Here is a 129,653-nt window from a genome sequence, read left to right as displayed (position 1 = left end):
AGTTTGTTCTTTCCAAGTTGCCACTAAATGGACCATTTCTCTCCCACTTTCTACATTTCCTTTAGCTTGGGATACACTCCTCTCATTCCTCCAACTCTTCTTGTCTGTCATAGTATGCTTATTACCCTTTAGGGTTGGTTCAAATGCCAGCTCACCCTCAAGATGAAAACTGTACCTTCTTTCTGAAGATCACTGGAATTGGTCATTCAGCAATGCCTTAAGTATTTATTGAAAATCTGTTAGCTTTGCAGGTCACAAGATACTTAAGACACATTCTCTATATTTACAGTCATTTACTATGTATTTTCAAATGATACGTATAGTTTACCTCCCTTACTAAACTAAGCTTGCAGGCAGAGTCAGTGTCTGAGTGAACATTTCAGATTACCTGCTAGGAATTGAGCAGAGTATTGGAGAGAAAATAGAGACTGTCTTTTGAGGACATGCTGGGAGTGGGAGACAGACCCCCACAGACATTTCCATACCATTGTGAATGGGATAAAGTGATATAACAGTAAAATAAGAATAATTCTGTCATAGGTCATCAGTACACTTCAATGACTCAATATGCAGTGAAGACTCATATTGGGATCTGTGGATGGAAGTGAAGGATTTCCACTTCCTAGATTTCCGACACTATATGTGGTGACACTGGTTTGTGCAGAGGAACTGACTGACCAGGAAAGGAATAGGCATGTACTAAATCCATACCAGGGAAAATAGAGGCTTAGAACTCTGGAGCACCCAGAGGGAAGCAGGGTTGGAGTTCTAGAAATTGAGGAGGTGAAGATGTAAGGAGAGAAAACTAAGAGAAATTTTGGGCTAAATCAAGGAATTCCTCCCTTCCACAACTTCTATTTATTTATTTTTTGCAGGGCTAGGGATTAAATCCAGGGTCTTGAGCATGCTAGGCAAGTGGTCTACCATGAAGCTACTTCCTCAGCTCTCCACAAGCTCTTATTGTGGCCCACAGTCCACACCTGGCTAGGTAAAGCAATATAGAGATGAATAAAGTATCACATACCCATCTTGTATTCATGCAATATGGTAGAAAAATCTATCCTAGACCCACGTGTTGGCTTCCCTCAGTGGGCTGGGGAAGGGCCAGGGTGTATGAGGGTTCATAAAAACTAGGAAGTTAGAGGTGAATGAGGTAAGCTATGAGACTGGATAGCATGTCCAAGAGGTTGTAGGTGTACAAGAGCTAAGGGCAGAAGCCTAGAGCATCACTCTTCCAAAAGGAGGAAGCTGTAGAAGGGTAACCACTAAAGGCTTTAGTGGTGATGGTGGGGGGGTTGGGACAGGGTCAAGTTTGGGATCCTATGTGAGGAAGTGGTGGACATTGCCCCATGCTGGAGTGAGTCGAATAGTAGCAAGGCCATGGGGTTTGGCTAGAGGGCACTGCCCATGGTTTCAGACAGACATGTTTACCAATTGGTACTCAGTTATGGTTAGATAAAAGCAAGAAGTTCTGGTGTGCTCTTGCACAGAGGGTGCTGTAGATAGCAACAATATCCTGCACATTTCCAAAAGCTATAAGAAAGCAGTTGGAAAGTTTTCAACATAAGAAATAGTGCTTCAGGAGATAGATGTTTATCTGATTGAAACATTACACAACATACATTTATTGAAACAACACATTGCCCAATTAATATGTATGAGGTTTAATATATCGATTAAACATAATTCAAATTAGAAAAAAGATAGCAGACAGTCTAGAGAGTTGTCATGCAGAGCAAGCACAGAGAACACCTGCTTCAGTTAACATCAGCTAAGGGGCAACTGAAAGGCTATCAGGACTGCACAGAGGATTCCAAATTCCTCGTTTGAAACGTGAGCCCAATGGATGTTCAGTGTCTAAAATCAGATTCAGAAGGCTTGCTATGCTACTAGGACAGAAGACTATTTCAGTTTCATTCATCATGCTCCTATATTGCTAATACAATATTTTCCCTTCTTGAAGTGTTTGGATTTCAGATCCCTGTGCAATAAAAATGTTCGCCTCTAGAGCACAGTGGCTTCCAGTGCATCCTTAAATAACTCCATAGATGTCAACTGACAGTTTTCCAACAGCGGAAAGAACAAATGCAGAAAATTAATATTCAGTAATTTAGAATGATGAGAAAAGACTGGGTTAATTAAATACCAAATTGCAGATTTTATTTTATTTTTTGAGAGAGAGAGAGAGAGGAGAGATACCAAATTGCAGATTTTATTTTATTTTTTGAGAGAGAACTTTTTCATTTTTTTTTTTTTTTTTAGCTTTCAGCGGACACAACATCTTTATTTGTATGTGGTGCTGAGGATCGAACCCTGCGCCACACGCATGCCAGGCAAGCGCGCTACTGAGCCACATCCCCAGCCCCAGATTTTATTTTTTTAAGTATGAATATTTTAATTAATGTCAAGTCTCATAAATCCAGATCAAAATGGACTTCAAGAAATAAGAGGATGAACAAAAATTTACAAATTTCATCAATAACACACATTTTAAATTAAGGTAAACAGTAATCTCAATAAAAATCGCTTGTTGTTTGTACTGGTTAGAGTCTGCACTTGCCCAAGGTCTCAGGCACTAATTCCATCAAAAGACACTACTTATTTTTACCATCATGTGGGTAAACTAACTGTGAATAGCTATAGTAAATTAGATATATATGATACAGCACAAAAGTATTTCCTAGTTCTTCATGGTGTCTAGGTCCTTAAATATGAAATTTTTTAAAAAGATAAAATTTATGTTCAAAATAAGATATTGATAATAAACCTAAAATCATGGTGCAGAAGTTTCAGGGAAAAATCTATCTCAAAATAAAACATAGGGTAGGATAATATAAATTTTTATAATTTAAACAACTTTAGGGGTCAAGCAAGAGTTGTAAATATAAGTTGAAATGACATCAAATGCAAATCTATAGTAGCTTTGTTATTTTCAAAATTCAGGCATTTAAAATGTAAGCACATACACTTAAATTAACATATTGTGTGTTAAGATTTTAAGTAACCTTGAGTACTTTTGTGAGGCTTTATTGAGGCCACGAGGTACTATCCCTGAGACCTGGATTATCTGAAATCTCACACAAGATCTGCCTCTTCCAGCAGCACAACCTCAGGCAATTTATGTAATCCTCTTGTCCCTCAATTTCCAAAGCCTGACTACCCTCGGTGGGGAGGGAAAGAGTCATGGTGTCTGAGGTTTGCAAACATCAGGAAGTCAAGAGGTGAGTGGATGAGCCATGGGAGTGGGTGGCACTTCCAAGAGGCAGCAGCTGTAAAATGCAGGCATAATTTATCTACTGGTTGTGGATTGCGCAGAATAGTGCCCAGTACAAGGAAAGGACAGCAAAAATGCCTGTGTCTTCTGGGTTTTTTTTTCATTACACTTTGCAATCCCTCCCACCACTTCTTCAGGCAAGCACTCATTTGCTTTTGTCCCTAAACAAGAATCAACTAATCTGATTAAACAGATTGATAGAGGTATTTATTAAATATATAACTGATGATAGAAGTTGTTGAAGATAAAGGGTAGTTTGTTGGGAAAAAAAAAGAAGGAAAAAGTTTTTAATGACAAAGACGGTTTAAAATAAGAATGTGAGGAAATAAATAACCAATGAAGTTAGAAGAAAATTAATGAACTAAAAAGCTTGACTTGTGGCACTACATAGCAATTCGTGGTACTGCTATCATCCTTATTCAGCCTTCATGTTGTCATGTTTCCTTCATTAAACTAGTCAACAGGACTGCTGGTTGGCCATCTCTTTGTGCCAGGGGCTGGGAGGGGCTACGCTTGTGGCAGGAAGATTATTTAGACATATGCTGCTGTACAGTACATTAATCATTAGCCATGCATGTCTATGAGTCAGGGGGAGGATCACTTGAGCCCTGGAGTTCAAGGCCAGCCTGGGCAACATGGCAAGATGCTGTGCCCATTCTCTGCCCATGAGGAAGAAAAACAAATTAGTTTGTCAGTCACACTGGCCACATTTTTGGTGCTCAACAGCTACACGTGGCTAGTGGCTCCCATTTGGGCAGTGTAAATACAGAAACTTCCATCATCATTTAAAGTGCCATTATATAGGGCCCATCCAGAAGGCTCTTGAGGTACATTGTGCATGGTGGAAGTCAGAAGGACCTAAGCTGAAGGAATTGCAGTGAGGAGAGGAAGGATTAGAGAGACTTCACATGATGAAGCTATGAAGGGAGACACATTGAGGATGTCTTCTAGATGTCTACCTAGGACAAATTCTGTAGAACCATTCACCAATACAGTCAATGTAGAAGGAACAGGATATGGGGAAAGGGAATGAAGTCAGGATTAGACACAGTGAGTGGAAGCAAGCCTGGCACCAAGCAGTGATGCCTAGGAGCCTGCTGGCTGAGTGCAGTCCATGGGGAGTCTCTAGAGGCAGTTTCAAGGAAAGAGCCACAGACAGGAGTAGGGCTGGACTTGTGTGAGAGCATGCAGGAAATCAGGTGGCAGGAGGTGGTCACAGGCTAATGTCATGGCCTGGGAACACTAGTGTTTAGGATAGGTTTTCAAACATGAGATAAAAATCAACAAACTGAATCTCTACCAGCATTAAAAAAATTATTTAAGTATTAATGTACTTTGCATGCAATTTGGATCATATTTTCCTTAAATATTAATTTATTCACACACATATGCAATCATTAGCTTGTAACAATGATATATTTCTGTGTTGTGGTCCAATTAGCTTGGATGTCATCAATTTATAGAAAGAACACCACAGACTATAAGCTACGTGGGAACCATAATGCCTTTTTTTTCATCATAATTCAAAATTGTGGCACACAATAGTAAGGACACTGCATGAAGAAATAAAACAACTCACAGAGAATAGGACACCTAGGACATGGGTGACTGAGAAGGCAAAGAATAAAAGAGAAAATTAACCCAGTGTCAGATGTCAGTGCCTTGGCTATAATGAGAAAACAGATGACCCTTCTGTAATTTTATGAATTGGCAGGGAACTCCACATCCAGAGCTGAAAAGGAGGTGAAGTGGACATGAGACAAGTGACAGGGACATTAAGAGGGACTGTTTTTACTAAGTGTGAAAGTTTGATTCAAAAGAGATTATATAGTAAAGGCAGGCTCTAGAACTGTGGTGTCCAATAATGGAAAGCACTAGGCAATATGGCAATTTAAATATAAATTAATTAAATAAGAATAGACTTCCTGGGCTGGAGTTGTGGCTCAGTGGTGGAACACTTGCCTAGCATGTGTGAGCCAGTGGGTTCAATTCTCAGCACTATATATAAATAAATAAAATAAAGATCCATCAACAACTTAAAGAATAGACATCCTTACTCACACTATTTCCATTTCAAGTGCTCATTGGGCATGTGTGGCTAGAAGCCATCATAATGCATATAGGTCTGATACAGAACATTACCTTTGTTGTAGAAGGTTCTGCTAAACAGTGCTGCTTGAAGAGTTTTAATTCACAAATAAAACAAGTTTAGACTAAACCAGTATACAGTATCCTACAACTGCTTTTTACCTGAAGCATTATCCAAATCCAGCAGAAAACCACTAGGGGATTATCTTACAAACCATACATAATAAAAATTACATTTGGACTCACTGGGTTAGAGTGACCACTGGGAGGCCAGTGGAGACACGGAGAAGCTGCTGAATCTCAGGGTGCTTTTTTTAGGGAATCTGGGCAGTATATACATTTACAATGTTTTCTAAAAATCCAACAAAGATCTGTGACAAGCAGTAGCAGCTCATGATTGAAAGGACTGAACACACAGAAAAAGGAGATGTGGACTAGGGCACATAGGTACTGGAATAATGCTGAATAGGAAAAGTTGGAAAATTCAGGCTAGGGTAGACAGAAAACTAAGTGAAATGGGGTCATTACAGTGAAAGTCTTGTTCTACAAAATTGAAATGACTGGTAGAGAAAAAATGTTTACAACTGCTACATGTAATTTCATGGATTATATATGGTACCTCAATAACAATAAGGAATGTGGCAGAAAAGTGAAGCATTATTACCATCAGATAATGCTGACCTCTTAGGATAAGTCACTTTTGAAATTTTAAAATGAATATTTCCAATTTCAAGGAAAAATCTCATTTAAATCACCTTTTTTAATGGAATATATTTGATTCTACTTTCTGCTATCCTGTGATGGGAATGGAAACCAATGCCACATGTACGCTAGGCATGCATTCTACCACTGAGCTACATTCCCAGCCTACTCTGTCCCCCAAATTTTAAAAAAATATGGTAATTCAAGGGATTAGGGGATGGAAGGAGGGAACTGAGAAAGGCAGAATTCTTGGTACATAACACCTCCATCCCAACCTCTGCACTTAGGAAAAGAAAGAACTCTAACATAGCCCATAGCAACAATAGTCATGTTCCTAGGGTGACCCCAATTCTTTCTCCATTAAAATGCCTGCCTGCCTCAATGCAGCTAGGAAAATTACTGTTTGTTCTAGTCATTATCTGGTAAGACGCTCCTAACTTCCTTTTCTTAAGTATTAACTAACAAGCGCAATTGTGAATCCTTCCTTCATCCCTTTGCTTATGTATCTCACCTCTTTGAGGATACTCCGGGGTATCCTTCTCAGGAATGAGACCTATTCCTTTAAAGGTAATCATCAGGAACAACAGGTCTCGATCTCCCAGTCTCAATGAAATGCGACAGAAGACTCTTTGCTTGGTCAAACTTTAGTCATTCGTCTGAACCTTATTTTAGGCCCAATGTACATGTGTCCCTAACATCAGGTGTAACAAAGAATCTCAAGTTTAACAAGAACACCCCCGCCGCCATCCTGGGTGTTCGATCAGCCTTCTGCACCACCGCCAGTCCTGTACTCTCAGGAACCGTTAGGCTGGTTTTGCCACCCACTCCTTAAACCCCGCTGTTGGCACTTGGCAATTTTTCACCCACTGACCCTACATGGCTCCTTGGCTACAGGTTGATCCACGCTGGAACTGGATGAGCTCCCTCTCTCCCTCCCTGCAATGATCTCTACACCTGCTTTGATGCTTAGTGATCCCGAATAACGCCTTCTTTCCCTCTTTAAGACCAACTAACTTCTCCCCTCTGACTGCCCTGAGACCCGCTCAGCCTCGCTCGTCCGTTTCTCCCTGGACACGCCGGAACACTTCCCTACAAACAGGGCAGGGGCTCTGCTGTCCCCGACTGTCGGAAGTCACTGGAGACAGCTCCGTCCAGCTACGCTCAGGTTGGACAGGCTCCTCGGGGATGAGGAAGGACTCGGTTGGCTTGTGGGTGCCTCCCCCGCTCTGGGCGAGGGGCCTGCTCCTCGGCCCAGGGACGAGCCGCAGGGGCGCCGGGGCTCCGCGCCAACGCCAAGCCCCGCTCGCGAAGCTCTTAGGCGGCGGCCTCCAGGACAGACCTGCACTTTGCCGCCCTCCGCCAGGCTGCCAATGCTCACGGTCCCATTGACGCCCCTGCAGCGAGAAAAATCCCGCCCGGAAGGAGACCTCCCGGTCAACCTCAGCCCCCGGACCTCAGCTGCCCCTGTGGCCGCAGCCGGAAGTTCCCGGACCCACATACGCCGTCGCTCCCGCCCTTCCGGGAGGGGCCGGAAGTGCCTTTCCCAGAGTTGCCGTCCAAGATCCGTAAAGCAAGATGGCAGCACACGCTCTGCGGACACTTACGAGCCTCCTGTTTCTGGCCTTTCTCTATTCACAAGGGACCTTCGGTTTCCATTATCCCCTCTATTTTCCTTTAGAAAATCACGCTCACTTCTGGATTCCACTCGCCCTTGGCGGAGAACGAGCTGGAAGCCGAGAGGCTAGGCTGAACGCTACGAGGCACCATGCTGTACGGAACCGAAGGCCGAGAAATTCGCGCTCGGCCGGGCAGGCGAAGGAGAGTGGGAGGGAGGGCGTTGTTACCTGCTGGCGCATTTCCGCTTCCGCCAGGCCCCGTCGTTTTGGTTGGACCGGCTTGTTGCGGGGAGGGAGGGGGAAGATTGTTTGCTGCCTGGGAGCACTGCGCAAGGGAAGGTAAACTGAGGTAAGGCTGTGCCTTATGGGGAGCTTTTGTGCCTGGATATGAAGATGGCTGGAGCATGGTCCTCGGGATTGCAGAAGGATGTAGGGTTGGAGACGGGAGGCTCGTGTTCCGCAGGGATGGAGAGAGGAGAGGAGGTGGGGCCAGGCTGGGGGTAACAGGGTGAATTGCACAGCTGGAGGAGTGGGGTGGGGCGGGCGGAGGAGAGGGTGGGGGCTCGGAGGGAAGCCCCGTGGGCGCTGGTTGAGCTGGGGTGGGAGCTGGGACAGGGGTCAGAGTCGGACCTCAGGTCCTGGAGAGCCGAGGAAAGAAGTTGAAACTGGGGTCCAGGCGGAATACAAGAGCGTGGAGAGACGAGAACGCAGTTGTAGGGAGGCTGGGAGGTAGACAGGGGCTGGTGGCCGAGGCCCTGATGCTGACATGGCCATACACTTGGCCTTGTTTCTCCTGCAGCTCCCCAGAGACGCCTCGAAGCCTCTGCTCCAGCCTGGCCTTCTCTCTCCAGCTGGCACTACAGCCTGGAGGCGCCTTCCTCCACCCTCCCGAATGGTGCTGCTCTTCGCTGGCCTCGGCCCAGGATCCAGGCCCCCTTTGCCCCCTGCCTCGGAGCTGTTGCTCCAATACCCTGTTGGTGGACTCCTGGTGGAGGAGAGAGAAGAACTTTTGCCCGTACGGGGTTTTAGTTCTAGGAATTTCAGCCTCTGAGTTTGAGGTTCTTCCTGTGCCCACTTTATCAGCCTTTTGAGAAGACAAACACTTCTCTTTGCCATCTAGAGCCCAGGAACCCTCAAACTGGGGCCCTGGTCCCAGCATGTCAGTCCTCTCTTGTGCATAGGGCTCTGCCCTCTCCAGGTCAGCATGGCTGAGTTCAGACAGGTTCCAGGGGGGCGGGAGACCCCACAGGGGGAGCTGCGGCCAGAAGTTGTAGAGGATGAAATTCCTAGGAGCCCAGTGGCAGAGGAGCCTGGAGGAGGAGGTGGAAGCAACAGCAATGAGTCCAAATTGTCTCCAAGAGAGGAGGAAGAACTGGATCCTAGAATACAGGTGAGAAGACTGAGTCTGGGGAGAGAAAAGACATCCAGCCGGCAGTCTTCCTGAAGAACTGTCAGATGAACAAGAGCTTAAGCTTCTCTCCCCAGTATCCTGGGGCAGGAAAGAAAACAAGTTTGTCAGCACAGCATTGTAATTTAGTGTGGCAAGTGCCAAGAGAGGTGTGTGTGTTTGTGCACGCACGTGCAGGGAAGGCCCTGAGTGCCAGGGTGTGTTGCTAAAAGCTTCCCTGCAGGAAGCCCAGGGTCAGGTTGGCCATGGAAGCCAGAGACACACTTTAGGTCAGCCAGAGTAGAACTGTTGTGCTTCTTTCTAGGTGAGCGGAGGTGCCATTAGGGAGTGAGGGATCTTTCCTTCTTTCTACCTTTTTCAGCAATGTCTCCCAGGAACATTCCCTTCTGTAGGCTGTGAGACCTTTCAAGTGTTAGGAAGGAGGCCCTGGGTTTGGACCTAGAAGGTAATCTTCTGTGTTCAAGGCTTTCCGTCAGCCATGGGCAGTCCATAATAACACGTTGCTGGCTCTCAGGTTGGAGGGTCTACCGGAGGAATGGAAGAGCAGTTTATTGCCTTGGGTGTTTACAGTCCAGCTGGAGAGCAGACAGGGGGAGCTGTGGCCAGGTGAGGAAAACTGGCCCCATGTGGAGGAGCTCCCTGGCCTCGGTTCTAGTGCTGGGTTGTAATGTTCAGGGTGTTGGCTATGAAGGTCTTTCTGGAGAGTGCTTGGACAGGTGACAGCCATGATGCTCCTTGTATTTGAGGCCTGATCTGCCATTTGGTCAGGTTGCATCGCCAAAGTTCTGGTATCAGAAAGTGACTCACCCTTCTCTAGTTGAGCAAGAGTGTCCCAGGCTTGAGTTCTTGGGTTTCTCTGTGAGCAGACCTTTATTGGATCACTGCAGTGAGTTGCTAAGAAATAGAATCTGGTCCTGGCATCCTGTGGCCATTGTGGTCTGAGTTCCCAGGTTATGAGCCATTCATTTCTGCTGTGAGTGGGTAATTTATTTCTGTTGTGCCTCATGGACACTGCATTGAAAACAGCTTGAGTGTTCTTTCTAATTCTACTGATATTTTGTCCAATAAGGAAATAAGTTGTACTAACAGTGTTGGGCTGTACTATGAGCTGTGGTTTTTAGGAAAGTTGAGGCTCAGTTTCTTCATGTGTGAGGCAAGGGCTTGGTCTCACTGACCTGCATGGCTCATGTTGGCTGTGCTCAAACACAGGTGTACAGTCCTTTTCTTTTACAAATTCTTTTGCTTGTCTTTTGGTGAGAGTTCGCAGTGGTGCTTTGGGACAGAGGTCTCTGTTCTTGAGGAGGGCCTCTGTCAGGCACTCTTCCTCCTGCTTCAGAGGGGTCTCTAGGGAGAGAATCCAGTGCTGTGGCTTCTCTGCTCTCCTGCTTCTGTGCGTTTTCCGGTCTCTGCACAGGCAAAGGCACAGAATGAAGAGTCGCACTTGCACCAGGCTGTCTGAAAAGGCGAGCTGCAGCTTCTGAATGTGCTATGTAAAAAATATTAATTAAAATTAAAATAGAAAGTGATTCTTCTGACAGTGCTGTGCTGAAAGTGCAGACGCAGAGCACGTCCATGGTCACAGGCAGCTCTGCGAAGGTGGAGTGTCCTGAGGACACTGTGGAGCTTGCAGGCTGCATGAGGAGGAAAGGCCCCTGGCAGCCTCCCTCGTTTGAGGCCATGAGTGTGGCAGGCCATCATGCCAGCCTCAGCAGGGGTTGGTGTCTTCTCACCCTGTGGGAGAAGCAGCCTGGTGTGAGGGACATCCTTCCTGGAATAGGCCATGACCCTCCAGTGTTTGGGTCCCTCTTCTGCACATGGAGGAGTTTCGGGCCCGTGTCTTTCGAGGTCCATTTTAGTGTTGACAGTGACCAAGACTACGTCGCCTACTGATGTGTTTGGGTCCTTTAAATGGCTGTCCACTTTTCTGGATTATCATTGCATTGGTTGGGGCTCCATCAGAACACACGAGGGAGCTTTCAAAATCACCCTTCCCTGACTTGCCAGTCATTTGGTTTCTCACAGGTAGGGTACAGAGTGACTCTAATGCACAGCCTGGGTGGAGTCCACTGGCACATGGATATCCCAGAGGGCCTGGTTTTTGCATTTTCCAAAGTTCCCAGAAATGGTTGTCCATGGGGTGAAGCCCTCAAGTGGTCTGGGGCCCCTTGGCCACACATGCCTGCTGTTTGTGGGACCACGCTGGAGGGTGGAAGGAGGCTGGTTGGCAGCTACCTGTGGTGTGCTTTCTCGCTCAGGAAAGGTTAGTGCTGCGTCCCTGTGTTGGCACTTCAGTGGAAAGTTCTCCAGCTTCCAGAGAGAGTGTTGCAGTGGGAGGAAGGAGAGAGGAGGTTTTGGGTGGGTCTGGGTCTCCCCTACGTTTTCTTCATCTCCTCTGTGGTGGGCACATTCTTCTTTTGCCCCCCCCCCCCAGACTCCTTGGAGTGACTTCGCAATGTGTGTCCTCATCTGGAAGTGTTGGTCTAGCTGGGGAAGCCGTGCCCGAGTTGCTTGATGTTTTTGACGGCTTGCACTAGGTGGGGCGGGAGCCTCTGTCCTGAGTGCCCATGCCTTTGACTCAGTGGCCTGGCATCCTGAGAGTGCAGCCAGTGTGCCCGGGAAGGTCACCCTCCCTGCTGGCTGCTGCTCACTGATGGATGAGGCACGCTGACTCAGACTGTCCTCCCTGCGTTCCTTTGGAGCTGAGAGCCAGGAGTGCTGGTGGAGCCGGCCAATGGCCTGTTGCCTATGGGCCAGGGTGGTGCCTGGAGTGCTCGATGGCTTCCCGCTCAGCTTTGCTGTGTGTTTGTGCCCCCTTTTCTCTCTCTGCAGGCCTCTCTGCTGTCTCTCCTGTCCTGCTGGACCCCACAGGGCAGAGCTGAGCAAGTGGTGTGTTAGTTGTAGGAAGTGCCTTTGGGTTGCTGGTTCCTGTGTAATGAAATGATGTCTGTTTCTGCCACGGGCCGGGAGCAAGAGCCCTTGTCAATTTTCCACCAGGGACAACTTAACACTGAGCCCTTCTCCTCATTGTCTGGGAGTTGGGGGTGGGGAGCACTCTGGGTCATGGAACCAGGTGGGGATCTGATCCTGGATCTTGCTTAGCTCAGGTGGACACTGCAGGGTGAGCTTGGCCCGCCTCCCTCTTCTCTCCCTTGGAATAAAAGCTTACTGCATTCCTGAGGCCTGTTCTTTGCCTACCCAGTGGTGATCACAGCAGTCCTGTCTTTTCTGAGCCATTCATGGAAGGACAGCCTCAGTCCCAGAGGATGGCCACAGTGTCAGGACAGTGAGATCAGACCCGACTCGGTCACCATTCCCCCTCGTTGGGTTGTCCCTCTCTACAGGGATGAGCTGGGGAGGAGCCTCACGCTGCAGCTGTTGAGGGAACTGGCCCCTCTCTCTGCAAGGCAGTCAGGAACCTGCTGGCCCACTGGGAAGGACCCTCTCCCACTCTGAGGGGCGTCGCCTTTCTGGGGCCCTTTGGGTGATTCCGTCAGCTCAGGGAGAGGTCCCTGTTAGGGAGGTGCTCTGTAATTAGAGCTGATGCTGCTCCCTAGGCATCCTCTGCCTCCTCAGCCTGTCTGTTGGCTGCCCGTCCCAAGTGGCTTGTTCTGACACTGGGTTGTGGTTTACTTCCCCCGATGCACCGACTGTTAGCTTGCACTGTCAAATACAGGAGCCACATGCTACTGTCTGAAGTTGGGATGTGCCCTTGGGATCAAATGCAGTGGATTTTGAAAAGCATTTAAAAAAAAGTGGTTCATATTTTAGGTTGATTGCATGTTGACATAACATTTTAGTATTTTGGGTTAAAAGCAGTGTGTCACCAATGGAGACATCCCCGGGGAGCATGTATTAATCTTATCCCCAAAGCTTGATTTCCTCTTTTTTTGTGTGTATGTGTATGGGGGGGATAACCAGAGATTGACCTCAGGGCACTCAACCACTGAGCCACACTCCCAGCCCTATTTTGTATTTTATTTATGGACAGGGACTCAGTGAGTTGCTTAGTGCCTTGCTTTTGCTGAGGCGGGGCTTTGAACTCCTGTCTCAGCCCCCTGAGCCTCAGGATTATAGGCATGCACCACAGTGCCCAGTGATTTCCTCCTCTTTAACTTGGGGGTTTACCAGGCCCACAGGTAGAGTTTCTAGGGTCGTGTTAGATGGTACCCAGTAGGTGTCTGACAGGGACATGTTGGGACAGTCCCTCCTCCATGTCTTTCCCCTTCCCCGGCATCTGGCCTGCCTCTCCTGGCCCACTGGGTACTGTCTCTCTTCCCCTGCTCTAACCACGCTCTCTGTGCAGGAAGAACTGGAGCATTTAAACCAGGCCAGTGAGGAGATCAACCAGGTGGAGCTACAGCTGGACGTGAGTCTCTTTCTTCACACCCTTGGGCTGGTCTCCGGGGATATCTCCATTGGTGTCTTGCCCAGATGGAGAGAGTGAGAGGAATGGGTGTGTCTGAGGAACCAGAGACCTGGGAGCCATGTACATGCTCTTCCTCCACCCTGTCCCTTTGCCAGGAGGCCAGGACCACCTATCGGAGGATCCTGCAGGAGTCTGCGAGGAAGCTCAACACGCAGGGCTCCCACTTAGGGAGCTGTATTGAGAAGGCTCGGCCCTACTATGAAGCTCGACGGCTGGCTAAGGAGGTAGGACTGCGTGAGCCTGGCCTGGACTCTGTCTGCACCCAGAGGGCAGAGCACTGGGGCAGACCTGGCTCTGCTTCAGATCAGCTCTGGGCCAAGAAGGCTCCTTCACCACTGTGGGCTAAAGACCTAGAAAATAGGGGTAGGTGGGTGCATTCTGCTCTAGAAGCTGTTCAGCCTTGCTGGTGTTGATTTTATTTTATGTTTTACATGGCTGGGATGGAACCAGGGCCTGGCTCATGCCCTCCCACTTAACTGCCCCTCGACCGCCACATGCTGCTAAATACCTTCTGTGCATGAGGGCTCAGGCCCTAGGTGCATCTGATAGGGCCAACATCTTCCACTTTTTCTTCTCTCTCCTCTTCCCTTTGGTTCTTGTCTTTTCTGTGTCTTTGCTTGACCATCCTTCTTACCCCTATCCATCTTTTTTCTTTGCACAGATAATGTGGATTCATCATTGGAATACTGTAATAGAAACAAGAAAAATCCAAAATCTCTCCCAATTCTATCATGCACTTTATACTCAGGATTTGTTTAATCCAGGATGGGAAGGTGCTAGGCAAGGGGACAGCTGCCTTGAAAGAGTTCATGCCTTAGGAGTTGAGGAGGGGACCTGCCATGCCAAGCAGGGCCACATGGGGGAGCACCAGGGTCATTGAGGCAGAGGTGACTGGGGAAGCTGAGCCCAGAGCCTCTGTTGTGGTTTTGTGGGAAGCAGCCGCTACAGCAGGGCAGGTGAGTCTGAGTGGATTTCGGATTGGATGGTCTGCATAATTCTGCCAGGCTCTGGGCTCTGAGGGTGGTCTCTTGTTGTCTGTAGCTGACCCTGCAGTGATGTAGGGCAGGGGAAGTATTGGCCTGAGTAAGAGTTTGACAAAGGAGATGTCTGATTGGGATCTGGGCCTTGGATTAGCTGGTTTACCTGTGAAGGATGTACACACACAGAAGCTGACCAGGTCCAAGCATTTTTCTAGCCCTGGGAGGAGCAGTCCCCTCTTGACCAGCAAGGCACCCCAATGCCAGATGATGGAGAAATATAGAAAATAGAAGGTATGAGTAACGCAGCACAGATAGCCACATATAACCACATGGGCTTTCTTTGTAGTCACTTTGGTGTATTTTCTGCCAAAGTAGGTTACACAATGTGTGCTGTTTTTGTCCCTTGTTTTACTTAGCTTTATGATATGGGCATGTGCTAGGCAATGTTCCACCACAGAGACACATCCCCAGCCCCCGTGCCATCATCCTTTAAAGACATGGGAATATTTTCTTGTTTTACTTGTTTAGTATGTTTTCTCTGAGAACTTGGGTTAACATTGTTTCCAGTTTTTTGCTTGGTTAGTATAGGTTGAGTGTTCTTTTCCTGAGATGTTTAGGACCAGAAGTGTTTCAGGTTTGTTCAGATTTTGGAGTATTTGCATAGACATAATGAGATATCTTAGAGATGGGGCCCAAGTCTAAACATGACAGTTATATTCTGACATAAACACCTGTGTACATTGCCTAAAGGTACTGGGGATTGAATCTAGGGCCTCACACATGCTAGGAAAGCTCTCTACCCCTGAGCTGCATCCCCAGCCATTTTTGTTTTTTATTTTGAGGCAGGGTCTTGCTAAGTGCCCGGGCCGGCCTCCTGAGTAGCTGAGCTTAGGTATGTACCACCTCATCTGGTGTACCCAGGTGCTTTGGCAGTTCTGTGCCTTGACAGTCAGGTGGTGTGCCATCTTTCACTTGTGGCATTGTGCTGTTGCTTAGAAAGCTTCAGATTTGGGAACGTGGTGGGGTCTTGGACTTGAGTCAGGGATACTCAACCCACGTGATTGTGATGAATGTCTTGGGAAATTACGTGGTCATTTGCTTCAGCTTGCTCCCAGGATGTGGAGTTGATCCTAGAGAGTGACTTTCTGTAAGACTCAATCCATGTTGCTAACTACCTTCCAACTGAAATGGTGTGGGTTTTCCCAGGGTAAAAGGCCAGCAGACTTTGAGTGATGGATTTCACAAGCTACCATCTATGGGCAGCGTCATTCCTTCTGGGGTTTTGGGTTTTTTTCCCCAGTACTAAGGATTGAGCCCAGGGTGCTTTAACCACTGAGCTTCCTCCTTGGGCCATTTCATTTTATGTCAGAGACAGGGTCTTGCTAAGTTGCCGAGGCTGGCCTAGAACCTGGGATCCTCCTGCCTAAGTCTTCGGTCTCTGGGATCACAGGTGTGTGCCACCATGCCTGGCTAGTAGCATTCGTTTTAATATTCATTTCTATGTTTATTTCTTTCTTCATCCATTTCCTTACGATATGTTCCCTATAGAATGCCACTTCAGTGGTATTTAACCTAACATTGCAAGTTGGTCTTTCTCCATCTTTCATCCTCAAGCCTGAGGTGGGTCCTCCTGGTGGGGGCTCCCTGTCCTGATGGCCATCTCCCCCCAGGCCCAGCAGGAGACACAGAAGGCAGCCCTGCGGTATGAGCGGGCTGTGAGCATGCACAATGCCGCCCGGGAGATGGTGTTTGTGGCCGAGCAGGGGGTCATGGCTGACAAGAACCGACTGGACCCCACGTGGCAGGAGATGCTCAACCATGCCACCTGCAAGGTGGGTGGACGTTGCCAGCAGGTCTGTGAACGTTCTAGTGCTTCCTTTACTGTCCCTTCATCCCCTTACCTCTTCATTTCTCCCTCTCTCCACCACTCCAGCCTTCCCCGATGACCTCTGGGGCTTCCCGTGTGCCCTTCCCTCTGACTTAGAATGGCATTGTATCAAGCTGTCACCTCTGGGTGTGGGCTGACCCCAAAGTCTCACCCGGTGGGTGTCCTGGTCCGGCACTCACATCTCGTGAGGCTGAGTTCTGTGATATCTTTCTTCTGTTGCACGATGTGCAGTTTTGTTGTCATGTACCTTGATTTTGCAGTGTGATTTATGTATCATTTCCAAGCTCCTGAAAGTAGACTGGGGACAGGAGGATCTCTGGCTGGGCTCCTTCTGATCTTCGGCTTGTACAGGGCAAGCGCCAGCTCCTGGGAGTGGCAGTGTCGTGGTTCTTTAGCTGCTCCTTGCACAGAGGGCACAGGCTTCTGCTGTGGAGCTCACGCAGATGCAGGCACAGGGCATTGTGGGATGGGCCATCGAAACTGCACCATGGGACATTAAGGGATGGTGGGCACCTTGGAGTCTGTGCTTGCCTGGAATATGGTATGATAGCCCTGCTGGACACTGTGGCCAAAGCTCTCCCCTGCTCCCTGCTCACCTGTAGCTCTGGACTGTGGACACCTGGGGTGTGGAAGCCTGGAGAACCCCATACATGGCTGTGATTCCCCACAGGCTCCTCCTGTCCCTGACCCCTTGCCACAACTGTGGTAGCCGCGGGTGGACATTGTGCCCAGGACAGACATTTCTTCTGTGTTCCTGAGATGGCTGTAGCGCCTTTCTTGGTGTCAGCAAAGCTGAGTGGCAGGTAGTGCAGGGACAACAGGCGGGACAGTGGGGGAGAGGTGGCTGCAGGGGATGTGCTTGAGACCTGGTCCTTGAAGACCAGGAGATCAGGCAGCAAGTGCAGAAAAGATGGAAAAGACGCTGTCCTTAGGCCGGTGGATCCACGTTCCCCTACGGACGGCTTGCAGATGGGGGGCTTGCTGAGGCCTTCCCATGCAGGTTCCCTTGAGCTTAGGCATGTGCCAGGGACTGAAGCGTATGTTCCAGCTCAGTGACGCGTGTCCCTTCCTCACACCGGCCAGGTGAACGAGGCAGAGGAGGAGCGGCTTCGAGGCGAGCGGGAGCATCAGCGAGTGACGAGGCTGTGCCAGCAGGCTGAGGCCCGCGTGCAGGCTCTGCAGAAGACCCTCCGGCGAGCCATCGGCAAGAGCCGCCCCTACTTTGAGCTCAAGGCGCAGTTCAGCCAGATCCTGGAGGTAGCTGGAGTGCAGCGGGGTATGGGCAGGTGGGAGTGTGGGAAGAGGAGGGGCTGCACAGAAAGTGAGGGCAGGTCAAGGGATGCCACCTGCCGGGTGAAGCACAAGTGCTAGAATGACCCTACAGGAGAAGGGTGGATGGGGCTTGTCCTGGCAGAGAAACTGGTTGAAGAAGGGAGGTCAGTGGGAAGAAGAATTGGTGAAAGCCCTGGGATGGGGAAGAGGACAGAGGGTGGGGGGCCTCTGGTGGGGACTGAGAGCTGGGAGGACAGCTCCAGAAGGCAGAGTGGGCCTGGAGCAGGGCAGGACACCCGGGATGGAAGGACCGACCAGAGGAGGCACACAGGGATGGTGCTGCAGGTCTGCTCTGTACTCAGCACTGCCAGGCCTCCAGGATAGAAGGCCATGGCCTAGATGTAGAGTGCCAAATGGGGCCGAGTGATGTCCCGTGCTTATCTGTCTTGCCCTCACCTGTCTTACCCTCTGCAGGAGCACAAGGCTAAGGTGACAGAACTGGAGCAGCAGGTAGCACAGGCCAAGACCCGCTACTCAGTCGCTCTGCGCAACCTGGAGCAGATCAGCGAGCAGATTCACGCGCGGCGCCGGGGCCTGCCTGCCCACCCCCCAGGTCCACGGCGCTCCTCCCCTGTGGGGGCTGAGGCTGGGCCTGAAAGCCTGGATGACGGGGACAGCGGCATTGAGGGTGCTGAAGGTGGGGGGCTGGAGGAGGGTGGCGGCCTAGGGCCTGGACCTGGCGCGGACACAGACACACTGAGCCTGCTGAGCCTGCGCACCGTGGCCTCTGACCTGCAGAAGTGCGACTCGGTGGAGCACCTGAGGGGCCTCTCGGACCATGCCAGTCTAGACGGCCAAGAGCTGGGACCCCGGAGTGGGGGACGCCGGGGCAGTGACGGTGGGACCCGAGGGGGCCGCCACCAGCGCAGTGTCAGCCTGTAGCACGCTAGCTGGGGCTTTGGGCTTGTCTCCCACCGTAGGCTCATCAGGGCCCTTGGGCTTCTTCCTGCCCCTCGGATCCCATCTTTCCCCTGGGGGCCAGCTGTGTCAGCCCTCTGTCTGCCCTGCCTCCTTGGCCTGCCCTGCCTCCTCGGCCTCCCCTGCCCCCTCGGCCTCCCCTGCCCCCTCAGGAGGCAGTCCTGCAGGGCCCCTTCAGAAGGCTGCTCTGCACTTATCTCCTTCCCCTTACCCCTCTGAGACCCTTGACTTCCTACCTTCTGACTTCTTTCCTTCCTGGTCTAGCTTTGCCCCTCAGGGAACTTGGTCTAGAACACCTGGGAAGCTCATCAGAGGAAATGAGTACCCTAACCAGAGGGGTGCAAGGGGCTGCTGCTCCCCACCCACCCCAAGGCAGCTCCCAGGGTGCCCTAGCTATGCTGCTGAGTCCTGCCAGCCATGTGCCCCGCCCTTCTGTCCTAGCCTGCCTGTGTGTGATTGGTGACCTTTCGCCTCTGGAGACACCACCACCTTCAGTGTGCCCTTTTGTGAACTGAGCTGCTGTTATATGTGCCCTGTAGCAGAACTTGCCAGATGGAAGGGAGCCTGACCCCATTATCAGCATAGGGAATGTCATTCTGGACTGGCTCTGTATATGTGGTGTTTCTCCAGCTGGGCTGAGTCCTCAACCTTGCCCAGGTGCTAGTGGGTCCCTGAGGGGTCCATGTGGGAGGCTGATGCGGTCCCCACCCCTTGCTCTTGCAGTAGAGCTGGGCCAGTGTTTTGAGTGGGTGCTGCTGAACTGGATCTCAGCACCCTCCTGTGGGTGGCGTTAGGGAATTGGTGCTCAGTTGCTCTCCCTTGCTTTCCCTACTCCACGGTCCCTGGGGAGTGCTTAGGCTAGCCTGTCAAGCCTTGCCTGCCATGATGGGGGGAGTCCCCTGGCTGAGGGTCCCAGCCCTCCTCGGGGAGCTGCTCCAGGGGTGGTGCTCCCAGTGTGTGTAGGGAAGCCAAACAGATCTGGGTGCCTTGGGAGAGCTGGTCCTGCCGTGTCACCCCAAAAGGACAGGGAGCTCTTTCCCAGCCTGGGTGCTGCTGCAGCACTTGGAGGAGGGGTGGGCCTTTCTGCACAGGCCTCTCCTGCACTCAGGTTGGAGGAGGAAGGTCACAATGAGAACCTTGGGGTTTGAGGTGGCCACTGGTGAGAAGGAGAATCAGGGGACATGGGTGTGCAATGATGAGAACCTCAAGGTTTGAGCTGGCCACGGATGGGGAGGGGAGACACGGGTGTGTGTGAGTGCATGTGTCAGTGTGAGTGTGGGAAAGGGACTGCCTTGGTTTTATTTAAATAAAATAGTTTATGTAACAGTAACGTTTACTGTTGGTGTTGGAGGGAGGAAGGGAAAGGGGCATGGAGGACCAGGTAGAGCAAACCAGACTGTGGCAGGAGAGGAGGGAGGCCACACAGGTGAGTGGGGATGACCTGAGGAGCCAGTGTCCTGAGGCCATGCTGTGGGAACCAGGACACCAGGGAGGGCTTGGTCAGAGAAACCTGCAGGGTGGAGTAGGCACTGTGGGAACCAAGAGATGAATGGGCCAGTGGGTGGGATCCTTTATCCAAAGGAAGCTGGTTCTCTCCTGCAGCATTCAGAGCTGGCTCACAGTGGGGGTTATCTGTGTGTATCTGAAGTCACAGTTTAGGTGGGAGGGTGGGAAGCACCTGAGAAACTTCTAGTGGCCTCCAGTTGGGGAGGAATGTGAACTGAGTAGCCCCAGAGGCCCAAAGCAAAAGGCTGGTCTGGCTGCAGCCAGCTGGCTTGTGACGCTTCAGACCTGGATAGAGGCTGGCAGCCAAGGGAAGGAGACAGCTCTTGCCAGGAAGGGTGGCAAGTGGGGCCAGGAGCGGGCAGGTGAAGGCCAGGAGCTGGAGGGACACAGAAGAGCAGTGGGTGCATCAGGAGCCTCTGTACTGGGAAGTCACTGTGTTCCTTGACAGGGACTGCTGCTGGGTCTTGGAGACCACCTTTGCTGGCCTGGCAGGTGGGTGGGAAATGTTGCCTTTATCAATAGCAGTGCATGGCTGTCTGGGTGAGCCAGCTTATTTATTTACTTATTTTGTGGTGCTAGTGATGGAACCCAGGGCCTTGCTCATTCTAGGCAAGTGCACTACCACTGGCTACACCCCAGCCTACGTGGGCTTTTTAAAAAATTATGCATATTAGAGGCGTATAACATGATGTTTTGATAAGTTACTAGAGTGAAGTCTATTAGCATTTTCATCATTTTTTATAGTCATCTAACTTCCTGTGGCAAGAACAGCTTAGTATATAATAGTGTGGTTATCAGACATGCATGGGCTTTCTGAGATGGCACTAAGCTGTCTTGGCATGGGTCCTGTAAGGCTCCTTGGGGGAGGAGCACCAGAGGACTGTGTATGCCCTGCAGTTTCTCCCTGCAAGATCATTTGCCAGACCAAGTGAAGCCAGAATCAGAGAGGCAGTCAGCATAGAGGTAAATCATCGTGTCAGATCGGATCAAGGAGGCCAATTTTGAGTGAGTCTGGGAAGCGGGAGACTGCCCACTGAGGGATTGAAATGTTAATTCCTTCACAGCCCTTCCTCCACCCTTACGGAGAACCTGCCTCTGCTCCAACCTGTTGCCAAGGTAACCTGTCCCAGGAATTGTCCCCCCCATACACAGGGAGCTATAAGGTTGTTAATGTGTCCTGGGCTGCTCCATCCTGCCCTTCCCCCTTCAGCCCACCTGTGTCCCACCTTTGGCCCTCCCATCCAGCACTCCTGGGCCTAGTCACTTAAGCAGGAAGGAGAAAGATATGGGGAAAAGAGCAGGAGAACAGAGGAAGCCTAGGACATATAAAAAGGGCAGAACACCTCGCTTCTGGGGATACCAGGATATTAGCTATAGCCCCCTTCTCCCTCTGAGAGGGAGTCTAGGTTTTACCCCTTTTTAACTAAACCCTGCTTCATATGCTTGCCTGAGCTGCTTCTCTGATTAGACTTCAACATGCGGGGAAGCAGGACTCAGGCAGGGTGGAGCAAGGCCAGGAGATCAGAGCTGATGGTGGAAGAGGACAAGCCACAACCAGCAGTCTCCCTCTAGTGCTGATAGGTGCTCACCAGGTGCATCTCATTACAGGCACATGCCTCGTCCCCATTGCTGTGTCCTCCCACCAAAGGGCTGGCACTTCAGTCTCCCCTGGCTCAGCACAGACCTTGTACTTCACAGATCATGAGGGGCTTTTGCTCTGTGTGCCTCCCCGAAGACCTACAGCACGTCTCTGGTACAGCAGTTGGGAGGGTAGGACCTCTTCACATCTCCAGTGGATGTCCCCTGGCTTCTACTCTGGTTTTTTGTCACCTGTCCAATGGGACAGTGTAGGTCTGCAGAGCGTCCATGAAGGGGTGTTTTCAGCCATTTCTGTCAGCGGTTCTCAATGGCCTTGTCCTCATAAAAAAGTTGCACCTCCTTCATCTGACAGGCCCACAAATTGCTCTGCTGTCTGTGGTGGATCCATCTCACTAGGGGAGGTGGCTTCTCCCATGTCACTGTCACATGCTGCTGGCAGGGGGCAGCAGCCACCTTAAGTTGGGAGGAGCTCAATGAATCTTTGGTGCAGAGGATGAGGCTTGTAGTGTTTGTCCTGCAGACACAGAGGTCCTCCCCGTGCACAATACAGAGAGGCCTGGGAGACTCATAGAGGCCGGGGATTGTGGGCACCAGTGTAGAGGCCCCATGTCCTCCCAGACCCTGTGCATGTCCAGGAGACCTTGGAGTCACTGGCCCTGTGAGAGAGAGCAGGCTGTGTCTTGGGGTACTTGGTCCTTTGAGACAGGATATTTGGGAGCTGCTGACTTGCAGTGTGCTCAGAGGTCACCTCCTGCTGGTCTTCCCTCCTGTCCTGCCCCTCCCTTTCCTGCTTCTTTTCCTAATCCCCCACTGCAGCTGCTCTGGGTGGAGGGGCCAACAAAATGGCATATGCAGTTCATTAAGGAATATTTACCCAGATATTTCAGTGTGCAAAACGCCATGGTGGGAATTGATGAGGTTCTAAATCAGGACAGCTGGATTTGGAAGCAGGCAGGTGTAGCCCCTGGCTAACTCAGGTGATGTGTGGTCACTCTCGTTCCAGACACTCAGACACTGTGATTCGCAAGCTCAGGCATCAAAATTACTGAGCATGCTGTCCAAGAAAGATTGTCCTTGACTGGCCTTTGCCACAATGAGCTGTTTGCATGAGTCACGTGGCTCTTCTGGCCTCGGTATTCCTGTCTGCCCAAGGTGGCTGCACCTGGGGCCTCTCAGGATAACTAAGCATTAAATTATCCAGGTGGCAGGGTTGACAGGACTAGGGTCCCGCATGAGATTGCCGAGCAAGTCCAGGTTGGTGAGGGATGTTCGCTCCTGCAGGCAGCGCAGGGACAAGGGGTGACGGCTGAGGGGTGACGGCTGAGGGGACGTCCGCAGGGCAGCGGGCAGGGCGCGGCTGCTGTTTGCTCTTCACTTAGCGGTTCTGCGCTGACATGCAGAAGGGCTGAGGCTCTCGGCTCCCAACAGGAACTGAGGAATTGAGGCCTGGGCAGTGGCTTTTACCAGGCAGGTGACTAGTGGTCAGCACAATGTGAGTAAAACAGTTGATGATTCCAGCTCGGTTGGGAGGTAGGGGTGCCAAGAAAGAGGAACTTCCAAGAACCAGGATCCGGTGGAAGAGCTAGGCCCGGAGTTCAGAGGGCCACACCTCCTTCCTCAGCCTCATGCTTCATCCCACCTTCTTCCCCGGTCAGCCACGGTCCTTTCCACTCTTCCTTTAAAAAATAATTCACTTTACAAAATCAAACATTTATTTTTAAAAAAGGTAATACTTAGTCTACCAGAAAACTACTACTCGGAAATGTTTCTCTTCCTCAAAGCAGGAACACCAAGAAAAATATTCAAATTTCACATCACCAATCAAAAGTGCTGACTTCTTAGATTGGAAAAACTTAAGCTCAGCAAAAACTAGCTTTGAACATGACTGAGCTTTTGTATATTTGATGGTGCTGGGGATTGAACCCTGGGCCTCACATTCTACCATTGAGCCCACCCCCACCCCACCTAAGCCTAGAAGTCAGTAAGATACTAAGAATTCTGACTACGAAAGTGACACATAAGAAATCCAAAGAGAACAAAATGAACTAAATGAAAGAGGAAGACCCTGGGAGCCCCCTCTGTGGCCCTCCCCCATCAAGAGAAACCCACTGGGTTGGGTTCGCATCCCCTCCAGGTCTTCTGTTCTACATAGATGCAAAGCAGGTTGATCTGGCCCGTCTTTCACCTGGGTTTTGGCGCTTGGTGTCACACTATATACTTGATACTTTACCATGTTAACACATGTCGGCTACATGGTAGTCTTATTAAATAACTTTTTAAAAAACGTCAATATCCCTTTTTAAAAATCATTCACACAAGTATGTGCTTATAATTCTAAAAAATGGACAGAATCTTAAAACACATTTAAAAGTAATTTCTATTTTTTCACCAGCATGGGATGATAGTTCACTCCTTTTTCATACAAAACAAATGCTCTGTCAAGCCTATCTAAAAGAATGAAAAAAAAAAGTCTGTGCTACACGTACACATTGTGATCAGATATAATAGGATGCTCTTAGTCTAGGATTTCAATTGGATAACAATAGAAAATTGGACAAATAATATACCTAGTACCCCTAAAATCCATAAATTCAGATTTTAATCCATAAATTCAGATCAAAACACTGCCATTTCCTATTTTTTGCTACTTGTTTAGCAAATGCTAATGGCATTCAATGCTGAGTACTTCACACTGTGTATTCAGTGGATTGTGTGAACACAACATGCCCACCGTGGAGTTACATTAAGACAAAAATGTTTTACTTGAAAGGCAGGAGTTGTGTAGCATATAGGATATTTGTCCACTGCTTCAGCACATTGATTACAAAGTGACAAGATGTCTCTATCCATGATTTTGCAAAGCTGCTCTTGCAGGGGAGCTTGCTGCCCTGTGGTTCTCATCCGTCTGCAGTGAAGTGTGATTTGACCCATCTTGGGTTCTGCCATTCTGAGAACTCACTAGATGTGTAGACCCCAACTTCCGATGGCTTATAGTTGCTCCCAGATATCTGAATTATTTTGTCCAGTTCTTTCTTAATGTCCTCAAACTGAATCCCAAACATATAACTTCTTTAACCATAGGATTTTGAAAGGCAGTAAGTATAATGGATTCTTTCAGTTAGTGATGGTATTTTTTTTCAGCCGTTTAAACCAGACTTTTCAATTGAATAGGTTAAATGAATATCATTTATATATATTTTCCCTTCTCTTCTAACAAACATTTATGTCCTGGCCCCCAGTTTGCATGCTGTTCCCAAGGGTCCTCACTGGGTTTGCGACCAGCAGCCCTCCTCCACAGTGAAGCACAGTGAAGACTCACATCCCAGAAAGAGACCGTGCTTCATTCTCTGCCACGGCTGGATTTGTTGGAGGATTTGTTGAATTTATAAAATTCCTATCAGAATTCACACCAACTCACTTCCAGTGTTGTGGCCCAGAACAGAGCAGTAGTTAGGGCCAGCTAGCTCTCTGGGGCCGTGGACATGGTCTGGCCAGTTCTGAAACGACTTTAGCTAGTCTTGGCTACCCATGGTGGAGTTCCTCAGGCACCGGTGTCTGATTTATCTACAAACTGTCCACTTCTCAAGAGTGCAGGAGTCTCCAATCCCCCATTTAAAGCAAAACAATTTCAACTTCCAGGTACTTTTGGACTTCATACTGACCATTTGGGACACCAGGATTTGTAGGTTAATGTGGCACTATTTTTAAAAAGATTGTTTTTTTAATCCGTCGATAGATCTGCAATTTGGGGACACTGCCTGAGTCTCCACCTGCCGAGGGCTCATAATGCCGTGGATCTCCTGCTTTCTGATGACCGTAGCACTTCAGGGCACGCTCTCCTTCACTAGTACACACAGAACCGCTCCTGCCTGTGCAGATGCTGGAACAGAACCACTTCTGGGGGAAATTGTCACTTCTCCTTCAGATTCTTCGAGCTTACTGGTGTCTGCAGGTATACAGGCTTAGGTCTCTCTGAAAACAGGTTTTTCCCACCTATTCCCTCCCAGAGAGGCGGTCCACCCCCAGGAGCGGGCGGAAGCGGAGGCGCCCGGGTGAAGAGCATCGAGCCCGTCCCCGCGCGGGGATCAGAGGGTACACAGCGGCCGCATCTGCCCCAGACCCGTGGCCGAGGGGACGTCCGCAGGGCAGCGGGCAGGGCGCGGCTGCTGTTTGCTCTTCACTTAGCGGTTCTGCGCTGACATGCAGAAGGGCTGAGGCTCTCGGCTCCCAACAGCAGGCTACCCCACTTGGCAGGGCTTCCCATTTCGGCCAGTGAAGCAGGATTTCTTTTCTTACTCTGGGGGTGGGGAAAGGACCCCGGCTTGCGCTTGCTGCACGCTGACCCCAAGGTTGGGATTCCCTGCGGCTGCGCAGTTCCGGGGCTGCTACTGTTCCGTCAGGAGGTGCGGTGGTTCAAGGGTTCCCTCCCACCTCCTCCTGACCCAGCACTGCTGCCTTGGCGTTAGCCTTCCTCTCCTTTGGGATAGAGCGGTTACAATCCTTCCCCCCACCCTTGCGCCCCAGAGCGGGAGAGCGACCTTCCTTCAGCAGTCTCCTTCTCTTGATCCCTAGTCTACTTAGGGCAGGATTTAGGAGCCTCTGCTCACTAACCGCTCCTTCTCCCTCAGTAGTTGCATTTGGATCCAGCGGTAGGACTACTCTGGCTACCCAGTTCGAAGGGACTTGCCAGAAGCAGCCTGAAGCCTGAGGATGGTCTTCCTGAGAAGAAGGGGAGCTATGTTTTCATAGCAACAACAAAACAATTCAAGGTTTAAAAAATAAATCAGAATAAGGGCAACTTGGTATTTAGTTGACCTGCCACCTTGGATTTACTTTTTATTTGTTTCTAAATTGGTTTTCTTAAAAATCTATTTTCAAGACCCAGAATGTAACAGAGAAAAGGCAGACCCAGAAAGATGGACAAATTGATCCGGAAGCAAAACACGGAGGGAGAGGGGATGAGATAAAACGTTCTGCAGGTAGAAAAACCAAAGAATCGGAGAGAGCAGCCAGGTGCTGAGGCTTGTTGCGTGCTCAGGAGGCTGAGGAAGGAGGATTGGAAGTTCAAAACCAGCCTGGGTGACTTAGTGAGACCTTTCCTCAAAATAAAATGAAAACTCTGGGGGTGTAGCTCAGTGGTAGAACAACCACGGCTTCAATCTCCAGTGCTGAGAAGGAAGACAGGGAGGAAAGAAGGAGGGAAGGAAGCTTCAAGATTATATGCCCTGGGCTGGAGGAAGGGGCTTCAGAGATGAGAAGAAGCCACCATAGGTGACTTCTAATAGCACCAGTGGTGCTCAGAGGTGCTGGACTCTAGTTGAGCCCAGGGAGATTTATTGCCCTCCCTTATCACCTGCTTCAAGATTCCTAGTGGCGGGACTGTTCCTGGAGCCTCCTGAATTCTTCAGCTGTCTGCAGACAAAGTTTTATGGCTGTGGTGTCTGGGAGATCACTGATAAGTCTTGTTTTGGATGTGACCCGCCTCTCTTGTCTCCAGGAGGGTTTGACATCCAATACTGTGACAAGAAAACATACTGTGAGTAAACTCAGGAGAGGTGAAGGGAAAGGGGTTACCTCCCTAGAATATCTTCTTTTTCTTTTTTTTCCCTTGGTGCTGGGGATTGAACCCCAGGCTTTGTGCCTGCAAGGAAGTACTCTACCAACTGAGCTATATCTCCAGCCCCCCTAGAATGTCCTCTAACTTTTCCTTGGAAATAACCATTCTAGATGCCAGGATATACCTGAGGCCTTCACAACAGTTCTGCCCCATTAATCCTGGAAAGATCTGTGGGCCTGGCACTCAGCAGAAGCTAAACCAAGCTATAAGGTCCTTGTTTAGCATCTGGACGGCCATCTTAAGTGACATCTGCCATTTTAAGGAAAAGATTTCTCTTTCCCCGCCCAAGAAGGCATTTCTGAGGGTGCGCATTAGGACTGCCTGGCTCTGATTCCTGAGCCTGCCCCATAAAAGTCCCGAAACCCAAGCCTGTTTTTCCTCTCTACTCTATAGAGAGATGGTCTTTATTTGTCAGCTGTGACAAATAAACTCTTGTGTATATGTATGTCTGGTCTCCGTCATCTTTCATTTCTCGCTTGCCCATCTCTCCTTTCTTGATTTCCCTTCAGTCTTGGCTCTTCCCTAGAGATGTCTGCCCTCAGGGCAAAGGTGACCTGCCCCTAGGTCCTCAAAATACGACCTGAGTCCCAGGAATGAGTGTCACCTAAGGGATAAGGGAAGCGTAGACCCTCAGCCCTCCCAGAACCCCCTGAATCAAGAGTGTGCCTCCCAGCTCTCAGGGGATCTGTGTGCATAGCAAATGGAGGAGAATGGGGAGAATCTCTACCTATCAAAGGCTAGAGGACTTTTTTATCTTAAAAGTTGGCTGTGCAGTAGGAACCTTGGGAATTGGAGTCAGAGAGGCCCTGGGTAAATCCTGGTTCTCTTCTCCTGTTAAATGATGTAACTATTGTAATGACAGATTCCTGGGACCCCAATAGACCTCCAGGAGCAGAATCTGAGTCTTTATTGCGAGCTTGAGCCTGGACTCACAACCGTTCAGACACAGTGGTGGTCCCAGGGAGTGAGTCCTGGTCCTTTGTTCAGTGAGATTGTATAGGTTTTTGGGGGATACTCTATGCGTCACAACATTACACAGCAAATCATTCCATACTGTGGGAAAATCAAACAACAACTCTTAACATTGATTAGCACATTCACTAGCAGGAACAAGTTGGGTAAGGGTAATTGGTTGGTACAAGAAGGGGATTCCTTTGAACTGATTGGTTTAAGCCATGAGGGTTGTACGTGCCAAACTACATGGTTTCCCAGCATGTTATCAACCACCATAAACTACTGGGGGATCATCTGGCATCCCAGGTATTTTCCCTGTCTCATGCTGATTGGTGGTTGCTAGGGGGTTGCTGTGGGTCCTCACCTAGCCTAACTGAGTCAGGGACACCTGGTGTGGCAGATCTGTCCTGTTATTTGCAGATAAACATCTCAGCAGGGTGGCTATGTGCCTAGGAGTGCTCTGTGAGTTTTTCCAAGGACAAGGGTCACGCCCCCTTCCTTGGATAGGCTTTGAGGTAGAAGCTTTTTTCAAAAATGGAGTTACATCAGTTTCTCACCATAACTTTTTTTTTTTAAAGAGAGAGAGAGAGAGAGAGAGAATTTTTTTAAATATTTATTTTTTTAGTTTTCGGTGGACACAACATCTTTGTTTGTATGTGGTGATGAGAATTGAACCCGGGCCGCAAGCATGCCAGGTGAGCGTGCTACAGCTTGAGCCACATCCCCAGCCCTCTCACCATAATTTTTTAAGCACCAAGTGGATACAGTGGGAAGGATGGCAGTCACATCAAATTCTCACAAGCACAGAGGTGAGATGAACAGGGAGCACCAGGCAGGAACCTATCAAACACCAGGTGTGCTCACAAACAAAACACATTTGCAAAATCATCATGCTTCAAGAGTTAAATGACCCCCCAAATCAATGTCACATGTGAAAGTCTTGATGAATTCAGAATGTTAAATCAGACATCAGGGACAATGACCAAGTTTGGGGAAGAAGGTGTTACACCTGTAGGTTCAACATGAAGATGTGGGGCCTTCAGGGAGATGGAGGCACAGCAAAGTCTCTCTTCAACCCCTGATTCTATGATCACATCAGAAAGGTTTCAGACATGTTGCTCAGAGTAACACGCATGAGTTTACTGAAGGGATAGGGAAAAGGAAAAGGGGACACTCTCAAGTGAGAGTCAGTCCACTCAGAGAGGAGAGGGAGAGTGTACCACTCCTGCACTCCAGTTTTATTGGGGTCTCAGAGAAGTCTCCAGAAAGACCAGCCCAAGTCTGTCTCTTGAATTTTGACTGACAACAGGGTGACATTGTAGCCAGAATTAGGCAGTCAGTCAGTATAGATAAAGGAAAATTGAGTCAGGTGGATCAAGGAGGCCAATTTGAGTCTGGGAAGTTGGAGACTGTCCCCTGAGGGATTGAAATATTAATTCCTTCAGAGCCCTTCTTCCACCCTTATCAAGAACCTGCCCCTGCTCCAACCTGTTGCCAAGGTAACCTGTCCCAGGAATTGTCCCCCCCATACACAGGGAGCTATAAGGTTGTTAATGTATCCTGGGCTGCTCCATCCTGCCCTTCCCCCTTCAGCCCACCTGTGTCCCACCTTTGACCCATCCCACCCAGCATTCCTGGGCTTAGTAACTTAAACTGGAAGGAGAAAGATAAGGGTAAGAGGCAGGAGAACAGAGGAAGCCTAGAAAGTATAAAAAGGGCAGAACACCTCGCTTCTGGGGATATCAGGATACTAGCTATGGCCCCTTCTCCCTCTGGGAGGGAGAAGCAGCCCTGGGTGCTGCCACTGGTCCTGTCCATGTCTACTGCACCTGAGGAGAGGTGTCAACACCAGTAGTGGCACCTGCTGATGCTGGAGTATGGACTCCTAGCCAGGCTTAGAGGAGCACAGAGCAGGTTTATTTACTCACCTAAGCCCTAAACAGTGGTGTGGAGGCTCCACTATGATTATTATTATTATACCCAACTTATAGAAGAGGAAATTGAGGCACCTGTGTAAATGACATTAAGTAAATGAATGTCACATGTAGAGAGGCAGAGCTGGTCTGCCCCAGGGAACGTGCCTGACATCTTCATCCATATCCACACCTGGTGCTCTGTCATTCCAGAGAGGAAAGGCACACCTGCCAAGCTCCAACCTCTGCTTCTTCCAGAGCCACTGTTGAACCACAACACAAAGAAAAGACCACCTACTCCAATGTTAAATCAAATTAAGGCAAGTTTGTATTGTGTACTCAAAGAGGTCATCAGCCACTGTCTCTCCCAACCCCAGGCTAGAGATCAGTCCAGCTCCCAGGGAAGAGAAGGTTTACACAGTACAAAAAGTTACAAAGGGGGTGTCTTGGGAACTTACAGCTAACAGGTTCTGGTAAACATAAAACAAGAGCAGAGAGCAGGTTAATGATCTACATGGCATGGTATTTCAAGGTAGGGAGTAAATTCAGATCCCAACATCAAAATTTATGAGGCGCCACTGAGGTTTCAGAGAGGGTTGTTCTCTGGTCAAGGAAAGTCAGGCATGGGTGAGTTCAAGGCATGGGCAGGAATTCCACACCAGTTTAGAAATCTCAGTAATTTATAGTAAAATGGAAATTAACTTTTCATGACTTTGTGATGAGATGGCCCCCAATCTTAAGATGGAATTAGGCTGGATTCATCACCACAAGTTTCTGAGCTGCTGTCAAAATCTCAGAGGCACAAAAGAACACCCCCCAAACAAGTATCTGATAGGATTTAGGAAAATACCAAATGCAGCTCATCCTTGAACATCACAGGTTTGAACTACAAGGGTACACTTGTACAAAAACCTTTTTTTAGTAAATGTATTGTTAACATGTTTGGAGACTGGCAAGCATTTGATACACTCAAAGACAAAACGTGTGACTGAATATTCAAAAACCTTAACAAAAAATTAGATGTCATGAATGCATAAAATCCATGCACTTTATACCACATTTTGTCATTTATCAATATAAAATATACACAGATATTATATAAAAAATTAAAATGTATAAATGTTTACACAAACGCAGACCAGACTTGGTGCCCCCACAAAGTTTTCAGTTGAAAGTGTTACCACAAGGCATGAAAAACAGCCCCGCTGTTTGTCATTGTTTGTTGTTCAAGCTCCAAGAGGCCTTGAGCAATATAAAAACTTGTTGTGTTACACTACGTGGATGACCTACTCTTAGCACATAAAAGAAGAGGCTATGTTGCAACAGGCTTTCACAGCTTTGATTGAAAACCTCAATGAATTGGGATTAACTATTGCTCCAGAAAAGATCCAAAAAGAACTCCCTTTTAAATTTTTAGGACATTGTATCCTGTCAGGAGCGGTTATGCAAGTGGCTCCTTATATCACTCTCCCTGAGAAGTCTACTTTGAACCAAATGCAAACTATCTTGGGACATCTGAATTGGCTTATTAGGCCTTCTTTAAAGATCACTTAACAAATGAGGCCCCTATTTGATTTGCTAAAGAGAGACCCACATTTAAATTCCCCCTGGAATTTTACCCAGAAGCCCTTAAGGCTTTGGAATTGGTTAATGCATCCCTAAACAACATGAAGATAAAATGCTATGACCCTAAGAAGTATGCCTAACTTCTGGGCTTTCTACTGAAGTCATCTGGCAAGAGCCAGACAATATCATATCATGGGTGCACTCTTTCTCTGGTGCACAAAAAAAGAGTCCAAAGTCAAGTAGAAGGCATTTCACAGATGATCACTTCATTGAGAAAGGTTCTACTACGAGCGCTGGGAAAAGAACCTGATAGGCTCATAACTCTTCTCACAAGGTTAGAGGTGATGTTTAGCCCTAACTTTCAAGTGGCCATGGCTAATTTCACTGAGTTTCTTGACTGTCATATGCCTCCATTAAAAGTCCTTCAAACCATTTCCCTTGTGCTTCTAAAGCAACCAAAGTAATACTGGGCCAACCTATTCCTGGTGCGCCCTTGGTGTTCACAGATGCCAGCTCTTCCAGGAAAATTGGCATAATCTATTTCCACCCTGATGCTGGGGTAAAAAGGACCTTCCGATATAATTATTCCCCTGGGTCTCCCAGAGCACTAGAATTATCCGCTATAAATCTGGTCTTGCAACAGCTCCTTGACCCTATTAATGTTGTGGCTGATAACCGTATTGTGCCATGGCTATCCTAGACTGCCTTTTGCTTCCATAAAGAATGATACCAATATGGCTACCCTGCTCCAAAAATCTGTTCAAACCTTCTTAGAAGAATGGACTAATCTTCTTTATATTCAGCATATCTGAGCCCATTCTGGGTTGCCTTGGCCTTTGTCACAACTAAATGAGGAGGCTATAACCTGACCCATGAAGCTTATGAGGCCTCCTTACCCAAGCAGGTAATCAAGCTGCACAGCAAGCGAGTTCCATCAATTAGCCCATAGCTTGCACAAACTGTTTATTCTCTCAATTAACAAAAGAAAATTGCAAACTAATTACTAGACAGTGCATTAAATGTGCTCCCTTCTTTCCCACAGGATCTTTACAACCACAAAGTGTTAATTCTAGAGGTCTAAAGTCCAACACCCTATGGCAAAGGGATATCACTCATCTGCAATCCTTTGGGCATTTGAAATATGTGCATGTATGCATAGACACCTACTCAAGGGTCCTCCTGGCAACAACAGCCCCAGGAGAAAAATTTAAACACATCTGTTCTCACCTCTTACATTGTTTTACAACCATGGGAGGATCATATCAAATAAAAACAGACAATGGCCACACATGTATCAGTAAGGCATTTAAGGATTTCTGTTCCAAGTTAAACATACCAATAGTATTCCTTACAACCTCCAGGGATAAGGCATAGTAGAAAGAGCCCACAAAGAGCTAAAAGCAGCCATTTTAAAACAAAAGGGGGGAGACAGACTCCCACAGACTCCCTATGATATTCTTAATACTATCCTCTTTACTTTTTTAACAGTGCCTAAGGGCGATGATTGTACACCTGCCTTCAAGCATTGAGCCCCTTTGATCAGATCGTCCCATTTACCACTAATGCAGTATAAGGACCCCTTAACCAATTGGTGGTTGGAGCCTTCACTGCTTCTGGTGTTAGGTAGGGGTTTTGCTTTTGTCTTCCCAGAAAAAAATCCACAGCCTACCTGGATTCCAGCTTGGCATGTCTGAACCTGGATGCCTACCTACCATGATGTTCTGCTCCACAATCCAAGAAGAGAGGAAGGAAAAATGCAAGAGCAAAAGGATACCAGAGAAAACTCCATCATGAGATCACATGGGGTGATGTAAAAGGCTAATACACCAGGCCAAGTTATTGGAGAGAGCCAGGGTCATGGTCCTAATTCTCCTGGACAGGTCTTCTTTCTATTCTTATGCTCAGCTCTAACCATCAACAGTATCATGGCCCAAGTAAATTGGGCCCTGGTCACTAAACCACCCTTTCTGGTTGTTGATAATTGGGAAGGGACTTTACCTAAGCTCTTCTCTAATAACTCCAACCTTATTAAACCTGAGTTATCCATCCAGAAGGTAATTGTACCCTAGAATACCAGCATTTCCATACCTACTTTGCCCATTTGTTTCTCCATAGTGAATAGTGAAACCTATAATCCAGACAGTCCCCTATGTTTTGCTCTTGCCATAGAAACTATTGTAGATAGCTATAATAAGTAATATGTTGGGCTGTCTCTCACTGACCTTAGAGTTATAGTTAATGCTACCTATAGCCATAGACTCCCCCATGGCAAATGCAAAAAACCGTTGCTGTCAACATGCCTAACAATGCTTTTTGAAAGTCCCCTTCAGATAATGATAGCATCCCATGGAATCAATGTGTCACTGCCATAGCTTATCTCCTTGGTAAGAGAAATTTCTCTTGGGAGAAACATCTATGCACCTGGGCAGACACAGCTCCCTGGAAAGTAATTGATGTACCCCCAAACCATATAGGCAACTGCAGTACCTGCTACAGGGACAAGGCGTTACCAACCGGTATGCAGAAAACCATTATGGCAAGATAGATATCACACTAATATTTCTAGCTGCTAGGCCCATCAAATGGGCAGCAGCCGGCTGGATGAATGAGTTGATATTGAGTCCAGACCCTGACCATGGATTTTCCTTTGTGCCAAATGATACCCATACCCACTATGCACAAGCTTGTGTGACACCACCCTTTGCCATGCCAATAATCAATGATACTGATGGCATAAACATCACTCATACAGAGATCCCTTGTGCAGTCAATACATCCTGCTGGCTCACAAATTGTCTAACCCCTGCTGTGAAAGCTAAAGGTATATTTATCCTCAGAGTGCCCCCAGCAATCTGGCTTCCAGTGACCCAGTCCGAGAGTGGAGGAGTCCATAGGGCATGGAGATGAAGAACCTTCTGAATGAGATCCTACATCAGACAAGGTGTGCAATTAGCCTCATCATCAATGTGTCACTGCCATAGCTTATCTCTTTGATAAGAGAAATTTCGCAACCACAGCCACTGTCACTGCTTCCCTCATTCAGAGTATCCAGACTGCTCAGACTGTGAACAATGTGTCTACTGCCATGGCAGAAGACTTTGCCATCCAAAATGACTTAAATAAACTGTCCTGATCTGCTATTTTAGTCATCAGTAAGAACTAGACCTCACCAGGAACAACTAGATATTCTGTTTATGTTGCAAAGGCTCAATTGTGACCCTGAATTCCATAGCATTTGTGTCACCCAATACACTATAACTGAAAATATAACCTTAGACTTCTCCAATTTTTCTCAGTATATTAAGGGCACTTGGGATGCTAACTATGTTATAACTATGCATAACCTTACGAAGGTAATTGTCAAAAATCAATGAGACTAAGATGTCTATCTTGACAAACTCCTCTTTCTTCCAGGGATTGAATGAACATTGGAAAAACCTGTTAGCCAATGTAACTAACCCTTATAATACTATTACCCTGGCCCTACTGTTTATCATAGTGATAATTTTTTCTTGTGTTGTGAGACACTTACGTAATCATGTAAAGGCCACCAAATGAAAAACAGCAATGCTGGCAGAAGTCCTTGCAGCACAGTCAGATGAGGGAGATGTGGGGACAAGTACATACATGGCATATGTTAAGGGCGTCTGAGTGGCAGGCCACTCCCCTTGTGCTAGGCACATGAGCAAAGACAGCTTATCCCATAGGCATAGCCCTGAAGCCATGTGTTGCAGTCTCTGCGCTAGCTTCATGGCTTGCTCCTTGACTGGTCATTGCAAGGGCAGTTAGCAGACATTGCACTGGTGGCTGCCTATAATCTGTTTAACTACTGCCTGAGTATATATACATGATAACTATACAATAAAATCAGACTTGCTTCCTGCTTGGTCTCCGGAGGTCTTGATTAGCGATTCCACAGCCAGTTTTCTCTACCCTATTCTGTGGACCTCCTTGATGGATGAGAGAGACCCCTCCACACACCTCACACACACCTTTTAATTTTTATTTTGACACAGGGTTTCACCAAGTTGCTTAGGGCCTAAGTTGATGAGGCTAAGTTTGTCATCCTCCTCCCTCAGCCTCCTGGGCCACTGAAATTGTAGGTGTGTGACACTGTGCCCAACAAGACTAATTCTGGACGACGACAAAAATCCCAACAAGATGAAATCCGTTCACACTTGATCATAATTTGCCACAGAGCTTTAATATGGTTCACCCTGCAGTGACGCACAAGAATCAGTATGTTGAATGATTATTAAGTCAATTTGGAAAATTCCTTTGTTCAATCAGGCTGTGTGTTATTTATTAAATTAATGCATCTTTTTTAAAAAAAAAAATTTATTTCTTAGTTCTCGGCGGACACAACATCTTTGTTGGTATGTGGTGCTGAGGATCGAACCCGGGCCGCAGGCATGCCACAGGAGCGCGATACCGCCTGAGCCACATTCCCAGCCCCTTTTAACATCTTTGTTTGTATGTGGTGCTGAGGATCAAACCCGGGCCGCACGCATGCCAGGCGAGTGTGCTACCACTTGAGCCATATCCCCAGCCCCAAATTAATGCATCTTAAATGAAGAACCAGTTTTATGTATTTGTCAAAAAGAAATCTCATGTTCTTCCTTAGAGATTAATATCTTCTGAGACAAATTATGATAAAATGTTTTGTAGGAAACTTGAAAAATGTACAGAACAATAACATTTGTTACAACTTCAGTAGGATATGAATGTCTTATAAATGCACTTACAAATTATTATATTCTAATATTTTGCCCAGAATATAGGCATAAAAAATTCATGTAAATGCATCCAGTAGAGGTCCATATTAAAAAATGCTTTAAAATCCTCACAGCATGATTTATTTCTTCCATATTTATTTTTAAGATTTAATTCCAAAACTTCAGTACTTTATTATTCACTGTAAGAAAATATGGTTGCTCCTTCTTGAGTGGTACTTACATAACACTCCCAGGTACAGCATTTTATCTTAAGTCAGAGAACATCACTTTTTTTTTTTCTGTTCTGAAATCCATACTGAATTTCTATTGCCAAGAACTCATATACAAAGTAACAGAAATTCATGCTCTGGATTTACACTGTTCACCTCCACTCAGTCTCCTTTGGGTCTTCAGTGCTGTAGAACGTCATTCCCATATCTGATATCTATGCTCATGTTCGCTGCAGCTTCCCCTCTGTGCCCAAGCTCTTTACAAACAACATATGTGTTGTCTCTGTGCTTCTGTGATGCTTATGCACCAAACTCTTGGCTTTGTAAACCCTTCAAAAAAAAAAAAAAGGAATTTGAACAGAAGAACTGTCATTTGCCTAAGTAGAAGGAGGAGATGTCATCCTGAGAATACTCAGATCAGAGGAGTATAGGGGATTCTGGTCTTGGTGAAGTTGATCATTAGGCAATTTTGAGAAGTACCTCCAAAATGTCTGCGATTTTTAGACATATATTACACTAGAGCCAAAGTTCACCAGACTTAAGGAAAGCTCACATTGTGAAATGTTACGATTCACGCAGGTGCTCATGTGTGCACATGCATGTGTGTGCACACACACACAAATGATGCTCTTGACCTCACACAGCCCTCATACAAGTGTATTCCCTAGGGTGGAAGTGATTGGGAGAATGATGATTTTCCAGCTAATTTGACAACTCTGGAGAAGAATTAGATGCCAATAAATTTCTTTAAAAAGTCTCTTTAATTTAAGAGATGAAGAGTAAAACTCTGTTGAAAAACAAATCACAATAATTGGCAAAAACATGAAATAAAATTTTAAAGGACAAACTATAAAATCTAACAAAAGGAAAATAAGGGCAGAAGCAATAGCATGAAATAATTAACATTAAAAAAAGTAGAAAAAGAAAAATAGTGAGAAACTAATGGATGCTTATGGGCATTCATAGAAATATGTATAACATAGATTTCATAGTGCAAAAGGAAAAAAATCTCAGAAAAATCAAATATCTGTGCTATTGTATGAGAACAGCATAAAAATATCACAAAACACATGAGAAATGTTATTGAAAGTGTTTTCATGAGAAATACTCCTTTGGAGCAAGATCCTAAAACATCTGAGAGAAAACTAGTATTAAAACTTGGAGGAATGGAGTCCACCATTCCCTGAGCCACCAGGAGGGACGCAGCACTTGAGACTTGGAGGAAGTTTTGCACTCTGCAGGGGATGATGTGGCCAGGAGCCAGATTACCAGCACAGGGTGCTGAGCGCTGAGTCATGGAATGGTGCGAGGGTGTGGGATTCACGTAGAAGAGAAGCATATCAATGAAAGAGTAAAAAAAGAAATTTTCCTAATAATGTGTTTGGCAATGATTTCCTGAATATGACACAAAAAGTACAAATAACACAAAAAAAACAGTTTGATTTTATCAAAATTAAAACCTTTTTTGCATCATTGGACACTATAAAGAAAGTGAAAAAGCAGCACCTATAAAGGAGGGAAAGATTCTCACGATCACACATCTGATTAGAAATAATATCCAGAATATTAAAGAGACCTATAGCTGAATGAAAAAGAGTAACTAGGAAATGAGCAAACAACTTGAAGACCGAATTTCTCCAAAGAGGATATCCAAATGGATAACAAACACATTAAAACATGCCCTGCACCTCTACTCATCAGGGAGATGGAGAGCAAAACCACAATGAGAAATCCTTTCATATCTACTAGGAAAAGTTTCATTAAAAAATGACAAGGGGCTGTGGTTGTGGCTCAGTGGTAGAGCGCTCATCTAACATGTGTGAGGCAATGGGTTCGATCCTCAGCACCACATTAAAAAATAAAATAAAATAAATAAAATAAAGGTATTGTGTCCATCTACAACTAAAAAAAAATTTTTAAAAAATGACAAAATGCATTTGGACAAGTATGTGTAGATCTTGAAGTTTTGCTAGGTTTTGTGGCAATTTGAAATAGTGATGCCACTGTAGAAATCAAAGCAGTGATTCCTCAAATAATTTATCCCTGAATTAATAAATGATCCAGCATTTCTTCCACTGGGGTGCACACAAAGAACCCCCCACTGCAAAAAAAAAAATGCTAAAGCAATTATCTGTGTGCCATGTCTATCCTCAGGTGAATAAGAAACAAAATGTGACACATATACACAATGATAAACTAACTGGGATTATAAAAAGTAAATATAGACTACAATAACAATGAACAATAAAGAGATCATACTTTGTAAAAGAAGTCAGTCATGAAATAGCCAGAGGAATCAAAATAACAGCAACAGGAATTGGAGTGGTGGTTGCCTGGGACTAAAGGAAAGGGATACAGTTTTTCATGAGTTTTAGTTTAGACAGATTAAAAACTTCTGAAGATGCATGGTGGTGACAATTGTACATCAATGTGAATGCTCTTAATAGCACAAAATTATGCACTTAAAAATGGTTGAAATGTATATATGTGTGTGTGTGTGTGTGTGTGTGTATATATATATATATATATATATATATATATATATATATATATCCTTACCTTAATATAAAAGCCAAAACTTTTAAATAAATTCATTTCTTCCAAAGTTGGATAATAAATGTATTTTAAAATAATTTAGGTAGAATTATTAGTATTTATGAAGAAAATGATATTTAATTATGGTATGAAATTTGATAATTTGTAAAAAAATTGAGAAAAGTAAATTTATTCTTTAAATATCATTTCAAGTCAACATGAAACAAGCCAATTATATTGATAACATCATCATGTATCATGAGGTTTAAATAACTTAGTTATTAGCAAGTAAAAACATACTATTTGATATCAAATAAGAGTACAATAATTTCTGTCACTTTTATTTTATATAAGACTGTCTATGACTCACCTACCATGAGATGGCCAAAATTATCCTGATTTAAAATTTTTAAAAAGGAGAAGGGAAGAGATAATAAATGACACATAAATCGGATATCTTTTATTGTGCCGAAAAAGCCAACACAGCATCTATTTCATTACCCATTTTTCAGTCTGTTAACATTACAATACCTATCATATAATGTTATGTTAATAAAACAGAGCCTGCAAATCACATAGAAGCAGCCTTAACCATTATTCATTTGTTTCAATAATGTGAGGCCTTTTTTTCTCATGTAAAGTAAATCAAATCGAGATAGTATGTCCCCTTTAACTTTTATCCATTGAAATAGCTGTAAGTTCCTTTCCAGAAGCCCGTGTCACAGGGTTTTCGCTTGCTTTACTTTTCTTATGTTCCCCTCAGATCATGCAGTCTCCATCCCAGCAACGATGACCTGCACACAGGAGGGGAGCAGGGGAGAAACTCCAGTGAGGGCTTCTCACCAAGTAGGGGAATGGAGCCTAGAATCTGCACTGTGTCCTACAAGAAAGGAAGGGCAGAGGCATGGGTTTCTGTGGACCAGTCTCATGGGCTGGCTGCTGGTATGTGTCAGGAGCCTTCCGGTATGCTGTCAATTTTAATTCCACTAAACGGATATTCCTCAAGCACATCTTAAAAATGACATAACTGAGAGTCAGGAATTTTAAGTGAACTTCAGTGACCCCAATTATTACACTGTACACACATATACATGAAACCTTTACAACTTTACATGTATGTATACAAGTAACACACATGCATACACATGAGTATGTTTTGCATTCTGAAAATAAATATAAACATAGAAGCTTTAAACAAACTTATAGCTGAAATGGTTTTAGGTAAAGAATTTATTATAAATCCACTCTGAAGTAAGGGTGGATTTATATTTTAATCAAGACGTACATTTACACACACACACACACACACACACACAGATTATATATGTATATATAGATATACCAAACTGTAGCTACCAAATTATTGAGAAAGAATATATAAAGTTTCATTAAGCACAAACTGAAATATGGCAGTGTTTAAATCCTCCTCATTTCTGTATATTCTCACTTTCATAAGCTGTCAAGGAAAGGAAAGTCTAAACTGCACCAATGCCACCAATTTAGAAAGTTTATTACAAAAGAGAAAAAAAATTACAAACACTGATGAGGCTGTTGAGAAAGAGGAAATTTTACATACTGGTGGATGGAATGTAAAATAGTATACCCATTTTGATAAAAAGTTTGAAAACTAAATGCAGAACTTTCAGAGGATTCAGCAACACTACTAATGGAAGTATATCCAAACAAAAAAATTTATATCAAAGAGTTGCCTGCACTTCCTTGCTTATGGTAGCATTTTTCATACTGGTTAAAGGAATCATCCAAAAAATATAATGATTGTAATTATCTATACTCCAAACATTGATGCAACTGCACATATAAAACAAACCCTTCTGAATATAAAGAATCAAAGAGACCACAATACTGGCTGATTTCAACACACCTCTCTTACCATTAGATTGGTCATCTAGACATAAACTAAGTAAAAACTCTTCAGAACTAAAAAGCATTATTAATCAAAAGGACCCAACAGACATCCATCAAATATTTCATGCATTGACAACTAAATTCATTTCATTCTCAGTAGCACGTGGATTTTTTTCTAAAATACATCATATTTTAGGGCTCAAAGAGAGTTTTTCAAATTCAAAAATTAGAGATAATTCCTTACACTCAATCAGATCATAATGGAATAAAATTAGAAAATAACAAGATGAAAAGTAAAAGCCATTATAACCCCTGAAGACTACATAATAGACTTGAGAAAGAATGATCATAAAAGAAATGAAGGGGAAAAATAAAAAGAAATATTTGAAAAAAGAGGGAGAAGGGACACAATATACCAAACCTTTGAGATAGTAAGAAGGCAATTCTGAAAAGAAAATTTATAGCTTTGAGTTTCTACATTAAAAAATGGAAAGATCTGGCTAATATTTTCTGTTGTCTCTATTTCAAAGGCCATTCTACTGCAAATTGCTCTTATGTCTAAAAGGTCCAAATATTTTTTTCAGACCACTTAACTTTTCACACGTGACCCTGAGATGAGACTTATAGCATCCCCCTTTCTCCAGGAGCACAGGGTTGACCTTACATTCCTGTTATTCTCCTCCAAGGATCCCTGACACACTCTTTAAAAACAAGCCCTGTTTAAGGCTGCAGGGGACCTGGTGGCAAGGTGTTCCTCACTTGTGAGTCTTCAGATGATCTCCACAAATCAGGCAGGCCCATATGGGATTCTTCCACCAAAAGGCTCTCAACAGAACAGACAGGTACTCTTAACAGCTTCAGAGACTCCTGCACTGCAGAGGCTTTCACAACCTCTTCATGATGAGGAAATCATGGCCACTTGTGATGATCATCAATTACTGAGGGTTCCCAGAGCAGGAAACTGCCCTTCATGGCCTTGCTACATCATTGTTTAAAAAATCCATGTACTTACTTTTTATTGAATGTGTTCATTTTATAGAGTTCTTGCACTGCCAAACCATGCATTAGAATCCAAAAAAGAAAATGGTATAATGGACAGGCACATCCAACCATCATACAGTTTATTAAAACTTGATTCATGCATTTTTGTGGGGGGTACAGGGAATTGAATTCAGGGGCACTCAAACACTAAGTCACATCCCCAGTCCTCTTTTGTATTTTATTTAGAGACAAGGTCTCACTGAGTTGCTAAGTGCTTCTCTTTTGTGGAGACTGGCTTTGAAATTACTATCCTCCTGCCTCAGCATCCCAAGCTCGTAGAAGTCTACCTAATTTTTGTTTGTTTGTTTTAAATCACAGAAAGTACTTTGCGTACCATCTGTAAGATTAGTCAAGAGGTTTTCCCAGCTTTGCCACAAAAGCAGAAGTAATATCAAGTCTGCACTCTAACCCCCATTGAGTTGTTTGCAAAAAAATTTTTCCTGACATTCTGTTTAAAGAAAATTATGATGAGCATATCTGGAGAAGCTTATTTAAGATTCTTATCTGGAGGAGGGGGCACCACTACATTAGCACTTCAGACTGGGATCCTCCTTATCTGGACTTCTGTACTGTGTATAAAAAAATCATCACATGATTTTTCCAGAGTTACTGAGGTACCCTAAACACAGAGAGAAATCAAGCCTTCGTTTTCTGGCACATTCCACCTAAGTATTAATCATGGGGAGAAAACCTTGGATGTGTTTAAAACTCAATGCTGCAAAAGACTTTTAAGAAGGAAGGGAAGGCCTGAAGAGCTGCATCTATTGAAGTGGCTATCAGTATTATCAGGGGTCCACACACACACAGCAGAAGCAAACTCCTGGCCTGAGCTAGGAGAGAGCTCAGTGCTAGAGCACCTGTCTAGCATGCACAAGGCCAGATTAGGTCCCTGGCACCAGAAAAAAGAAAAAAAAATAGAATGCAACTCAATTAAGTATAGGGCAAAATATATTTTGAGAAGATGCCTCTACAAATAATACATACAAACGCCAATATTTTATATTCCTCTCTAACGTGCCTACATACAACACAACAAATGAGATTTAGAACAAGCACCAGTGGTCATCCCAGAGTCATCAACAGACCAATAAGGCATCAATGAAAAGGAAGAGGCCAGCTGCAGGGCACACAAGGACACAGGAGGCTGAGGCAGGTGACCACAAGTTTGAGGCCAGCCTCACCTCATCTCAAAAAATAACAATTAAAAGGGCTATGACGAAGCTCATAGTGGTGGAGCACTCCTGGGTGAAATCTGAAGGAATGAGACATTTCACCAATCTGTACATAAGGCTGGAGTGCAGAGGCTAAACTAACATATACAATGTGCAATGAAACTTTAGAAAGACACAAAAGACTAAATTGTGAAGTCATGAAATAACAATTGATTTTCTTTTTGATACCTGGAGTCTACTTTTATTTTTTTTTAGCTATTATTATTATAACAATTGATTTTTGAAAAGGAATAGTGAGCAGCAAAGTTGTGAGAAAAATCAAAGAAATCAATAAGCACATTACATAGTGAGGATTAAAGAACTGCATGAGGGAGAGTATACACAGAAAAGGGCGACTTGATCCTCTACATACTTGTGTACCTGCGAGTGAATGCAAATCTCACCCCACCCAGGTATTTCCTTTTGTAAGTTCACTTGGTGCTCTAGAATCACTCACCTGAGCACCATGCCGTGTTCATAGCCTCTGTGACCCCGCTATGGTGTGTAGCTGGTGCCTGGTGCATAGAAGGGAACATTAAAATATTTGTTGGAAAAAAATCCTGATAATACTGATTGTGATTAAAGTTCATTATGTCATGAGACTTAACAGAAATTAATAGTTTGCTCCCTTAAATATTTAAATAGTTCTTGCAACCCTGTTTTCAACAGAAATTATCTAAAATAAACTTTTTCCAAGTAGACGTCCATTTAGTTAAAATGTACTGGTAAATTTTAGAATATAAGGTATAATTTAATGTTCTTCTTATTATCAATATCACTCTATAATATTAGAGCTTGAAGGACATTAATATACATAAACACATTAGAACAAAATTCTTGCTTCTGAATCGATTAACACTTGGAAATTATACACAAAAAGGCCCGTTTTTATTTACATCAAGGTTTCAAGAAATGTCCAGGAGCCAGGCATGGTAGCTTATGCCTGTAATCCCAGGGGCTCAAGAGACTATAGTATGAGGACCACAAATTCAAAGCTAGCCTCAGCAACTTAGTGAGGTCCTTGGGAGGAACTGAGCAAGATCCTGTATCAAGGCAGCTAGCTGTGCAGAGGAAGTGAAACATGGCATTGTGGGACCACTCTGGGGGTTCCTCATGCCCACTTGCTTTGTGTGTCCTGGACAGGTGAGGAGCAGGTGACAGCCCCGTAACCACCATGGAGAGCAGGTGACAGCCCCATAACCACCATGGATGGAGAGGAACTTTTTGATGAGAAAATCCAAACTGTAAATGCCAGCCTGGCTGACTTGGCTGTTCAAGTTTTCCTCTTTGGGGAATTCAAATGAGGGAATTCATAGACCCCTACACAGACACCAGCACAAACACTTAAATGTGAGAACAGATGTTGGGAGCAAAGGAAGCCCCCTTTCATTGTCCTCTCACTGTTGGTGCTGTTGGTATGAAGTGCTTTCTCCCAGCATTGAGCTGCCTGGCTGTGCTGGAGATCCTAGATTCCCTGCAGACCACCATCATGCCCAGACCTTGCACAGAGAGGAGCAGGATCTGCTGGAGCTCAGTTGTGAGGTGGCCACAGATACAGTCCAGCACAACCATTTGTCTATGACCTGCTCTGTCATAATGCAGTGAGAAGCTGGTAGAGGATTTCCCTCAGCTGGCACTTCATTCTGCACTCCAGCAGTGAATTTGGCCAGAGGCAGAGCCTGGGGGAGGTGCAACTGGACAAGCTAGGGAGGACCACCTTCTACCTCACCATCTTCCACCTGCAGCCTTTGACCAGGACAAGTTCTACTGCGAGGCCATTGAATGGATCCAGGATCATGACGGGTTGAGAGATTCAGATAAGAGACAGAGAGGCCTGAAGAATGAGATGGAGCACAAATCCTCATCTCCTTGCATTGATTGCTGCGGTTTTTTCTTTGTGGAGTCTGAGAGCTGCTCTAGGCAGGTCTGTGTCCACTGCCTCCTCCACTTGTCTTTGGAGAGTCTTCAACTTGAGACTCTCACACCTCGGTGCTTCTAAATCACCAGAATTATTGGAGAAAAGAAGGAAGAAGCCAGAAAAAATCTCAGCATTATTGAGTCAGATCTATTTATACTCTACGTTTACCAAAAAGTATTTAAAGCAAGCCCTCAAAGTGGCTTCTATCTGAAAAGCTAGTTCCCAGAACTGGAGGAACAAAAATCTTTGTAGTTAGAGATATACAACCAAGTGCTCTGCTCAAGCTACACAAAAGGAACAATTGTGGCAAGAATGATTTGGGGATGAATCTAAAAAAGCTGAAATATATCTTCTGGTTTTATAAAAACGAGACTGAATGTGTTAGTAGAGAATTAAAGTTCTATTAAAATGAAATAAAAAGAAAACAAAACCTGGCTGTATAATCAGTATCAAGTCACATATTCTCATTCCTGGAGTGTATTGGAATTGTAGTGGGTTTCTTATGGATTAAGTGATGGAAAAAATACTAAATTGAAACATTGAATGCATAAGACCTGAATTATCTTCTTGATCTTTTCACAAATGTGGGCAAGCTGTTTAATCCTAGGGCATATTACTTTATCTTCTATGTAATCCATTGACTTTTCCAAAAGTTTGAAATTTGAATGCAAGAAGCCTATTGAATTTGAATGCAAGTATTTTTAAAAAAAGTTTTAAAAACTTTGAGCATGAATTTGCACTTTTCAAAATTCTTTCTTATAATTGTAAGCTGTCTCTTTTCACCCATAGTTTGTAAAACTGTGATGTATGACTTGTCACTGCTTCTAGGTATAGTTCTGGTAAAATTCACATAATTATGTTAATGGAAGATTTTTTTAAAAAAGAAAAATCCTCTGTATAGAAAAATGCAATTTACTTAAAATTTGGCGGGGGGGGGGGGGAGATCCTGTATCAAAATAAAAAGGCTACAGATGGTTCTCAGTCCTTAAACACTCCAGATATTATGATGATGATAATAATTTTCCTCTTCTTTTCCCCCTCCATTCTCTGACCCTGGTAATTATATTTAGAACCTCTCAAAATTTTTATTTTGTCACAACCTATAAAAAGTCATAAGATATTTGAGGAGAAAAAAACACAGAATTATCCAGGGGCCTTGAAAAAGTTATATAAATATGAGACCAGAGGTTTAGAATATCATTTATTTGCTAAGGCCTTTAGTGGGAAAAAAAAGTACAATATTAAAGAAAATGTACTTATGGGAAGTAGAGAGATCGAAAATAAATATGTTAACAAAGTTTAACTATAAATATTATAAACCATTCTATATAATATATACTTCTAGGTACAAAATTATATCACATACTAGATTTTACACACACATACATGCATATGTAAAAGATTATGTCATAATATGTGAGAGCTGACTACAGATGCAAAAAACTTAATACAGGAAAATTGAATCTAACAATAAGTAAAGAGAGATTTACCCGCCAAAAGCATGTTGCTTTCACATCTTTACACTGATGCAATGTCCACAAGAGAGTACATTTCCATTACCTCTGAATAGACAAAGGAGAAGTGAAGGCACACGATCTTTTCACACTTACAGTGCTTTTCTCAAGAAGGGGTCACTTGCTGAAGGCAATGCATAACTATAATCCCAAAGGTTCAGCAAGCTGAGTCAGGAGGATCATAAGTGCAAAGCCAGACTCAGCAACTTAATGAGGACCTAAGCAATTCAGTGAGACCATGTCTCAAAATTTAAAACAAAATTAAAATAAAAAGGGCTGGAATGTGTCTCAGAGGTTAAGCATCTCTTGGTTCAATCCCTGGTACAAAAAAAAAAAAAAAAAAATTCCTTCCAGTCTAAATGGATCTGAAACAACTGAAGGTCTCCCCACATTTCTACATACAAGGCTTTTCTCTTCTAGCATGAGTTCTTCCATGCTGTTCAAAGAGACCTAGAGAGTTGAACATGTTACCACATTTTTTAAAGGGCAGAAGTATTTTCCCTGATGTGAACCCTTTTATATCTTTTTGTTATGGGCCAGCTATATGGAAATGATCAAACAGACTCCTTATCATGAAAGAAATTCTTCTCCCATGGGAAAACCCCACCTCTGTATCCATTACTAATTTGCCTAGCACAGCATATTTGGCAACTATTAAATAGCAATTTTTAAACAATGGGAAATTGTTCTCTTTGGTTCCCACTTTTCTCTTTGGGCAATATATCTTATCGGGGAATAATTAATTAGAAGTTAGTAGCCATTCTTTAATTGTACTTAACTAGGATCACTTTGATCCATTTCTCTTTTGATTATGATTATAGAAAATCCCATGACAAATACTAAATGAGAATAAAAATATGATTATGAGCATTGCATTGTTTCACTACTGACTTTATTCAGACTTTGTATTACTGTTTGCATGCTTGCTTGCTTGCTGCTTGCTCTGTCAACCTGGATGAGGTTTTTGCCTTTATATATCCTAAAATGTTGAGATTCTAGGCTGTTTTCCTGCAGAGATAACTTAGTCCTGTAACAAGAAGTCCTGGCCGGTTGAAATAAAGACTCTTCAATTTGGACAAAACTGGGACTCAAGTTATTTTCTGAGTGACTTGCCCCACGACATTTGAAGAAAACTGTGAAAGTTGAATACTGCCCCACATTGCTTATCCACAGGGTTTTTTACAGTATGAGTCCTTTCATACAACTGAACAAAAATGGAACATCTGAAGGCTTTACATTTCTTACTTGAATAGGATTTATTTATTTTTGCATGAATCAATCATTCAATAAGAATCATCTCAGTCCTTAGAAGAAACTGGCAAAACTAGAAGGTGCCCCACATTTCTCACATTCACAGGGCTTCTCTCCATGAGTATTTCCATATATGAGAAGAAAAATGAAACATTACACATTCAGGGATTTTTTTTCCAGTGTGAGTGAAATGGCTTTGAAGACAACTGGGAAAATGGAATGAGTTATTTCACATTTAAAGAGTTATTCAGTTAGACATGGTGGTATGCACCTGTAATCCCAGAGACTTAGTAAAAAGAACTGGGGATTATGGTTCAGTGGTAGAGCACCACTGGACTAAATCACCCCCTCACCCCCCAAAAATATTCTGCAGTGTGAGTCCTTTCTAGTCTTTGAAATTGACAAGGAATATTGAGTTACCACAATTTACATTCCAAGGATTTTTCTCCAGTAAACTTCCTACATGTTTATGAGTGCAGCAGTAAAAACAGAAGACTTTGCTAATTGTTTTCATTAGTATGATTTCTCTGCATATGAGTTCGTTCATGTATATGAAGGTGACTCGATCTAGCAAAGGCTTTTCCACATTGTTTACATTTATAGGGTTTTTCTCCAGTATGTGATCTTCCATGTATCTGAAGGTCACTAGATCTAGCAAAGGCTTTTCCACATTGTTTACATTCATAGGGTTTCTCTCCAGTATGCATTCTTTCATGTATGTGAAGGTCACTGGATCTAGCAAAGGTTTTTCCACACTGGTTACATGTATAAGGCTTCTCTCCAGTATGAGTTCGCTCATGTAAGTGAAGGGTAGAAGACTGAGTGAAGGCTTTGCCACACTGCTTGCATGCATAAGGCTTCTCGCCAGTATGAGTTCGTTCATGTATTTGAAGGTAAGAGGAAGTAGTGTAGGCTTTTCCACATTGTCTACATTTATAGGGCTTCTCTCCAGTATGTGTTCTTCCATGTGTGTGAAGATGATGGGATGTAGCAAAAGCTTTTCCACACTGTTTACATTCGTAGGGTTTCTCTCCAGTATGAGTTTTTTCATGTGAGTGAAGGTGAGAGGACTGAGTGAAGGCTTTGCCACACTGCTTACATTCATAGGGCTTCTCTCCAGTATGTGTTCTTCCATGTATGTGAAGCTGACTGGATCTAGCAAAAGATTTTCCACATTGTTTACATTCATAGGGCTTCTCTCCAGTATGAGTTTGTTCATGGGAGTGAAGGGTGGAGGACTTAGCAAAGGCTTTGCCGCACTGCTTACATTTGTAGGGTTTCTCTCCAGTGTGCGTTTGTTCATGTAAGTGAAGGGTAGAGGGCTTAGCGAAGGCTTTGCCACACTGCTTACATTCATAGGGTTTCTCTCCAGTGTGCGTTCTCTGATGCATTCTAAATAAACTGGGATAAGCAAAGTCTTTCCCACATACTTTACATTTAAAACGTGCATTCTCAGTGTGCATGATCGTGTGACTGTGAAGATCTGTGAGTGAAATAAAGGTTTGACCATCTTGTTTACATTCATGGAGTTTCTCTCCATAATGTACTCGTTCATGTCTTCTAAATAAAGAGGGAAAATGAAAGGCTTTTCCACATACCTTACACTTAAAAGTTTTATCTTCACTATGTGTTATCATGTGTCCTTGAACCCCTGTGAGAGAAGAAAAGGCCTCTCCACGTTGTTTACATTCATAGGGTTGCCACCCAGTAGAAGTTTCTTCATGTCTTTGAATGGAACTGGAACGACTGAAGACTTTCCCACATATTGTACTTTTATAATGTCCATCTCCAGCTTGTGTTAACATTTGTATTTGAACACTTTTGGGAGAAACCAGAGATTTCCTGCCTTGTTTAAATTCACATGGATTTTCTTCACATTCCTCATGCTTGTACTGTTTGTGTCCAGAGTGAGATGTGATCTGCCTAAGAAGGAATGAAGGACATATGAAGTCTTTTGCACACATAATACAGTCACATGGATTTATTCTATTAAAATTTTTTTTTGGTCAGGTTAAGAATTGGAATCTCATTGAAAGCTTCCCCACACTATCTTCTTTGCCTTTGATGTTTACCATATGACCTCTGTGAAGAATGACCAGCACATTATCAATGCTTGATCCATTCATGATTTTCTATTTATTCATGGGTCCTAGGCTTACATTACTACCAAAAAATCAGGTGAAGGATAGGTGTTCTGACTTGTTCAAATTGCCCGAAAATAAAGAGATTGAAAGGAAACAATCCTTCCCAACACAACTTCCCAATGGCTATTCTCCAAATAGTGATATTCACATATGCAGTTTCATAGTACTTTTTGCATGTCAAGTACTTTGAAAAGACTGACTATCTGTTACAGTTAAGTATATACTTCTGGTTAAAAAAAACTTATACATTTCCAAGTTGTGCATATTTCTGTGGTTGATTTGTTTTACAAATTATATGACATTCTCAGATATTGCTTCCTCTTGTGAGTACAGTTACCTTGGATTGTTCTCAGACTTTTTGATCTGATCTTCAATGTTCTTCTCTTCCCATTTGTTTCCTAAAATGCCAACCCAGAAAAATCATTATAAACTTTTAGAAGCTAGAAAAACTTTGCCAAATTCTAGGTGCCTTTTATGCTGTATTAATTCACCAAATGGTTCCCTTTTCATGTTTTTCATAAATGACCAAAATAAACATGAATTCTCTATTTGATTAATTAAAGAAACATCATCATTACCTATAAAAGCCAGGTTTCCGAGGACTTCCTGCATCACATCTGTGTAAAGTTTCTTCTGGGATGGACCCAGCAAAGCCCATTCCTCCTGGGTGAAGTTCACAGCCAGATCCTCAAAGGTCACTGAGACCTAAAATATCCTCAAATGTGTGTGTAGTGGAGGCCAGGAGAGATTGACAGTATGAGGAATCTACACTCAATATGCATGATGCTCACATGATTCTCTGGTCTCCCAAATAATTCAATGATTTGGTCCATCAAATATTTACTGCACTCAATTCCTCATAGCCATTCCAACACTAGAATTGGGCTGCTCAAAAGGCAAACAGTAGAGTGTTTTACACCCTTCTTTGGTGAGGTCACAGTAAGACAGGCTTCAAGGTCATTCCCAACTTCATTTTTGGTTGTACTTCCTTTACAAGTCTTAACATCCTGTGCAGTAGAGAGCTAATATTAGCACTCCTGGTATTACTTACCTTAGAAAAGAAAAGCGGAGTAAGTAGGAATTTCCAGTAATCAGGAAACTCAGCATTTGGACAGATCCTGCCAAGCACAGTGGCTCACTGTGTCTACACAATTATTGTAAACAACATGGTATTTACTGATCTCCTGTTTCCTTCTGAAAGTCTATTGTTCCATCCTTAAAGAAGTGCCTAGAATCAGCCCTCACCTACAACCTCTGGGCAAGGGGTCACTAAGGAGTTTCCCTCATAGATAACATTCAGAAAACCTTTCATAGAGGTTGTCACAATGTGTTAACTGGGGATTGAGATCATTGGGGTGATTACACCAAGAGAACAATCAGAAGCTTGCAGGTGATTTACTCCAGAACCAAATTAGGCAATAAACAAGTACAATGATTAATAAACACAGCAATTTGATAATTTCTCATGGTTACTGTCAAAGCAGAATGGGATAAGTGGAAAGATGGCAAGTTTCTCAGAAAAAAACTCAATGATCCCAAGATGTCACATTGTCCAAATGATATCCTTACAAAGTTTTATGTCTCAAAACAATAATCTTAATAAGAATAAGCTACCCTTTTAAACCTCAAAGCAACAATGAAGGTCCAATGATTAAAACTCTTCTAAACAGCAGCCACTTCACTAACATAAGGTACAATCACATGCCACATGGCCATGTTTTGCTCAAGGGCACTTTGAATAAAGATGGGCCACATGTGCAATGGTTGTCTGTTGTGAAAGAGATTTCTTGTGCCTGTAATGATGCTGTGCAAATAAACCTAACATAGGAGCACTTCCAGGAAAAAAGCAGCATTTTGCAGCCCAGAATCCTCACCTCACAGTTTGTATGTGAAACAGGCCATTCTGTGTACATCTATAAGCATGCTATGATGTCTGTATAATGATGGAACAGCCAAAAAGATCACCTTCCAGAACATGCCCCTGCCACTGACATAAAACCATACTCAAGGACTTAAAATATGTGACCTCCTGAGCAGTATAGTATAAGCAGAGGTAAGCAAAAGACCAAGAGAAAGCCTTCAGTAGACTGACCTTCACAACATGAAAAGATGAGCAAAAGCATGTGTCATGGAGAGAAATCACAATGATGATCCCAACAAACTGGAATCTAGAGGCAAAAGGTACTGCATCCCTATATTCTGTAGATAAAGTCCATTTATTATACATTCAAATGTAAAAGAATAAAACTTTTTTAATAAACTTATAAAAATTTTAGTTTTATTTGTCTAACTATTGTGGGGCAAATTAAAAAGGAAAAAAAAAAAGCAGGGACTTAATCCAGGGCACTTAACCAAACCACATCCCCAGCACATTTGATATTTTGAGACAGTATTCACTAACTTGCTCAGGATCTTATAAGTGGCTGAGAGTAGCATTTAAACTTGTGATCTTCATGCCTCAGTCTCCCCAGCAGCTTGGATTAAAGGCATGCACTACTGCACCCAGTGAAAATATTATTTTTATAGAAGAATAAGCTAAACAATATTACAAAAATGATAAGCAGTAAAGAAAAATATTAATACTCACACCAAAGTGACACAAACAGAGAGATTGGAGCCATGATAGTACTATCATGAAAAAGAACAGATCAGAGAGCCTGGAACAGTCCCCAAATAAACTCACACAAATATGATCTGTTGATCTATGAAGAAGGAAAGTCATTTACATTCGAGATGAAAATGGTTCCAGGAAGAGGAAGCTGCTCCATCTGCGTATCCTCCAGAGAAAAGTGGAAACACAAGCAGAAGCATCAGAACAAGAATCTCACCATGCCCAAGAGCACTGAAAGTTCACCATAGCTACAGGAAGCAGTCATGAGGAAGAGTGGAGAGCAGCAGCACAGTGTGACCTCCACTAGCCCTGAAGACAGCCTCTCTGGTGCAGGACAACAGCCTGACATCCCAGTGTGAAACCCTGGTCACTGGTTCCACACTGTACACAGATTTATCAAAGTCTCTGCATTTTTTAATTAAAAACATCACAGGACTATCTTAATATCTAAAACAACCTCTCACTCTTCTAAGTCAGAAAGCAATCACTGTAAAAACTTAGTAGAAATTCCTTAAAAGGATTTAAGTAAGCAAACAGCCTGCATCTGGCAAGAACAACAAATTACTGTTTACACACTCAACCATCACCTAAAATCTGATAAAGAAAACTACAGGAAGAGTTTTTTTTGTTGTTGTTGTTTTGTTTTGTTTTTAAATCAGGTTTCAAAAACACCCAAGTTCAGGAGGCTGAGGCAGGAAGTTTGGAAGCTCAATCCCAGGCTTAGAAAACTTAGTGAGGCCCTAGCAAGTTAGCAATACCCTAAATCAAAATTAAAAAAAAAAAAAAATTGTGTAGTGCCCGTGGGTTCTCTCCACAGTATCCTCCAAAACAAACAAACAAACAAACAAACCAGTTGGTCTGAAGAAATAAGGAAGCCCACACAGGCCAGGAGAAGTTCTTTCAGAGAGTACCCAGACCTGCATGCTTAGCACTCATTTTTCCCCAGGCTGGGTGCTGCAGAGTAAAGGCATAGTAGAGTTTTAAATAGGACCACTGCATGTTAAAAAAAAGAAGCCCCAGCACAGCTACCCACAGAAACCAGAGGAGGAGCTCTCACTGTTTCTATTGCTCTTCCTTAGCTTCTGGTGTAGGTGAAAATGAGGGCAAGCACACTGAGATCTGGCACCACAGCCTAGAGGAATAAATCTCAAAGCTTTTAGTTTTATACATAAGCAAGTTTTGAGGGCATTGAGTCATGGAAGTTGGTGCAATCTATTACAGGGTGAATTCTATATTCCTTATGTGGGCACAAACTTGTCAACAGCCTAAGCACCCAGCTCATACAGATTAGGGACTTTTTCTCCACTAAACATCAAGAGGGATTGTTTTTTCCCTGATACTTTGTTTGCTCCTTCTGCTATTGTGGTTATCTTGTTACAGGCACCTGCAGCTGCTGCAAGCCTCCATGATAAAATGTCAGTAGGCAGAGCTGCTGTGGGTCAAGCTGCAAAACTATAGCCTGTCAGCTCTTAAACAGTTTCCACTCTGTCCTACCACAGTGGCATTCAGGGAAATCTGTCAAACAGGCTGAACACGAGCTAATTCACTTCACATAGCATATAAAATGCAGTCTCTAGGCAACTGCATAAAGGAAAAGCAACATAGGAGAAAGGGGAAACACATTTTCATTCACTTTTAAACAACAACAAAAATGTATATAGAATACTGAGAAATAGAAAAACATGTCTCATCAGTGGAAATTAAATGCCTTGAGGTTGATAATCCCTGAGAAAGATCAGGCTCAAGAATCACTAGGCTATTTTTTTTCTATTTATTTTTTGTTCCAGGGATTGAATTCAGGGGTGCTTAACCACTGAGCCACATCCCTAGCCCTTTTAATTTTAATTATTTTTATTTTGAGAGAAAATATCTCTAAGTAGTTCAGGGCCTAAGTTACTGAGGCTGATTTTGATTTTGTGATCCCCCTGCCTAAGCCTCCTGAGCCACTGGGATTACAGGCATGTGCCACAGTGGTGGGAATAGGCTAGAATTTAATTAAATGACTTAAATTTTTAATATGCATGCACCTGAAACAAACTCAAAATATACCAGGCAGAGATATATAGAACTGCCCAGGACAATGAAGAATCCACAGTTACACTAGAAGACATCAGCACAATTCTGTTGGGCCTGAGACGTGTAGCAGAGAAGCAGACAGGAGGGCTTCCCTGGTCATTAGCCAACAGGAAGCCCACAGTCTTCTTCAAGTCACAATAACACTCCCCAGAACAGGTAATATTCTGAGCCATAAACCACACCCCAACAGTGTGTATCACCAGTGAAATCCCAAGTATGCTCAAAGAATATGGGTGGTAAAGCAGAATTCATAAAAGAAGCAGCTGGAAAGTCTCCAGGGAATGGGAGGTGAAACACAGGTCTGTAAACAGACATGGGTGGAAGAGGTAACTCAAGGGAAAAGTTGACCATTTTGAGGAAAATGAAATGTAAAAGTCCACAATAGGAAATCTGTAGAAAACAGGACAGATGGTGCTTGGATGATATCACAGGTATCCAAAGAAAATTTCAAATAAGAAGAACTGAAAGCAATAATTGAACTTTCTACTTCAGGAAACCAAAGAAAGAAGGGCAAGGTAAACATATATTAAGCATAGGAAACTGAGAGGGATTGAGGAAACCTCAATCAGGAAATAAGAAGTCTGCAAAACCAAGTTCTTCATGAATATCAGCATCACTGATAAACCTATATGAGGCTAAGAAAACAGAGGACAGGGTCTGGAGTTATGAAGTGCTTTCGTAATAAGCACTTGCCTGTGATGCACTGGGTTTAATCCTCATCATAAAAGTAAATAAATAAAATAAAGGTATAAAAATACAATAAAATTAAATAAGAAAACAGAAAACAGAGAAACTATCCATTAGAATTAAAAGAGCCATTGCTACCATCCATGGGCACTTCAAGCACATTGTGAACATGTGCTTGACACAAATTAGGTCACTTAGAAGAACTGGACCAACTCTTGAGAGAGATACTCTCCTACAACTTACAGAGAAGGAGAAATACACAAAACAGACAAGCTGAAGCCTACTGAAGAAACTGACTCAATAACTAATTACTACCCAAAAAAGAAAACACAAGGCTCTGACAGGGTCATACAGGCTTCCATAAGACACTGAAGAACTGCCACTAATTTTTTTAAATATTTATTTTTTAGCTTTTAGGTGGACACAATATCTTTATTTTATTTTTATGTGGTGTCAAGGATTGAACCTAGTGCCTCACGCATGCCAGGCGAGAGCGCTACCACTTGAGCCACTAATTTTTTACATTTTTTTTTTCCAGAACACAGAAGCAGAGTAAACACCTTCTAATGTCTTCTGAGGCATATGTTACAATATTATCAAAATTAAACAGATAAACAAAGGAACTATGAATTACTCTCATGACCATAAGTGCAAAACTCCTCCACAAATGTTACTTAACGAATCCAAAAATGAATAAGAATTACACATCAAGGCCAAAAAGGAATATACACCTACTCAAGGCTGATTAACAATTTAAAAACCAATTAACTTTATCCATCACAAGTAAAAGCTAAGTAATAAATATCATGATTATATCAATAAAGAAAAAAGTCAAGAATAATGAAAAAACACACTCAAGTTCAGAAAAACACAAATTTTCTTAGAGAGACAGCATGATCCTCTACTCTATGTGAAATACACCAAAGAATCATGAAAATCAATGAGGTGACATCAGGGTTGTATAACACAAGGTTAATAAATAGGACTACTGTTATACTGATGATAGCAGCAAGCTGGGCACAGGAGCCATGCCTGTGATCCCTGAACTCAGGGAGCCAATGGAGGAGGATCACAGCTTTGACGCTAGCCTGGACTATTTAGCAAGATTGTCTCAAAAATATATATATATAGATAGATAGATAGATAGATAGATAGATAGATAGATAATGGACTGAGGATGTAGGTCAATGGTAGAGCACCCCTGAGTCCAACACACAGCATCAGAAAGCAAAACAAAACATTAACAAAAAGACACAGCACTTATATAATACGAAGAAAAAAAGTAAAGAAATACTGACATATAAACCTGACAAAAATCTGTATGACAAAAAAAGCAAGTTTCTAAGGAGATTATAAAAGACAAGGCAAATACATGGAGATATTTCACGTTCACAGATTAAGAGATTCAATGTTATTAATTCTTACCAATTTGGATTATGGTAATCCATTATTATGAATTCAATGAAATCCCCCCAAAATATCTTTTAAGTTACATTTTCAGTCATGAAAGACCCAGAACAACCAACACAGTGAAGACAACTAAGTCCACGGGATGGACACTACCTGAGGTTAAGAACTACAAAAAAGCTACAGTCATTAAGAAAGTTTATGTATTTTGAAGAACAACAAGCATAAGCAAGTCCCTGGCTTGAATCCTCAATACTCAATACACAAAGTATAAAATAAATAAATATAAATAAATTACAGTCTATAAAACTAATTTTCTTGGGCTGAGGAGTAGCTCATTAGGAGAGCACTTGCTAACATTCATGAGGCCCTGGGTTCAATTTCCAGCAGTCCATATACACATACATACACAAAAACAAAACAAAACAAAACAAAACAACCCACTAAACTAAAATACTTCTAATGAATGATTAAAAAATGATTATAATAGAAAAGGTACACAATGAGAAGCATAAAATACAATGCAATCAATGGAAAGATAATACACTTTCCTACCAATGAGACTAAGGAGACTAAACTTCCCCATGATCTACACTCTGAGCATTTCAGTAAATTCTGTGAAATTCAGGGCCAGGTTTGCTCTGCTTGTTGAACTTCACAAAAACTACTTCTAAAAATGGAAATATTAGACCATACCTAAAACCAGCCAAAATGCTGTACAGATCACAGTGAGTGTAGACACAGTATTTTTGTGATTCCCAAATTTCATAAGTTAATAGTCCAGCTCCTAAAGGGATGGTCCAAAGAGGAGGCACTTGGGTGGGAACAGGAATTAGGTGACATGGTGAGAGTGCTTGTGAGGGAAATCAGCACTCTTATTTAGACACATATATCTTTTCAGAAAACTTGTATCACTATTTCAAAGATAAGTCATTTAGTGATTAAATTATCACATTTGGGTATTTTAGGTATTGCTAAAATTGTCTTTAAAATTTACCAACAAGCCAAGTGTGATAGCACATGCCTGTAACCCCTGCAGCTTGGAGGTCTGAGGCCCTAAGCAATTTAGCGATACCCTGTCTCAAAACAAAAAAATTTTAAATGGGCTGGGGTTGTGGCTCAGTGGTTAAGCACTTCTGGGTTCCATTCCTGATACCAAAACACCACACAGTTAACATGAACCTGCCAAGTCCAGACAATAACAACAGCAACAAACTGTCATTCCTGTCAAATTCGCCACCTTGTAAGAAACTAATGTTTTTGTGAATCCTCATTTATAAATGTATCCACTTTTTTTTTCATAGAAATAGATTCATGTTCTGCAGCAACAATACAAGACAGAATTTATCTCTTTCTTAAGTGGCATTCTGGAGTCAAGGACCTAGTAGTCAATTTGAAATCACTGAAAAGACAAGATCAAATTTCACAAAATTTCTCTATATACTGAGGGGTAGCAAAAGATAAATTATCATTTTTCCCCCCTTTTTGGTAACCAGGATTGAATCCAGAAGCACTTTACCACTAAGTCACATCCCCAGCCTTTTATATTGTATTTACAAGACAGAGTTGCCTAGGATTGTGCTAAGTTGCTAAAGCTGTCCTCAAATTTTTAACCCTCCTGCTTCAGGCTTTGGAGCAGTGAGAATTACAGGTGTGCACCACTGTTCCTGGATGTAAATTAGGAAATTTAACAAATGGAAATGTAAGTAGATTTTTTTTAAAAATCCAATTCTTTCTTCCTTCTTTCATAATATTTCATCATATTTGGCTCTGAATAAATGAACCTGGGCCTCAAATAAGTGAGCAGATCATTTCATAGTGAAAAACACAGAAACAGCTGGTGCTGAGGGAGCACAGACTTGTCAGACTCAAGGGGCAGGTAAGGTCCCTGCCAGCTGGACATCTCCCACCTGGTCCTGCTCACTGAAACACTCCATGATCACCCTCCCAGGAGACCTGGACCATGACTCCCAGTCTATAAGGCTTTCAGGTTTGCACAGCACTGCACTGGGGTGGGTGGTCCTATGCTCTGGGAGAGTTTTCCTTCTACACAACTGTGAGAGAATGCAAGGGCAGGAATCACTGCTGACCTGGCCCCTCAGCACCAGCATCTATAGGCTCACTGTCCACCTGTCTTCAAGGAATAGGAACAGGGCTTGGGAGAAACAGTGTCCCAAGGAGGTAGCTATCTAGATGAGGCCTGTTCCAGGAAATCCCTTAGCCCCAAGGCATCCAGCTGCTCCCAAGAGGCTGCACCCCACACCTTAAGCTGTCTTCTAAGAGGAGCTGACCAAGGGCCCAAAATTCCCTGCACCCTCCAAGGCACAGGATATCTGTGGGCACCTTGTGGACGCCCCAGGAAATGTTAGTGGCTGAGGACATAGGGCCCTGACAAGGGTCCAAAGGGAACCTCTGCTCAAGAAATTGTGATATGGTATCTACACCTAAGAAAGATAAAAGGAGAAGCACATGATTTTTACAAGTGTGAACTGAAGTTTTCTATGAAGTTGCTCTACATCAAAAAACCTTCAGAGTACTTGACTTCTGTTAACTAGATCACCATGAGGGTGGAAAGACAGGGTTCTGTATGGAGAGCAACAATTATCTTGGGCTATGTTAAGCCCTTCAATAGCCAATTACCTTAATTTCTGTATCAGATCAGAATTCTGAAACTAATAAATTTCTCAGACTATATCACTAAGCTTACCAGATGTATAACCACCATTTTCAAAAGCTAAGAATGCAATAACAACAGACCTACAGAAGAAATCCCCCTCCTTTTTTTTTTTTTTTTGCTGTAGCCCACCAATCTGATGCTCCTACCAATGCAATTGGTTAATGTATTGAAACATAACTTTGTTTTATAAAAGTTCATGTAGACCCAGCACAGTAGTGAAGAACTATAATCCCAGCAGCTTGAGAGGCTAAGGCAGGAGGACTGTCAAATTCAAAGGAGACTCAGCAACTTAGTGAAGTCCTATGGAACTTAGAGAGATCTCTTCTGAAAATAAAATATAAAAAGGGCTGGGAATGTGGCTCAGTGGTTAAGGGAGGGAGGGAGGGAGGGAGGAAGGACGGAAGGAAGGAAGGAAGGAAGGAAGGAAGGAAGGAAGGAAGGAAGGAAAAAAGGAAGGAAGGAAAAGATGCAATCTCTTCCAGGAAGGGACACACACATCATTCAGGATAAGCTGATTAAAATAAATTGTTTTCCTCAGGTGGGGTGGCCAACACCTTTAATCCCAACAGCTTGAGAAGCTGAGATAGGAGGATCAAAAGTTCCAGGCTAGGCGGGTCAACATAGCCAGATCCTGTATGACTACATGACTGGTGTGAATGTACATCACGTGCAGCCAGAAAAAGGAGCAGTTACTCAATATTTATGTATGATATATCAAAGTGCATTTTACTGTCATATATAACTAATGAAAACCAAGTAAAAGAAATAAACAATTTCTGCCCAAAACAAACAAAAAAGGGCTGGGGATGTAGCCCAAGATTCCATAACCCTAGTACCAATAACAACCAACTACCTTATTTCATTTTAAGCAGTTATTTTACCCAAACACAGGGATGTGTCAAGTGATTATTCTTTCCCCTCAAGTATAACATTCAGAAACAGAAAACAAATGCTTTCAAAATTGTTATTCTTGCCAGAGATACTGGCAGAGGCCTGTAATCCCAGGGACTCCAGAGGCTGAGGCTGGAGGATCACAAATTGGAGGCCAGCTTCCGACACAACTGGGATAAGATCTCAAATTTTTGAAAAAAAAAGGGGGGGTGGTGCTGGGGATGTCACTGATAAAGCTTCCCTAGTTTTGATCCCCATTAGAAAAACAAAATATTCTTCACAATCTCACTAGAGGAAAAGTGAAAGTTAATAGACTGACCCGTTTGAAATACAGTAGGAAGAATGAATATTGATAATGATGTGGAGAGAAAGATGAGATTTTAGAATGAATGCAGGAGGCAACTGCAATTTTAATGTCCTACAGCAGCCTTCAGAGGAGCTAAACCAGGGGAAGAAAAGTGGATTAGCGACCCTGCTTCTACACATTTGGAAGGGTGGGAGTGGGCAACCAGCAGGGAGAGGAGGGGACCTAGAAACCTGGGCGGCCCAGCTCACCCCACAAACCCATGGGAAAGGGCTCAGGGCCATGCGCCAGTGAGAACTGGGCCGCACCGCTCTGCAGCTGACCTCGGGGACCCACCAGCACAGCGGGACTAGGATACAGACACCCACCAAGGGCCACCCGCAAACGGGGACAAACAAGGCCGCCCGCTCTGCAGCTCACCGGCACGCCGGGGCCCCAAGGCAGGCGCTGAGCGGGTTCCGTCAGCCCTAGTCGCAAAATCACCATTTTTGACTTCAGTAGTGATCCGGTGTCCTCGCGAGGAAGCTTCGGGCACCCAAGCTCATGGGGGACACAGGGAGATCAGCGTCAAGGGAGCAGGAACCAGAGGAGCAGAGTTGCTGAGGAAGAAAAGGCCGCGAGACTGCGAAAGCCCGCCCTTCCCCTACGTCGGCGCACTTGATTGGACAGTTCCACCCGGCGTCCCTGATGGACCGCCTCCAGGCACGCCTCTGCACCGTGACTGACAGCAAGGATTATCCAATCACTGGCTCAAATTGGCTGGAGTGACACATTCGAGACTCCAGCCCTTTTTGGTGGGGCTTCTTTGCTGTTCTGGGAAATAATCCAGGTAGGAAGCCTTTGCTGGGAACCTGGCACAGAAGGTGACTTCTGGGACTGAGTTGTGGCTCCGCGAGAGAGGCTTTCCTGGCACGAGTGAGGCCCTAGGTTGTAACCTCGCCACGGAAACGAACAGCAATGACAGCAACAGTTCCTGGGGAGTCTGAGGCAGCAGGAGTCCAAGTTCAGCTTCTGCAAACAGTGAGACCCTGTATTGAAATAAAGTAAAAACGGTTGGGGACCCGGCTCAGAGGTCGACCCCACTGGGTTTGTTCCCTAGGACGGCAAGGAAAAAGTTCTAGATAGCTAGATATAAAGATATACAGTATACATTACAATCTGTTTCGACCTCAGGCAACTTAGCAAAACACAATCTCAGAACTTATGAAACACTATTTAAGATATCATATATATCACATGATATCTAAAAATGAAAACAGTTTGACAATTATTTTAGTAATTCTCTTCGCCTCCTGGCCTCTGCTCTTTTGAGGAGGCAGCCTGAGTTGTAAATGGAAGCAATTGGTGTTCCTGCTTCGGCTCAGTGTTCCATCTTCTGCAGAATAAAATAAAAATGAAAGAAGGCAATCCTCTAGGACAGCAATGTGTGGTGGAAATAAAATGAGCACCTTGTGCTTAATGTAGATGTTCTACATTCTACCTTTAGGGAAGTCCTAGGCAGAGACCTGACTCTGGTGATTCCATAGGTCAGGTCGTCTGTTTATCCCAAAACCAAACAGAAAAGGTCATGATGAAAAACAGGAAAAGACTTTGATCAGGGCAGGTACACCAGGAAGACAAGAGAATCATGTCCTTAGCCCTGGCTTCGGGGGCTGAGTAGGACTTTCAGGTTTTATAGAAAGGGTAATCATAGGCATGTATGTGTACAAAAAACTGTATAGGATTTGGTATTATCTGTGGCTTCAGCCATCCCTGGGTCTCATAACATATCTGTGAGCTCATGCTCACTTGTCCCAATCATACACATCTCTCCATTGCACAGATTGGTGTCACTTTGTCTCTCAGGAGGAGTCCCCCTCCTATGTGTTCTTTCCATGCCAATGGTTTAGAGGCACCAACATTTTTCAACAAAAAACACAAGCCTGTTTGCTCCTGACTGAAAAGCAAGATGCTGACCCAGTGTTCTCAGCTTCCTGGGTATCAAATGGGTAGTCAAACCAGAGTGAAGAATAAACAAATATCATTCACCCAAAATGCCTTAGGAAACAAGAAGGGGGAGCGGTCGGGGTTTTGTGTGTGGAATTGGGGTCTCTGATAAACTTTGTGATTGTGTCATGTGTGGTGGCTAGGAAGTTTCTGTGCAAAGGCATAGGAGGCCTGGCTGCTAGGAAGTTTCTGTGCAAAGATGCAGAATGCCTGGCTGCTGGGAAACTTCCATGTAAAAGACATGGGTTACCTGGCCACTGTAGCAATGTTCTTCACAAAGAAGCTCTGTTAAGAATTTTATTACTTTTTGAACTTGATTTTAGGCACATAACTCCTGGGAATAAAGAAACTTGCTTTCTAGGTAACTGCAGTGTTTCACCACGCGCTGGTGCTCCTGGATCTGCCTGCCTAACAGAAACTTTAGACAATGGACTTTCTTAAGAGCTGCACAGGGGCTGGGGATGTAGCGTGCTCGCCTGGCATGCGTGCGACCCGGGTTTGATCCTCAGCACCACATACCAACAAAGATGTTGTGTCTGCTGAGAACTAAAAAATAAATATTAAAAATTCTCTCTCTCTCACTCTTTCTTAAAAAAAAAAAAAGAGCTGCACAAAGCTCCTGACATTACATATTGTAACTGTGGAATGTAACTGCAGAATTAGCAACCTTACTGATACTCTATAAACAGTAATATAGTTAAGGTACTAATGACCTAATATAACCTATTGGTATAAATACACATGGCCATTTTCTTTCCTCTGCACCTTGTCTCTTTGTACCATTATTTATTTTCTTTACATGTATCATCTATCTACTGTGGGCTTATCTGTCTCATTAAAGTTCTCTGGTAAAAAAAAAAAATTAAGTTTGCAAGTTACTTTCTCTAGTATTTTGTAAGTGGCAATTGTTAATTAATCTAATAATCTCAACTTCAATAATACAATAAAAATACCCTTATAATATGTTCCTTTCTTCTTACTTTTCTTCCATGAATTTCCTGGATTGGGTAGCTGAGAGTGCTCCTAGCATGTACCCATTGTCAACTCATTTTCTAGGTAAAGTTTTTTAATATTTTCAAACTAATGTCCATAGTCATCTTTTATTCCTTTATTTTCCATTGAGATGATTCCTGGAAGACTCAGGGGCAACCATGTATCACCCAAATTTACATGGAGAGAAGTTGGCCATCTGTGTGTGCTTGTATGTGTGTGGTGCTTCTCAGAAATCTCCACTGAGACATTGCCCACAAAAGTTAGTCAAAACCAGCACTGACTGACTGGCCTTTTGCCAAGATGGGAACCAGTTCTGTTTTTTTTTTTTTTAAAAAACATGTATCCCAGGCATGTTAATGCTCAGTTCAAATGGAAAAGAAACAAATGCTACTACTCAAGTGTCTTATGTATTATTGATAATTTATTGCATCACAATAATGTGTCTATATGAGTACTTCAGTTCTGAATCATCTGGTAGAAAATATACTTCATCAAAATTGAAGCAATATATTTAAAATAAACACATTAGAAGGTGTTACTCAGGGAATAGTCTTTAATCTGCTTTTGGTTACACTTAATTTCAAATTGTTTTTATGTCAGAAATTACTATTAAATCACAAAAATATCTTCATGTTTTAAAATGGGTAAAAAGGGATAGCATTTCTCACTTTCATGATGTATTATTTAGAAAATGTTCAATATTACATTTTAAAAATTACAGATAATACCTTGAATGTTCTTAGACTTCCTTTCCATAGTCTCATCTAATTGAACAAAAATGGTATATTTATACTGGGAAGGAGATCCTCTGGGTATAGATTAACCTTATTTTTTTCTTAACCCTTAATGGTAGTAAAATGTACATTAAATACAACTTATAATAACAATCAATTTTTGCTTCACTATTCAGTTACATTTAGCACACTCACATTTGGTACAGCCATTGACACTATATGCCTCCAGAAATATTTCATTACCCAAACTGTACCCTTCCCCACTGTCAACAAGGAACCCGTAAATATAGAAAAGGATAAAATTCCAGAGAAGGACTATTGCAAAAGTAAGATAATCAAAGGAACAAACTAAGAGAACAAATATAGTGGGTAAAAAAATAATTTCAATAAAGAAATAGACATTCTGAAAATAAATCATTCCGTACTGGAAATGAAGCTTATAATGAATCAAGTTAAAATTCACTTGAAAGTATCACCCACAGATTAGATCACATAGATAATCAGGCCTTGAGGACACAATTCAGGTCTTGAAAGCAGAGTATATGAACTTGAACACTCAGTATGCAATGAAAAAATAAAAACAACTAAAAGGCTATGATCAGAGAATTCATACACAATTTGAACCCTTAAAGAGGCAGCATACAAGAACTCTGAGACGAAGTCAAAAGAACCAATGTGAGAGTCATTGGGATACAAGAGAAGATGGAGATGTTGACTGATATAATTAAAAACTTTTTCAATAAAATAAATAGCAGAAAACATTCTAAACCTTAGATATAAAATGGAAATACATATACAGAATGCATAAAGAACACCAAATAGAAAAGATCAAAACAGAAGTGACCTAAGACACATCATAATCATAATGTCTAATGTAGAAACTAAGGAAAAATAAGAAAAGCTGTACGAGAATAATGTTAAATCACTTTTAGCAGCAAATTAGTAAGGTTCACTACTGACTTCTCAACTTAGACCCTAAAATGAAAGAGGGACAATATCTAAAATTCCTAAAAGAAAAAAATTGCCAGCCAAGATTGCTATATCTAGCAGTTATCTATCAGAATCAGAAAAAATAAAATCTTACTTTGTTAAGAAAAAAACTAAAAGAATGATCACTAAGATATTGCTCAAAGAATAACAATATGATGCATTGACACAGAGAAAACCCCATAGTCATAGCCATCTGACACCTGACAAAGGTGGCAAAAGCGTGTTGGAGAACAGTTATCCTTTAAAAACATGGTGCTGGAGATCCCCCCACACCAACCTGCATGGGACCCAGGCTCACAGTAAGCTTGGGTCCATCCTGCCACTGCCAGACACCCACTGGAGCTCATGCTCTGGCAGAGGACTGCCTCTTCATACCAGCAGACCATTGCAGGAGCTCAGGCCTGGCCTAGATCCACCCACACCGACATACACAGTAACCAATTTCACCACCCTCCTTCACCTGGAAGCCCAACCCTAATCTACTTCCATCTTGGAACACTGCAGACATTGTCATAGCCTTTACCATGCAGTAGCCCTTACCTTTTGACAACAGACAGGGCCTAGAAGCAGCTGTGTCTCAGAGCAGGCATCCCAAAATAAGTGTAAGGCTCACCTTTTTAGCCCCATTTCTGTAAGACATTGCATCCATCTTGGGGCACCTCCACTATTATCTTGAGTTACCTTGACTATTGCCGCCACCAACTTTGGCTGCAGTAGCATACATTGAGGAACACCAGCAGGGTCAGGAAGCCCAACACCAATGTGAGGTACAGAATATCTGCAAGGGCGCTACGAGACTATAGGGTAGAAATTGTAACATCTCAGATCCACACTGCAAGAAAGGAAGACATATAGGCAACATGAAAAAACAAGGGAGGAAAATGCCCCCCAAATACCAGGATGCTATAGTAACCGAACCCACGGAAAACAAAGTTGTAGGAGAAGGAGTTCAGAAGGTTCATAATTAAAATGATCTATGAATTAAAGAATGATCTAAATGAGCAAATATAGGCAAAAACTTATTACTCCAACAAAGACATAAGAGAGCTGATACAGGTAGCAAAAGATTACTTCAAGAAAGAGATAGAAATTCTGAAAAAAAAAAAAAAAAACAGGGGCTGGGATTGTGGCTCAGTGGTAGAGCGCTCCCCTAGCAGGGGCGGGACACGGGTTCCATCCTAAGCATCACATAAAAATAAAAGGCATTGTGTTGTGTCCATCTACACCAAAAAAAAGAAATAAAAATAAATATTAAAAAAAAACAGTCGGAAACCCTTGAAATGAAGAAAACAATAAACAAAATAAGAAACTCAATAGAAATCATAACCATCAGACTAGATCACTTGGAAGAAAGAATGTCAGATAATGAAGGCAAATATTACAATCTAGAAAATAAAGATGATCACACAGTGAAGATAGTAAGAAACCATGAACAGAACATCCAAGAATTATGGGACAGCATAAAAAGACCAAATCTCAGAGTTATTGGGATAGAGCAAGGCACAGAGTTTCCAACCAAAGTAATACACAATCTCTTCCGTGAGATAATATCAGAAAATTTCCCAAACATGAAGAATGAATTGGAAAACAAAGTACAAGAGGCTAACAGGAGATCAAATATATAAAATTACAACAGATCTACACCAAGGCACATTATAATAAAAATTTCTAGCATACAGAATAAGGATAGAATCTTAAAAGTCGAAAGAGAGGAATCAAATCACATCTGAAGGGAGACAAATTTGTATCTCAGCAGATTTTTTAATCCAGTCATTCAAAGCCAAGGATCATAGGACAACATATACCAAGCTCTGAAAGAAAATGGGTGCCAACCAAGAATCTTATATCTAGCATAATTAAGCTTTAGTTTTGATGATGAAATAAAAACTTTCCATGATAAACAAAATTTAAAAGGATTTACATCTTGAAAGCCTGCACTACAGAACGTCTTTGGCAAAATATTCCACAAACAGAAAATAAAAAACAATGATGAAAATCAGCAAAGGGAAGTATTACACTACAGGAAAAACTAATCAGAGGAGAAACCAAGTAAAGTTAAATATCAAAAATATACACAAATGACTGGGAATTAAAATGTCTCAATAATAACCCTTAATGTTAAAGGCCTAAACTTACCAATTAAAAGACATAGACTAGCGTATTGGATTGGAAAAAAAAAGACTCAACAATATGCTGCTCCCAAGAGATTCATCTCAAAAAAAAAAAAAAAAAAAAGACATCCATAGACTGAAGGTGAAAAGTCAGAGAAAATCATACCACTCACATGGACTGTGGAAGCAAGCAGGGGTTCATCCTTATTTCAAATAAAGTAGACTTCAAACTAAATTTAATCAAAAGAAATAAAGAAGGACACTACACACTGTTTAAGAGAATTATACACCAACAAGACTTAACAATTATAAATATATATGCCTCAAACAATGGAGCATCAATGTTCATCAAACAAACTCTTTTCAAGTTCGAGAGTCAAGTAGACCACAACACAATAATTTTGGGTGACTTTAACACACATATTTCACCATTGGATAGATCTTCCAAATAAAAAATGAATAAAAAAACTATAGAAATCAATAACACAATCAATAACTTAGACTTAACTGACATATATAGAATCTTTCATCCTTCAACAAGAGAATACACTTTTTTCTCAGCACCATGTGAATCCTATAAAATGCATCATATATTATGCCACAAATCAGTTCTTAGCAAACATAAAAAATTAGAGAAACTAACCTGCAATCTATCAGATTATAAGAAATTAAATTAGAAATCAATGATAAAATAAGAAATAAAAGCTACTCCAACACCTGGAGACTAAATAACATGCTATTGAATGAACAATGGGTTGCAGAAGACATCAAGAAGAAGATTTTTAAAAAAATTACAGGTGAATGAGAACACAGATACAACATATTGAAATCTCTGGGACATTATGAAGACAGTTCTAAGAGAAAATTTCATTGCATGGAGTTCATTCCTTAAAAGAAGGAAGAGTCAACAAATAAATGATTTAACATTACATCTCAAAGCCCTAGAAACACAAGAACAAATTACACCAAAAGCAGGAGAAGACAAGAAATAATTAAAATCAGAGCTGAAATAAATAAAATTGAAAGAAAAGAAACAACTGAAAAAAACTGACAAAACAAGGGTTTGTTTTTTTGAAAAAATAAATAAAATTGATAGTCCCTTAGCCATGATAAAGAAGAGAAGGAGAGAGAAAACTCAAATTACTAACATATGTGATGAAGAAGAAAATATCACAACAGTCACTACAGAAATACAGAAGATAATTAGAAATTATTTTGAAAATTTGTACTCCAATAAAATAGAAAATATTAAAGGCATTGACAAATTTCTAGAGTCATATGATTTGTACAAATTGAATCAGTATGATATACACAATTTAAGCAGATCAATTTTAAGTGATGAAATAGAAGACACCATCAGAAGCTATGAACCAAGAAAAGCCCAGGACCAGATGGATACACAGCTGAATTCTACAAGACCTTTAAAGAAGAACTTATACCAATAGTCTTCAATTTATTTCAGGAAATAGAAAAAGATAGAGCACTTCCAAACTCATTCTATGAGGTCAATATCACCCTGATTCCAAAACCAGGCAAAGACACATCAAAGAAAGAAAACTTTAGACCAGTATCTCTAATGAACATAGATACAAAAATTCTCAATAAATTCTGGCAAATTGAATAGAAAAACATATCAAAAAGAGTACACCACGATCAAGTAAGGTTCATTTCAGAAATGCAAGGCTGGTTCAACATATGGAAAACAATAAATGTAATTCATCACATCAATAGACTTAAAGATAAGAACCATATGGTCATCTAAGTAGATGTAGAAAAAGCATTCGACAAAATACAGTACTGCTTCATGTTCAAAACACCAGAAAATCTAGGGATAACAGGAGCATATTTCAACATTGTAAAAGCTATCTATGCTAAGCCCCAGGCCAACATTATTCTAAATGTAGAAAAATTGAAAGCATTCTCTCTAAAAACTTGAACAAGACAGGAATGCCCTCTTTCTTTCTTTTTTTAAAGAGAGAGTGAGAGAGGAGAGAGAGAGAGAGAGAGTGAGTTTTTAATATTTATTTTTTAGTTCTCGGCAGACACAACATCTTTGTTGGTATGTGGTGCTGAGGATCGAACCCGGGCCGCACGCACGCCAGGCGAGCGCGCTACCGCTTGAGCCACATCCCCAGCCCAGGAATGCCCTCTTTCACCACTTCTATTTAACATAGTTATTGAAGCACTAGCCAGAGCAATTAGACAGATGAAAGACAGATGAAAGATATTAAAGAGAGAGGTAAAGAAGAACCCAAATTAGCTCTATTTTCTGTGGATATAAGTCTATACCTAAAAGACCCCAAAAATTCCACCAGAAAACTTCTAGAACTAGTAAATGAATTCAGCAAAGTAGCAGGATACAAAATCAATACCTAAATCAAAGACATTTCTGTACATCAGTGACAAATTCTCTCAAAGAGAAACATATACCCCATTTACAATAGTAAAAAAGAAAAAAAAACATGAGAATCGACTTAATGAAAGAATTGAAAGACTTCCACAATGAAAACCACAGAACACTAAAGAAAGAAATTAAAGAAGACCTTAGAAAATGGAAAGATCTACATTGTCCTTGGATACACAGAATTAATATTGTCAAAATGACCATAGTACCAAATGAACTATACAGATTTAATGCAATTCTAATCAAAATCCCCCCCCAAGAAAACAGTCATGAAATTCTTCTAGAAATATAAGAGACCCAGAATATATAAAGCAATTCTTAGTAAGAAGACTGAAGCAGATGGCATCACTAAAACAGACCTTAAATTATACTACAGAGCAATAGTAACAAAAACAGCATGGTATTGGCACCAAAACCAATGATACACAATGATACAGAATAGAGAAAACAAAGACTAACCCACATGTTTAGAGTTATGTTATATTTGACAAAGGTGCCAAAAACATATACTGGAGAAAAGATAGCCTCTTCAACAAATGGTGCTGGGAAAACTGGAAATCCACATGCAACAAAATGAAATTAAATCCCTGTCTCTCACCATGCACAAAACTCAAGTCAAAGTGGATCAAAGACCTCAGAATTAAACCAAAGACACTGTGTCTATTAGAAAAAAAAGTAGGCCCAAATGTCCATCATGTCAGATTAGGCCCCAACTTCCTTAATAAGACTCCTAGAGAATTAACATCAAGAATCAATAAATGGGATAGATTCAAACAAAAAAGCTTCTTCTCAGCAAAAAAAAAAAAAAAAAAAAAAAAAAAGAATCAATGAGATGAATAGAAAACTTACTTATTGGGAACAAACTTTTACCACACACACGTTAAATGGAGCAATAATCTCTAGAATATATACAGAACTCAAAAATCTTAACACCAAAAAAAAACAAGGAAATGAACAGACACTTCTCAGAAGAACATATACAATCAATAAACAAATACATGAAAAAATGTTCAACATCTCTAGCAATTACAGAAATGCAAATCAAAACTATTCTAAGATTTCATCTCACTCCAGTCAGAATGGCAGCTATTAAAAATACAAACAACAATAAGTGTTGGCGAGGATGTGGGGAAAAAGGCACACTCATACACTGCTGGTGGGACTGCAAATGAGGGCAGCCAATACATAAAACAGTATGGAGAATACCTGGGAATGGAACCCTCATTTGATCCAGCTATCCTACTTCTTGGTCTATACATAAAGGACTTCAAAATAGCATACTACAGGGGCATAGCCACATCAATGTTTATAGCAGCACAATTCACAATAGCTAAACTGTGGAACCAACCTAGATGCCCTTCAGTAGGTGAATGGATAAAAGAACTGTGGTATATATAAACAATGGAATATTACTCAGCATTAAAAGAGAATAAAATCATGGCATTTGCAGGTAAATGGATGGAGATGGAGAATATAATGCTAAGTGAAGTTAACCAGTCCCCAAAATCCAAATGCCAAATGTTTTCTCTGATATAAGAAGGTTGATTCATAGTGGGGCTGCGGGGGCATGGGAAGATTAGACAAACTCTAGATATGGCATAGGGGAGGGAAGGGGAAGGAGGGCACAAGGGGGTAAAAAAAAGATTGTGGAATTGGATGGACATTACTACCCTAAGTACATGTATGGAGAAGACATGAATGATGTGAATATACATTGCCTACAAGTGGAGATATGAAAAATTGTCCCATGTATATGTAATATGAATTGTAATGCATTCTGCTGTCATGTATAATAAATTAGAATAAAAAATAAAAAATACACAAAACCCATGAGATTTCTTTCAAGTTTGTTTACAGTGTATAACAAGAAAGACCATGTGAGCTGGGCAGGTGCTTCACACATGTAATCCTGATGACATGGGAGGCTGAGGCAGGAGGAATGCAAGTTCCAAACCAGCCTTAGCAACTTAGCAAGGCATTGAGCAACTCAGAGAAACCCCGACTCTAAATAAATTATTTTAAAAGGGTTGGGAATATTGCTCAGTGGTTAAATGTCTCTGGGTTCACTCCAGAAGGAGAAAAAACAAGAAGAAGAAGAAAAAAAAAGAGGAGGAGGAGGAGGAGGAGGAGGAGGAGGAGGAGGAGGAGAAGGAGGAGAAGGAGGAGGAGGAGAAGGAGAATTGTGGACAATTGTTTCCATGGATCACAGCTGTGTTGCTATGGATATGAGTTTTCCCCAAAGCTCCTGCTAATGCAGGGATAGGCAGTGAAATGCCTGGATTGTGAGTGCTGTCACCTTACCAGCCCATCCTAGTTTAATGGTAACTCACAGTGGCAACACTGAGCAGGTGGCACATGACTGGAGGAGGTAAGTGTCTGGGGACATGTCCTGGAAGGGCTCGTCTTCCTTGGGCCCCTACTTCATTCCCTTCTCTCTCCCCTCTCCCCTCCTTCCTTCCCTTCTCTATCCCCCTTCCCCCTCCTTCCTTCCCTTCTCTCTCCCCCTCCTCCATCCTTCCTGGTTGCATGGGGTCAGCAGTGCTCCTCTGCTGCTCCCTTTCTCCCTTCAGCACTGATGCTCCTCCTCACCTCCTGTTTCACACCCACCATGACTGAGGCTCTGAAACCATAGGGCAAAAACAAGCTTTTTCTCCTCAAAGTCGTTCTTATTGTATACTTTGGTTACAGTGAGGGCGAGCTGCCTATCATCAGGGCACAACCGTGGCACTCCCACAGGGCAAAGGGAAGAATTGTGAGGATGCCGGGTGAGATGTAGTTTATCAGTTTTCAAAATTATATGGATTATGAGAAAATCCTTTCCATTTGGGAAGTAAAACAGCATGAAGGCTTGCAGAATGGGGTCCTGCATTGCCAGCCCCCAGTGTCCCAGGGGTGGTGCTAGCCTGAAGAGGCACCTGAACTCCATGACTATGGCCCTGGGTCACCAGGTGCAGCTCCCCACTGGCCCCAGCTGCTGGCAGAAAGACCAGAGAGAATGCCCTCTGGAGCCCTGAGCTTCAGCTCTGGAGGTGTCACAGGAGCATGCTGAGGAGAATGTGGGTGAACACAGACTTTCTCCAGTTTCCAGTTTATATTAAGTTCATCTTAAGTGATATGTAAAACAAGTATGCATATGAATAGGTTCCACATGACGTCCTGATGCACAAATACTGTGTGACATTCAATCAGATATATAATTACTTTTGACATTATTAAAATTATCTTTATGTCAAATGTTGGTAAATTTTATTTCTTATCAATTATTCAGAACACTAACAAGGAAAATCCAAAACATTAATGGCTATGGGTGGGCATTACGGCAAAGTTGTATTCCGAGTTGACAAAGTCATATTCTATTGCTTTCAGGGTTAAGCAAGTGTGGGAAGCACTGTTTCTCAGGCTGCTATGTAGAAATCCTGTATTTGCCCCTTTCCTGGCAGTTTTCAGGAGCAGCTCTTACAGTGTTGAATCCTCAGTCAGTGCCTGATTGTTAAAGTCACATGACTGCACCAGTGTCCATAGCCCAACAGTCTCCTCCCAGTCCCATGACTTTCCTATTCCTAAGGCTATAGATAAACAGGTTCAGAAGAGGTGGGATCATGGTGTACAATGTAGCCACAACTTGTCCTGTGCAGGGGAATGCAAAGAGTGTGGCCTGGTATAGGTGGAGAGGATGGTGGCATGGAACAGGCTTGCCAAGGCCAGGTGGGAAGAGCAGTGGAAATAGCTTTTGTCTGTCCTTTGCTGGAGCTCATGAGGACTACGACAACAAGCACACAGGCACTGGAAGCTAGAATGGCCACAAATGGAAGTGGCAGGATCAAAATTCCACTCACCATGACTGTGTACTTATACTTGGTCATGTCCTGACAGATCAGGGGCAGCAGAGATGGAACCTCACAGACCTAGTGGTTGATGTGTGGGGACCTGCAGAACGGAAGCTAAAATACGTACAGCGTGTGTTAAAGAGCTGACGGCACACTGCTCCAAACACCTGTGAGCATGCAGCCAAGGGTTTTCTTGCTCGTGAGCATGACGTAGAAAGAAATTAAAGAAGACCTTAGAAAATGGAAAGATCTACATTGTCCTTGGATACACAGAATTAATATTGTCAAAATGACCACAGTACCAAATGCACTATACAGATTTAATGCAATTCTAATGAAAATCCCCCTCAAGAAAACAGTCATGAAATTCATCTAGAAATATAAGGATGGCTGAATAACACTTGTAGGACATGACTCACAGCAGCAGGGCTTTCATCTGCCAAGACTCAAGAACACAAAGTTTCAATCTCGCAGCCCAAAAATGTAATGGTCTTGGTATTGGACAGGAAGTTAGCTGCCATGTTTGGGACCGTGGTGGAGATGTACTTCCTGTCAGTGTGGGAGAGCTGGCTGAGGAGACAACCCATGTTGTGTGGAGCCAGGGGCTCACCCTGATCATGTGCATCAGGGTGGCATCAGAGCTACAGAAAGAGGCTGGCCTTGGCAGTAGAGAGAGGGGCATCCACCAACAAGTCCAAATCTGTCCTGGGACTTTGGTTTCTTGCTTTCATGGCTTGAATTGAGATATCAGGGCAGAGAAGACATGAAAAAGTCCACGAGACAGTGTTGGTGCCCTTGGAGGGAATCAGAGTTAATAATTAAAGAGGATAGGCTTTATGAAATCACTTTGGGTGAATATAACTCTCCTGTATGACTTCTCTATCTATTGAAAATGCCTAATTTTGCTCTTTTGAGTTTCTTATTTGTACTTTTGAGTGAATGTAATAATAGACCAAGTGAATATGGTACAGTGTGGTATTTCAATGCTTGCCTCCAGTGTGTGCGGAGCAAATCAGGGGAATTCGCCTCTCCCTTTCCTAACAATTTCTTCATGTTTGCAGCCTTCCAGTCCTGTCTTGGTGAACTTCATCAATGACAAGGGCCAAAATTAAATCAAAGATGTTCATTGATGGCAGAATTAAAATATGAAGTAACAATATAATGTATTTAGGTGATCTGTTTGCAGAAAGTTTGGTCCCTTTGGCATATGCCTTTTCGAGTGATAAACTGAAGCACTTTTCCCTTGATGTGAAAACATCTGGCCCTCGGTGCTCTCATGTAAGTTGCTGATTTAATAAGAATGAGTTGGTAAATAATAGTATGATTTTAAAAGAAATTTTATTTTATTGTCAATTTCTCCAGTTATAAATATGGAAAAAAGCATTAATGTAATCTAAGTGGAAGTAACAAATAGACTTTAGCATTAATATCTTCTTATACTTATAAGTGCAATTTTATAAATTTGTCAAAAACATGTAGAGGAAAAGGTTTGAAACATTCCAATTTTACTTAACATCTGTTATACTTTGACTCATGCACATAAAATCAATGACTAATTAATTCAAAGCTAAATTTTGAAAGAAAATTTTGCCTTTTTTCCAGCACAAATCCTGACTTCCACATTTCCAGAGTTATCTAACACCTCTTAACTACACAGAGAACATGATAAAAGCATTTAGTAAAATTTTATGGAATTAAATCCTGTGCTCTCAGCATTTATTGGGTCTTGAATCTGAACACAACACTCTGAGAAGGGTCTCAAGCTCAAAAGTTATCTAATGATAATAGTTAGGCTAAAAATCTATTTCTTTTGCAAATTTGGAAACTAAGGAAAAAACTGCTAAAAGGATTTGGTATGTTGATTTGTAAAGTTGGGATTATACAGATTATGCTGTCTTATTAGGAATAGTCTAAAATATTTGCTCACTAATAACAAACACTCAATGACATAAAATGTTTTGATATGATTATTTTAAAATGGTCTATGTCACAAAATAGGTAGAAATAATATCAACTGATGTTGGTTCTTTATAAATAAGTCCATGAAAACTCAATCTGTACCTAACCCTAACCCTAACTCTAACCCTAACCAAATAATGATGTAAGTATTTTAATGAGAATCTAGAAAGGACAGAATGTAGCCAAAAGGAAGAGTGAGCTCTGTTTCCAAGACAATTGTCGAAAGGATAGACCAATATAAGATCTTAGAGAAGTAAATCAATGAGACCTTAGAAACAATAAACAAGATAGAGGAGCAGAAGGTAAGAACATTGAAATTACACAATAAAATCCATTACATATAAAAACACATCCTGTGTTCTATCAGGTGTGCTGTCAATCAGCTGTACAGAGAAAACTTCTACAGCACAATAAGAAAAAAAGGGGGGGGGGAAATTTCATCTCACCTAGAGACCCCCAGACAAAGGGCACCCTCCACATGGAACCTCACCTGGAGGAGGTGATGAAGTCCTGAGAGGAGCTTCCTGGGTCCTCAATCCTAGGGAGCCCCTCACCCTATTCACCCAGTGTATAGGTTCTCCCTTTTGGTGAAAAAGCTCAAGGAAAAGGAATACAAAAATGAGAAATTTCTGTGATAACACATTCAGATTATCTTTTGTCAATCTCCAATCCCCAAGGTAAACAATAGTTGTGTACTTCTGCTCCATTAGGTCGTGGCTCAGACTGTCATTCTGAGTGGAACAACTTAAAATAACACCCACAAATAAAGCCTGTAACCAGCCCTCCCAAGAGCTTGGACAGGGAGAAAAGAAGCAATTTTAACAATTCAGCAGGCCATGGTACAGTTGGACAAGCAGAGCACTGCTGAAACCACAAAGAGTCAGCTACACATTTCTTCTATAGCTTTACCAGTAAGTGATTGGATTGGTAATAGCTGCTCAGAAGAGTGCCTTCTGTGGCACTTCTATCATCACACAGTATGCAGTTGACCTCATGTCAAAAACTGAGCTGTAAATTTTGCCTTTACTAGAAATCCCTCTCCTAGCAATGTAAGCTAGTTAGTTGGTTGCACTTAGGGTGCTGGTAGAGTGGTAAGAGCCAGCACTCAGGGCTGTGGTATCTGATCCCACCCTGATGTCACCAGGTGATGAAAACTAGCTGTAACAATGGCAGAGTGCACAAATCCTAACCCTACCAGGGAGCCAAAAACCACGTGAGATGATATTTTAGCAAAACTGGTTAAAATTTCCACTGTCTTTGCCATTTTCAGAATGTTTACCTATACTATAATCTTGTCTCTTTCTAAGAGCATTGCTGAGAGTAAGGAAACATAAAAGTGCACTTCTGAATTTTGAGGTCAAATTCAGAGGAAAAAGCCATGCTTGACACATGTCCCTTCAGGTGGAGGCCACACTGTCTAAGAAGCCTGGTCCTGTCACCCTGAGGAGGCTGCCCCCACTGAGCTGACTTAACTCTACCTGGAACCAGCTAAATGTTCCTTGATTCCCTTGGTGTCCTTTTTGCAGATGTCACTAGATACCTGGATAATGGCACAGCCCAGCTGAGTCGGAATCCAAATAGTGAGCACACAGGCAGAGAATGCAGTGTACACTAGGTAAGCACTCACATCACACAGCTACCTGGAAAGAGCAGATGAGGTGTGCACACGTCCTTTTCTCAGCCTGATCAGTGGGACTGTGGGTTCACTTGGTTGAGTAGACAGCTGCATGTGAATTCAGATACTGTGGGCAAGTTCCACCAAGCCCTGCCTTTAAACAAGAGGACAAGTTCTGGAAAGATCTCTTTCAGACTAAGGATCATATAGGTTGTCTTTTTTAATATTTATTTTTAGTTTTTGGCAGACACAACATCTTTATTTGTAATGTGGTGCTGAGGATCAAACCCAGCGCCGTACGCATGCCAGGCGAGTGTGCTACCGCTTGAGCCACATCCCCAGCCCCCATATAGGTTGTCTTTTGCTTTATAAAACACTCAGTTTAAAAATCATTGCAATAGAGATTTATATAACCTCTTCCAAAAACAGTTTAAAAATTCTAGCTGTAGAAATAAAATAGGTAAGATCCTGGAGGTGGGTCTGCAGAACTGCACAAGGATTCCCTGCCATTTCACTTGCAGATGGTGGTTAGAATGTCACAGAACATCTTCTTTGAAGAGCTTTCATTTAAAATTGCACCATTTTTCAATATGTCTGCTAAAAAGATATGAAAATAGAAATACATATCTAAGAAATGAAGCTACTTCATATGACCTCTTAAAGTAGACAGCCTAAGCTTCCAAAATCTCCAAGTTGAGCACATTTTAGTAGCTCTTTCACACTGTGAGTTTATAAGACAATTACTTTTTGGTTCCAGACTGTAAGTGTTAAACTTAGTATTAAAATTCTCAGTGCACAATGAAATTTAAACAAAATATTGATTTTCAAGGCCAGTGAAAGACGCTGGTGCCTCAACTTCAATGGGCTGGCTTCCTGGTGGAGACACAGCCGCACTAGGCTCCTTTTTCTGCACTCCTGGGAAAACTTGGTCTCTACTCACAATTAAACCTCAGGTGCCCTGCGCGCCTCCTACCCGGCACAGACCCTGCAAATGCTGATCTGCCCTTGTCACCGCCTCCTCTGAGTGACCCTCGCAGCCGCTGCCCTCCTGCGCCCGGAGCGGAGCGCCTTCCTCATCTCCTCTCAGCCCGCACCGTGCCCGAGCTCCCAGGTTCCAGGTTATCTTAAATGTTTTCTTGGAGCTTTAAAGATGGAAATGACAGAAATGACTGGCATGTCTCTGAAACGTGGGTGCCTTGCTATGGAAGATGATGACAGTGCGGCCCCAGCTGAAGAGACAAAAAACAGAAGGGCTCTGAATGCTGTCTGACCAAAAGACAAGGTGGGCTGCAGAATGATGGCTAACCCAACTGAGAAAATGTGCCTGGGCCACCAGAACCTGTAAGTGCCAAGAGAGGCAAAATGACTACTGATGATCAGTTGGAGGAAGAGGAAGAAGAGGAGGAAGATGGCCTTTCAGAGGAGGGGGAGGAGGAAGAGGAAGCAGAGTTTTGCAGACATGATGAAACATGGACTTACTGAACTTGATTGTAGGCATCACCAAGTTTGTAAGTTCTCATCAAGGATTCTCCGGAACTTTAAAAGAAAGATACTCTGACTTTGTTGTTCATGAAATCAGAAAAGATGGACAGATCAGCCATTTGGATGACTTGTCTATTCCAGTGGATGAGGAGGATCCTTCAGAAGATGTATTTACAGTTTTGACAGCTGAAGAAAAGCAGCAACTGGAAGAGTTCCAGCTTTTTAAAAATAAGGAAACCAGTGTTGCCATTGAGATTGCAGATGATCAGCTGGTCATGAAATTAAGTTAGTATGTCTTACGATCAACTTTTTTTTATCAACTTTTTTTTTTGCCGGGGGATACCAGAGATTGAACTCAAGGGCTCTATACCACTAAGCTACACCCCCAGCCCTATTTTGTATTTATTTAGAGACAGGGTCTCACTGAGTTGCTTTAGTGCTTCACTGTTGCTGAGGCTGGCTTTGAACTTGTGATCCTCCTGTCTCAGCCTCCTGAGCCGTTAGGATTATGGGCATGCTCCACCAAGCCCTGCTTTACAATCAACATTTTTAATTATATATGATAGTGAAATGTATTACAATTCTTATTACACATATAGAGCACAATATTTCATATCTCTGCTTGTATACAAAGTATATTCACACCAATTCATGTCTTCATACATGTAACTTTGGATAATAATGTCCATTATATTCCACCATTATTTCTAATACCACGCCCCTCCCTTCTCTCCCTCCCCTCTGCCTATCCAGTTTGTCTATTCCTCCCATGCTCCTCCTCCCTACCCCACTATGAATCAGCCTCCTTATATCAGAGAAAACATTCGGCATTTGTTTTTTTAAGATTGGCTAACTTAGCACTATCTTCTTCAACTCCATCCATTTACCTGCAAATGCCATGATTTTATTCTTTTATTGCAGAGTAATGTTCCATTGTGCATATATGCCACATTTTTTAATCCATTCATTTATTGAAGGCATCTAGGTTGGGTCCACAGTTTAGCTATTGTGAATTGTGCTGCTATAAACATTGATGTGGCTGTGTCCCTGTAGTATGTTGCTTTTAAGTCCTTTGTTATAGACCGAGGAGAGGGATAGCTGGGTCAAATGGTGGTTCCATTCCCAATTTTCCAAGAAATCTCCATACTGCTTCCATATTGGCTGCACCAATTTGCAGTCCCACCAGCAATGAATGAGTGTACCCTTTTCCCCACATCCTAGCCAACACTTATTGTTGTCTTCATAATAGCTGCCATTCTGACTGGAGTGAGATGAAATCTTAAGAGTGGTTTTGATTTGTATTTCTCTAATTGCTAGCAATGATGAACATTTTCATATATTTGTTGATTGACTGTATATCATCTTCTGAGAAGTGTTTGTTCAGGTCCTTGGCCCATTTATTGATTGGGTTATTTTATTTTATTTTTATTTTTTGGTGCTTAGCTTTTTGAGTTCTTTATATACCCTAGAGATTAGTGGACTATCTAATGTGTGAGGGGTAAAGATTTACTCCCAAGATGTAGGCTCTCTATTCACCTCACAGATTGTTTCTTTTGCTGAGAAAAAACTTTTTAGTTTGAGTGCAATCAGCATTTTTTAATGGAAATAAATAAAATAGAAAATATCTTTGTATTCAGTATAATGTTAGCATTTTTTGTGAAGTCTTTTTTTTTTTTAATATGGCCTGTATACCCATTTGTGCTATTAAGTAGAAGTAAAATGTGTTTCTTAGTGAGATGCCCTCAAAAACTGAAATGTGTAATCAATAAATTTACATTTTGTTTATATATATAAAAAATTAAAAAAAAACGCAGGTGCACAAAGAAAATGACACTTCATTAGCACCATGGTCTGCACTCCATAAAATAGTCAAATTTAATTCAAAACAAATGATAAAAATCTACTTATTCAAATGAAATATACTTTTTAACTGACAACTTTAAAAATAATCCTTATGTTAAGGAACACTTAAGATATGCACATAGATTGACTCTCTCTGATTAACCAAATGATGTATGATCTTTACAAATTACGTATTTATGACACATCAAGGAATTACATAACACAGGATCTGGACTGTTTTACATACTGCATCTTTTATATCTAAGAAGACTCTTTAAAGGATGCTAATGATCATTTGAAGTGGGAAACTCAAATGTCTAACTGCAAATAAACTGATATGAACAAACAACCCAACTTCAATAGTTTATTACTCTTAGACATCTATTATCTGTCAGTTTCTGTGAGTTGCATGTTGAGCACAGCATACTGGTCACTTTCTTAAGGCTGGCAGGAATGAGGCCTGACCTCAGAGACACCTGGTCCCTCCTTCTCCCATTTTTATCTTATTGGCCTGAGCAATTCAGCACAAGTGCTTTTTTTGACTCAAAATTAATTCAACTTTTATCTGCAAAACTCCTTCACATTTACCCAACAGCACTGCTCAGTGTGTTTTACCCATCAACTCTGCCAATTCCTGAGGAGAATCAGGGCACAGCCCCCATCTGCAGGGAACAAAAGGCCCTATCACCAAGCCTGCAGGAGGAAGTCCCCTGGGGACCCCAGAGCCCAGGGACTGTTGCAGCAGCCTCCCAGGCACTTTTGTTGACTCTCAAGATTGAGCAGATAGGGTCCCTTAGTGTTTGCAATATAAGCCCTCCTTGACTTTGTGTTGTGATTAGGGAAGCCAGAAATTAACCTTGACGACTATCAAGAAAACAAGTAACAATTAATGCTGGATAGAATGCAGGAAAAGAATTATACACTCATACTTTGATGTTGGGACTGCAAATTGGTTCAATCACTCTGGAAAGCAGTGTGGAGATTCCTTAGAAAACCTGGAATGGAAAAACCATTTGACCCAATTATCCCACTCTTTGTTTTATACCCCAAAGACTTAAAATCAGCATACTATAATGACACAGCAGCATCAATATTTATAGCAGCTTAACTTACAACAGCCAAGCTTTGGAATCAACCTAGGTACTCTTCAACAGATGAATGGGTAGAGAAAATGTGGTACATACACACAATGGAATGTTACTCAGCTATAAAGAATAATAAAATTATGGTATTGGCTGCTGAATGGATGAAACTGGAGAATATCATGCTCAGTGAATTAAGCCAGTCCCCCCAAAAACAAAAGTTGAATATTCTCTCTGATGTGTGGATGCTAACCCATAACAAGGGAGGCAGGGAAGGGAAGTATAGAAACTCATGGGTCAAAGGGGATTAAATGGTGGAGTGGGAATAGAACAAAGTAGAATAAATCAGACATATGCTCATATATGAATACATGAAAGTGTAACTCCACATCATTTTCAACCATGAGAATGAAATAAAAACTGCAATGGGTTACACTCCATTTATGTATAATGTCAAAACACTCTACTGTCATGTACATCTAAAAACAATACATAAAAATATAAGAAGTGAGCCTTGATGGTTTATCATTAAGTGTGACCTGACGTTTTCCTCTTGTAAATTTTAATATTCCTTTCTTGTTTTATATGGTAGGACTACTACAGTTTTATTTAGTGCAACCAGAAAACTTACAAATATCAGATCATCATGTATGTTGAAATAAATTTATTTGTTGATATCTTAATTTGCTACCAAAATGTTATTTTATTATAGAGCCTGACGAACCGATTATTAACAGTGAAGAAAAATTTAAGTGTACTTTTTAATTCAAGATGTAAAATGCATAGCTAGGCTGAAGCATACACACGTTTCCTTTTTTATATAACTCCCACAGGTTTGAAATAATGAGAGAATCATTTAAATGCTGTTGATTAAGTTTCTATTTAACTTTAGGTGCAAGTATATACCTAGTGGTGGAGAACTTGCCACATTCTTTTACCTTTTTTATATAATTTAGAACTTCTCAAAATTCATGCACAATATATATAAAGTCAGAAGGTATTTGAAGAGATAGTACATACTAGATTTTAAACACACATACATACATAGTATGTATAACATTATGTCATAATATGTAAGAGATGCAAAAAACTTAAAATTAAGAAAAATAGAATCTAATAATATGTAAACAGAGGTTTAACCCATAAAAGCATGTTGCTTTCACATCCTCATGCTGATGCAATGTTCATTCACCCCAGGATGCATTTCCATTACCTCTGAATAGACAAAGGAGAAATGAAGGCACACACTTGCAGAGCTTTTCTCAAGAAAGATGTCACTTGCTGAAGGAAGCACACAACTAATTCCAATGGCTCCAAAGGCTAAGCAGGAGAAATACAAGTTCAAAGCCAGCCTCTGGAACTTAGTGAGGATCTAAGCAATTCAGTGAGACTGTGTTTTAAGTTTTTATAATAATTTAAAAAGGGCTGAGATGTGGTTCAGTTCATAAGCAACTCTGGGTTCAATCCCTGGTACCAAAAAAAGGAAAAACAAATGTACTCAAATCTGAACAAGACTGAATGAAACTGAAACAACTGAAGGCCTTGCCACATTTCTACATACAAGGCTTTTCTCCACTATGAGTTCTTCCATGCGATTTCAAAAGACCTGGAAAGTTGATAGTGTGACTACCTTGCTTAAAGGACAGAAGGTGATCTCATTCCTTTTGTGTCTGAAGGAAACTGTGTAAGTTGAATATTGTCCCACATTGTTTATGCACAGGGTTTTGATACTGTGTGAGTCCTTTCATACAACCGAACAAACTAGAATATCTAAAGCCTTTACATTTCTTACTTGAATGGGATTTATTATTTTATTATTATTATTATTTTGCATGAATCGTTCAAGATGAATATTTCCAGTTCTTAGAAGGAACTAAAAAACCTAAAAGACTTCCCACATTTCTCTGTTACAGGCTTCTCTCCATGAATACTTTCATATATAAGAAGGAAAATAAAACATCACACTTCCAGGAGATTTGTTTTACAGGTAAATGAAATTTCTTTGAAGGCAATAGAGAAAAAGGAAGAATTTCCATATTTTTTTACATTTAGAGTTATTCAGTCTGACGTGATGGTGTACACCTGTAATCCCAGCAATCAGGACAATGAGTCTGAAGGATCACAAGTTTGAGGTCAGCCTCCAGAACTTAGCATGACCCTAAGCAACTCCACTAGTGCCTCACTCAAAATAAAAAATAAAAATGACTGAGGATGGGCTCAGTGGTCAAACACAAGTACAAGACAAAACAAAACAAATCTGCAATTTGAGCCCTCTCATGTCTTAGAAGACGACAAGGAGTATTGATTTACCACTTTTTTCACTGCAAGGATTTTTCCCCAGTACACTTATTACATGCTTATGAGTAAAATGGTAATAACGAAGACTTTGTCCATTGTTTTCATTAGTAGGATTTCTCTCCAGTATGAGTTTGTTCATGTCTGTGAAGCTGAAAAATGTAGCAAAGGCTTTTCACATTGTTGACATTCATAGGGCTTCTCTCCAGTATGTGTTCTTCCATGAATCTGAAGGTGACTTGTGGTGAGCCGTTTCTGTGAACTGTGGCCGCCATTACAAGATGGCGCTGGTTTCCCCTGTAGTCTGTGACAAACAACTCCTTATCAGAATGAGTTGGCACGCTGTGACTTGGCACCCTATGAGAAAAGTCCACGTGGCAGTTGTGCATTGGGGCTTTATCTGCTTTATTAAGGCTGGGGCACACGGCAGTAGTAGTAGTGGCAGTAGTAGTAGCAGTAGTAGTAGTGGCAGTAGGAGTAGCAGTAGAAGTAGTAGTAGGAGTAGCAGTAGAAGCTAAAAGACATGTCAATACAAAGGCCTGAATAAACAGCTGAAAGAAGAAAAAGTATCAAGGACCTGAATAAACTGCTGAAAGCAGATTCCTGAGTTGCGTCTTCCTTGCGGGCAAGGGGTCGCGACAGTGACCGGATCTAGCAAATGCTTTTCCACATTGTTGATATTAAGAGGTTTCTCTCCAATGAGTTTGTTCATGTGAGTGAAGATGACAAGACTGAGTGAAGGCTTTGCCACACTGCTTACATTTATAGGGCTTCTCTCTAGTATGAGTTCTTCCATGTTTGTTAAGGCAACCGGACCTAGCAAAGGCTTTCCCACATTGTTGACATTCATAGGGCTTCTCTCCAGTATGTGTTCGTTCATGTGAGTGAAGGTTAGAGGACTGAGTGAAGGCTTTGCCACACTGCTTACATTCATAGGGCTTCTCTCCAGTATGAGTTCGTTCATGTATTCGAAGATAAGAGGAAGTAGTGAAGGCTTTTCCACATTGTGGACATTCATAGGGCTTCTCTCTAGTATGAGTTCTCCTATGTATGTGAAGGCAACTGGATGTAGCAAAGGCTTTTTCACATTGTTTACACTTATAGGGCTTCTCTCTAGTATGAGTTCTTTTATGTTTGTGAAGGCAAGTGGATGTAGCAAAGGTTTTTCCACATTGTTTACATTCATAGGGTTTTTCTCCAGTATGTGTTCTTCCATGTATGTGAAGCTGACAGGATGTAGAAAAGGCTTTTCCACATTGTTTACATTCATAGGGCTTCTCTCCAGTATGCAATCTTCCGTGTGCATGAAGTTGATGGGATACAGCAAAGGCTTTTCCACACTGTTTACATTCATAGGGCTTCTCTCCAGTATGTGTTCGTCCATGAATCTGAAGGTGACAGGATCTAGCAAAAGCTTTTCCACACTGTTTACATTCATAAGTCTTCTCTCCAATATGAGTTTGTTTATGTGAGTGCAGGTGAAAAGACTGAGTGAAGGCTTTGCCACACTGCCTACATTTATAGAGCTTCTCTCTAGTATGAATTCTTCTATGTTTGTTAAGGCAACTGGATGTAGCAAAGGCTTTTCCACATTGTTGACATTCATAGGGCTTCTCTCCAGTGTGAGTTCGTTCATGTGAGTGAAGGTTAGAGGACTGAGTGAAGGCTTTGCCACACTGCTTACATTTATAGGGCTTCTCTCCAGAATGAGTTCGTTCATGTATTTGGAGATAAGAGGAAATAGTGAAGGCTTTTCCACATTGGAGACATTCATAGGGCTTCTCTCTACTATGAATTTTTCCATGTTTATGAAGGCATCTCAAGGTAGCAAAGGCTTTTCCACATTGTTGACATTCATAGGGCTTCTCTCCAGTATGAATTCGTTCATGTGAATGAAGGTTAGAAGACTCAGTGAAGGCTTTGCCGCACTGCTTACATTTATAGGGCTTCTCTACAGTATGAGTTTTTTCATGTATTTGGAGACAAAAGGAAGTAGTGAAGGCTTTTCCACATTGTTGACATTCATATGGTTTCTCTCTATGAGTTCTTTCATGTTTGTGAAGGGAACTGGATGTAGTGAAGACTTTTCCACATTGCTTACATTCATAAGGCTTCTCTCCAGTATGAATTCGTTCATGTGCAGAGAGGTTAGAGGACTGAGTGAAGGCTTTGCCACACTGCTTACATTTATAGGGCTTCTCTCCAGTGTGGATTCGTTCATGTATCTGGAGATGAGAGGAAGTGGTGAAGGCTTTTCCACATTGCTGACACTTATAGGTCTTCTCTCTAGTATGAGTTCTTCCATGTTTGTTAAGGCAACTGGATTTAGCAAAGGTTTTTCCACATTGTTTACAATCATTTATCTTCTCTCCAGTATGCATTCTTCCATGTATATGAAGCTGACAGAATGTTGCAAAGGCTTTTCCACATTGTTCACATTCATAGGGCTTCTCTCCAGAATGGGTTCTTTCATGTATTTGAAATTGAGGGAATGTAGCAAAAGCTTTTCCACATCGTTTACATTCATAGGGCTTTTCTCCAATATGAGTTTGTTCATGTAATTGAAGTTGAGAGGAACAAGTAAAGGTTTTGTCACATCTTTTACATTCATAGAGTTTTTGTACAGTATGAGTTTGTTCATGTGAGTGAAGGGTAGAACACTGAGTGAAGGCTTTTCCACACTGTTTACATTCATAAGGCTTCTCTCTAGTATGTGTTCTTCCATGTATCTGAAGGTGACTGGATCTAGAAAAAAATTTTCCACATTGTTTACATTCATAGGGCTTCTCTCCAGTATGCATTCTTCCATGTCTGTGAAGTTGATGGGCTGTAGCAAAGGCTTTTCCACATTGTTGACATTCATAGGGCTTCTCTCCAGTATGAGTTCGTTCATGTGAGCGAAGGTTAGAGGACTGAGTGAAGGCTTTGCCACACTGCTTACATTTATAGGGCTTCTCTCCAGTATGAGATCGTTCATGTACTTGGAGGTGAGAGGGAAAAGTGAAGGCTTTGCCACACTGCTTACATTTATATGACTTCTCCCCAGCATGAGTTTGTTTATGTATGTGAAGGGAAGAAGAATTTGAGAAGGCTTTTCCACACTGCTTACATTCATAGTGCTTCTTTTCAGTATGAGTTATTTGGTGTCTTCTACATGAACTGGGATTAGTGAAGGCTTTTCCACATTGTTCACATTTATAGGGCTTCTCTCTGGTGTAAGTTACTCCATGGCATTTAAGGGATTTAGAATATTTGAAGCCTTTTGCCCAATTTATGCATTCATGGCATTGCTCCTCAGTAGGTGTTTGTTTATGTCTTCTAAATAGATAGGGAGAACAAAAGGCTTTTCCAAATACCCTACACCTAAAACGTTTATCACGACTGTGTGTTATCATTTGTCTCTGAACATTGGTGAAAGAAGAAGACGTCTCACTGCATTGTGTACTTTCACAGGGTTTCTGCCCAGTATGGGTTTCTTCATGTCTTTGAATGGAATCGGGACAACTGAAGACATTCCCACACACTGTACTTTTATAAGGTCCATTTACAGTTTGTATTAATATTTGTGTTTCACCACTTCTATGAGAAACCAGAGATTTCTCATATTGTTTAAATTCACATGGCTTCTCTTCACATTCCACATGCATGTAGGGTTTCTGTCCAGAGTGAGATGTGATCTGCCTATGAAGGAATAAAGGACATATGAATTCTTTTGAATACATAATGCAGTAACATGGATTTACTCTATTAAATTTTTTCTTTGTCAGGTTAATTTAACCATGACTTCTATAAAAATGACCAGCACATTATCAATGCTTGATTTATTAATGATTTTCTATTCATTAATAGGTCTTAGGCTTATATTACCACCAATGCAGTTAAACAGTAGGTTTTCTGACTTGTTCAAATTGCCTGAAAATAAACAGACTGAAAGAAAACAATCCTTACCAACACAGTTTCCCTATAGCTTTGATCCAAACAGTGATATGCACATATGCAATTTCATAGTATTTTTTTTCATGTTGACTACTTTGAAAAGACTGAATATCTATGTTACATGCAAATATATATATCTGGTAAAAAATATTTATAAGAATAAACACATTTCACATTGTACATATTTCTTTGGTTGGTTGGTTTTAAAAATCAGATGACATTGTAAGATTTCCTCAAGGACATTGCTCCCTCTGGTGAGTACAATTACCTTAGACTACTCCCAGAATTTTCAATCTGAACTTCAATGTTCTTGTCTTCCCATGTGTTTCCTAAAATGGCAACACAGAACAATCATTATGTATTACTTATGAGCTAGAAAAACTTTGCCACAGTCTACGTGCATTTTATGTTGCAATAATTCATCAAAGGATTCCCTTTTCATATTCTACATAAATGACCAAATAAACACTGGTTCTCTATTTGACTAAATAAAGAAACATCACTATTACCTATAGTAGTCAGGTTTCTGAGGACTTCCAGCATCACATCTCTGTAAAGATTCTTCTGGGATAGATCCAGCAAAGTCCATTCCTCCTGGGTGAAGTTCACAGCCACATCCTCAAGGGTCACTGAGATCTAAAAATATCACACAAATATGTACTATAGGCCAGAAGAGATGATAACCTGGGGAATCTATAATCAACATGCATGATGTTCACATGATTCTCTGGCCTCCAGATAAATTCCATGATTTGGTCCATCAAATCTTTAATGCACTATATTCCTCATATCCATTCCAACACTAGAATTGGGCCACTCAAAAGTCAAACAGTAGAGTGTTTGACACCCTTCCTAGTGGTAAGTTCACAGGAAATAAGACATGCTCCCTGGTTACTCCTAACCTTTTTTTGTTGGTTACACGTGTATTACATGTTCCAACAATGTCCTGTGCAGTACAGAGCTAACATTAGCACTCCTGATATTATTTACCCTTAGAAAAGAAAGGTGACGGAGTAGGAAATTGCTGGAATCAGGAAACTCAGCATTTGAGACAAATCCTGCAAACCACAGTGGTTCACTGTGCCTACATAGTTTATGTAAACAACATGGTATTTCTGATCTGTTTTCCTTCTAAAAGTCTATTATTCCTTCTTTCCAGAAGTGCCTATAATCACCCCTCACACACACCCTCTGGGCATGCGCTCACTAATAAGCTTTCCTCCCAGATAATCTTCAACCACTTAGTCACAATATGTTAATTGGGGATTATTCTCATCCTGTGTAATGATTAAACCAAGAGAACACGTATAATTTGTCAGGTGCTTTACTCCAGATCAAATTTAGCCAAGTAATAAGCAAATGCAATGATCAATAACAGAATAATTTGATAATTTCTAATGGTTAATGTCAAAGCAAAATGGGGTAAATGAGAAGATGGCATGTGTCTTAGAAATAAGTCAACATCCCCAAGATGTCACCTTCTCCTAACAACCTTACAAAGTTTTATAAGTCTCATAATAGAAACCACTTTTCCAAACTCACAGGAATAATGAACGTCCAGCAACTGCCAAACACTGCAGAACAGCAGAGGGTTCACTCACATAATGTATAGTCATGCGCCACATAGCCATGTTCTGCTCAAAGACATTGTGATCAAGGATGGGCAACATGTGTAATTGTTGTCCGTTGTGAAAGAGATTCTGCACGGCTGTAGAGATGCTGATGCAAAAAAACGTAAGGCAGGAGAACTTCCACGGTGTGACACACAACCACACTCAAGGCCTTAGACATGGGACATTCAGAGCAGCACAATATCAGCAAAAGTTAGCAAATGACCATAAGAAAGCATTCAGTGGGTTGGCCTTCAAGGATTGGAAAGATGATGATCGACAGCAGGTGTTGTGGAGACAGATCACAATTGTGGTCCAGGCAAACAGAAATCTGAGGGGTAAAGGCAGTGCATCCCTCTATTTTCTAGACAAAAAGACCATTTATTATACATTCAAATGTGAAAGAATAAAATACTTTTCAAAAACCTACAGAAAATTAATGTAAATTTATTTATGGAGGGCAAATTAAAAAAAGAAAAAAGAATGCATGGAGTGAACCCAGGGCTGCTTAATGACTAAGCTACATCCTGAGCACATGTGTTATTTGTAGACAGGGTCTTACTAAGTTGCTTAGGGCAAGGACACTGAGATCTGGAAGCAACAGTTTATTAGTGGCACCATAGCCCAGAGGAACAATTCTTAAAGCCCAAGCCATAAGAAAGTTTTTGGTACATCAAGTCAAGGGAGCTGGTGCAATATTTTGGAGGGTGCACATTATATTCTTATATGGGCATAAGCCTGTCAACAGTCTAAGAACTCAGCTTACACAGTTTAGGGACTTTTACTTCACTAGGCCTAAAGAGGGATTGTTCTGTTCCTGCTATTTTGTTCGCTGCTTCTGCTACCACGGTTATCTTGTTACAGGCACCTGTAGCTGCTGCAATCCTGCATGAAATGTCAGTAAGCAGAGCTGCTGTGGGTCAGCCTGCAAAACCACAGCCAGTCAGCTCTTAAATTGTGAAAGTTTCCATCCTTCCTACCACAAGGAATTCAGGGAAATCTGTCAAACTGGCTGAACACAAGCTAATTCACTATACATAGCACAAACAACAAAGTTTCTAGGAAATGCATGAAGCCTTCAACAAACAGGAACAATGCCACAGGAGAAACAGAAGAAAAACATTTCCATTTACTTTTCCAAAACAACAAACATTTACAAAGTATACTGAGAAACAGAAAGGCCCAGCTTATCAAATAAACACTTGAGATAGACCATCTCCGAGAAAGATCAGATTCCAGAATCCCTACACTAAATGTCTTTCTTTTCTTTCTTCCTTTCTTTTTCTTTTTGGTACCAGGAATTGAACTCAGGAGTGCTTAACCTCTGATCCACACTCCAAGCCCTTTTAATTTTATTTATTTACTTTATTTTGAGATAAGGTCTCTATAAGTTGTTTAGAGCCTAAGTTGAAATTGTAAACCTCCTGCCTAAACCTCCTGAGCTGCTGGGATTACAGGCATGCGCCACCGAGCCAGCCCTAGGTTAAACATAGTCTTGAGTTTTTTAATATGCATGCACCTGAAAGAAAGTCAAAATACACTAGGCAGAGACATACAGAACTGCCCAGGACAATAAAAAACCACAGTTACACTGGGAGATATCAGCACAACTCTGTTGGGTCTGAGACCACACAGCAGAGGAGCAGACAGGAGGACTTCCCTGGCCTTTAGCCAACAATGAAGCACACAGCCTTCTCAGAGCCACAGCAACACCCTCCAGGACAGGGCACATTCTGAGCCATAAACCACACCCCTACAAGTGTGCAACACCAGTGAAATCCCAAGCATGCTCAAAGAACATGGGAATTAAAGCTGAAATCAGATCAGAAGCAGCTGGAAAGCCTCCAGGAAATGAAAGGTGAAACACAGGCTCTAAACAGACACAGGAGGAAGAGATGACTCAAGGGAAAAGTTGACCATTTTGAGAGAAATGGAATGCAAAAGTGCACTGTAGGAAATCAGACGGTGCTTCAGGGATATATAAGGCATCTATTGCACATTTCAGAAAAGAAGAGCTAAAAGCAATAATTGAACCTTCTAATTCAGGAAACCAGAGAAAGACGACCAAGGGAAATGTAAATGAAGCACAAGAAAGTAAAAGAAAGACTGTTGATGAACCCACAATCAGGAAATCAACAACCTGCAGAACGAAATTCTTCATGAACATCAGCATCACTAAAAAACTGATATGAGAGGATGAGGTTCAGTGGTAGAGCACCTGCCTAGCACCTGTGAGGATTCAATCCTCAACACCACATGAAAATAAGTAAATAAAGGGACAAAAAAAATGAAAACATAAAAGACAAAAGAAAGCTGAGGACAAATAATGTACACATTAGAATAAAAGTGCCATCGATACCAATTCATAGGCACTTCAAGTAAATCATGAGCATGTGCTTCACACAACTTTGATAACTGAGAGGAACTGGACCAATTCTTTATCTCCTGCAACTTACACACAAGGAGAAATACACAAATGGATAAGCCAATGCCAACTGAAGAAACTGTGTCAATAACTAATTCACCTCACCCTGAAGGGCACAGGGCAGGTATAGGCACCTTGGGGTAGCCTCTGGAAAGAAAAATGCTGAGGACACTGGACCTTATGAAGCATCCAAAAAGATCCTCTCTGCCCAAGAAATTCTGATATGGTGCCTGCATTTAAGGAAGATAAAAGGAGAAGCATGAGATTTTTACAGGTGTGAACTGAAGTTCTCTATGAAGTTGCATCTACATTAAAGAACTTTCAGACTATTTGACTCTGGCTAACTAGACCATCAAGAGGATGGAAAGACTAGATTCTCTATGGAGAGCAAAAATTATCTTGGGCTATCGTAAGTCCTTTAATAGCCAATCCCTCAACTTTTGTATCAGACCAAATTCTCAGAACTAATAAACTTCTGCTGGGCTTGGTGGTGCATATCTGCAATCCCAGCTGTTTGGGAGGCTGAGGCAGGAGGTTATGAGTTCAAAACCAGCCTCAGCAATTTAGTGAAGCACTAAGCAACTAAGCGAGATCCTGTCTCAAATAAAATAGAAAAATGGGCTGGGGAGGTGGCTCAGTGGTTGAGTGCCCTGGATTCAATCTCCAGTACCAAAACAACTACCACCACCTCTACAACAACAAAAAATGAATGAACTTCTCAGAATGTATCCCTAACCTAACCAGACATCTACCTTCCATCATTCCCCAAGGCTAGTAATATAATAAAAACAGACCTATAGAAGAAATTTCCCCTTTTTTGCTGTAGCCTACCAATATGATGCTCCTACCAATGCAATGGGTTAATGTATTCATATATAAATTTCTTTTATCCTGACTATTAAAGTTCCTAGAGGCAAAGCACAGTAATTCCAGCAGTTTGAGAGACTGAGGCAGGAGGATTAATAAATTCAAAGTCAGCCTTGGCAACTTAGATCACATCTCAAATGAAACATACAAAGGTCTGGGGATGGGGTTCAGTGGTTAAGTGCCAATCAGTTCAATCCCTGGTTACAAAAAAAAAAAAATTGATGTATGTAATATATTCCAGGGTGGAACATATACACAATTAAGGGTAACCTGAATCCATGTTCCTGAATACAGTCATTAATATTTGGATCAAAATGAACTATTTTCCTCAGGTGGGGTGGCCAGTGCCTTTAATCCCAACAGCTTGAGAAGCTGAGGCAGAAGGATCACAAGTTCCAGGGCAACATAGCCACACCCTGTCTGAAAATAAAATTTAAAAGGGATGGGAATGAAGGACAGTAGAATAAATCAGACATTATTACCCTACTTGCATATATAACTGCATGGCCTGTGTGAATCTACATCACATATAAGCAGAAAAAAGGGAATTTATATTCTATTTACATATGGTGTGTCAAAATGCATTCTGCTGTCATTATAACTAATGAAAACAAAATTTAAAAAAGAATAAATAATTTATACAAAAAAAGGGCAGAGTATGTAAACCAGGATTCAATATCCTTTGTACCAATAACCAATTGCTTTATTTTCTTTAAAGCAGTTATTTTACATAAACAAGGGAAAGTGTCAAGTGATTACTCTATTCACAAATAGAAAACAAATTATTTCAAAAGTGTTAATCTTGCCAGGGATGGTGGCATAGGCCTGTAATCCCAAGGACTCAGAGGCCGAGACAGAAGAATCACAAGTAGGAGACCAATCTCCAAAATAAGTAGGACAAGATCTCAAAATTTAAAAAGGGGGAGGGAGGCGGTGGTGGGGCGGGGTGGGGGGGGAGTCACTGTTAAAGCTACCTTAGTTTTAACCGTCATTAATATATATTCTTTGCAATATTTCACTAGGGAAAATGAAAATTAACAGATGTGTCCACTTGAAACATACGAGGAAGAACAAATATTTGATAAAGCTGTGGAGAGAAAAATGGCATTTCAGAATGAATGCAGGAGGCAATTGCAATTTTAAAGAACTACAGCTGCCTACACCAGGGGAAGTAGGATTTGTGATCCTGTTTGCTCCACATTTCGAAGACTTCATGCAGGCAACCAGCAAGGAGGGGAGGGAACGCCAAGGACCTGAGCCTAGCCCATCCCAAAGACCACTGGTACAGAGGCCCGGGGCCACCCGCCAGCAGAGACTAGGACCCATGCTCTGCAGCTGACCTCGGGACCCAGCAGTCGGCACACTCGGGGGACCAGAGAACAGGGCCCAGAGCCACCCGCCCGCCATGACTCCTCCACGCTCCGCAGCTCACCCGCGGGTGCCGACCCGGTTCTGCCAGCCCTGGCCGCACAGTCACCATTTTGGCTTCCATGGTGACCCGCTGTCCTCTCCAGGGACCTCCCGGAACCGGAGCTCTCGGAGAACAAAGGCTGCTCAGAGTCACAGAAGCCTCCGAAGCAGAACACGCGGCGCGAGGAAAGGCAGGAGCGGAGTTGCTGAGGAAGAAAAGCCCGCCGGATTGCCGAAGCCCGCCAGCCTGCGGAAGCCAGCCGGACTGCGTTAGCCAGCCCGACTGCGGAAGCCCGCCCTCCCCCGCACCTGATTGGACAGTTCCACCCGGCGTCCCTGATGGACCGCCTCCAGGCGCGGCTCCGCATCGTGAGTGACGGCTAACATCACCCAATCATTGGCGAGAGGGACAGATCCTTGGTCCCCGCCCTGTTTCACGCGGGGCCTCTTTGCCGTTCTGGGACCCAATCCCGGAAAGAAGCCTTTGCTGGGAACCTGGCACGGAAGGTGATCTCTGAGCGTGAGCTGTGGCTCTGGGGAGAGGTTTTCCTAGCACCGGTGAGGAAACGAACAGCAATGACAACAACAGTTCCTGGGGAGTCTGAGGCAGGAGGAGCCCAAGTTCACGTCAGCTTCTGCAAACAGTGAGACCCTGTCTTGAAATAAAGTAAAAACGGTTGGGGACCCGGCTCAGAGGTCGACCCCACTGGGTTTGTTCCCTAGGACAGCAAAGAAGAACGAGGTGTATATATGCTATCAGCTGGTGTGAGCTCGGGACTTAGCAAGACATTCAGAACTTGTGAAACACTGTTTAAAGAGATATATATATATATATATAGGGCTGGGGATGTGGCTCAAGCGGTAGCACGCTCACCTGGCATGTGCCGGGCGCTCGGTTGGATCCTCAGCACCACATAAAAATAAAATAAAGATGTTGTGTCCACCTAAAACTAAAAAATAAATATTAAAAAAATTCTCTCTCTTTCTCTTTAAAAAAAGCATATATATCACATGATATCAAAAAAATGAGAACAATTTGACAATTAGTTTAATAATTATCACCCCCTCCTGGCCTCTGCTCTTTTGCGGAGGCAGCCTGAGCTACGAAAGGAAGCAATTGGGGTTGGCTTTGTAGTTCAGTGTTCCATCCCCAGGAGAACGAGAAAAAAAAAAATGAATAAAAATAAAATAAAAAAAGGAAGGCAGGCGGGCAATCCTCTAGGACAGCAGTGTGTGTGTGTGGGGGGGATATAAAATGGTCGCCTTGTGCTTAATGTAGATGTTCTACATTCTACTATTAGGGAGTCCTAAGCAGAGACATGACTCTGATGATCCCACAGGTCAGGTCAGCTGTTTAATCCAAAACAAGCAGAAAAGGTCATGATGAAAAGCAGGAAAGGGATGGTGATCAGTGCAGCTACAACAGAAAGACAAGGGAACCCTATCCTTAAACCTGGCTTCAGGGGTGACAAGGACTTTGAGGTTTCATACAAAAGGTGATCATAGGCAGGTATGTGTACAAAAAACTGTAGGATTTGGTATTATCTGTGGCTTCAGGCACCTGTGGGTCTCCTAAGATATATGTGAGCTCATGCTCATTTGCCCCCTTCACTCATGTCACTCCATTGCATAGACTGAGGTCACTTAGTCTCTCAGGAGGAGTCCCGTCCCATGTGTCTTTCCATGTCAAGTGTTCAGAGGCATCAACATTTCCAAGAAAAGCCACATGCCCAACCTCTCCTGCCCAGAAAGCAATTGACCCCCAGATGTTGACCCAGTGCTCTCAGCTTCCTGGGTTTCAATTGCTAGTTACACCACAAAGAAACAAAACCCTGCTCAGCTCTACTTATAAATCTTGAATATAAATCCCAAACGTTTACCAGGCCAATATGGCCTGTGGTATCGTCCATCTTATCCCTCTTGGAAAGTAAATAAAATTTTCTTCTTTGCTTTTAACTTGGACTTTGTGAAGTCTTTCACATCCTGCACACTGGCCTAAGTTCATTCTACCTAACATTATCAACTATGGATGGGGCGCAGGGGGGTGCTAATATATAAAGATCATATTCCCACAAGTATGGAACAGTGGCCACTTACCTGCCAGGGCTGAGATCTGACCTCCAGGTGCTTTTTTAACTCTTTACCCTGTGCTAGGGATGGAATCCATGGCAGGGGCACTTTATCACTGAGCTATATATATATCCTCAACACCCTTTTTATAGTGGTACAAAGAAGGTGAGTGGAAGCATAAATATAATGGGTTTGAGAAAATGACTCCTGATGGGGACTCCAATCTATTATTGATCAAATGAAGAAAATGACACATGATTAGGCTGGGCTTGGTGGCACACCTGTAATCCCAGTGGGTACAGATGCTGAGGCAGGAGGATTGCTAGTTCAAAACCAGCATCAGCAAAAGAGAAGTCTTAAGCAAGTTAGTAAGAACCTGTCTCTTAGTAAAATAGAAAATAGAGCTGGGGATTGATTCAGTGACTGAGTGCCCCTGAGTTCAATCCCCAGCACACACACATACACACAAACATACATACACAAATCCTAATTATATCATTGGTCTTCCTTTAACTTCTTCAAAAGACATAAGATTACATAATGCAATAACTCTTTCAGCAAGTTACTGTTTAATCTGTAATTTTACAGATATGACATATAAAAGAATAATATACAAAAATGGAATATAGAACAGGATTTATGTGAAGAAGGAAATAGAGCTATGTAGGATATTTTAGCTGGCATTCTTAGTATGAATGTGTGGATGATTCTGATGAGATATACATGGTGTGAGATATAAAAAATCCAGGGATCCATTTTCAGAACACAGCATTTAGCCTTAAATGTAAAATTGGAATGTAAGAAAGACAGCCTGAGGGGAAATAGAGCAGAATTCAAAGATACAAGCACAGCACCACAGCCTGTTGATGTGGCAGATTCAGATTCCATGCACCTGAACCCCCCTTGACCCACAGGAGGTAGGGAACGGGTTTAGCCTGACCAACAGAAATAGAAATATCTGTTAATTTAGGTAAAGTAAAACTCTCTACATGCCAAGATGCATTCAATCAAAGAAGGCTTTCCTGCTACAAGAGAACAAGGGAAGTGGGTACAACTAATCATATATTTCTTTATATACATATATCTAATTTTTTTGATGCCAGGGATTTAACTGAGCGGGGCTTAAACACTGAGCCAGATTTCCAGCTCTTTTTATTTTTATTTTTTTCAATTTTGATACAGGATCTTGCTAAGTTACTTAGGACTGCACTAAGTTGCCGAGACTCTTTTTGAACTTGCAGTCCTCCTGCCTCAGCCTCCCAAACCACTGGAATTACAGGTGTGTACCACACTGCCCAGCATCATATTTCTTTAAATGATCCTATGGGAGATAGCAAAATCCAGGTGATGATCCGGAAGATGGCACACACCTTAATACTTACCCAGTGAGGAACTGAGGGTTAGGGGGGCCTTGGGCTCCTGATGATAAAATGCTGACCATACTACTCTCTGTGTGTCTGCTCCCTCATACTTTCAATCTTTCAAGTCCATCAGTAAAAGCTGTGCTTTCTCTGTACCTTTGTCTCTCAATCTTTTAGGAGACAGAGATGACAATGATAGGAACACAATATTAAGAGAATAATTCTATAAAATGGGTTCACTGTGCTGGCCCCACATGCTTTCTTTGCCTAAAAGCAATTTACCTGCAACTCTGCCTGGCTTAAGTGGACAAGATAAGTCACATTATTCAGCAAACTACCTGTTATCTGTAGGAGCAGTGCAGGCAGGGAATATCCTAAGAGGAACCCGAGTTACTTTGCAGGAAGACTTTTGTGACCCTTTTCACAGGCCAGGTTTTGGAAGATAAGAATAATTCTTTGGTTAAGAATCCAATTAGAACAGCTCAGCATGGCTCAAGGTGACATAGAGTTGCAATGACAGTGGGGACTTAAAAGTCTGATATACCCCTGTGGTCAGTCAAAGGTCAAGAGGTAGACCTGAGCAGGAGTCTCTGGAAACTTCCCTGAAACCCCAATAAAACTGGAGTGCAGGAGAGGCACACTGACCCTCTCCTTTGTGAAAGGACCTGTTCTCTCCCTTGAGAGGCTCCCCTTTCCCTTTTCCTGTCCCTTCAATAAGCTCATGACTATTGGGGGACTCACCTGAAATCTTTCTGACTTGTTTGCAAGAATGGAGATTTGAAGGAGGTCTTTATGTTATCTCCATTTCTCTGGGTCTATAACAAAGCCATTTTTGAGTTTTGGACGAGTGAGCATATTTCTCACGCATGATAACTCATCTCTAGGCCAATACATATAAAACTGGAAAAAAATCACGGAAGAAAATCTTCATTAGCAAACAAAATATAAAAAGATCAGTAGCCTTGTATTGTGATTCAAACCATGCCAGGAGGATCAAAAATTTTAGGCCATCCTCAGCAATTTAGCCTCACCCTCTCTCAAAATAAAGTTTTAAAAGGGGCAGGAAATATAGTTCAGTGTTAGAGCACCCCAGGCTCAATCCCCAGTAAAACACAATCACACACGATGAAGATGGATAGAGGAATAAAAATGACATAAGAAAATAGAAGAATGTAAAAGGGCAGATATGAATCTACATTAACAGAAACATTAAATGTGAATTGACAGAACAATCCTATTGAAAGGTAGAGATCATCAGACAGAATGAAAACATGGTCCAATTCTATGCTATCTACAGGGGTCACTGTTTGTAAGCAAATATATAAAGAGTTTGAAAACAAAAGGATGTGAATCATACACCATGCAGACAGCCAGCAGGAGTGAGCTGTACTATAGTACCTCTACTAACATCAGGCAAAATATTTCAAAGCCAAATATTTACTGATAAATAACATCCATGGAAACATGAGTTTAAGGTGTTACTGAATGCCCCATTTTTTTTTCCTAATGCCAATCCAATAATGAGGGCCCAGAGTTGAGAAAAAAGGGAAAAAATGTTTGCTAGCAAAGAAGCAGCACAGGGGCTCCTGTCCCAGAGGCTGTAATTCTGACCATTAGAAGAATGGGGGTGGGGGTGTGTACCAGGGATTGAATTCAAGGGCACTTGACCACTGAGCCATATACCCAGCCCTATTTTATATTTTATTTACAGACAGGGTCTCACTGAGTTACTTAGCACTTCACATTTGCTGAGGCTGCCTTTGAACTCTTGATCCTCCTGCCTCAGCCTCCAAAGTGACTGAAGATTACACACATCGCCAGCACACCTGGCTCAAAACAAAATATTTTATTAATAAGGTGGAAAGTCCTTAGTCTGAGATCAATTAGAGTTTAGAATTAAGTTATTCTGTGTTTGGTTTGGGTTAGATGTTGTAGGAACACGAACGAGGGTCCAGCAGGCACAAAAGCTGCTAGTTTCACACAGTGTCATACAATTCACCCTCAGGGCCTCCCCTAGATATGGAAGCACCCTGTAGCATCCTTTCACATTCTTACCAAGATGAACATTCTGGAGTCTGCTTAAAACACAAGCTAACTTTGGGACATGTAAGAGGGCCAGATGTCTGCACAGGAGAGTGGGCTGCCATGAAGATGGCAGGTGGGGATGCAATGACAGAATGACAAACATGCCACATCATTTTCCCATGAGAAGGCCTAGTTCTGGTGGTTGCTCCTGTAAGGGAAATGAGACATAAAGATCTTTGACTGGATATTGGTTCCTAGACCAACTGAGTTGCAGAGGTGATCTGGGGCTTTACACAGACCCCTGCTAGACCCATTTCCAGGAAAGTGACAATTCCAGGCTTGCCTAAGTCCTCCACCCTCACATTTCACCAGAACCTGAGACTCAGAAGAGAAAACATCATGAGCAATTTGGTCCCAAGTCTGCCCCAGATCTCCTTCCTGGGTGTGTGAGTGCATGCAGTCTTGTGCTCAGGCCTTCTAGAAGAGCCAGAATAGAACCCAGAAACCTGGTAGGTAGCCTTGCTGAATGAACATCTTATCCATGGTCATGACAGCCACAAAGGGCTTGGGGGTTTAGGTGGACCTGTCCTCTGGCAGCCAAGGGCAGCCAACAGCCTAGACACAAGGATTTCACAGGAGGGAGATTTGAAATGGAAGGAGAGGACTGAGACTCTGCTGCCCACCCAAAGTGCCATCCTGTCCATCTTGGATGCCTGGCTGGACAAGCACCCAGAGGAATCCTGTTAGCCTAGTTTTAAAGTGAAAAGTAGAGGGCCTGGGGTGGGCTACCTTGGTCTGGGTGAAGCTCACACTACACATGGGTTCAAGGAGTCAGATAGCTAGATTGGGATCCTGGCTCCCAGGATGCCTTGCCCCTGTGATAAGTGTGTCTCACTAGAGGCTTGGTTTTCTCTGTGTGAAGGGGACAATGCTGTCATCATCCACACATGGGGTTTGGACGAGGCACAGTGGATGTGGAAACGCAGACTTAATCTAAGTCAAATTGAGGATGATCTGCAGAAGAAGGAAATTCTGTCCACCTAGAATGTGTGCTCTTGAATCTGCATCCTAGTCATCTGGGTTTATAGATCATTAAGGGAAATAATGGAGGAGGTCAGAGGAGGAGGTGGCAGCACACCTGTAGCTGTGCTGCTCTGGCTGAGGAGACCTCTTCCCAGGGCTGCCTTCTGTCTTGGGCTAGGTCAGAATGACCTGGAAAGCTTCAGTCTCAGGCCTCCTGCTTTCCCAAGCTAAAGGATTCTGTGGCCTCCTTCCCTTATTTTCATGTGATGCTTGGGACCATATTTCACTTACCTGGGTCACATGCGGGCACTGTTAAATGAGGAAAGCTTGAGAACAAAGAACAATGAAGGTGAAAAGCCTGGCCTAGTGTTTGAAGGAGGCCCTGCGGAGACCCATCGTCCTGGGTGGCCTCCTATCCTGCAGGCCATAGCCCTGTTAGTGAATGAACCTCCTCACCCAAGGTCAGGTGCACCCTTTTCCTCAGCAGCTGGGTGATGCTGGGTCCAATGATTCCCTCTAGCTCTGATGGGACAGGAAAACTGGCCAGCCTCTTTCTGAGATTCCAGGAAGCTTACAAAAAGAGCAGATATCCTCATCCCTCATTCCTGACAGCCCTTACCCAGTTCCTCTTATTCTGGTGAGAGAGGTAAATATTTAAGTTTTATAATGAGTTTATGCTATAGTTGAACATGAATTTGAAAAATACTAGAATTTGCCCTCTACAACTTTGGAGTTGTTCTGTTATTTCACTTGCAGGGAAAGCGTAAATGAGATTCAGACTACTTCATTCCTCCTTGAATTAAGAAATCCTGCAGGAGAAGTGTGAAGTATGTGGTCAGGGCGCCTCCTGCCGGGCTCCTGCAAGATCACACAGCAGCACTGTTCCCAGCATTCTTGTTAGCCTCAAAATGTGTCACCTGAGTCAAGAGTGGAGCCAGGACCTTAGATTCCCCAGGCTTCAGAAGTCCCTCCTCTAGGGGGGAGACCCCTTGAACCCGAGTTTTGAGCTGGGGGGAACTAGGTACACCATAGCACCCAGGTAAGAGGGGACTCCTCCCTCCAGGAAGGAGACCCCTCGAACCTAGGTTTTCGGGGGGAGTTTTGTGCAACATGGCACCCAAGGGAGAGGGGACTCCTCCTTCCAGGGGGGATACCCCTAGAATCTGGGTTTCTTGGGGGGAAGCTCCCCACCACTGCACCCAGGGTATAGTGACTCCTCGCTTCAGGGGGGAGACCCCTTGAACCTTGGTGTCTGGGGGTGGGAAGGAGCTCCACCCCCGCAACACACCGAGGGTAGAGGGGACCCCCCTCCAGGAGGGAGACCCCTCAAACCTGTGTGTGTGTGATGGGGGGAGCTCTGTATAACATGGCACCCAGGGGAGAGGGGACTCCCCCCTTTAGTGGGCAAACCGCTCGAACCTGGGTGTGTGGGGGGGTGGGGAGTTCTGTACAACATAGCACCCAGACGAGAGGGGACTTCCCACTCCATGAGGGAGACCCATTGAACCTGGGTGTGGGGAGGCAACTCTGTACACCATCGCACCCAGGGGAGAGGGGACTCCCTACTTCAGGGAATAGACCCCTGGAACCTGGGTGTGTGTGTGTCGGGGGGCTCTGTAAATAATCACACCCAGGGGAGAGGGGACTCCCCCTCCATGGAGGAGACCCCTCGAAACTGGGTGTGTAGGGGGAGAGCTCTGTACTCCATTGCCCCCAGGGGAGAGGGGACTCACTCCCTCCAGGGGGGAGACCCTTTGAATCTGGGTGTGTGTGGGGGGAGATCCCTCCAACCTGTGTGTCATGGGAGAGCTCTGTACACCATGGCACCCAGGATAGAGGGGACTTCCCCCTCCAGGGGGATAACTCTAGAACATGGGTGTCGTGGGGGGGGAGCTCCCCCCCATGCTGCACCCAGGGTAGAGGGGACTCCCCCCTCCAGGGGGAGATCCCTTGAACCTAGTGGTCTGGAGTAGGAGGGAGCTCTACCCCTCCCAAGGCACCAAGGGTAGAGGGGAGTCCCCTCTCCAGGGGCGAGACCCTTCTTACCTGAGTGTAGGGGGCGAGCTTCTCCCCTCGACCGAACCCAGGGTGGAGGGATCTCCCCCCTCTAGGGAGAAGATCCCTCCAACCTGGGTATGTGTGTGGGGGTAAGCTCCTCCCACTTCACCCAGGTGAGAGGGACTCCCCCCCTCCAGGGGTGAGACCCCTGGAGCCTGGTTGTCTTTGGAGACTCCCCCCCCCCGCTGCATCCAGGGTATAGGGGAGTCTCCCCTCCAGAGGAAGAGACCCCTGGAACGTGGGTGTGTGTAGGGAAGCTCCCCCCAACGCACCCAGGGTAGAGGGGACTTCCCCCTCCAGCGGGGAGAGCACTCTAACCTGTGTGTAGCGGGGGAGCTCCCACCGCCTCTGTGGCCAAAACATCCTGGAACACTGATTACCAGGCTTTTTGGTGTTGTAGTTTCAATATACAAATCTTTGTTGGGTCAAATACAAGTTAGGAATTTATGAAATGGATTTTTTGCTCAATAAATTTTGCAGCAGTGCCCTTGGAAACATACCTAAAATGTGGAAAGAATATGTCAGTTTTTCCTTGTATTTAAATATTAATTTTGATTTTTGTATAACATTCTCTTCTGTGTTTCATTTTATTTTGTTTTGTTTTATAAAAGGAATTGAATACACAAATACACATGCACAGATAGCTTGAGGTGTCTGCACAGGACAGCTTCAACATGGCAGGAATTTCACAGAAATAGTGATCAATCACTCTAGAGCGACAGAAGGGTAAGTGCAGTACCAGCCCTGTGTGCACCATGGCGTTGAGGGTTGCAACCAGCCAGCACCCTGCAGCCATGAGCACACTGACCCTCTCGCTCATGATCACTGGGTAGCGCAGGGGGTGGCAGATGGCCACATAGCGGTCACAAGACATGGCAGCCAGGAGGAGGCACTCACCACCCAGCAGCGTGAGGGACAGGAATACCTGGATCCCACAGCCTGCAAAGGAAATACCTCTGTGGCCTGACAGGAAGTCAGTGATCACCTTGGGAACGATGTTGGAAACGTGCAGGATGTCCATGAAGGACAGGTGGCTGAGCAGGAAGTACATGGGGGTGTGGAGGCGCGGGTCCCTGCGGATGAGCAGGATCATGAGGGCGTTTTCTATTAGGGTCACAATGAAAAGGCCAAACAGGAAGGAGAAGAAGACCAGACTGGAGTGGGAAGAGGAGAAGAGTCCCAGGAGGATGAAGTCAGTGTTGGCGCTGTGGTTGACGGGCCTCATCTCGATTCTGCTTTTCCTAAAAAGAGAGAATTAATTAATTAGAAAAAGAAAACAGTGCTGCATCTCGATGTCACTTACATAGGTCTGCCTGATAAGTGAGGTTACTGATGCATGCTTTGTCATGAAGACCCATGGCTTGTTTCACAGAGCGGGCCTGCACTTGATCTGCTCCTGGGTCATGCTTAGCTTGCTCAATTGGCCTTTGAGTCTATGTTGGGTCTCAAAGTGTCAGTTAATTCCACGTAACAAACTGAAGTCCTGTCTTTGGTCAGCTCTCACCTTCTTAAGGAGGCCTACCCTGCACAGGCTTCTTAAAATCCCAATGCTCCTGCTGGACCCGGACTCCTCTGGTCTCCTTACTGTTCTGCTGTGTGGGGTTTGCAGCCCACCTTCGCCTTCTGTTTATTAAATGAACAGGTCAATTCCACTCACCTCTCATTGTCGTTGCTCCACCAGGGTTAACCTCATGATGGACACTGCCCAGGACAGACCTGGCCTTCAGCAGTTGCTCAATCATGGATGTTGAGCTCATGACTAACATACATGGGCCATGCTAGAGAGACCATTCTACCATGAGCCTGGGATATGAGAGTACTCCCTCAAGGGCATGCACCACAGCAGCCCATGAACAAATGAGTAAATACAAAAATAGACACATAGGGGCTGGGGATGTGGCTCAAGTAGTAGCGCGCTCATCTGGCATGCATGGGGTGCTGGGTTTGATCCTCAGCACCACATAAAAATAAAAAATAAAGATATTGTGTCCACTGAAAACTAAAATAAATAAATAAATAAATAAATATTAAAAATTCTCTTTAAAAAATAGACACATAAATATTATGACAATGAAACTTCATTTTAAATAAAATTTTAAGTAGATAAAACTTACAGAGGATGAAATATAGGAGGATTTTAAATATTGTCCTTGTTTATATGTAAGAAATGAAAGCTATATGTAGTCAAAATCAACAACATATCTTTACAAATATATTTTACTTTTCTCTGTTTTCTTAATGTGTAAAATTTGAATCATAACTTTTTTATTCTACATATGGGAAGTCATAGGTGTTCATGTTATTTATTTATACTTGGAAGGTGGTTACTTGTATCCTTACTTTATACTTATTTGTAATGTTCTGTATATATAATCTCTCCCTCAATATGGAGATTATATACATCTATGATTAATATATATATAATTAGTATATAGTGACATATAATTGATATATATAATTAAGAACAACAAAAAATTGATCATCTCATTGACAAGTACTATTGAGCTTAAATATAATTAATTTTTATATTTGCATATATGAAAATTAAGTCACTAACAGTGTATAAATGATTTAGTCTTGCATATTTTTTTTTTTGGTAAATGTTGTTTCTGTATCATGCACTAGATCAATTCTTAACCTTATTTCTAATTCCCTGGACTGCTAGCAGCATTTTGCTGTGGTCCTTTTTTTAATGAAATGACCTAGAAGTGAGTCAAAAAGACCAGCTCTGAGTGAGGTTTGGGACCCTGCCTGTGCCCCTGTCCTGGCTGTTCCAAAGGCTCTGACCCACAGCTCAGAAACCTTGATGACACACTCAGGTGGAGACTTCAGGCAGTGTGTCTCCTGTGAGATGGTTGGTCACAAACATTTCCCAAATCAGTGAAAATCACTCACAACTCAAACTGAGCAATACTGTGTCTCTGGAAGCATATTTTCCCTCTGGTTTTGCTTTTCCAATTAATTTTCCACTTTATTGAAGTCACCCCCTGACCATTTATTACTGAGATCCCTGTGTTTAGCAGACCCCGTGCCCATTGCAGGTGCCATTAAAGACTTACCACAGACAGAATTTTTAAATGGATCAAATATTTTCAGTTGCTCCTAAGTTCTTCCTCCTGTGCATCTGACTTGACTGTGTTCCCGTGGTGTTCACTGCATCTATACATCCATCCACATTTTCCCTGCAGCCCTGGGAAGCCAACATCGCTCACTCCGGTCTCCCTCAGTGTCCTGCTTCTACCTCCAGGTGCAATTTCTATGAGGCATCTAGAATTTCCACAGGCACATTTCATGACTCTGCCCACCCATCACCCCAGGTCTGGAGCACACTCCTAAGATGCCAGGATTATTAATGAAACTATACCTTCTGTGCCATTCAGTGGCATCTGGATTGACTAGAAGAGCTACACCTGAATCCAAAGATGAGTGCTCTAGCAGCAAGCTAGTTAAATGTGTAAGGAGGGAGAAAGAACCTGGTACACACCTGGCAGCTTCTCCCCTGGACATGCAACTCTTTCCCTGGGTGAAGTCTGTTTCCCCACCTCGATCCACAAATCCTTGTTAATGTTGGAGAGACATGCACCACAGACTTCTTACCCACCTCTCCTCTGTAATCTTGGAAGCTGGCCCCAAAATATGTTCTCCACATGATTTTAATACTTTTTAATGAACTTTTAAATCTGCTTTTCTATAACATCTTGTAAAATTTTCTAAGCATCTCTGTATACCTAAGGTTTTATCATTTAAAATAAGCAATGAGTCAGTTACATCTGAAGTTTAACCAGTGTGGTTAATGCTTCACAGAGACTTTGATACAAGGTCAAAACAGACACTTTTTTTTTTAAGGAAATAGGAAACATAGACCGTGGTATGGAGAAAAGAATAGAGAAAAACATCAGCATAAATCTTCTAGGTAATTTCATTTAAAAAAAAAAAAGGGCAGGGAGGTAATAGAAAGAAAGCAATAGGCCAATCAGAACACTACAGGGTATGAACAGGAGAAGAAATTTCAATGTCAAGAGCAATGCCAAGATTGAAAGGTCACAGTAGACAAAGAGAATTCTTTCAGAGCCCAAACTCAGGAGTAAATATAGTCACACCAGGACTTCGCTGGTGACACAGAAACTCTTTCCCACCCCTATAAATCAAAAGTCTTGAGAGCAGACATGAGATTGCACGCCTGTAATCCCAGCAGCTTGGGAGGCTGAGGCCGGAGGATCACACGTTCACAGACAGCCTCACTAAAAGCAGTTTTCCAAAGCAAATCATTTGCACTAAGCAAATCTGTGAGACCCTGTCTCTAAATAAAATACAATATAGGGCTGGGGAATGTGGCTCAGTGGTCCAGTGCACCTGAGTTCAATCCCCAGTACCCCCTCGCCCCTAAAGTCTTCAGATTCTTGTTTTGTAACATAGGAAATTTCAACTAGATGCAGAAAAATTTAGTTAACCATTGTTCAATTTTTTTTACGGTTATTTCTCAGATTTTGTTAGGAGAAATAGGTCATGAATATCATTGTCTCTAAATGTTCTATATTAACAAAGCCAAAATTTTGTGTTATACTTTATACATTTATATTTCTTTTAATCTACTGATATTTGCTATTGGTGTTACATTTATTGAAATAAAATTGTTATTAATTTGTTGTATTGAATTAATTTCTGAAAGCTGACTTGTGGCATATATTAAAGTTAATTTTTAACTCAGAAGGGAAACAGTATGTATGTGTATATATATATGTATATATACATGTTATTGAAGAATGTTGTACATTTTGAAATCAGAATTTATTCTAGGAACATATTAATGAAAATAAAATTCACTAACTTGGGCAAGTGAGATCTGGGAAGGGAAAATTTCTACTGCCTCTCATGACATTTATTGGCTGCTCTGAAAGTTTCTATTAAATTGTAATTTGGGGAACCCACAACCAAGCACAATTCTAGTACATGTTACTCAAAATGCTTAGCATGCACCATTTTATGAGATGAAAATTTAAAATATTATTATAAAGAAAACTGAATTAATTAGCTGCCTCTAGTTTTGCCACATACACATACAGTTTCCTCCTAATGCAGACATTTCTTCTGGAACTCACTTTTAAGTACACACACACTCTGCTCCATCACATTCCCTCACTCCTCCTAAGTCCTGGTCTGCAGGCCTTCCACTGGCGTCGTCTGAGAGTTTGGGTGGTGGATCTTACCTACCTGCCTCCCTTCCATGCCTGGCTGCTTTCTGCAGCACACACCCTCCACCCAGCTTCAGCGTCTTCAGTTCTCCAAATTCAGTGGTAAAGTCCCCCTCCACTGGACCTCATGCTCTCAGCAAACAGATCAGTCCCCCAGAACCAGGCAGGCCTGGCAGGATGGATGCCCAGTGCACTGGTGAGGCATTGAGGTGGGTGTGCACTCTGCTGCAGGCTCACCCAGGAGCCCCAAGTCCCACATGTGCACTTGCACCGCCTCCACCTCCCTGGACCTCACCAGGTAAACACCACAGGCGGCATTTCTCACTTAAACTCCTCTACTCACTGGGGCATCAGTTACCCTCACCCCAATGGCCCTGAGCCCTGGCTTGTGCAAAGAGACACGTCCAGGGAGTGGCTGAGGGCACCAGAGCTGCCTGGACTTGGCACTCCTTCAGATGGGATGGATTTGGCAAGCGCACTGCACAAGAGTCATTTGGAACCAGCAAGCAGAAGCACAGAGGACAGGTCTTAATGGGAGCCCTGTGGCAAGTGGCCTCAGGGAGAAAACAGTGATCTTTTCATAGGGCAGCAGAAGGAGCCATTCCCCATGGCATGGCCTGGGAAGGAGGGGGCGGGAGCAGGCCTAAGTATCATGGTGACAGTGGTGGACACCTAGGGCAGCCCTGGCACTCCCGCGGGAGCAGTGGCGTGGCTGGCTCTCAGGGGAGAAGGGATGGACTGTTTTGCCATCAATTAATCATGTAGAATTAAATTTATGGTAATGATGATAACAACAAGAAAAAAGATCAAGAAAAAACAGTTTTTAAGAGAAAAAATAAAGTTTTCCTGAGCCTCTGCACCCTGCTCTGTTTACTCAGCAGATTTTATTCCTGCTCTGCTTGGAGTCCTCTGCAGCTTCCATCACCTGACCAGGGACCACACTGAGCCATATTCAAGAGAAGGAAAGATGGTGAAGACGGGAACCAGATCAAGACAAGATTAGCAGAAGAGGAGAAAAGAATCACAACAGTAATCACTGTAGGTGGTATTTTAAACCACAGCCTTGGGATGGTTTTTGAATTCACTAGCTTTGTCTTTGAAGATCACACAAATATGTGTGAAAGATAGGTCTATTAAAAATGCATAGCCAAATTTATTTTCTTTACAAATTCAACAATTTATTTAAAGGTGTCAAATCTATTCCTTATTAATTATTGGGAGTATGTAAACATTTGTTAAACAAAGATTGTTCCAAAACACCAGAGTCCCAATTTTAAAAAGCTCTTAGATTTTCAGTGGAATCTGCCCTCCAATGGAAGACCAGTAGTTTGTAAAGAAATCATAATTAAAAGAAATAAAAGTAACAGTTTCTAGCAAAAGAGAGGAGGTGGAAGAGAAATATCACACATACACATATTAATTTATTTGGGCATATATTTACAGGGTATGTCAGAAAATTCATGATTTTTTTTTCTAAAACTCCCAGTAGTGTTCTGAGTGCTCTATACTTTTTGTTATGAAATCTATGGCTGTGTTTGGTTTTGAAGTATCCACAGACTCCTTTTCCAAAACTGAAATAGTTCAAAACATAAAAAGGAACATAAGCACATAGACAATCTGCTAACGACAAGTCCTCTGTGCCCATTCGTCATCAGGAAAATTCAAATGAAAAGCCAAGTGCTCACAAGAATTGGCCAAAATGGAAAAGTTTCGATAATACTGGGAACAGTTGGGATCCGTGTTCATTGCTGGCTGAAGTCAGCAAACGCTCTGAAAAGGGGCTGAGTAAGTCACCGCCATCGCCTAGAGGAGTGGAGGCATGTGACACACAGAGAGGCTGGAGACAGCTCGGTCACTGCGGCTCGCACTGCACACTGCGCAGACGCCTCTCCGCTAAGCGATAGGCCGAGGAACGCGAAGGCGCCAGCCAGGGAGGACCACTGGCAGGAAAACAGCAGACCCACCGACAGTGCGACACGGGACTCTGACCAGCGTCCTGACCTTGGAGGGAAACACCCAGGCACAGACAGCACCTGCAGCCACTTGGCCTCTAGACGTAGTCGCAGAGCGCCCGCGCCCAGGGCCAGGGTAACCGCGCAGCTGCGCAGCCTCGTGGGACCGGCAGGGGGCGCTGTCCTGCGGCGCTGCAGCTCCAGACGCGCTGGCTGGGGGCTCCCGTCTCAGGAGCTCAAACTCCAAGCTTCCTTTAGTTTCCAAGCCTCCATTAGCTCCAGGGTTGGGGCGAGGCTCTGCTGTCCAGGAGGAAGCGCTTTACAGGTTGTGCGGTTGACCGTGGCTGGGGGAGGGGAAGGGACACTAGGGAAGAGCCACCGCAGCTGACGCCATCCGGGCAGTGAAGGGTGCTGTCCAGGCCCATGTCTCCTCCAGGACTGCACAGCCTCCTTGCCTCGTTCCCTTGCTGAGGCCCAGGTCCTGTCCCAAGGGGTGCTCTGCCTTCCTGCCTCAGTGGGTCATGTTGCTTGAGGTGGGCGTGAGCTGCGAGTGCAGAGACTTGTGGAAACCTCTGAAGAGGATGCCTGCAGTCTAAGCTCCCAACTGTGGAAATCCTACACTGACGGGCAGCAAAGAACCTCAGTCCTCAAAATCACTAGACACTTAGTTCATTATTTAAAAAAGAAACCACTGTGGTGCATGACATCGAAATGTTACTGACATTTTAACTGACAGAGTTTTAACAATCCACAGTTTGACCTGCTGAAGACAGCTCAGTAAACAAACTCAAAGTGTGAACCTTCACGCATGATCCAGAGTAAAGCAGAAAAAATATATTTATATCTATATCTATGTATATATGAAAGTTAAATACCTTCTCCCTAAGAAATACCAAGGTCTTAGTACAGGCCTTCCTGTTTGGGCAAGTAGATGACCTTGTAGTCATTATTCAAGGCCACACACTGGCCATACACTTTCTTAGGGCCCCCTTGACCTCGCTGTTCCTCAGGCTGTAGATGAGGGGGTTCAGCATAGGGGTGAGGATGCTGTAGAAGGCTGACACCACCTTATCATAGTGAGCTGATCTGTAGGATTTGGGTCTCATGTAGTTAGAAATGGCAGCTCCATAAAAGAGCCCCACCACAGCCACGTGTGAGGAGCAGGTGGCAAAGGCCTTCTTGCGGGCTTCTGTGGAGCGCATGTGGAGGACAGCAGCCAGGATGAGACTGTAGGAGGTCAGGATGAGGCAGAAGGGCACCAGGAGCATCAACACACAGCAGATGTACATGACATTCTCAAAGACAGACGTGTCAGCACAAGCCAAGCGCACCAGCGTGGGGGCCTCACAGAAGAAATGGTCTATCTCTCGCTTGCTGCAAAACGGGAAGCTCAGGGCAACAACTGCCTGCATCAGCCCGTCAGCTGCTCCCAGGAACCAGGACCCCACGGTCATCCTCAGACACAGTGGCCAGCTCATGAGCATGGGATAGCGCAGAGGGTGGCATACGGCCACATAGCGGTCATAGGACATGGCTGCTAAGAGGAAGCACTCTCCACCACCCAGAGTGAGAAGGAAGAAGATCTGGAAGCCACAGCCAGCAGGGGAGATGGACTTGATTCCAGTCAAGTAGTCAGCAGCCATTTTGGGCACAATGGTGGAAACCACCATGGCGTCCATGAGGGACAGTTGGCTCAGGAGGAAGTACATGGGCGTGTGGAGCCGGAGGTCCCACTGAATCAGGAGAATCATGAGGGCATTGCTCACTAGGGAGGTGAAAGCTGTTGTCAGAACCATCCCAAAGAGAAACTGTTGGGCTCTGGAGTGGCCCAAGAGACCTAGGAGAATGAAGTCAGAACTGGTGTTCCCACTTTCCATGATTTCAAACAACAGAAGAGACACTGTCAGTGGAAACATAGGAGAGAGATTAAGTTTTTAAATGCCCCTTGTTATTTATATCCTTCTAAATAATCACATGTGTAACAATGAAATCTATTTCAAATCCTTCATCTCTCATTTTTCTTCTTGTTTTTATTTTTGGTGCTGGGGATTGAACTCAGGGGTGCTTGGCCACTGAACCACATCCCCAGTCATGTTTTGTATTTTATTTTGAAACAAGGTCTCACTGAGTTCCTTAGTGCCTCACCATTGCTAAGGCTGGCTTTTAACCTGCAATTCTTCTGTCTCAGTCTCCTGAGCTGCTGGGATTACAGGCATGTGCCACCTCGCCCGGCTTCATCTACTTTTTAAACATGTTTAAATCAAGATAAAATTAACTTAAAGGATTTTTTTTTGTCATTTTGAAGTTTCACATGATAAATGCCTCCTAGGTTGAGTGTTGATTAATTGCATACCAAATCCTAATTCTTGAGGAGTTGCAACTGACATGCAAGAGAGGCTTTTTAGTTACTTGGTGCCCAAATAAATGGGTGAGCAGGAAATGGTGTACATGTGTCATTCATATTGATGCTTTAGTGATGTACTGCATGATCAATATTCTTAGAGATGAATTGTCAATATCTTACTTTCAAAAAATGATGTACTTAATAATGAAGATTCCAAATCTAAAACACATGAAACTTGGTTAAACTACCCAAATCATGATGTTTTCCCTGACGCCGACTGAATCTGGATAGCCCTTTCTAAAACTGGAGGGCTTACCTTCTCAGATCTAGAAGGCAGGAAGACAGCGTTTGCAGACAGAAGCATAACCTCATGTGAAGTTGGTAGTACCTTAGTCACTTCCACAGTTTTAAACTTAATCAGTGTTATTTGAGTTTGTTAGTGTGGAGCTCTATTGCTCAATGCACCCTCTCATTAATCCTTCAACAGTGCTTTGTATTGTTCCTGGCAGTAGCAAAAATGCACTATTTACTGGGTAAGGAAAAATCCTGCTTCTTTATTACAAAAGTGTGCAGAAACATTAATTTCTTCCTCATTCCCCATAGAATCAAAATCTTTAAGTCAATTTTTGTATTTGATCTTCTCCTGCTAGAACTGGATAAAGAAGCCCAGAACTGGACAGATGTGGCTACTAGTCTGTCCTCAAGGATACTGCCTGCTTCATCATACATGGTAGAAGGTGTGCAGCTCTTAGGGAGTGCCAAGATCCACCCTAAGTCCAATTGCTAGTCGTAACTGGAGAGCATCCTGCCTTGGATTGCTCCACCCTGTGGAGATACTTCTTTGTCAAATATGTCTTCACTTGCCAACCTCTGTGCTCTGCACACCCCTGAATCTCTGAAGCATGATCTGTGTGCCTGGTGACCACATGAAAACCCTGGCCATGGCTCTCACTGGCTTCCCAAGGCTGGAGGAAACCCTAACCCATTCTTCCCTACTCCAACCTCTCAGTGTTAAAGACGGACTAAGCTTTATTTTTTTTTCTATTTTTTTTTAAAGAAAGAAAGAGTGGGAGAGAGAAAGAGGGAGAGAGAGAATTTTAATATTTATTTTTTAGTGTTTGGCGGACACAACATCTTTGTTGGTATGTGGTGCTGAGGATCGAACCCGGGCTGCACGCATGCCAGGCGAGCGCGTTACCGCTTGAGCCACATCCCCAGCCCCGGACTAAGCTTTAAACCTGTTTAGAAATCATTATGTAATTCAGTAACTCTAGGATGTTGGGCAAGTTCCTTTAATTTTTTGCACTGTATTAAACATCTTTAAGTGAACAGTGACACAGTGACATTAAGTATATTCACATAATGGTACAACTCTCACCAGTGTCCACCTTGAAAACTCTTTTCATCTCCCCAAAATGGAACCGTGCACCATTAGAGAGAACTCCTCGTTCTTCTCCCAGGCCTATCAGCCTCCATTCTCTCTCCCTCTATAAATCCGTGACTCTAGGAAGTGCACCTGGAGGAAGTCACTCCCATCCTTGTCTGTTTGCACTACCTGCTGTCCATGACCTTGACTCTGGTGCATGGGTGCTGCTTGGTGTGTCAGAGTTCCCTCCTTCTCGAGGGTCACTAGTGTCCCACTGGTTGTGGGCAGCACACTTTACTTATTCCTGTACACATCAGTGGCCGCCTTGCACTTCCACGCACTTTCCTGAGCATTTATGTGCGTTTAACAGACATTTGACCACAGATGTTACAGCTTTTACTTTAATAAAGTGATAGGATGTCACATGAAATAGGACAACTTCAGTAATCCTTTTGCTTAAGACATGCAAGAGAGGTTTATGAGTTTTTAGAGAACAAATTCAACAACTCCCATGACTTTTCAGTCCATTACAAAGTTTTTACTTGTGTTTAATTTTATATTACACAAATGAAGTAAGTTGACACTAGTTAAAAATATTTGCAAAGCTATGCAAATAGGATTATTTAGGATTCATTTCTAGAACAATGATCATGGATACAAAATGTTGCTAAAAGAGTAATAAAGTGTTAACTCTGCTGGCAAATAAAATACAACATGCCATTAAAAGGAGGAAAGGAAGCTCAAATCCCAGGGTTGGGAAAATGTATTACCCTGAAAAACAAAGATTTCCTTTTTCTTTCTTCCCTCTGACTTCATGGGTTTGGAGATTTCTTACCCACATTTCCATCTGCTTCCATAGCTTTTTCTTAGAGTGATGTGAAAATGGTGCTTTTCCCATGTCTTTGCAATGCTGTGAGGAGCACAGCATTCTCCTGCCCTTTCTTCCTTTTAAAAAAGCTTTTGGGAAATCATGGGAAATTTAAAGCAGTGCCTGTAATTTTCTTTTCTATACTTTTTTTCAGACTCATCGCCAAAATTTGATATTAAAATGTTAAGTTTCTTACCCAGTGTACTGAGATGATCTTCTGTAACAAATAATATCATACAGACCTTTTATTTGAGGGAATCCATGGGCTGTTAAAGAATCCAGCTGGTGAGCAGCAGCTAACACACGCGGCAGCTCTCCGGGCGTAACAAGCACAACAAGAAACAGGATTTTCTCACACTTGTTGAGCATGAAGTGCTAGGACTGGCATCCCCTACCCACATGAGAGGACATTCACTGCAGCAGGCTGCATCTGCGTCCTCTGTGAGAAGCATGGTCGCAGTCCCCTCGAGCTGCAGGAGTGACTTGCAGCTGCTGTGTCCAGCTGGAGTATATCAGTGCCCATGCACAGCTACAGGGTGTGTGACCTGTACCCACAGGGGCTGGAAGCACTCTCATTAGCCAGAGCCACGTGACGTGACACTTCAGGGGACAGAGAGGTTTGGATTTCAGGGGTGTTTTAAAGATTCCCAGGATTCTGACATACTTTGTATGTTTCAGAAAGCTATAAGTCATAAAATAATAGAGGATCATTCCAGAGTAAAAAGAAAATGTAAATAAGTGTCCTGGGAAAAGGTCATGATTTTAAAACACATCTATATGTGAAGTTATAGGATCCTGGTATTTCTTTCTGAATTTCAATAAAAGAGAAAATTAAAAAATGAACCACTTATACCAGCCACTGTCAAAAACTATAACTGGAATGAAATGAAGCCAAGGGTAGAATTCAGCTAATTTTTTTTTGCCCCCTTTTAACTAAATTTAAGAGAATCAATGCTAAAGTACAGGTGCCAATTTGCATTTATGAAAGAGAGTTTTACTTTATTTGTATGTTTGCATCTTTGTGTCTAGGTAACAACATCCATTATAACAGCAACAGTGCTGGGGAGAGCTCTCACATTGCCAGGTGTCAGAGACTGATTCTGTGATGTGTTTCCTGTCTATAGATGCTGACTTTTAGCAAAGTGTCCAATCCCAATCAGATACAGAATGTGAAAGATTTTGGTCTTTAGGTAGAACTTTCATAATTCTGAATTGTTATTTGTTCATATAGCTCATAATGTTCTCTAAGTTTTATCATACCTTATTTTAATCTCCATTCCTTGGATGGTTTGAATGACTTTTTTTTTTTTTTCCATCCCAATGTTCAGAGACATCAGGATCTTGCTGTTCTACTCTCTGGCAAATGCCAATCTGACATTCATCCAGATGTGTGCCCCGGGGGCGAATGCTGGAGTGCGCTCATCACCAGTGTTTGCAGGTGTCCCAAAGAGGAGCACCTTGTCCTCATCACCAGGGGAAGCTCTGGTAAGTCTGTGGGTCATGGAACAGGATTCCACACACAAGACAGCAGTGGAAATGAGTTGGCCACACCTACAAGAGCTCCACAGACAGGCGTCACCAACAGCTGGGGAGGCTAAGGAGCACAGAAGTACAAGACATGTGCTGCATGCCCAGCACTCCAGAAACAGGCTCAGTCAACCAGTGTGTCACTAGAAGCATCGCAGCTGTGCAGGAAGTAAGAGTGGGTGAACAGTGGGAGAAGGTGGGGATTCTCGTGGGCGGGAAGCGCTGGCCCGTCCATGGGGAGCAGTGCCTGTGTGTTCAGTGGTGCCTCGTGGGCACACACTGGGCTGATCCCCACTTCTCTGCAGATCTTTATGGCCATAGGATGATAAACTAGAAATTCAGAATGAAGGGGCAGGTTGAGGAGGGTATGTGAGGATGGCAGGACTTGAGCAGCCATGCAGCTTTATTGCTCGGGTGGGGTCTGGGTCTATTGTTGCACATCATGTTAGGAGCTGTTACCAGTGTGAGCCATTCATGGTCTAAAAGTATCTCAACCAAAAATGAAGGCAAAGCCATTGCACATGCCCATGAGTAAAAATATTGACAGTGGATATAAAGGTTTTGTCACGGACTCTCCAGAACATTTCACACCAAATGTGTCTTTTCTCCCCTGTGACTGCAGCCAGGTTGGGCTTATTAGCTGCTGGATCACACTCTGCACAACTTCACTCCAGTGTTTTCAGCAAAGTACTGACTTATCGTTGTCCTTGGGCACTGGGGAATTCTGATGCATCATTGACTTGTATATAAGGTGTTAAAGCTATTCTGGAAAATGTCTGTTTCTTTTAAAAATAGACATTACCCATAACCAAGCAATTTTAGTCACAAGTATATATCCAAAATGACTGAGATTATATGTCCACTAATCAGAAAAAAAAAAAAAGCAAAACAGGTCACCATAGAAATCTTCATGGCAGTTACTTTCTTCACAGTCACAAATATTCAATGTCAGAATAAAAAAGATTGTTATATATTCATGTAGTATAATGTTAATCAGTAAAAAAAATTACATGAAAATATGAAGCATGTAAAATTTTATAAACAGGTTGAGGAAAAGAAGCTAGAAAGGCAAAAGCATTTCTGCTCAATGGTGATGAAGTCAAAATGATGATTGCTGTTTCCAGGCGCAGGTGTTACCAAGGAAGGTCCACAGGGAACCGCATGATGGGACTGTTTCTGTCTTGGCTTCCACCAGTACTCCACCCTGTCAGCCACTCAGGCAACAAGGTACCCTGAGCATGAGTTCTCCTCCTTCCCCCACATTTAACATCCCATCTGTCAACACTGCTCCTTCTCTCCTCTCCTGACTGTGGCCTCTTTCCACTTCCCACCATCACCCAGGGGTGGCACCCACCTGCTGAGAAGCCTAATGCTTCCTGGTTCTGGCCTTGATCCCCAAGTGGAGCTCTCCGAGGGCCCTCTCTGTGATGACCTGTGAAATATAACCCATCCAAACACACGGCACCTTTTGTAGAGTCCTCGACAGCAGCACCCACTCCTGGGGGAAAGCGAGAACAGGAAACCCACACATCATGGCTACCCAGGCCCAGATCCCTGAGGGAATACGTGAGCACCTTCTGCATTCTGGATGAGGAACGTCAAAAATAAGGACAGTGTTTTCTTCTTTGGAGAAGTTTTCCCACCTTCATTTTCATCACTGTTTTGGCTGTTTCCTTTGGGTTAGTCTCCCTTTTCTAAAAGCCTTATCTGCAGGACAATTATGGAAAATGCTCTCCTTGCTGCGAAGTCATTTTCTGAATCAAGCCCCCGTGGCCCATGGGCGGTGAGTGGTTGGTAAGCCGTGCTTCCTAGGTGGGTGGGCATTATCTGCTCCTGGTCTCCTGGGAGGCATCCGCTCACAAACTCTGTGCCTGCTTCTGAGTGCCTTGGCCCAATTCCCTGAGGCTGCCAGAGGCTGCCAGTGTCCCCACCAGTCCTGAGCCTAGAATGGCAGAAATGTGCCTTCTGACTGTCCTCCTGCTTCTTTCAGCATCAGGAAAAAAAAAAAAAAAAGGTCCTGGGCAGCTCGAGTCTTTCCAAACCTGAACGTTCTTACGCATGGTCTCCTTATGGTGAAATTAGGAAGTTTCCCCAAGAATCAGGTCAAGGGACTGAAAGGCACGTGGGAATTTCAAACCCAGAGAAATCCTGTGAGGGAGAGAGAGTAAAAGGAGGCATGAGGACCACAGAGCCACGCAAGACGACTCAGCCAGGAACAAAGAGCACGGGGAGCTTTGAGGCCTGGGAAGCAGAGGGGCACTGGCAGCTTGGATCCTGAGCCTCTCAGACCTGAGTGTTCTCAGGTGTGCTTCTCTGCTAGGGGTGTGCTTTGCAATTGCAGGTAGGGTCTGGCTGGGGTGCCTGTAAGCCTTCCTGGCTTGGATGTCCATGAGGGTCACTCAGTCCTCTCTTTGGTGTCCATCACCTCCATGGTGATCCTGCCACCTCCCTCTGGAGGAGATGAGCCTGTGTCTTCATGGGACTTAGTTATTCTCAGTCACATCCACAACCACATGTCTCATGCTATGGGTTGAGACGGACAGTTTCTCCAGCCTTCCTGGACCTGCTGGAGGGGATGCTTTACTTCCAACCATTTGCCCAGCTCTGAGCCTGTAGTTCTTCAACCCCCCTCTGCTCAGGTGTCTTTTATCTGATTCTCTACTTTGGTGGACTTTACAGTTTTGTCTTTATTTTTCTGGGTCAAACAAGTACCTTAAATTGGCCAGCATTTTTAACTTCTTTTGATTAATATTCTTGGTAACAAGATGATTCTTCATGTATTATTTCTTCTAGGTTTCCACTGTGTTAACTTTGATTTTCACCTCCAATATTAGGTATATGTATATGTGAGTATGTATTTTCATCATTGTATTTTTTTTTCAATGACATTATTACAGGATTTTTCAGCAATAGTGGGAAAAAACTTAAAAGTCATATGGAATAATTAAATACCCAGAATTGCTAGAGCAATCCTGAACAAAAAAGAGCAAAGCTGGCCACATCAACAATATCTGATTTTGAATTACACTACAGAGCTATAGTAACCAAAACAGCATGGTACTACAATAAAAACAGGTACTGGACCACTAGAATAGAATAAAAGACACAGAGACAAAGCCACAGTTTGTCATCAAATTCTTGACAAAGTCCCCAAAATTATGTCAGAGGAAAGACAGCCTTGTTAGCAAATGGTGCCAGGAAACTGGATATCCAGACATAGGAGAATGAGACGAGATCCCCATGTCTACCTCTGCACAAAAGTTAACTCAAAATGGATCAAAAATCTAGATATTACACCAAAAAAATTGCAACTGCTACAGAAAAATATAGAACCAACATTTAAGTGCAGGCAAAGACTTCTTCAATGGATCTGCTAGAGCTCAGGAAATTTTACAAAGAATAAAATAAGGGGAATCAAATTAAGAACTTCTGCACAGCAAAGGAAACAATAAACAATGAGGAGAGAGAACCCACAGAATGAAAGAAAGTCATTGCCAGCTGCTCCTCCAATAGGAGATGAGTATGCAGAATATGTAAAGAAATTAAAATTTTTTTTAACACCAAAGACCAAATATCCCAATCAATAAAGGGGCAAATGAGCTAAACAGAATATTCTCAAGACCATTAGTCATATGAAAAAGATGTTCAATATATTGAACCCACAGAAAACTGTAAATGAAAACTATTCTGAGGTTCCTTCTCACTTGAGTTAGAATGACAGTCATCAAGTATCCAAGCAACAATGAATGCTGGTGAGGATGGGGGAAAAATTCTTACACAATTATGATGGGATGTAAATTGGTGCAGCCACTGTGAAAATCAGAATGGAGGTTCCTAAAATACTGAAAATAGATTGTCCACATGATCCTGCTAGAACCCTCCTTGGTATTTAAAGAATTAAAGATATCACACTTTAGAAAATTATGCCTGTGGAAAAGGCCAGCTTACACTTCAAACTCAAAAGTACCAAATTTATTATAGAAATATATTTTAAAACATGTCTCTGAAGTTAGTTTTCATTTTTTTCTGGCTGGTTATACATATAATAAGGAAAAATTCCAGAGGCTGATAATGTAGCCTAGTGGCAGAGCAGTTGCCTAGCATTCTCCAGGACCTGGGTTCCATCCTTAGCACTAGCAAAAAAAAAAGAAAAAGAAAAAGAAGAAGAAAAAGAAGAAGAAGAAGAAGAAGAAGAAGAAGAAGAAGAAGAAGAAGAAGAAGAAGAAGAAGAAGAAGAAGAAGAAGAAGAAGAAAGAAAACAAAATTATTAACTCATGTTTCAGTGCATGAAAACAAGAATTCATTTCTTTAATGTGTATTTGTTCAGTTTCAGTAAATCATATTTTAATGCTTACGGGGCATAAATATGTGTTCTCCATTTCCCAATTATGCAAAGGAAATTATTAAGCTATTCAGGATCATAGAGATTTGGTTTGTGGTCCATCCCAATGTTAGATGAATTCATTCAGTTTTGTCATGTAGACCTACTATTCTGCTTTTTTTTCTTGGAAGCTTTGAATAGATGAAAGGAATAGTGGCTGCTGTTTATTGATAACTTTCTAAATATAAGCATCTAATTAAAGACTGTTTACAAACCTCCCTTTTCATTCCTTCAACAATCCTAAATGTAATCACTGTGCCTATTTTAGTACAATACCTTGAGGTTCATGGGGTCCAAGCACTGTGTCTAATGCCACTGGTCTTGTAATTGTTGGAATGTAGATTAGAGTTGAGCTCTGTGCAATTCACAAACTCACACGCCCATGCTCTCAAATGCTCCTGTGATTGCCATGGGGATCCACGGATAGGCTTGTTTACATGATTAAACTGTAGACAGAACTGGGAATTCTCATTTTCACTTTGTTAAATCCATGTGGGTAAAATCACCTTGTGAAAACAATATTCTATTTATTTATGAATGCATTAAAATATGTATTCCATGTTTAATCTTTGCAATGAGATATACTTAGTAGTAAAATAAGCCTGGGATTGCATTACACCCCCCAATGACTCTAACAAATAATTTGTCCCATTTGAATAATATTTTTCTGTGTCTGATTTCCAAATATCTCTTTCCAAAAACATTTTATTGGTGAATATTAATCACACAGAATTGTGGCATATTCAGACATATACATAATTTTGATTAATTTTAAAATTAATTAACCCCTGTACTCTCCCCCTCACTCCCCTAGACCCCCTTTCTCTGCCCTACTAGTCTTCATTCTATTTTCTCCATTCTTTTTTCTCTTTCTCAATCTAGCTTCTCCATATGAGAAAACATGGCACTTTGGTTTCTTAATTTTTTCTTTTTTTGGTGATGAACATCTAATTTTTGTTACTTTCAATCAGACTTTAAATCAATCAGATTTTAAATTTCTTAATTAGATTAAATTTTTAAATTCAATCATATTTAAAATCAATTTAACAATAGCTATAATTTTGAATGAAAAAGAATTTATTATTCTTTTCTTATGTAATTAATTCTGAAGAGAATAATAAAAAGTACATATAAGCTAAAAATCATGAATGTACGACAGTTAAGATTCTTTCCTAGTTGAACTGCAAGATAGCAGTTGATTCACCCTCAGCCTTCACCTTATGGAAACTGAAATACAGGACAGGAAGAGGAAACAAACATGCTCTCTTAGGTCCTTGGGCTTTGACCTGCCTGAAATATGGAATTAGGCATGATCACATGGAGAAGTGTTAGGAGGATACTATAGAACACACAATACCTTCCCAGTGTTAGAACAATGCTTTGAACGGTGACCAACTTCTAGGACCAGCCGAGCAGCACAGCTCTGGGAGAAGACCCTGGCTTACTCAGCTGCAGCAGTGCCAGTGGGGAGGGGAGAGCAGGCACTAAAGGTGTGGAGGAGGCGAGGTCACTGAGGATGCAGACTCAAGCACACAGGGCACTTCTGCGCCCCACAGGCCATGTCTGTGGTGAACCTGAGTGCTGAGTTGGAGAGCTGGGAAAGCAGGATCCTGGCTTCCTCCGGGGCTGAGCCTGGTGCATAGTCCTAGGAAAGCTCCTGCTGGGAGTCAGCAGGCAGGAAGGCTCCAGCTACCTCACTGGGTTTCCTGTGCATGGTATAGACTTTGTATTGCAAGACCATGTATGTGTCTAGGATGTGCTGAGATGGTTACAGAGAGAACTGGGGCAGAATATACTATCAGATTTTAAAATTCAATTTAACAAAAGCTATGATTTTGAAGGAAAAAATAATTTATTAGAAGGAAAAGGATATGCAAATGGTAGGAGACCTTCAATGATACACAAAAGTATAAGAGGTTATGATGGGCAAGGGGGAGGGGGAAAAAGAGGGAGAGAATTGAACAACAGCAGAGGAGGCAGAGAGGGAAGGTGGGAGGGGAGGGGAGGGGGGATAGTAGGGGACAGGAAAGGTAGCAGATTACAACAGTCACTAATATGCCATTAGGTAAAAATGTGAGTATGTAACAGATGTGATTCTGCTATCTGTATTTGGGGTAGAAATGGGAGTTCAAAACCCAATGGAGTCAAATGTATGAAAGATGATTTATCAAGAGCTCTGTAATGTTTGGAACAATCAATAAAAAAAAAGGCTAATAGAGTCAATTCATTCTTATCCTTCTTTTCTGTTTCTTTTCCTATTTATTACTTGGCTTTAGTTTTTTCAAGGAAATTAAGGCAGATAGGAATTATGTCAACCCTATTGTGTTGCTATATTGTGTGCATGTACAACTATGTAACAACAAATGCGATTGTTCTCTATATCACACCAATTAAAAATGGGGAAACAGAAACACATAAGCTACTATTACCAATCTGTTATCTGAATCATTCAGATACTTGTATAAAAATTCATTTAATAAAAGCTGTGTAGGATTAACAACTCATTCTAATCAAATAGTAATAATCTTAATTTATTTTATTCTCCTCTTGTTTTGTCATGATTATTGCTTAGTTTTTGTACTCATTTTTATTAAAAAAAAATTAAAAGAGTGTACTTTCATGGAGAAAATGAACCAAACTTCAAATAATTCATTTTGTTGGGGTTGCCTCCCCCAAATCAAGCTAGCCTATTTCCCTTGCTCCTGATCATCTTTGTGTTTGTTCTCGCCTGTTTGGGGAACTCAGGGATGACTGCTCTCATCTTCTTGGACGCCGGCTCCACACCCCCATGTACTTTCTCTTCAGCCAGCTCTCCCTCATGGACCCGATGTACATCTCCTCCACTGTCCCCAAGATGACATACAACTTCCTGTCTGGCCAGAAGAGCATCTCCTTCCTGGGATGTGGTGTGCAAAGCTTCTTCTTCCTGACCATGGCCAGCTCAGAAGGTGTAATCCTGGCCTCCGTGGTCTATGACTGCTTTGTGGCCATCTGCTGCCCCTCCACTCTCCTACACATATGAGTAAAATGAAGTGTGTGAAGATAATGCTGGGGTCCTGGACACTGGGCTCCATCAACTCCTTGGCACACACTGTCTATGCCCTTCATCTTCTCACTGCAGGTCCAGGGCCATCAATCACTTCTTCTCTGATGTTCCCACCATGTTGCCCCTGGCCTGTGTGGACACCTGGGTCTATGAGTACATGGTGTTTGTAAGCACAGGCCTGTTTCTCCTTGTTCCTTTCCTTAGCTTCACTGTGTCCTATGGATGGGTCTTTTTCCTGGCTTCCATATGTGCCACACATTTACCTGTGGTGACACTGTACTGCACATGGTTTATCTACACTTATCTCTGGCCCAGGAGTCTCTGCTCCCCAGCAGAGGATGAGTTTGGCTGTCTTCTACACCATCCTCACCCCCATACTCAATCCCATCATCTACAGCCTGAGGAACAAGGAGGTGCTGGGGGCCATGAGAAGAGTGTGTGGGATGTTCTCCCCCAGGAAAAAGTGACCATGGCCGTCCCTGCTCCTCTGCATCACTTCAGAGTAGTGCTGACAAACAGAAGGATAATGCTAGCCACCTGTGCAAATTAAATATTCTAGGACGCATTTAAAAATAAAATTAATTTAAATGTTATGTTGGTTATTATATAGATCCACAATCATTATGAATATGTTTATGTTAAAATATTATAATGTTAATTTTAGCAATGTTGACATTAATCATACATTATTTTATATTTTATACAATATGTTACACATGTTACTATAATGCATATAATAATATCTATAATGATATCGACATGTTATCATTTTGAAATATTTGAGAAGATATTATGACTGTTCTTGACAAGTTTGTTTTCATTTTAATTTCTCAAGGTCTTGTATAAGTTCTGACCTTAGAACACATGACAGTTTCCACCCTACACTTTCCAAGTGTCCCAGAGAATTGTGGGGCCTGTGTTCATAGAAGCACAGGGACAGTGAGTGACTTATAGTAATTTCCTTCCGGGCCACATGAAGTTTCTCTTTCAGACAGTTATTTTTGGCCTTGGGATAAACAACTCTCTATTTTCTTTTAAATTTTGGGTTTATTTCTTGTAGTGAAATTGAATTTTAAGTATCTTCTAGCAACCACTATTATTTATAAATAATTATTAATCCAATAAATATTTGGGGATGTAATATGTAAAACAGCTCTTTCCTGCCATGGGGACAGCTGTGACATGTTTCTTTCATTGCCATTTTCAAATTCCTTAATCCAGTGCTGTCCATTGTCCTGAATGTCATTAAGTGGTTTATATTTTTTAATTTAATTTTTTATCAGTTCTTTTTAGTTCCACATAATATCAGGCTTCATTTTGACATAATTATACAATCATGAACTATAACTGACTATGGATCAGTCCCCAGTGCTTCCTCTTCCCTTTCCCCTCCCTCCCTTATTCTCTTTCCTCTAGTCTCCTCATCTTTCTTGTATTTAATTTTTTTAAATTAGTGCCTTGTGGATATATATATATAAAGGTGACATTCACTGTAGTGTAGTCATGTGTGTAGATAGGAAGGTGTGATCAGATCATTCCCCCTTTCTTCCTGTACTTCCTCCCTCCCCTACAATACCCTTTCTCTACCCTCCTGATCTCTACCTTCATCAAATTACTCCCCCTTTTCTCTTTCTCTTTTTCCCTTCTGTGGCCTAGCTTCTGCATATCAGGGTATATATCCAATCTTTTTTATTCTGGATCTGGCTTATTTCATTTAGCATGATCTTCTCCAGATCCATACATTCACTGGCAAATGCCATATTTTCATTCACATTTATGGTTGAATAATATTTCATTGTGTACAGATATCACATTTTCTTTATCCATTCATCTGTTGATTGCAATTTAGATTGGTTCCTCAATCAGGATATTGTAAATTATGCTGCCAAAAACATTGATGTGGCTAAATCCTTTCAGTGTGCTGATTTGAGATCTTTTGGATACTGAGGACTGGGAAAGCTGAGTGATATGGTTTTTTCATTCCTAGTTTTTTGAGGAATCTCCATACTGCTTTCCAGAATGTTGCACTAATATGAAGTCCCACCAAAAATGTATGAGTGTACCTCTTTTCTCACATCCTCACCAATATTTATCATTATGATTTGTATTCTTGATAATTGCCATTGTTACTAGAATAAGATGAAATCTCAAGGTGGGTTTTGGTTTGTATTTCCCTGATATCTAGAAATGTTGAACTTTTTTCATATATTTATTGGCCATTTGTATTTCTTCTTTTAAAAAAAAGTCTGTTCAGGTCTTATCCCCATTTCTTAATTAGATTAATTGTTGTTGGTGGCGGTATTTGGTGTTAAGTTTTTTCAATTCTTCATACTTTCTGGATATTAAACCTTTTTCTGAGGAGCAGGTAGCACCTATTCTGCTAAGATCACCTATTCTGCCCTCCCTCTTCATGCTCTTAATTCTTTCCTTTGCTGTTCAGAACCTTTAAATTTGATGTCATCTCATTTTACTGATTCTTGGTTTTATTTCTTGTACTTACAAGTTTTGTTAGGGAACATAATGCCTGTGGCAGTATGTTGGAGACCTGAGCCTATACAATTTTCTTCCAGTAGCAGGGTTTCTGATCTAATTCCTTAGTCCTGGATCCACTTTGAGTTGACTTTTGTGCAAGGTGAAATATGAAATATAGGGCTCAAATTTCATTCTTCTATATATGGACATCCTGGTTTTTTTTAAACCTTTTTTTTTAAAAAAGGGTATCTTTTCTCCAGTATATATTTTTGACACTTTTGCTGAGTATCAGATGACTGTATCTATGTGGGTTGGTTTGTATGACTTCTATTCTATTCAATTGGTCTTCATGTCTGTTCCAATGCCAATACCATGCTGGTTTTATTAATAGAGCTCTGCAGTATAATTTAAGGTCTGGTATTGTGATGTCTCCATTATAGCTGTTCTTGCTTAGGATTGCTTTGTGTGTTATGGGTCACTTATCCTTCCAAAGGAATTTTAGAACTCTCATTCTAGTTGTGTGAATAATGTCATTGCTATTATGATGGGGATTGCATTGAATCTGTATGACACTTTTGTATGGCCATATTGACAATATTAATACCGCTATTCAGATCATGAGAGGTCTTTTTATATGCTAAGGTCTTCTTTATTTAGTGAAATATAGATCATTTTTTATTATAGAGGTCTTTCACATCCTTCATTTGATTAACTTTCAATTGTTTTTGAGGTTATTATGAATGGAATCATTTTACCAATTTCCTTTTTCAGTGGAGTTATTAATGAAGTACAAGAAAGTGATTGATTTATGGACATTAATCTTATATCCTGCACTTTACTAAAATTGATTAGCAGCTCTAGCAGTCTTCTGCTGGATTTTTAAAATGTTCTAATTATAGGACCATGCTGTTAACTAGATTTAGAGTTAACTAGATTTCTTCTTTTCCTGTTTCTCTTTCCTTTCCTCCTCTTACCTGATGGCTCTGGCTAGAGTTTCAAGAACTATGTTGAATATGAGCGGTGAGTGTGAACTCTCTTGCCTTGTTCCTGTTTTTAGGGGAAATGCTCTCAGTGTTCTCCATTCAGTGTGGAATCTCTCTTGGGTTTTCCATAGATAGCCTTCACAATGCTGAAGCAAGTGTCTTGTATCCCTACGTTCTCCAGGGGTTTAAACATGAATGGCTGCTGGACGTTGTCACAGGCTTTCTCTGCAGCTATTGGGTAGTCATATGATTCTTGTCCTTAACTTTATTTATGTGGCAACTTACATTTCTTGATGTGTGCATGTTGAACTAATTTTGCATCCTTGGAATAAAACACATGTTCACAGTACACTATCTTGTCATAGTGTATTTGAATACAGTTTGTCAATATTCCATTAAGAAAGTTTACACCTATATTCATCAAAGATATTCGCCTGATTTTTTTTTTCTTTCCTTGGTGTGGCCTTGGTTTGATATCTGGGTGACATGACTTTATGGAATAAATTTTGCAGTCTTCCCTCCCTTTCTATTTCATGGAATAATTTGAGGAGGATTGGTATTATTTTTTCTTTAAAGGTCTAGTAGAACTTGATTCTGAGTTTTTGTTAGAAATCTTTTAATAGTTACTTCTATTTCATTTCTTTACATTAAGTTTAAGTTTTCTACATCCTCATGTCTTGATCTGGGTAGGTCATATATCTCGAGGAATTTCTCAGACTCTTTGAGATTTTCTAATCTCTTGGAGTATAAAATTCCAAATAGTTTCTCACGATAGTCTGAATTTCAGTAGTATCTGTGATAATATTTATTTTTCTATCTCTAATGTTGTTAATTTGTTTCTTCTCTTCCTTTCTTTGGGTTTGTTTGAACATTTATCAATCTTCTTTCTGTTTTTAAAGAACTAACTCTTGTGTCTTGTTGACTCTTTGTATTGATTTTCTTAGTCTCAATTTAATTGATTTTGTCTATGATTTTAATTATTTCATGATGCCTCTTGATTTTGGTGTTATTTTTTTCTTTTTCTAGGCTTTGAGGTGTAATATTAGATTATTTATTTAGAATCTTTCTGGTTTTTAATGTAGGAACTCAGTACTGTAAACTTTCTTCTTAGAACTGCCTTTATGTGGTCCCAGAAATTTTTATATGTCTCTATTCTTATTTGTTTTTATTTTTTTTATTTCTACCCTGATTTCTTCTGTGACCTATTCCTTAAGCTAAAGTATATTATACAAACTTAAGGTGATAGAATGGTTTGTTTTTTGTATCATTTTTAAAATTATATTCCATTTTGAATATGATTCTTTAAAGGTCTGGTAGGATGCTAGGACTTATCTCTATTTTATTGTATTTGCTAAAATTTGCTTTGTGCCTTAAAATATGATTTGTTTGAGAGAATGTTCCATGTACTGCTGAGAAGTGATTTTAGTTGTCAATGAATGAAATATTATATAGATGTCTGTTAGGTTCATTTGATTAATAGTATTTTTTTTTTTAGTTCTAAAGAATCTTTGCTCAGTTCATGTCTGAATAACCTGTGTAGTGGTGAGAGGGGTGTTTTCAAATCACCAAGTATTGCTTTATCATAGTCTACTTGTTTATATTGAGAAGCTTTTGTTTTATGTAAGTAGATGCACCATTGTTTGTGTCATAAGTGTGTACAATCACAATATCTTTTTGAATGATTCCTGTAACCAGTATAAAGTGACTTCTTTGTGTCTCATAATTAATTTGATCTGAGGTCTACTTTGTCTGAGATGAGAGTAGGTACCTCTGCTTGTTTTCAGCTATCATTTCCATGTTATATGTTTTCTCATTTTTTTTCACCTGAATTTGTTGATGTGTTTGTAACTGTGAGTCTCTTGCAAAAAAAAAAACCATATTGTTAGATCTTGTTTTGTTTTTAATATAATCTGCCAGTGTAGGTCTTTCATTGAAGAGTTTAGACCAGGGCTGGGGATGTGGCTCAAGCGGTAGCGCACTTACCTGACATGCGAACGGCCCAGGTTCAATCCTCAGCACCACATACAAACAAAGATGTTGTGTCCACCGAAAACTAAAAAAAAAAATAAATATTAAAAATTTTTAAAAAAGAGTTTAGACCATTTACCTTCAGTGTTATTATAGAGAAATGTTTTTTAGTTCGAATGCATAATTCAAATTTTATTCTTCTTTAATTGACTATTCTTTTGCTACAATTTATTCCCATGCTGGTTTTCATTTTCCACTTTAAAAAAATATTTTTATTTGTTGTAATTAGTTATACATGACAGTAGAATGCATTTATGCACTTTGATATATCATACATAGTTGGGATATAATTTCTCATTTTCCTGAGTGTACATGTTGCAGAATCATATTGGTCATGTAGTCACATATATACATCCAGTAATAATGTCGTTTTCATTCTACTAGCTTTCCTATCCCCACATCCCCTCCCCTTCCTCCCATCACTTCCCTCTACCTAATCTAGGGTAATGCTATTCTTCCCTAGTGGCTCCCCACCCCCCATCTTATTGTGAATTAGCATCCACATATTAGAGAAAATATTTGGC

The 129,653-nt window shown here is 42.3% G+C and overlaps 4 protein-coding genes and 1 pseudogene across 8 annotated transcripts; 1 reads left to right on the top strand and 4 right to left on the bottom strand.

Annotated features, from left to right (window-relative positions):
* The first annotated feature begins 7,684 nt into the window (after positions 1-7,684).
* Sh3bp5l (SH3 binding domain protein 5 like) lies at positions 7,685-19,943 on the top strand. Its single transcript, XM_026380478.2, has 8 exons — positions 7,685-8,029; positions 8,480-8,695; positions 8,971-9,070; positions 13,392-13,454; positions 13,610-13,738; positions 16,165-16,326; positions 17,466-17,639; positions 18,129-19,943. Exons 1-8 carry the CDS (start codon positions 7,830-7,832, stop codon positions 18,594-18,596), a joined length of 1,512 nt encoding a protein of 503 aa, XP_026236263.2. The 5' UTR covers positions 7,685-7,829; the 3' UTR covers positions 18,597-19,943.
* A 26,790-nt stretch (positions 19,944-46,733) lies between these two features.
* LOC144256646 (uncharacterized) lies at positions 46,734-61,460 on the bottom strand. 4 transcript variants are annotated; one of them, XM_077802011.1, is made up of 4 exons: positions 61,286-61,460; positions 50,791-50,917; positions 50,550-50,610; positions 46,734-49,991 (listed from the first exon to the last, which is right to left on the bottom strand). In XM_077802011.1, exons 1-4 carry the CDS (start codon positions 61,349-61,351, stop codon positions 48,569-48,571), a joined length of 1,677 nt encoding a protein of 558 aa, XP_077658137.1. In that variant the 5' UTR covers positions 61,352-61,460; the 3' UTR covers positions 46,734-48,568. The 4 variants fall into 4 exon arrangements, with proteins under 4 accessions (XP_077658137.1, XP_077658138.1, XP_077658145.1 ...); XM_077802012.1 differs by having other exon boundaries at positions 61,349-61,460; XM_077802019.1 differs by lacking the exon at positions 50,791-50,917 and having other exon boundaries at positions 61,286-61,367.
* Positions 61,461-73,579: 12,119 nt separating this feature from the next.
* LOC144256562 (olfactory receptor 2AJ1-like) lies at positions 73,580-104,195 on the bottom strand (annotated as a pseudogene).
* Positions 82,567-94,702, bottom strand: LOC144256642 (uncharacterized). Of its 2 annotated transcripts, XM_077802004.1 has the most exons (5): positions 94,456-94,702; positions 88,631-88,757; positions 88,390-88,450; positions 84,918-87,866; positions 82,567-84,423 (listed from the first exon to the last, which is right to left on the bottom strand). In XM_077802004.1, the coding sequence occupies exons 1-5, from the start codon at positions 94,513-94,515 to the stop codon at positions 84,324-84,326; spliced, it is 3,297 nt and encodes a 1,098-aa protein (XP_077658130.1). In that variant the 5' UTR covers positions 94,516-94,702; the 3' UTR covers positions 82,567-84,323. The 2 variants fall into 2 exon arrangements, with proteins under 2 accessions (XP_077658130.1, XP_077658126.1); XM_077802000.1 differs by having other exon boundaries at positions 84,311-87,866.
* A 6,869-nt stretch (positions 104,196-111,064) lies between the features above and the next one.
* LOC113177161 (olfactory receptor 2T33-like) lies at positions 111,065-111,991 on the bottom strand. The gene has a single exon (XM_077801704.1). It carries the CDS (start codon positions 111,989-111,991, stop codon positions 111,065-111,067), a length of 927 nt encoding a protein of 308 aa, XP_077657830.1.
* Between the last annotated feature and the right edge of the window lie 17,662 nt (positions 111,992-129,653).

The sequence above is a fragment of the Urocitellus parryii genome, chromosome 1, assembly GCF_045843805.1.
Source record: "Urocitellus parryii isolate mUroPar1 chromosome 1, mUroPar1.hap1, whole genome shotgun sequence".
Lineage (NCBI taxonomy): Eukaryota > Metazoa > Chordata > Mammalia > Rodentia > Sciuridae > Urocitellus > Urocitellus parryii.
The sequence above is the reverse complement of the archived record's forward strand: the minus strand, read 5'-3'. Positions and strand labels throughout refer to the sequence as shown.

What these genes read in the sequence shown, in the direction of transcription:
- Sh3bp5l (XM_026380478.2), top strand. Translation starts at nt 7,830, where the DNA reads ATGCTGTACGGAACCGAAGGCCGAGAAATTCGCGCTCGGCCGGGCAGG. An exon ending in TCAACCATGCCACCTGCAAG is followed by an intron (nt 16,327 to 17,465) that starts GTGGGTGGACGT and finishes CACACCGGCCAG; the next exon opens with GTGAACGAGGCAGAGGAGGA. An exon ending in AGTTCAGCCAGATCCTGGAG is followed by an intron (nt 17,640 to 18,128) that starts GTAGCTGGAGTG and finishes TACCCTCTGCAG; the next exon opens with GAGCACAAGGCTAAGGTGAC.
- LOC144256646 (XM_077802011.1), bottom strand. Translation starts at nt 61,351, where the DNA reads ATGGTGATTTTGCGACTAGGGCTGACGGAACCCGCTCAGCGCCTGCCT. An exon ending in CTTGGGGCCCCGGCGTGCCG is followed by an intron (nt 50,918 to 61,285) that starts GTGAGCTGCAGA and finishes AGGATATTTTAG; the next exon opens with GTCTCAGTGACCTTTGAGGA. An exon ending in CGGAAACCTGGCTTTTATAG is followed by an intron (nt 50,611 to 50,790) that starts GTAATGATGATG and finishes TTGGCATTTTAG; the next exon opens with GAAACAAATGGGAAGAGAAG.
- LOC144256642 (XM_077802004.1), bottom strand. Translation starts at nt 94,515, where the DNA reads ATGGAAGCCAAAATGGTGACTGTGCGGCCAGGGCTGGCAGAACCGGGT. An exon ending in AACCGGGTCGGCACCCGCGG is followed by an intron (nt 88,758 to 94,455) that starts GTGAGCTGCGGA and finishes TGATATTTTTAG; the next exon opens with ATCTCAGTGACCCTTGAGGA. An exon ending in TGTGGCAAAGCCTTCACTCA is followed by an intron (nt 84,424 to 84,917) that starts GTCTTGTCATCT and finishes GCTCACCACAAG; the next exon opens with TCACCTTCAGATTCATGGAA.
- LOC113177161 (XM_077801704.1), bottom strand. Translation starts at nt 111,991, where the DNA reads ATGGAAAGTGGGAACACCAGTTCTGACTTCATTCTCCTAGGTCTCTTG.